We start from the raw sequence: 144,179 nt of genomic DNA, 5'->3' as shown, positions 1-144,179 counted from the left end.
TTCTGAATAAATGGAACGTTAATTTCCAAGTGAGTAGAATGGCCAGGATTGGGGAGGCAGGGCTATTATCTTTTGCAAGATTCTTGGATGGAATAAGCTTAGGTGAAAGAATAGGCATTTTAATTGAAATGTGAGCAAGCAGAGATTTCAACACAAGATAGGACAGGTGTCAGCAAACTATTCAGCCTTCTGCCTATTTTTTGCAAATAAAGCTTAATTGGAACACTGAGATGCCCATTTTTTTACTTGGCCTTTGTGGTGATAGAGACCATATGGCCTGCAAAACCTATAATGTTTACAGTCTGGCCCTTTATAGAAGTTTGCCAGCACTTGTGTTAGCATATCCTATTCATCTTTTGTCTGAAATAAAGGTTTCATTTAGAAAGACACTTTGAATTTTCCAAGCATGCATGGCTGTCTTTTTACTGCCTACAGGCAATAATACATTCGTAAGTTATGAGAAATCGTTTAAACAAAAAGTGAAATAAGATAGAGAAAAGCATGAGGATTAGACATTACAGTTTTGATTTAAAGTGATTGTAATCCTATTCTAAAATGATTAGTGCCCTTAGGATTCTTGTTCTGAGTATGCCTAAGGAAGTGATATTATTTCTTCTCTCAAGCATTGAATCACAGGGCTGGGAGTTTAAATCCTATTGGTAACCTTTAAGAACTGTTTTAAGGAAAACAGAAGTAATAGACCTTGAAGACCAGCTGATAATATCCATGGCCTTTGAACGTGTGGGTCCTGCAGTGTTGACCATTTCCCAGAAGGGTGTTAGTAAGGTCCAAGCAAGAGCCCAGTCCTGGGCTACAAAGAGTCCTGAGTTCTGGTTTAGGTCAATTCTGTTCTAACTAGCATCACTAACTGCCATAAACTTGTAAAAGCCCAGTATGGTAGTTAAGCCATTTGGCCCAGAGTGGAACATTTAAGAGCATGATGGGAGGTAAGACTGGAAAGGTAGTTTAAGGGACTGTGTTACAAAAGTTGTGGATGTAGAAATGAAAAGCCAGGAGGCCTTCCCTCTCCTCCTCTCACCACTTACATTCAAGGAACAGGCCAGTTTCTATCGCCCAGCTAAGTAGATTGTTGCTCTTGCTTTGTAGTCTGCCTCTGGTAACATGAAGAGCCTTTTGTGTTTCTGTTCCCCTTTAAAACAAAATTAGCTTTTATAGAAAATTTATGTTTAATGGCATAGGAGGAAAAACCGGTGCTTGTTACAAGTTTTTTTAAAAAACGTTAATGACTTTACCTTGTTTTTTTTTTCAGTAAAGTTTATAGAACTGGGTGTGATTAACATACTTAAATTGTTCAGCTTATAAAAAATTTCTTGCTCACTTAAGATGGTATAATATATAAGTAGTAAGTCAGACAGAGAAAGAAATATTATATGATATCACATATATGTGGAATCTGAAAAATAGTACAAATGAACTTACAAAACAGAAACAGACAGAAAACAAGCTTATGGTTACCAAAGGGGAAGGGGGGTGGATAAATTGGGAGTATGGGGTTAACAGATGCATGCTACCATATATAAAACAAAGAACAAGGATTTACTGTATAGCCCAGGGAACTGTATTCAATACAATGAAAAAGAACTTTTAAAAAAGAATGTCAGTATATACATATATGTATGTAGAACTGAATCACTTTGCTGTATACCTGAAACCAACACAATATTGTAAATCAACTATACTTCAGTAAAAGAATATGTATTAAGAAGCCTAAAAAGTAAAGTTTGTTGACAAATCTGTGCATCCCACTGGGTTTTTTAATATAGCCAGATTTTTTAATCAGGAAAAAGAGATTATTAGCAAATTAAAACTTAAAATATGTTAAGCTTTTGAAAATATGCCTTTTTGCATCACACATCTTTCATTTTGTGGTCTCATTTGGTATTCTTATTTTAAGAAAAAAATTGTGGGGGGCTTTGTCCTTTAATCCAAAGATTCCAAAAAAGCAAAAACTGAAGACAAAGGCGACTCTGAAGATGGTGCCCAGGCTCCTGAAGAAACAGAAAACAGTGTGGAGAAGCCAGACAATGAGGACGATGACAGCATGGTGCCCAGCCTGCCCCTGGGACTGACAGGTAGCTGTCAGTGTTTTCCAGATCTTCTCTAAAATGTCATGCCTCCTCGGATTATAGTATTTAAAGGTTCAGTTGTGGCTTTTAATTTACCTGGAAACAATAAGTATTGACAAGAAGTGGTTTTCTATCTAACTATTGCTTTTGATCCTCCACGTTGTGTGCCTTAGTTTTTGTTGTTCCTTTCTCTGTTTTCCCCTTTTCTTTACTTCTAACACTAAATATTCTGACAGGCACACGAATAGTTCTTGGGGCCCTCTGTTCCTTTGGTTTGTCACTTTCTAAAGCTCACTCCATGTTGTAGCAGGAAAATCATGGGCCCGGAGGTCTGGAGCCCAGAGGTTCAATACTGGCTCCAGTACTGAAAGAGAAGGGTGAAATTAACATTATTGAGGGGCTGGTGCCAGAGTCACCTCCTTTAGCCTCTATTTCTTTACCTGTAAAGTCGAGCGTTTAGGCTAGAATCAGTTGCTCCTAACCAGAAATGTCTAGCGGTTGCTTGGGTTGTTTGGTTTGGGTTTTTTGGTTATTAAAATAATTGAGGCCCAGCACCCAATCTCCATAATCAAAATTGCAAAGGTTATGGCAGTGATTCTCAAACAGGGTGATTTTACCTCCCAGGTAGGGTGACCGGCTCATCCCAGTTTTCCCATTCAAAGTCCTGCATCCCTTAAACCTCTGTCCCAGGCAAACCATGAGGGTTGGCCACCAATATGTTTGGTTGTCAGAACTGGGGGCAGGCTACAGGCATCCAGTAGGCAGAGGTCAGTGATGCTGCAGGACATCCTATAATGCATAGGACAGCCTCTCACAACAAAAAATTACCCATCCCAAAATGTCAGTGGTGTCAAGGTTGCCAAAACTTGGGTTATAGCCAGGGCACGTGTGGGGCGGGGAGCTCCCGGGTGATCCTGATGCCTCCCCCTGCCGGAGAACCACAGTACACCTGATACATGGGTACAGTCTAACCATCTGTGGCTACATCTGACTCTTCTCAGTTGTCTTTCTGGAGTGAGAGTTACTATTTTGATTGATTTCGTATTCAGTTTTTATTACACTGAATGCTTTCACTTTTTATTTCTCATTTCTTAAACATTTCATTTCTCTCTGAACTCTGCCCCCGTCTCTCCCCTCTCGCCTTCCCGCCACCTTGGCATTTTCATTTCATACAAGTCCCTCTCCGTCTGTTATTTTTTACAGTATAGGCTCTGGACTTTACATCACACGGCCATTAGCAGTGGAGAAACTTCAAAAGTATAAGGTTTTTTTATAGGAATGGTTGGGGTTTATTTTCTTACTGGAAGAAGCTCTTCTAAGCTTGACACCAACCCAGTCATGTTTTCAATCAGCAAAACTAATTTAGGAAACTAGCAATATTAACTATTAAGGAAAGATAAATTTGCTAATGATAAACTGTCTTCTCTTCAGGAGCTTTTGAGGATACTTCGTTTGATTCTCTGGCTAATCTTGTCAATGAGAACACTCTGAAGGCAATAAAAGAAATGGGCTTTACAAACATGACTGAAATTCAGCATAAAAGTATCAGACCACTTCTGGAGGGCAGGTATGATTAACATTGAGGTTTGGGCATTAGTATCTCTATTTTTAGTGCTAGTAGTTTGGAAATAAAATACCAGTATGTTCTATTCACCTTGCACCGTGTTGGGTAACATACCCAACCTTCGTTAAAGGCTTTAGCTTATTTACTGATGTTTGGAGAAAACTGTTCACTTCTGATTTTAGCACAATTCTTATTTTTGAGTTAAGTATTTAACCCACATGATTGATTTCAGAGATAGAGAAGATGGGGACTTTTTTCTTGTTATGATCCAGCCTCAGTGCCTAAAACGTGTGATAGTACATGGTGCTTGTTGAACGAGTAGACTAAATGTCTCTCTCCTTTTCTTTTTTATTTTTTAGGGATCTTCTAGCAGCTGCAAAAACAGGCAGTGGCAAAACCCTGGCATTTCTCATTCCTGCAGTTGAACTCATTGTTAAGTTAAAGTTCATGCCCAGGAATGGTAAGTCTGTGGTCCCATTGTTTCTGCCAGTATCTCGCTGGAAGTCTGTTGTAGCTGTTGGTGGACTCCTGGTGATAACTACAGTTTGACTTTCACTGTATATCCTGTTTTGCTTTTTAGGAACAGGAGTCCTTATTCTCTCACCTACTAGGGAACTGGCCATGCAGACTTTTGGTGTCCTTAAGGAGCTGATGACACACCATGTTCACACGTATGGGTTAATAATGGGTGGCAGTAACAGATCTGCTGAAGCACAGAAGCTTGCCAATGGGATCAACGTCATTGTGGCCACACCAGGCCGTCTCCTGGACCATATGCAGGTAAGAGAACACTGTTGTGTGGTCCCCATCTTTTGTCTGTGAAACATAAACTTGACAGCTAACAGTTTTTCTTTGTCCTTTGTCTTGTCAGAATACCCCAGGGTTTATGTATAAAAACCTACAGTGTCTGGTTATTGATGAGGCTGATCGTATCTTGGATGTTGGGTTTGAAGAAGAATTAAAGCAAATTATTAAACTTCTGCCAAGTAAGTAGGTAGCATCTGCATGTGGTTTGCCGAGTAGCTGCTGGAAGTAAATGAGAGTTTTTCCTGTATGAAAACTACTAATGTCAGAATTTTAGTTTAGCACGTGAAGTGGTTGTGCCAGTCACCCTCAGATGTAGTTTTCAGCATAAGCATCACTCTCACTAGTGATTTAATGCAGTGGTTTTGCCATTTGAGAGTCTGTCCTGCAAGTTGAACAGCCTTAACGTGCGTCTCGTTCCCGTCCATCCCCGCCACCCCGTCTCATGTCTCCTGGGTAGCCATCAACTTGCTGCTTTCTGTGTTATGTTTGAGTGGTACATACCTTGGTTATAGTACTTGAAACATTGTAAACTGCTTATGTCTATAAAAACACCATGGTTCAGTACATTATACAATTGGTTTTTTAATGCTTCAGTGAGGTATAATTAACATAAAATCTGTACATATTTTAAATGTATGATTTGATACGTTTTTGTCCTGTTTGCACCTCGAAACCATCACCACAGTGAATACAGTGAACATTTCCATAACCCTCAAAACTTCTTTGTGCGCCTTTGTAATCCCTCCTTCTCACCGTCCCCTACTTCCAACAGCTGCCACGCACATCCCTCTCACAGGTGACTATCGATATGCTTTCTGTCACTGTAGATCGGTTTGCATTTTCCAGGGATTCATATGCAGTGTAACTCTCTTTTTGTCTGGTTTCTTGTGCTCAGCAAATTCTTCTGTGATTCGTCTGTGCCGTTACACATATCAGTAGTTCTTTGCTTTATTCCTCAGTGGCGTTCTAGTGTATAAATATGCCACAACCTGTTTATCCATTTAACTGTTGATGGACGACTGTGTTGTTAACGGTTTCGGTCTACTACAAATGAAGTTGCTGTGAACATCCATCTACACCTCTTTTTGTGGGCGTATATCTCCTTTTCTGTTGGGTGATTACCTAGGAATGGAGTGGCTGGTGCATGCTTAACTTGTACCAGTTTACATCCCCATCAGCAGTGTATGGAATTTCCAGTTCCTACTATTAAGTCTTGAAATTAGGTAGTGTTAACCCTCCAACTTTGTTCGTTTTCAAAATTGTTTTGGCTGGTCTTGTCCTTGGCATTTCTATATGAATGTTAGAATCAGTTTGTTAATCTCTGGGGATCTTGGGATTGTACTGAATATTGATCATTGGTGGAAGACAATGTTGATTCAACACGTGAATGAGGTAGATCTTCGTTTATTAGCTCCCTAATTTCTCTCAGCAGTGTTTCAGGGTTCAGTGTACAGGTTTTTTCATATCTTTGTGAGATAAAATTTTTCACTTAATTGTTTTCTTTCCTGATTGAGCTGGCCAGAACCTCCAGTATAATCCTGAGTAGAACTGGCAAGAGAAGACATCTTTGTCTTACTCCTGATCTTAGGTGGGAAAGCATTCAGTCTTTCACCATTAAGTATGATGTTAGCTGTAGATGCTCTAGATCTGTATGCCCTGTATCAGACTGAGGGTGATCCCTTTTGTTCCTAGTTTGCTAAGATTTTTCTTAAATCAGAAATAAATGTTAAATTCTGACAGATGTTTTTTCTGTGTCTATTGAAATGATCAGATGTTTTTCTTCAGTCTCTTAATATGGTAAATTATATTGGTGAATTTTCAACTGTTAACCAACGCTGCATTCCTAGAATAAACCCCACTTGGTCATGATGCATTATCCTTTATATATATTTCTGGATTCACTTTGCTAAAACTTTGTAAAAGGTATGAGTTGGGAAGCTCTCTTCAATGTCCTGGAGAGTTTATGAAATATTGATAATATTTCTTTCTTAAGTGTTTGATAGACTTCACCAGCAGAGGCTGGGGTTGGAGTCTTCTTCACATGAAGATTTTAACTATAATTTCCTTAATAGATACAAGGCTATTCAGGTTTTCTATTTCTTCTTGAGCAAGCTTTACTAGTTTCTTTTTCAAGGAAGCTGTCCATTTCATCTTAGTTGTCAAATGTCTAGACATAAAGTTGTCCATGTTGTTCCTTTCTTACTACTTATAGTGATACCATGTCTCTCATTTCTGATAGTTCCACTGAGAACGTTTTTAGTTGTGAAGCAATTCTAAAGGTTCCCTGAAGGATCTGAGTTATGTTTCTGTGGGTGTGTTTCAGCCCGCAGACAGACCATGCTCTTTTCTGCCACACAAACTCGAAAAGTTGAAGACCTGGCAAGGATTTCTCTGAAAAAGGAGCCCTTGTATGTTGGTGTTGATGACGATAAAGCTCATGCAACCGTGGACGGTCTTGAGCAGGTACTTTTTGTCAATACCTTCAATTTTAAGGATCGTTGGTGTTTCCTTGCAAGTGTTTGGAGGGTCGTCGAGAAAGCAAATGGGTCAATGAACTAAATATCACTGCCAATTTTAGAGGAGTAAAAAACATTTTGCTGTTTAATCATCTCTTGTGCTAAGATGTGAGGTGAGTTAGAAGGCGGAGAGGCTGGTTTCAGGTGCCTCACTGTGGAAATGAGGTGACAGAGATCCAGACTAGGTTGATTAAAAATAGAGCTGTAAGGTTGAGTCTTCTGATGAATGATATGTTTCCTATAACACTTTAGCTTTAAAACCTTTCATTGGTTGTTTAGTTTTTAAAAATATATTCACCCAGCTTTGTTATCGTGTTTAGGACAGTGCACTTAAGCTGTGGTTATTTGAGATATTGCTGTTAAGGACCTTCTAAAAATGAATCATTGATACACTTTGAGGGTTCCAGTTAATAGAAGTATTGGTATATTATGATTACAAGAACTTAATAACCAGTAGTCTCAGAAATATGGAAAGTATTTAGTATCCAGTGATTGTGGCCAATAAAAGGAATCAAAAGAGTTAAAATTAGTCTTATATTTAGGAATGCATTGTTATAATGACGGCAGTAATTTTGCTGTAGGTGAGGCATAACAGTGGTGCTCTCCATCAGATTATATTAGCTCATGAAGCTGAAAATGTCCATTTGATTATTTTGTGTCTGTTCACATGAACCTCTCCTAGGGATATGTTGTCTGTCCTTCCGAAAAGAGATTCCTCCTCCTCTTTACATTCCTTAAGAAGAACCGGAAGAAGAAACTGATGGTCTTCTTTTCATCCTGTAAGTCCGTGAAATACCACTACGAGTTGCTGAACTACATCGATTTGCCTGTCTTGGCCATTCATGTAAGTGATGGTGATGAATTTATTAAAAACAGGTTACACTTATCACGTTATAGAGATTGTGGGGATTGAGGTATTGCTGTCTCCTCCAGACATAGCTCTGAGTAGTTTGGGCGATAGTGGGTGACTGAGCCTGTGTGGAGGGAGCTTTGCTGGGGGAGGAGGGGCGGCGACCAGACAGGAGGAGCGGGCGCCGTCCCTTGAGGAGGTAGGACGGGCTATGAACTGGAAATAAAGCAGGGTACTAGTTCCACAGCTTGGGGATTCTACATCGAGACCTCCCACAAACAACTGCAAGTTTTCTGTTCCAATGGATGTTTTGTTTTGATTCTAGGGGAGGCAGAAACAAAACAAGCGTACGACCACGTTCTTCCAGTTCTGCAATGCCGATTCGGGGATCTTGCTGTGTACAGACGTGGCAGCTAGAGGGCTGGATATCCCTGAAGTGGACTGGATCGTTCAGTATGACCCTCCGGATGACCCCAAGGTTCCGTGAGAAATACCACATTCCACAGGATATCCCTTTAGGGTGCAGTGACTGCAGTGTTTCTCTGATGCTGACAGTGTTGAGGGCTTTTGCAGGACCCAAAGGGGGTGTGTGCAGGGAGATTGCAGAGGTGTCAGTGGGACTTAAGCTAGGCGAGTTGTATGCTTGGAAGGATCTGTTAAGAGCAGTAGGTGTCAGAAGGAAATAAAATTTGCTTACAGAGATAGATACCGTTCTTTAGTATATGTAGTAAAGTAAGTTTTATTGGGTATTTCAACAAACAATAGATTATATAAATTGTCAGCCAGCATTTAAGTATGTTTCCCAAAGCCCTTTTGAAGTTGAAGCACACTTAATAGTCATTTGATGAGATCATAGAATTAATGTGAATGTTCTGTCTAGCTTTCCTTGGCCCCACGCATGGCTCTGTTACCTCTGTGGGGATGCTCCCTGCAGAAGGAATGGGGGACTAGCTTTGGGGAGCATGGTCATGGGCTGCGTGGCGCCACTAGGTGGAGGTGGGCACCGTCTCACACTGATGTGCTGGCACGCTGCCGTCCACTACCGTGCAAGTTCTGGACGTGCAGATCGCCACAGGTTGCCATGGAAACCAGTGTATTACTTCAGGTTTTCTCTCTCCACCAAAGGAATACATTCATCGTGTGGGTAGAACAGCCAGAGGCCTGAACGGCAGAGGGCATGCCTTGCTCATTTTGCGCCCTGAAGAATTGGGTTTCCTTCGCTACTTGAAGCAGTCCAAGGTAAAGACCTTCACTTGGAAAACCTTAAGCTGGGGACAGATTGGTTACCGGTGCACATGGCCTTAAGCACCATTTCTAGGTGTGTCTGAGGAGTCCTGCATCATCGCCATGCTGTTTGGACAGTTGTTACAGCAGTTTAGCAGATGAGATTTATGTGGGTCGCCCCCAGGGAATGTGAGCAGAAAACTATCCTCGAGGCCCCGTTCTTGAGCTCTGTGTCGCGCAGGGTGCGTCCCATCCCCAGTCTCCGCTCTCGTCCCCCCAGCCGTGTTTGAAACCTCCTCCACCCCTTGTGAGTGAGCTCCCTCACACCGGTCATCTCTGCTCCCTTGCTGCAGCCCTTTTCCACGTGTCTTCACCCTGGTGTCTGCACCTCGCCCGAGGCCAAGGGAGCCCATTCCTTCCTACCTCTTCCTCCTTCGGGCCCTAATTCGTTGACTCAGTCCCTCCCTGGCAGTTAGCTCTTTACCATCTCAAGTGTCTGACAAAAAAAAATAACTTCAACCCTAAACCCGCTCTCCTATCACTAGGTCCAGCATGGCTACTGCCTGTCGCCTTTCCTCAGTCTGCTGTTTTGAAAAGTGGGTTATATTTCAACTCCTCTGATTTTGGTCTCCAGTCCGCCCTAATCGGGCTTTGGCCTCTCTGTTGCCAGGTCGTGAGAATGCTTGTCGGGCCTTGTCTTGCCTAACATTTGCCTCTTCACTGGCACAGTGTCGCCTGGTGGATTTTCCTTCCCCCACTGCCCCCATCATGGAGCAGTTCCTTGGGATTCCCATCAGCCCTTGCACTTTTTCTCCAGATGCCTGCTTCCTGGCTCTCAGATAGCCTCTGCTTCCGCTAGCTGCCGTCTCCTCTGGGAGGCCCAGCCCTCCTTCATGTCCCCCCCAGCACGGGTGCTTGTCAAGTTGTCTCATCACTTACCTGTCTCCCCCCAAGGCTGCAGGCTCCCTGGTGGCAGGGCCCGTGACTCGGGCAGCTGTTCTTTTCCCCCAGCATCTAGCACCGGTCTCGCACTTTCCCAGTCATCTAATAAGTTAGAACTGGTAAGAAATATCCTTCCTGTAGGAGTTGTGATCATTGTGACCTAGTATCATAAACCCCAGTCACAGGGCAGTGTGGTGTTGGAGAGAAGGGCTAGTGGTTCCTTCAGCTAGAAGCTTCAAGCTGCTTCATCACGTTGCATCCACAGAGATCTTCGTTTAGAGAAAGGGCTTTAGTGATTTATTGCCCCTGCCGGTTTCTCGCCTCTTCTTTCAAGAGGGTTCCATAGCATGATTCCTGTGCAGTGAGCAGAGGGAAGGTAAGCCTTTCGCATTGGCATTGGGAGACAAGCAGATGTCTGGCCCATGGGATCCCACAGGCCTGTCCCCTTTCATCGCTTCAGTGCCTGACGAGCTGCAGCAGAGCCATCCTGCTTTACTCATCTGCGTACTTTTGTTTTCTAGGTTCCATTAAGTGAATTTGAGTTTTCCTGGTCCAAAGTTTCTGATATTCAGTCTCAGGTATGCAGGGCAGAGGTGGGGAGGAAGGGTCATCCCAGCACCACCTTTGTAGTGTCTCATTGACAGTCATTGTACTCCGAGTCTCCCTTTTCATAAAGTGAGAAGTTTGGACTGAGTGATTGTTTCGGTGTCTTGTTGTGCTGGTGACCACATTCCAGAGCTCTCTACCTTGTTTCAGTCCGTATCTTACAAGAATTTTGTCATTATTCTTAACTGCAGCCTGATTTTGCAGATATTACAGAGCTTGGAGCAAGTGTATTGGAACAAATGTTTTATATGATGTGCTTTTTTATTTCATTAAAAGCAATATTTGTTTCTGTTTCAGCTTGAAAAACTGATTGAAAAGAACTACTTCCTTCATAAGTCAGCCCAGGAAGCATATAAGTCATACATTCGAGCATATGATTCCCATTCGCTGAAACAGATCTTTAATGTTAATAACTTAAACTTGCCTCAGGTTGCTCTGTCCTTTGGTTTCAAGGTGCCTCCTTTTGTGGATTTGAGTATCCTTTTCTTTGTGGTTATGAATTCGTCCAGGCACTAAGGGACAGAGGCTTGACCGGGGGCCTTGGGGCTTAGCACTTGGGTTGGTGTGTCTGCTCTGGCTGAGGCCTGCAGGGGCCCAGGCCTTCAGGCTGGTCACTGACCTCTTGTCAGTGCTCACATGGGGTGGGCAGGGGTTAATGGTCAGGGTGGAGACTACAGAAGCGAGACAGTTCATGGCTTTAAAAAAGACAGCAGAATTTGAGTGGCAGACAGAGCAGGGGGAGTTGTACGTTCTGGGGAGAAGCTCAGAGGGGCAGGGCTTGGCGGTTGTGTGGCTCCAGTATACAGGATGCACAGAGGAGCGGGATACCTTGCAGAAGCTGAAGACAAGATGGAACCTCTCAGAGGGCTTTTATCCTCTCGGTCATTGAAGCATTTCATGCAAGGAAGTCACAAGACCAGTGAAAGAAAATAACCTAAGTGCTACTCCAGATAAAAGGCAAAGGGAACACGTCCAGTTGCTTCTGTTATGATATGTAATATGTGTTTTATTACACATTTTCAACAGAAGAAACAACCAGCTAGAGTGAGGCCCACTCGTTAACACTGGTAGAAACTCCCAAGGGGACTTGGAGGACCACAGTTTGGGTGGCCGTCTGCATCGGGAGCGTTGAGTGGATGTCTGCCGTTGTGAACACATGTCGAGTCCCCATGTGACAGGAAGAGCAACTCCACTCGGTCAGGCGCCTCTGAATCAGCTCCCAGCAGAGGTGAAAGTCATTTCATTTTGACACTGGGAGTATTTCTTAATGTGTTCCTACACACTTACCGATTTACCCCTTCGGCTTCATTGCGTGGAAGAATAATACAAGTATTACACTGGGCTTAAAAATCTGTCCTGCTAGTTTCAGTCCACAGTTACGTGGCCACTCCTGATTGTCTGGAATGTTCACATGTGTTCGTGGCCTGGGGAGGGGTGGTGGGGCCCCTGGGGTACAGCTGGCTGGTTCTGCAGGCGGTAGACTGGAGTCCTTGTCTTTGAGTTGCTTGATTTCCTTAACATCCCCCTTTAGACGTGAACAGCAACGATGGCAAACTTAAAAAAAGGGGCGGCGGCGGTGGCTTCGGCTACCAGAAAGCCAGAAAAGTCGAGAAGTCCAAGATCTTCAAGCACATAAGCAAGAAACCATCTGACGGCAGGCAGTTCTCTCACTGAAGACGCCTTTGTCCTGAAATGGATTTTTTTTTCTTGCTCTAACAAAGGGATTGTTGTCGCCGTAGGATTTGGGACTCATCTAACAAGTGTGTGAATTGACTTGGGGCGCTGGCACTGATATTTCCAGTGGGTCTCCTCTTTGGGGATATAAAACAGTTCAGTATTTCTTGATTGGCCAAGGACAAAGCAAGGGATCTTCTTAGTCTTTGTGATGATAGAATGTTTTTAAGTTTAAATCTTTTTTTCCCAAAACTGGTTACTCTTCTAGTGTAATTCTTTTGTTACCTTTCCTTCCTGATGTCTGAAGATTTGTATGGCTTAGGGTGCTGTGTCAGCCTGCCAGACAGGGCAGGTGACACTGGACAGCTGCAGTTATCTCAGTTTATTTTTTTGGTTTTGGTTGTTTCTTGGACCTTTCATTGTTTCTTGGACCATCAGTAGTTTTCTGACCCCTCCTGAAAATGCTGCCACGTAAAAGGGCAGAGGGCTTTGGGAAATACCTAAGAAGCACCTCCGGTTAAAGGTGGCACTGTTTTCTTTATATGTTGGATTTTAAAACAATGATCCTTTCTCCATTTTACTTTTTTAAGAGGAAGAAATACGGGTTGTCACTGTTACTTGAGTAAAGCGCCCCAGCAGTCCTGACATGGAGGGTTGGGTGGGGATGGGATCTGAGAGCTTCGAGCCTCATTTACAGGTATAATACTCTGCTGTTCTCCATTTGGTAACTTAGCAGACTTTTTTTTTTTTTTTTTTTTTAAGGCACAGAGAATGGTGACACTCCTCAGTCAAACTTGTTTGTTTGAAGTGGTTTGGAGTTTGGTGAGCCCTTCCAACTCTTCACAGTACTTAGAAGGCAGAGCATCTTTTTGAGAAAAATTGCCTCTTTTAGATCCATGAAACAAAAATAGATTTATGGTGAAAATTGAAAATGAACACACATCAGAATGAGCAACGAAGTCAGTGGTTTAGTCAGATGGGGTTTTTTGTTGTAGGAACTTTTGATTTCTGGTGTGTTTTATGTTTTATTTCTAGTGTGTTTTGTAACTAAGAATGGTTATTACATTTTGTAGTTGTTTAAAACCAAAGTTGCTCGCATCATTTTGCTGTTGTACCAGTTCATATTCATAGATTCCTATTAAATATTACTATCAAGTGTAGAAGAAACCATCTGGCGAACAGCACTGCAGTAGGAAAAGGAAGGAATGGTATTCTGTCCCACACCTGGGCTCGACCACTGTCCCCCTGGCTGGACAGGTCCTGGGTGTCAGGCCTTGATTGCTGGGCTTCTGGCATTTAATAACTGTTTCTCTTTCCAGTAACTATTCTTTTTTGTTTCAGAAATAATCGTGTTTCAGAAAGCACACAAAAGCAAAGAGAAGAATATTTAATCACTGAACAGAAGTAAATACTGCCAGTATTTTGATACATAACCCTCCAGTGTTTTGTATACATTTTAATTTTTTTAATCAAAGGTGAAGTAAGTCATCCTTACCAACTATTTGTAACCATCTTGTTTCATAACATTATTTTCCTGTCATTAAATAATTACATCAACTTTATATCTCATTTATTACTATGCTTTAACCTTGCCTGGTCTGCCTGGATTTGAGTTCTGGATGCCTGCATGTCCCACACTGGCTCTCCTTGTCTCAGTGTGTCTAGTGCCTATTTTGTCATTTGTGACAAAAGTATATAAACAGAAGGTGGAAAGGTTGTCCTTACTACGATAACGGCTTACTTCAGGACTTGCTGGGAGTCCTGTGTGCAATTCTGCTGGCAGGCTGGTCCAGCCTAGGGACATTCAGACAACCAGACTTGACCAACCTGGCCAGGATTCAAATGTGGGGGAGCGGTCACTAGAATCAGATCACGAGGTCAGTGCAGCGCCATCTGCAAGGCTCGTTTGCACAAAGAGAAGGCCTCCTTAGGTTCCTGTGCTAAGAGCACAGCTGCTGGTGGCATGTGTGCGGCCACTATCTTGACAAATGGGATTAAGTGGCTTCAGCCAGGAAGTCCAGGCAGCGTGGACTGGAAGCAAGCAGATCATTGCCAGCAAATAGAGACCTTTGGGTCCTCTGGACTGCAGGTGTATGTATCATTGCTATTTCTAAATTTATTTGGTCTTAGCTGCCCAGGTTAAAGCTGAATTTGGGATATCGAAAAAAGGATCTCGTTTATGCAAAAATACGTAGTGATGGGACTTCCCTGGTGGCGCAGTGGTTAAGAACTGGCCTGCCAATGCAGGGGACATGGGTTCAAGCCCTGGTCCGGGAAGATCCCACATGCCATGGAGCAACTAAGCCTGTGCGCCACAACTACTGAGCCCGCGCACCTAGAGCCCGTGCTCCACAACAAGAGAAGCCACTGCAGTGAGAAGCCCGCGCACCACAACTAGAGAAAGCCCGCACGCGGCAATGAAGACCCAGCACAGCCAAAAATAAATTTATATTAAGAAAAAAAGTCATAGTGGTTACAAATGAGTACTCTGGAACCAGAATGCCTGGGTTCAAATTCCAGCTCTGCCTATTTTCTGGGCCTGTTAAATGAGTAGAACAAAGAAAGTAATAAAACCTACTTTGTAAGGTGGTAAGAATTGAATGCACTAACGTGTAAGGTGCTAGGACAGTATGAAGTACCTGTTAGCTGATTTATTAATACCTAAATCCTACACAAAAGGCCTGCTGCCCAACGGGATCAGGTACAAGGACTCACTGAAAAGCCTGAGCTATCTTGGGCCTTTTGGAGAACAGGCCAAAGATTTCTGACAGTCTAGGTCCCCTGGAATTCTGATCAGACCCAGGTTCTGGGAAGCACTCCAATGCTGCAGTACCTTCCTAAGGCAACTGTCAAGTTGATTCATGCAGTTTTCAAGGCTGATTTGTATTGGGTGTTTGGTGGAGGGAACAATGACTTTGGATAATGCTACATGTTCATGAATCAAGAGCCTGCTGGGTGCCAGGAATTGCAGAGGACACAGATGCATGTGGCTGAGCTCCTCTTAGGAGCCTGGTAGGTGAAGAGAAGATAGGTGTCATAAGCAATTGTAATACTGTTTTCCAAGTCATGTGACATGCAGATATATAGAGAAATGTCCCAGCTATTTCTAAGCCTGGAAATTCTGCATCCTTGGGTTCATGTGGACTTCAGATGATAAAGAGCTGTCGGAACCTTCTCTACCTATGGAAGACAGGCTTCTGTTCTGGGAAGTGAGTTCCCAAATGCCACACAAGAAATGTGCCACACAAAAAACCACGAGATTTTTTTTTTTTTTTTAAAGATTTTTCTTGCCCATGCCCAGGAGATTGCCCATATAGGCCTTTAGCAGGGCAGAGGAATCTGGATGGTTCTCAGCACAGCTAGGTGTGGGAACATCCAGTCTAGAGTACAAACAGTCTCTTGCTAAACCTTGTAATGTTCTCATCCTGTAAAGTAAAATTGCCAGACAGGAAATGGCGTTAGTGTGTTTAGCCATCCACAAGGCAGGGTGGCCAGAGGAGACACCTAAGACTCAGGCTTTCCAGCAAGAAACAGCTGTGCCTTTGTTTGAAATGCCTGACGTGGGAAAGCACAGTGCAGGACAGCACAACAACCTTGGCCCCCATTCCTCCCCCAGCCAGCCAAAGCCTCGAGATCCCCCAACAGTGCTCCATTCAGTTGGGAGTTGGTTGGTGTTAGCACAGATGTCATTAAGAAAGCCATTCTCCCCTCTAGGACTCAGCATCTCATCTGTAGTTTAAGGCAGGGGGAGGGGAGGCGATGCAAACAAATTTTAACTAGATGACCGCTGTAGTGGACATTTTTGGTTCGTGGGGCTGCCCAGCATCTAATCTTCCTGGGTTCAGAGACCGAGCCATGTAAGTCCTGGTGTGTGGGCAGGATCACTTCCCCTTGGAAAGCAGAAAGCCTCCCCTGCAGTCAGAAGGGCTGTGACCTAGGTGTAACCTGAAGGCATCAGAATGCTGAATCAGGTACTAAAAAAAGGAACAGAAGCAAGTGGCAGATTCCTCATCCATCTTCCAGAGACAGCTGCGTCAGGAGCAGAGGTGGCTCCAGCTGTGGTGTCCGGGAAGCAGCAGGACTTAACGCCAGACTGACTGTGGGACGTGACTTTGGCTGTGGTCCTGCCCATTATCGACCAGCCCCTATTTCTGCCTCCTCTCCAAGCCGGGGTCTCCAGCCACCCACTGTCATTTCAATTAATTCCTTTCAGTTTAAATCATTGAGTGGCTCGTCGTTGCTTATAAGAAAGAATCTAACGAAATAACCTCTAAGGCCCCTCCAACACTCCGTGACTCTCAGGTTTGGTTTCTCTCTCCCTCTGTTGGGAGAGGATAGAAAGTCCAGGTTGCTTCCCACCATCCAGGCTCTCCCTGCGCAGACTCCTGCCTCCTACACAGGGAAAATGGCTGATGTGGAGCAAAGCCAGGACTTGAAACATGCCAACATCCTTGAGGCAAGGATGCGTCAAAGGAGCAAGAAGTGGCAAGTTCACCACCTCCAGGGAAAGATCATGGAGTACTGCCCTGGATCTGGGGGCCTGCGGGGCGGGAGAACGTGGGGCCTTCGCATTTCTCAGAGCCTCGTGTGGAGCATTGGCGCTGGGAACGGACTGGGCTGCCCTCATCGAACCTTCCAGGGCCGCAGCTTCTGGAGTCACAACCTGTGTGAATCCCGACTCCACCACTGACCGTGAGGCTTTGAACAGCGACTTCCCTCTCTGTGCCTCAGTTTCCTCATCCACAGAAAGGGAGGAAGTCACGGCATCCGCAGGATTAAACGCAGTAGAGCAAGGGAAAACTTAAGCACCGAATGGAGCCGAGTCAGCTCTTGGAAATGACAGCTATTGACAGCTACTACCGCGAACATCAGAAAAGGGATAGGGTGGGTCAGAAACAAAACAATGTTTTCTCGGACTTCCCTGCTTTCTCACACCCTCTCCCCACCATCAAAACGTCAGGGTTTCAGACGTAGGCCAATAAAGCCCGGGAGGTGTCGTACGCTTTCTGTGATTCCGCATCTCGCCAGCAGGGGACGTGGCAGCCGAGCGGGAGCGACCGGCGTCTGCGGCGGCGGCTGCGCTCCCGCGGCCCCTCTGCGCAGAATCCGGGGGTTGATTGGTCTTCCTTTTGTTGGCAGAGGAGGGCCATAGGGGGCTCCTTCCCCCGTCCCCAGGCTAGAGGAAAGGGCGCGGGGCGAGTAGGGGGAGAGCAGGGGTGCCCGCTCGCCAGGCTCCATCCTGCTCAGGGCTGGCGCGGGTGTCCCCAGATGCAGACGGGACACAGAGCCCCTGAGCCCTGACAGAGCGGGCGATGCTGGCCGAGGGCTCAGGAGGCGTGCCTCGTAGCCCTGATGCTCCGGTCAATAGGGCTACCAGGGCGGCTGTGATGGAGGAAAAATTTTAAAGGTCAGAAACCACATGAGAACTGGGCCTCAACTTTGTTCAGGTAACGTGTATTTGAGCATCTACTAAGGGTAGAACCCCAGGAGTGTAGGGGCTGTTCTGATGCCATTCTAGAAGCTTACTGTGAGAGGGATATGACATAAATACAGGCACAATGTACTATACAGAGAAAATAACCATCTCCAAGGGTTAAAAGACAGCAGCTTTGGGAAGGTGTGACGTCAGAGTGGAGTCTTGCAGGAGGCTTTACCTGGAGCAAAGGGGGTGACGCAAGGGAGGAAGCAGGTGTCCAGGCAATGATGTGAACAGCCTGAGCAAAGGCAAAAATGAAGCAGCTTGGGTAAAACAAGAACAGCACTGTCCACCTCACTGGGCTGCTGTAAGGATTCTATGAACCAATATAAGCACTTCAGATATACTAGCTGCTATTAGCAGAGCAGGACGTGTACTTTAGGAGGCAGTGAGAGACGGGACTAGGAACCTGGGTGGAACTCAGAGAAAGGAGGCTCGAAAGCCAAGCCATGAAGCTTGGACTTTAATTTGGTTCGCAGTGGAAAGAAAGCGGGTGCAATGTCAGATTGTGCATTAGGATCCATGCTGGTTAATGTTTAGGGTGGAGAGGACCAGGGTGAAACTGGATGTGGGACAAGCTGGGAATTAGAGAAGGAAACAAGAACAGCGATGAGACATTGTGATGCTGCAGTCCTCCAGACATGACACTGATGGATTCGGGGGTGACACTGGAGTGGCTCGAAGAAGACGGTGTGCTGACCACAAAGACAGGGCACGGAGAGGAATGTGGTGCCGTTAGCAAATACAAATACGTCGCCTTGAGCACGTAACCTTAACTCATTAGCTCACTTTCCTCCTCTAACTAATGGAAAACCATCCCTGCCTCGCAGGATTGTCGTGAGAATGAAATGAATCCACAGATGCCAAGCAGCTTCTGCACAGCAAGGACTGAACGAGTTTTAACCCCCTCGTCTCCCATTATGAAAACGCTGTCTTGTGTTGCCTTTTAATTATTTCATGTGACGAAGCTTTAGATTCTTGGCCAGTTCATCAGTGTACCTACAAGTATTTTCCAAGTCTCCAATTTAATTTTCTTACAGATCACTTCTGTACTTTGTGCTTACATCTACCTCATTTGGAAATTTTTCTCTCTCGGTTTCTTGATGTCTCTGCATGTAGACCAGTGGTTCTCAACAGAGGTCAGTTTTGTCTCACAGGGGACATTTGACAGTGTCTGCAGACGTTTTTGGTCGTCATGATTGGGAGAAGGATGCTGCCAGCGCTTATCGGACAGAGGCCAGAGATGCTGCTTGCACACCCTACAGTGCACAGGACAGGCCCTCACAGCAGAGAATTATCCAGCCCCAAATGTCAGTGGCATCAAGAATGGGAAACCCTGACCTAGACCCTCCTTGAGGGCATGGCTCTGGGTCTTATTTATCTTTGTACCCCTTGTGTCTAGCACACAGAGTTAAGAGTTTAATAAATAGGGATTGAACATGGGGCTTCCCTGGTGGCGCAGTGGTTGAGAATCTGCCTGCCAATGCAGAGGACACGGGTTCGAGCCCTGGTCTGGGAAGATCCCACATGCCGCGGAGCAACTAGGCCCGTGAGCCACTACTACTGAGCCTGCGCGTCTGGAGCCTGTGCTCCGCAACAAGAAAGGCCGCGATAGTGAGAAGCCTGCGCACCGCGATGAAGAGTGGCCCCCGCTCGCCGCAACTAGAGAAAGCCCTCGCACAGAAACTAAGACCCAACACAGCCAAAAATAAATAAATAAATTCATTCATTCATTCATTCATTAAAAAAAAAAAAAGAATGGGAAACCCTGACCTAGACCCTCCTTGAGGGCATGGCTCTGGGTCTTATTTATCTTTGTACCCCTTGTGTCTAGTACACAGAGTTAAGAGTTTAATAAATAGGGATTGAACAGAAAAGAAATCAGGAAGAGGTGCTGATTTCTGGGGAAGAAGAGGGACTTCGGAGCAAGTCAATGTTGAGAATTCAGCAGGATCTCCAAGGGAAGAGGCAAGGAGGACCAGAAGTCATGAGAGAACTTGCAGCAGGACATCTGGAGTCATTCCGTCACCCATGAGAGCTGTACTGAGTAACTACTTTGTATGAGGCGCCGTGCTAGACGCTGCAGCAGCAGAGGGGAGCAACTCCATCCCTACTCATAAGGAGCTCGTGGTCCACTGGAGGAGGAGACGCTCGGAAGCAAATCCATCATGAGCAGAGCTTCGTGGGAGCCCTGAGGATGGGCCGCTAATGCTGCCTGTGGATTCGTGGATGACGCGAGCATTGACCAGAGGCAGGAGGGGCCGGGAGAGATCTCTTGGGTAAAGAAGACGAGCAAAGACTGGAAGATATTCCAGGTGGTGGGAACTGCTCGTGCCAAGCGAAAATGGTGGAAATGCCGAGCAGGGCTGCACGAGAGGACGCTGAGGAGTGATGTGTGGTGGGGAATAGCAGGTGAGCCAGGGCTCTGTATTTGGAGAAGGGTAGGAAGCATTTGTAGGTGGACACAAAGACAGAGGGCAGGGCTTCCCTGGTGGCGCAGTGGTTGAGAGTCCGCCTGCCGATGCAGGGGACACAGGTTCGTGTCCCGGTCCGGGAAGATCCCACATGCTGCGGAGCGGGTGGGCCCGTGAGCCATGGCTGCTGAGCCTGCACGTCTGGAGCCTGTGCTCCGCAACGGGAGAGGCCACAACAGTGAGAGGCCCGCGTACTGCAAAAAAAAAAAAAAAGACAGAGGGCGGTCAAGAGTCCTGTACAGCAGCTACACGTGTCCTGTGTAATGAGCACTGATTTCCTGTTAAATAAAGGTTCTTGAACTGCCACCTTGCCTAGGTCAAGAGCCGCTGTAGTGTCCTGGGAAGGCAATGCTGTTTGCTTTTCTAGGATAGAAGAGGCTTAAACATATCGTTGGGCAAAGGAGCAAGAAATTGAAGACGGAAAAGAGAAAGTGAGGGTAGTCCAAGAAGCAAAGCCTCAGAGAAGACTGGCAGGTGAGTAATTGATTTAAACAGGACACTTTCCTGTTGGATGTTTCCCCCACTCTAAGTAAAACTTAAGAAGTGTCTGCTTCCTAACAGCATCCCTGGGCATCCTTGGCTTTGAGGTGTAAGGTGGCATTCTAGCTCCCCTGGCACCAGAGCCTGGAGGTTTTCAGCTCCACAGGGACCCAGGTGAAAAGACCAGGTTCTGGTTAGAGCAGGAGTACCTCGGATATGTTCGGATCTGTGGCAGCCAAAATAATGCCCCCCCCAATAATGCCCATGTCCTAATCCCCAGAAACCATGAATACACTACGTGACAAAAGGGACTTTGTGGATGTGCTTAAGTGATAATCTTGAGATGGAAAGTTATCCTGGATTACCCAAATGAGCTCACTGTGATCACAGGGGTCCTTATAAGAGAAACGCAAGAGGGTCAGACTCAAAGAAGGTGATGTGACAACAGAAACAGATCAGAGTCAGGGAGAGACTTGAAGATACTACCCAGTCATCTTTGAAGACAGAGGAAGGGCTGTGAGTCAAGGAATGCAGGCAGATGCTAGAAGCTGGAAAAGCAAGGAAACATTCTCCCTGGAGCCTCCAAAAGGCTCTGCTGACACTTTGACTTTAGTTCAGGGAAGCCCACTTTGGACTTCCAATTATTGTAAGATAATAAATTTGTGTTGTTATACACCACTAAATGTGTGGTAATTCATTACAGCAGCCATAGGAAACTAATATAGCACCTTTCCCCCATTTCGAGTTGAAAGACTTCTTTGTACCTGTGCACATGTCCCAGGGTCCTTGGCAACCACTTGGAAGACACAAGCTGTAAAACTGGACTTCTGCATTCAGCCTTGGAACAACATTCACAGCTGTGGAAACTGGAGTTTCAATCTTAATAGAACTCCACAGGAATTGAAGACGCTTTAAAACAAGCTATCTTTTGACCCCAAATCAGACATCTGGAAGTCTCATTACAGACTCTTCTGCAAACGCCAGTGTGGCAAGGAATTAAATTCACCAGCATTCTCTGCTTCAGAGAAGCGTCCTCTGCAAACGCCAGCTGGATTGAACCCTTCTGCATCTGTGATGGACAGAGTGCAGCAATGTATTCAATACCTACATGTTTGTTTCCCTTAATTCTTTCAGGTGCCTTTGGGGAGTAAGCGGTGGTGGAATGGTTGGAGTACTCAGTTTTTTAGTCCACCTTCATTTCCCTCAACTCTAAGTAACAGCTTTACATGCTGGAATAGGTTACCATAGCAGTATTTTCTAAGCAATAGATGGGCTGAATTGCACTATTGAAGAATCTCAAGAGAAAATATGAATAACGACCTGGGAAAGTCCAGCGTGCTACAGAGCCTCGAGGCTGTTTAAACAAGGGGTTCAATGGATTCCCTAGTGATCGATCAGAAAGGTGCGACCCCCAGGTCATATAAAATGCAGTGTGGGCAGCTATGGATCACCCTCAGAGCGCCCACCTCCTCATCTCCAAGTGACCCATCCACGAAGCTCAAATGACAAAAGACAAATTAAACAGGTTGGGGGGAGGAATCTTTGAAATTCATATCAAAAAGGGGTACTTGACAAACCTCTCCTACAGGGATCCTAGGAAGATGGTGGTCACCCTGACAGAATAAGTTTTTCATTTTTCTGAATCCCCACATAAAAACAGAGCAGCCAGAGAGCAAAACAAAAAAGCCACAGACAATAATTACAACAAAAAGTAGGTTACAGAGTGTCCCGTTGAATCCCAAAGCACAGGTGGCAAACAGCCACAGACCTGCTGGTTATTGGCAAAGTGCAGGAGGAAACAGTGGGAAATAATGCAGCAGCTGATGGATCTAAGAACAGGAGAAACCCAAAAAGAACAAACGGGGCCAAGTTGAGACCAGCAGCTGAAACTGGAGGTTTTCCCACTCTATCGTGAGTGAGGGCACGGTTGGAAGGGCTAGAGGGGTCCAATCCCTTTGAACCCTCTTTTGGTAGCTCTAATGAGACATAATATATATTATTACACCATTCATGTACCATACAATTCACTCACTGAAAGTTTTTTTCACATATTCAGGGAGTTGTGCAACCATCACCACAATCAATTTTAGAACATTTCCACCGCCTCAAAAAGAAAGCCTGTACCCATTAGCAGCCCCTACCCCCTGCCTCCAGCCACTGGCAGTCACTAATCTACTCTCTGTTTTTATAAATATGCCTATTCTCTATCTTGCACATAAATGGAATCATACAATATGAAGCCTTTTGTGCCTGGCTTCTTTCACTTAGCATGTTTCCAAGATTTATCCATGTTGTCACGTGAACTAGTACTTCATCCCTTTTTATGGCCAAATAATAATCCATTGTATGAATATACCACATTTTATTTAAACATTTGTCCATTGACAGGCATCTGGATTGTTTCTGTTTGGGGGTGTTATAAACAATGCTACTATGAACATTTGTGTACAAGTTTTTGTGTGGACACATATTTTCATTTTGCTTGGGAACATACCTAGGAGTGGAATTGTTGGGCCAAATAGTAACTCATGTTTAACTTTTTTGAGGAACTGCCAGGCTGTTTTCCAAAGTGTCTGCACCATTTACATTTTTAACAGCAGTGTATGAAGGTTCTAATTTCTCACATCCTCAATGACACTGGTTATTGCCTGACTGTGGTTTGTAGCCATCCTAGTAAGTGTGAAGTGATATCTCATTGTGGTTTTGATTTTCATTTCTCTGATGACTAATGATGTCATGAAGATTTTCCTCCATGTTGTCTTCTAAGAATTTTACAGTTACAGCTCTTACATTTTGGTCTTTGCTCTATTTTAGTTAATTTCTGTATATGGTGTGAGGTAAGGGTCTAACATAATTTCTTTATGTGTGGATATCCAGTTGTCCCAGCACCATTTTTTGAAGAGGATGTTCTTTCCCCCATTGAATGGTCTTGGCATCAATGTCAAAATCAACTGGCCATGAATATATGGGGTTATTTTTGGACTCTCTATTCCAGAGGTCTCTTGTGTCTGTCTTTATGCCAGCACCACACTATTTTGATGACTGTGACTTTGTAGTCACTTTTGAATTTGGAAATTATGATTCCTACAACTTTGCTCTTCTTTTACCCAATTGTTTTGGCTATTGGGGGTCCCTTGAGACTCTGTATAAATTTTAGGATCAGGTTTTTTATTCTGCAAGAAGGCCATTGTGATTTTGATAGGGATTACATTGAATCTATAGATCACACTGGGGAGTATTTCAGTCTTAACACTATTGTCTTCCAATGCATGAACACAGGATGTCTTTCTGTTTCTTGAAGTCTTTTAAAATTTCTTTCAGCAATATTTTGTAGTTTTAATTTACAAGTCCTGAACCTTTTTGGTTGATTTTATTCCTAAGTATTTTATTCTTTTTAATGATATTGTAAATGAAATTGTTTTTTTTTGTGTGTGTGTGTGTGTGTGTGGTACGTGGGCCTCTCACTGTTGTGGCCTCTCTAGTTGCACAGCACAGGCTCCAGACGTGCAGGCTCAGCAGCCATGGTTCACGGGCCCAGCCGCTCTGTGGCATGTGGGACCTTCCCGGACCAGGGCACGAACCTGTGTCCCCTGCATCGGCAGGCGGACTCTCAACCACTGCACCGCCAGTGAAATTGTTTTTAATTGCCTTTTTGGGTTACTCACTGCTTGTGTATGGAAATATTCATTTTCACATGTTGATCTTATAGCCTGCAACTTTGATGAATTTGTTTATTAGCTCTAACAGTTTTTTGTGGAATCTTTAGGGTTTTCTTCATATAACATCATGTCATCTGTGACATGTCTTAGTACCTTCTTTCCAATTTGGATGCCTTTTATTTCTTTTCTTGCCTAGTTGCTGTGGCTATAAACATGGTGAACAGAAGTGATGAAAGTGAGTATCCTTGTCTTGTTCTTAATCTTAGCTTTCAGACTTTCACTACTGAACATGATATTAGCTATAGGTTTTTCATTTATATCCTTTATTATGTTGAGAAAGTTCCCTTCCATTCCGAGTTTATCTAGTGCTTTATCTTCAAAGGGTGATAGATTCCTCAAACGCTTTTTTGCATGCAGGCATAATTTTTAAAGATTTGGAAACCATACCCAAAGATTACCTTATACTTTTCCTCTATTTCATGTTCAAAACATATAAGGAAAAGAAAGAAAAGAGAGTTTTATTTTCCTTTGTGATTGACTGCCATTAGCCCTTCTTAAAGCCATTAATGAAAATAATAGCTAGTATTTGGCTGGGGAAGTTTTTAAAGAAAGACAGTCTGAGGATTTCAGAATTTGTCATGAAGTCAGTCATGGCAGGGTAAGGGGTGGGTCTGGTTGTAACTACTTCCATAGTCCTGTATCATTTCACCCTCAATAAAGAACACTCTGATACTGGGAGTTTCATATCTTGCCAACAGAATATAAATGTTACTCAAAAGAGACAACAAGGACTAGCAGCTCTTTTGACTAGATGAGTTCAACTGTCAGATTGCTCAGGAAACAGAAGAATCTCCACTGGACCATACAGGCATAACACTAGAGACTTGACAAAGAAAAACAGCAAAAGAAAATCCTCCATGACAAAATCGTCAAGGAAGTGAAAAGCAATTTGAATGGAGAGCTTCATAACACAAAATGTGAGCTCTTTTAAGGCAGCTTAAGTCCAGTGTATCTATTTCTAAAAGGCTTACAATAAAAATCAACATAGAGCTAGGTTATTAAAATTGTTGCAAAGTAAGAAAAAAGAAATATGCAAAAATAATTTCTACAATTAAGAATGAAATATGAACCACAATGACATACCACTTCACATCTACTAGGATGTCTATAGTTTTCAAAATGGAAAATAACAAGTGTTGGTGAGGCCGTAGAGAAATTGTAACTCTCACACATTGCTGGTGGAATGTAAAATGGTGCAGCTGCTGTGCAAAACAGTGGGGTGGCTCCCCAGGAAGTTAACCATAGAGTTACCATATGACCCAGCAATTCCACTCCTAGGTACATACCCAAAGGAATCAAAAACATGGACTCAGTTACTTGCAGGCCTATGTTCATCACAGCATTATTCACAATAGCCAAAAGGTAGAAACAACCCAAGTGCCCATCAATAGATACATGGTTAAACAAAATGTGGTTTATACACTTCAGTCCAATATTATTCGGCCATAGAAAGGAATGAGATGTTGATACACTCTACACATTGTTCCTTCCCAGATGCCAAGCTCCCTTCACACGCCACTTGCATCAGTGGAATTTTCACCCACCTGCTTTCCTTCCTCCAATTTAGTCCCAATGCTAACCCGTCATAAAAACTGCTGGCAAAATATCAATAAGACTCCTAAACACACAAACCCAGGAGGCGGATATCATGGCAGTACATGCCCTGGTACCTCCGTCAAACTCCCTACATTATGTGCCAACATCCCAGGAGGGGGAAAGTGTAATTGCAATGGAACAGTCAAAGGTTGATAAAACAGCTACACATGTAGTGAAATTTGGATCCAGGTAGTCATTTACAACCAAGTAAAAAATAGTGGATTTTTGTTAATATAAGTAAAATTAGGAGTGATTTTCAATAACTGGCAGCAAGTATTACTATGAAATCTCTGCCCACCTGGCCCCAACCATGAATCAGCATCACCAATACCTGGATAAGCTTCCTCGTGTCCCCATCTGCTCCAATATGCCCAGGTGCTCCTCACTGCCTGTGGGTATTGGATGTCATGGCCTGGCTGTCAAAGTTCTTCCAAATCTAATATTTAACCACAATCTAGCGTATCCAAACCCTATATCTAGCTCCCTCCCACCCCCCAGCAAATGGTGTCTGCTTTGCCTTCCTAAAACTCCTGTTTCACAAACTAGGGATGCTCAGTGTCAAATTGCTTGAGTGATTCCCCCTGTCAAAAGCATCCTGTGTTGTTCTTTCTTCTTTACAAATCCTACCCATCAAGAAGTGCCAACACTTACAACACCTCCTCCAGGAAGCCCCCCTCACTATTTTCACCCTATTGAAGTTTTCCTGTGAATGTGTTTTTTGAATGGTAACTTAACAACCCTTCGTTAGCCTTCATCTTGTATTGCTCTCAACCCATTTAATGTGCACTTCCTCATCCATCAAATTGTGTCTTCGGTATCCTACCTCATCACAGCTGTTGCAGGTGGAATTCCCTAGGACACAGATGCTGGGATGGAGATTAGTGTGCAGGAAGTTTATTGGGGTGTGGCTCAGGGGAAAACATCACCTTTAGGGGCTAAGTGAGAAGCTGAGCTGGGACACAGTCACCAAAAATTCACAGCTAAGCCCACTGGGGGCTCTGAAGCTGAGATGATCCTTCTGAGTCTCAAGTTGGAAGAGGGGCTGAGACTTTATACTCTGTGTTGGTCATGGCTGAGCAGTCCTGGGAGGGGCTGCGACCTGGGCCAGGGACTCCCTTCAGCAGAGGCAATTCCAGAATAAGCCGGGGGTGGAGGACTCTCTGTGGCAGCTCCCCCAGCTACCAGGGGACCAAGTCCTTTGATTCTAAAGGGGGAGCTGGTTGTCAACTCTGAGGGACCACCACTCTCACTCCCTGAAGAGCCTTCAGAATTTATTTTAACCTACGGTTTCAGGGACTTTTTCACCTAATATTTACTGATGGATTATGGGATCAATGCATCTTGAATGAGGCTGGAGGGGAGGGGTTGGCCAAGGTTGGAGTGGCCTCATGTCGCTGTACCATCCAATGATACATTTTATTTTTGAATTCCATGCTTCCTTTGTTCCCAGGTGAAGGAGGCCCCTCACGAGGCTGAGATGGTGTTCACGGCGCGTTGACCTGTGGTGGCCTTTCAGGTGAACAGAGCCTCGTGGCGGGAGCATAAGGTGAAGCGCGCAGCCGTGATGGTGGGCATTCTCGTCGGCGTGTTCATGCTGTGCTGGAGCCCCTTATTCCTGACGGAGCTCATCAGCCCCCTCTGTGCCTGCAGCTTGCCCCCCATCTGGAAAAGCGTATTCTTGTGGCTTGGCTACTCCAACTCTTTCTTCAATCCCCTGATTTACACGGCATTGAACAAGAACTACAACAATGCCTTCAGGAAACTTTTCACCAAGCAGAGATAAACCCAGGGCTTGGAGAGACACGCAGGTAGGATTGTGGGGAGGGAACTGGGATTTCTCCCCTTCACTGGAGATCTGGGTGGGAGCCTTCCCCACAGCTGAGTATTAATGACGTATTAATGGGAACCATACCACTTGGGCCTGGACTATAGGAGCAGCAGTGCCAAAAGTTCTCCAGAAAAACAGCAAATGGTTGGCAAGTGTGCAGCTATGTCCTCTTGCCGTGTATGTGGAAGACACTGCTAATTGATCTCGGCACATCTCCCCACTGAGGAGGAACTTGGCCTCAGAATCCTTTTCAGACAGCACATCAGGCAGTTACTGCAAATTGGCTAGAATTCATACAAGAGTCAAAGCTGATTTGCCCTTCCTTTATCTAATTACCATATTCCTCAGCACAGGGCCCCAGTGGCCTGTTTTGTGGCCCACTCAGGAGCCTGTCTTCTTTGTGAAACAGCCCTGCCCTCACCCTTATCCACCCAATTCAACTTATCTTTCCCAAATTCCAAGGCAGTGTATCCCAATTTGGGTGATAAGAATCATCTGAACTTTTGTTTTCCAAAAAAATTGTCCAGTTCAACCCATATCTACTGAATCAGCCTGGTAAAGAAGAGGTCTGGTAATTTACATTTTATTAAATTCTCTAGATGATCTTTATTTTTTTTTGCGGTACGCGGGCCTCTCACTGTTGTGGCCTCTCCCGCTGCGGAGCACAGGCTCCGGATGCGCAGGCTCAGCGGCCATGGCTCACGGGCCCAGCCGCTCCGTGGCATGTGGGATCTTCCCGGACCGGAGCACGAACCCACGTCCCCTGCATCGGCAGGCGGACTCTCAACCACTGCGCCACCAGGGAAGCCCGATGATCTTTTTTTTAATCAGTGAGAGACACTGCTGGATGCTTAGGCTGCTCTTTAGAGCAATTAAATTGGCATTTCTGGGGGTTAAAATCCAGGCAGTAGTGCTTTTTAAAGCTCCCTGAGTGATTCCACTGTGCAGCCAGCATTGGGAACCCCTGGTGAGGCCTTTCCTCTGCTTTTGTACAAGGGACAGCAGCTGTGAGAAATGTTTCCATTACTTCACCATTCTGACTTGTATACGTAATGAAGTACTTTTGAAGCATCCATTTCTGGGTTCAGAATCATTCACATGTGATTGGTCACACACACGGATACATGTTCATATGTACATACACTCACGTGTATGTCACTGAGATGGGGAAAATGTCTGTTGTGAAACTAAAACATAAACACCACCACCAACCTCTCCCCCCAAAACTGCCATAGTGAATCTTGGCCTTCCTGAAAATATTAAATGTGGCCCACATATGGAGGAATCCAAGGGCCTTGATGAGTGGGGTGCCTGGACTAAGTCTTCTTGGCCAGGGTCTACCTGACTTTGGAGGTGGCTGGCTGCCTATTGATTAGGTGTTTTAATTTACATGAAACAGTTCACCCCACCACTGACTCACTTGATGTCTGAGGTATGCAGACCATCTTTCAACTTACACTATAGAGTATCTGTACTTTGGAGTTTATCAGAATATAGGTCCACTGGGCCTTTTCCAAAATCTTTGGGGCAGATAGAATCTTTTTTGTAAGTTTTAGAAATGCAATATGGTGTGTAATCCATAGATTAATTAATACCCCCAGCTGGTCTGAGCCAGCAGCCTCTAATCAAACACATGGGTACTTCTGCAGTAAAATGCATGAATATTTACACTGTGAGAAAAGAACTAAAAATAACCTCACACTGGGTCAGATCAGATTTTATCATCAAATGAGTTAGAAACAACCTTTGTTTCCTGAGCTTTCTGTGCTTTGCTATTGAGGACCCGTATAACCTCAAGCCATCTGAAGTCCCAAACTTGCTCAGCCCTGCTGAGAGGAGGGATTCTGCAGGGAGTCTGGGAAGAGTACGTGGTCCAACCATTCCTTTGTTGCTAGAGGCTGGGACATCATACAGTGCTTGGCATGGCCCCTAGGACAGCCTTCTTGGAGTCGTATTTTGGAAATATGTTCTTCTCTTTCTTTAAAGGTGCTTCAAGAAATAGTCTTATGAAACTTATCAATGCCTTTCACATAACGCTGTAGTTGAAGGCATCTGATTACACTCTTTGTGAAGGCATGTTTTCTTATGATAATGGGAACTTTTAATTGACCATGTTTCCGTTTTTATTCTGATCAGGAGGCAGAACCAAATTTATGGCTTAACTTTGGAACCTATATAGGAAGGGGTAACCTACGTGTGTTTGATGTTCTTAGCCAGTCTATAATCCCAATTCTTATTTATGTTCTCCCTATTCTAGCGTTTTATGTCTTATTTATACTTTACCATCATATTCTGTGTATTTCCTACAAGCTACCTCAAATCCTCTGTGAACTGAGACAGGGAAGCAAGGACCAGGAGATGACTGACAACCTGGATGCAGTGGAACAGGTGGGCACATCATTACTGATCAAATGGCGTCCTCAAACATCGTCACTGGTGGGTTTTAAGGGCTATAGCTCAAGCTTGGGGCTAGTGAGGATTTTCCCCTCTTGGTTGAAGGACGCTAGGTGGTGTTAATGGTCTTCTCCCCATCCCTCCCCTCATAAAACACACAATCAGGAATACATTTAACAGTACTCTTTATTGAGCACCCACTGTGTGTAGCTGCTATACTTGGTTTCATATACAAATACTCGTTTAATCCTACATCTATCCTACAAGGTAGGTACTGTCCTCATTTAATCATGTTCCAAGAGGGTGAGAAGCTTGCCTGTGGTCACACAGCACATGGTATAACAGTACCTGGACTCAAGTCTGCCTGAATCCAAACATGGGAAAGTGAAGGGAACACAACAGAAATCTGACTGGACTCCATGTTTCAATGTTGGCTTGCATTTCGCAGCACGGGACCCATACCTGCGGTAGTGGCTCCACTTGCATTGTTCTGGTTGGATTCCAGGCAGGAGCCTTAGAGGAAGAGTCTAGGTATGGCTGGGGGGTGGGGAGGGGAATGCAAGTTTTTGGTTTACTCTCACTATTGGATAGGATGCTTTATCACTGTGTTCATTTGGCCTGGGCTTTGACTTAATGCAGGATCATTATGGAAGCATCCCAGGCAGAAGGAATCATTTATGTTGAGTTCTTCTTGAAAGGAAGTTGTTTGCCGGCTAACTTGATGGCAATTTCTGTTGGACCTTTCAGAGTTGAACTTTTTCTTCAGTTAGTGAGGCCTTCCCTGACTACTCACTATAATTACAAAATGCTCAGTTTCTGAGACAGATCCGTTGATGACTCATTTTATGTAAGGATGTACTTGTAATTCCTTTCAGTACAGAGTATCAGAAATAGAAATCTATAGACAAACTCATGGATTTACAATAAACATTGTAGGAACTCCCCTAAGCCTAATGTCTCTGTTCTGCCTCCAATCTCTCTGCCTGTAGGACATGAGGGAGAGAGCGTTGGGAGGCTGTAAGAGGAACTAATCTCTTCCTTGCCAGAATTTATTTGCTGATTAAGTTATCACTAAAGGGTCTTCATGTCCAAATCCAATTCCATAAAGTTCCAGGCCTGTAGGGTGGGTGTGGCTAACCTAATAGTTTTGTTTTGTAAATTTAGTCCTGCATAAAGTATGCTACTTCTCTCCCCTTTATCACAGCCTCCATGTTTCTGCAGGCTGTGCCTGAAGGGAACCTGGATTCTGCTCACGACTGCTGTCCTCTGTGAGAATCTCTTCCACATGTGGGTACCAGCCCCAGAAGCCCTCTCTTCTGGGCCCTGACCTTCTCCCTCCACACTAAAGCTGGATGATACAGAGAAGGGTTTTTTTTGTTTGTTTGTTTGTTTTTTGTGGTACGCGGGCCTCTCACTGTTGTGGCCTCTCCCTCTGTGAAGCACAGGCTCTGGACGCGCAGGCTCAGCGGCCATGGCTCACGGGCCCAGTCACTCCGCGGCATGTGGGATCTTCCCGGACCGGGGCACGAACCCGCGTCCCCTGCATCGGCAGGCGGACTCTCAACCACTGCGCCACCAGGTAAGCCCTAGAGAAGTGTCTTTTAAACTCCAGGTCACAACTTGTCATGCAATCAGTTGGTGATCGTCTCAGACAGCTGTGTTCTCAGTGTCTGTACACAATCACTACAGAATCTGGGTGGCACAGAGCAACAGGCCTTCACTCCCTGCTAAGGTGTCTGTGAGTTGCTGGGATTTCACTGGTCCAGGCTGGGCTCTTCTGGGCTCAGCTTCAAGCTTCAAGCTGGTCTCCATCTGCTCCATGTGTCTCTCAACCTTCTCGGGCCAGCAGGGCAAGTTCTTTTCCAGAGAGACGCGCAAGGAGACAAGCCCAGCACACAGCACATTCTCAAACCTTTGCTCCTATCAAGGCTGCGAATAACCCACAGACCAGACCGAGCCCAAAGTCAAGGGTGGGGAAGCACATTCCAGCTGCCAGGGTGCCATGACGAACACGTCCGTTCCGGGCGGGGAGTGAAGAATGGAATCCAATAATTCAATGTTTAGCATTTTTCAAAAGTTACGTAAGACAGGAAAAACATCAGAGTGTAGTGTGGAAAGGGTAAGCACTGTCTCATGAATCCCCTCCAGGCATGTTGCAGCTGAAGTACCAGTCACTGCTTAGCCGGACTCCCCACTTCTCTCCTTGCCCCCCCTGCCGTCTGTAGTCAGCACAGCCGCCAGAGGGGTCTCTGCTGAAATCTTCTCAAAACCCTCCAGTGGTTTCCCACGCAGGACGCCTTCCTGCCCCTCACTCACCTGCTGGGCATATGCTCGTACCTACACCTTGACACTTGCTACTTCCTCTGCCTGGAATTCTCTTCACACGGTATCTATCTATGTGATTCATTCCTCCACTAGTAGTGAGGTTTTGTTTATTAATACTTATTTAATGCTAAGAACACAGATATCCTAAAGAAGGGGGTGACAATTAAAGAACAGTCTTTTTTTTTTTTCTAAATAGGATTTTTGTAATAAAACCACTAGTGATTCAAACCTCTAAAACAGAAAAGCACACAACTCTAGAAAAATGCACAACATATTTTCTCTCTTACTGGAATTAATCTGACAACACCTAAATATTATCTTTAAGAAAGAGCCATATTAAAATGGTGCAAAGAGACAGTACCCATAGCTTTTAAACCATGAAACCAGCACCTGGCTTGTAATCAAATGAAAGCGTGTAAAACAGTCTGCAGTTTATAGAATTCAAAGAAAATCAGGGGGACTAAAAAGTGAAAGAAAGGCAATTAGGCACAGGAGATACTCTGTAAAGCAGGATGCTCCCATGACGTCTACCGCAAGCTTGGACGAAACCAGGCTCTGAACGCCGAGAACCACTGATCAGATGGATAAAATGTGGCATCTATGACAGGCAGCAAATTATCTGACTATAAACTGAGGTAGTTTTCAGTAAAGAATGCAAAGTAGTATCCCCTGCCTACGCATTATAAAATTGCAGCCATCATCACCAAACCAGACACTTTGCTGGTTTGCTTAGTCAGCACACTGAAGCAGAATGTGATAGTGTACGTGTTACCTGTTTGTACACTTTCCCCTCAGGAGTGTACCTCTAGGAAAACTGGTTCCTTTGCCTGCTTGGGTCTATTCCCAGGGCCTGACCCAGAGCACAAGCTCAAATATTTGTTGGTTGAATGAATGAGTGAACAGGGATTTATTTTTCTCATGGAATAAGAAAGGAGGCAGGCGGTCCCCACGTTGGTTTGGAAGCTTGTCGTGCCTTCAAGGAGCCAGACTCTTTCCAGCCTTTCGCTCAGGGCGCCGGATGTTCTTTCTGATGGTCTGGAAATGGCGAAGGCTGCTCCAATGCCCTGCTCTTCCCCAGGCAGCTGCCAGGACAGAAGCTCTTCTCTGCATCTCGTGCCGATCATCAGCAGCAAGGTCTCCTCCATATTGGCCATAACTGGGTTAGACACTCAATTATGTGCATGTCGGTAAACCAATTCTTGGCAAACAGAAATAGAATTCTCATGACTGTTTTAGGACAGCTGTCACGATTCCTCTCCTGGGGCTGGACACACTGCCACCCAGAGCTGGACAGAATTGGTTCTGCTGGTCAGGAAAGGGATCACCCACATCAGGTTTCCACATAGGACAGGCACAGCTCCCCCTGGACCATGACTCAGAGGTCCCATCTCCATCTTTTAAAGCCCAAAAGCCAGAGGAACACGGGTTGTGCTGTGATCCTCATGAGATGGAGGCAACCATACAGCAGCCCTGGTCTGTTCCCAGGATGCAGCCACTTCACCGTCCCTCGACCGCGCGTCCCCCTCACTGCCACCCAAACCCACTCACGTAATCAGAACAGAGCCACTCTCACTGCTTCGTCTCCCCGGAGCTGTTCCTCCAGAAGAGGAGGGTGCCCACTTCGCTTCACTATTTCCCCCAAGACCCGAGAAAAGGAGATTAACTACTTTGGGCTCAAGGACTTTCAATTCCTAAAGAAAGCAGATTTACTGAACAAGAATCTGATGTCCTGTTTCTATTTTTTAGAAGAGTAAACCAAGTTAAAATTTAAAAACTTTATTTTTTGAATAGATAATACATGTAGATGGTACAAAATTCAAAAGGTACAAAAGGTACAGAGTGAAAAGTCCCCCCCGGCCCTCTTCCCAGAGGCACCCAAGGCTGTCAGGTGTCAGGTTCCTGTGGATCCCTTCAGAGGCACTCTATCTGTACACACACACGTACGGACAGGCACAGCCACAGGCATTTTCCTCCATCCCCTTCCTTTTTTTTTTTTAGAAACACACACTACTAAGCCAAGAGCCTCTTTTTTCCCCACTTAACCATGCATCTTAGGGATCATTCCATGGCAGTACATACAGAGCGGCTTAATATTCCATTGTATGGATTTGCCACAATTTGTTTAACCATTGCCCTACGTTGGTGGTAGTTTCCAACTTTTTACTATTACAAATAATGCTGCAATGAAAATCCTTAGAAGTAGCATGGCTGGCCCGAAAGATTTGTGCATTTGCACTTTTGATAGAAATTGTCTGACCACCCTCCATGGGGTTGTACTGCTCATACTTCTGTATCCAGAAGGCTGTATCCCGGGGCTGCTTCCCACTTCTTGGTTTCACGTGGCTCAGTTGTTTCAACCAGACAAGTGACCTGTATGCATGGTTTACTTTGAGCCCAAACATGCTCGTGACCTCATCACTGACAGTAACGTGCTTTCTCCCCGCTTCCCCCCACCTACATGGGGAGAAAATACTTCTGTAAAACGTAATTCCTTTGAAAGGCCTGAAACCTCTGACACCTTTCTCATCCCAACCATCAAGGTTAGAGTGTAACAAAGACTCTGGGATCCTCTAAAGCTGCTGAATAAAACTGCCTCCTTGTTCTCAAGCTAAGCATAAAATAGATGAAAGGTTCAATCTAAACTTTGCTAATACGGGGATGCATAGCTGCAATGTGGAGAAGCTGTTTTATCCAGCCAGAATTTCCTGATCATCCACTCTAGCCAGATGCCGAGGAGACCGCGGGGAACGATACAGGCGAGGTGCCTGCATTTGCTGCTCTTACACACCAGAGGGGAGGGCAGGCAACACACGTCGCAAAAGACTACGTCAGAGTCCAACAGTGACGTGTGCCATCAAGACAGAGCAGCGGAGAGGGCGGTGTGTGGTCAGGGCTGCAGGCTGACACTGAGGGGTCTGTATGAGCAGCAGGGTCGGGGGGGTCTGGCAAAGCCCTTGCCCACGATCTGGAGGGAGGGCGGTCCAGGCAGAGGCAAAGCAGGTGTGAGCCTGGCACTTTTGAGGAACTGATGCAAGGCTGACGCGGAGAACCCGTCGTGGTCCCCACGCTGTCAAAGAGGCTGCAGACCAGCCCTAATGTTTTTACACATTTATTGTGAGAACAGGGGAGACCATAACGTTATTTTTTAGTAGCATTTTCAGCCTATCACCATGTGCTGTGAGAGGGAATGCTGTGGGCTGGCGGAAAAGGACCAAGAGCGGGCCTGGGGACTCTGCAGACGCATCACACAAGGCCCCTCTCCCGGCCAGCGCCCAGCCACCCGGACAGACAGCGGGCCCACACCCCACGGGGGCTCTTCACCGTCCGGCTCTGTGGCAAGTCGTGCTTTCCCTGAGGCCAGCACTGGCCGTGAGCGACTCATACAGCACCTCCTTCCTCAGAGTGTGTTCTAGGCCAGGCATCCCCGACCCCCAGGCCGGTACCGGTCCGAGGCCTGTCAGGAACCGGGCCGCACACAGGAGGCGAGCGGTGGCGGGCGGAGCTTCATCTGCCGCACACCCCCTGCCCCGTCACTCCCCGTTGCTCTCGCATCACCACCTGAACCTCCCTCCCGCCGCCTTCTGTGGAAAGACTGTCTTCCACGAAACCGGGCCCTGGTGCCAAAAAGGCTGGGGACCGCCCACTAACTGCAGCTCAGGCTCCGCCTAGTAACTGTCAGCACGTGTTGCTAAAAGGTCCACTGCCCTCTCACACTGATCACCCGTCACCTGCAGAGAGGGCAACACAAGGCCGTACTGAGGCGACAGAGATCAGGGTGGAACAGGTGCGCAGGCCACAACTGACGGCCCACAGTGCCCTTGGGCAGGGCTGCTTTGGTCACTACAGACGCGATCGGGGCTGTCAACTTGACAGCCTGAGGCCTCCCCATCTCCTGCGCCTGGTTTCAGGAGGCCCGGGAGCTGTGGGGTTCGTCAGGGAGTGGATCCTCAGCCTGGGAAAGGCCTCCTGTCTTCTGGCCCTGCTGCCGGCCCAGTGGACACTGATAGGACCCAGCTCTCCACAGAACATGAGCAATGAACCCACACCCAATTAAAACCATACCCTGCGGACTCTTAAGAGAGCTCAGGCCTGACGAACTTGGGCTGTGCCCTCCCTGTTAAAAAGGGAGACAGGCCCCTGGCTTGTAACCTCAGCGCCTCCCTCGGGTGTGATTAGCTGAGCCCAGTGAGCCAGGAGCCTGAATCCAGGCCAAGGACAGCAACAATTACGTCCCCAGATGCCTCGTGGTTGTCTAGCACGTCCTGCTCGCGGCAGCTCTGATTTCCATTTAAACCGAAGCAGCCCCATGTACTCCCTGAGGGCCAAGTGGGATGGAGGGGGCCCCAGCCCACAGGCTCCCCGAGAATCCTAGGGCACCTGCCGTCAGCAAGCTCGCTGCTCTGACTGAGCAGGGACGACGGACCACTCCCCGGGGAAACCCTGTTCCTCCCGAAGCACAGGTTTCCTAAAAGTAACTTATTTTTTAGCTCCAGAAAAGCCTGTGGGCTTGGCAGAACAGCCAGCCATACTCTGTGGCCACACAGGAGGACACGATCCTGGGAGGGCCCCCTGAGGGGCTTCTGAAATGATCAGGGCCTCAGGGCATCTCCTCAGCCTCTGAGGCCTAACTGTAAAGCACATTTTATGTCCTCATAACTCACAAGGGCAGCATCCGCCCCGTGGCTTATCTGTGGCAAACAGAATTCTGAAGACGGACTTCTGTAGTTTAATTCAAAATGTGCTCAAGGAACAGAAATTGATTTATTATCTGTCTTAGTCCTTGCAGATTAAAAAATGGGAAAAGATATCTACTGATACCTCCCTACACCAAAACCAAACCAAACGGAACCCTTTAGAAACAGCCCAAAGTAAACGCCCCTACTTTTAGAAGAATTATCGGTTGCTTTGGATTAGTCATGCCCTACTTTCCCCAGTCATCTAGGAGGAGGACCACCACAACCTCTGATATTACCTGTTCCTCTTCCCTACCACCTGTGGATAATACACGAATAATCTAATTGCTCAAAAGTTGTTAGTTAGGGAATGGGTCCATGAGCTTCTCAACAAGATAACCAAGATGCTTCTCTGAACCCGAAATAGTTTCCAGTCAAACTGTTGTCTCCTTCCCCTGCCCTCGGAGCACCACCTGCTCTTTGGCAGTCACTTGTTTCAACTTCATTGAGTCCTTTCAAAACCCACAAATGACCAGGGCTCAGGGCCAAGTGGAGAAGCACATGGCCCAGGGACAGTGCCCTTATCACTCGGGCACCGGGAGCAGCCTCCTCACGGGGTGGGCCTCGCTGAGAGGACACAGAAGCCAAAGGCTGTTAATCCAGCAAGAGACTGTTGAAGTCTGTACGCATCAGCCCCGCTTAACGTATACGTTAGGGAACTAAAAATGAGCACGGCGTCCCTGTGGCTGCACTGAGCGCCCTCCTTGCATGTTTGAGCTTTTATGTTTTATGACCCAAACCTGCTGACTGGTACGTATGCAAGGCTCGTGTGGAATGACGTGCAAGCCTTGAGCTGGGTTCACTGACCCCAAGCTGCCAGATTCCCCAGGGCTGGGGCAGGAGAAGTTCCATCTGGATGGACTGCTCCGTCCAGAGGAGAAACCTGAGCCCTCCACCTTCCCTTCAAGGCCCTGCAAAGGCGGATCGCAGCCCACCTTTCCCGACTGGTCTCTAAAGCCTCCTGCAGAGACTGGCCGCTCACTCGTCTCCCCACAAGCATGCCTTGTACTCTCCCCACACCCTCTTCAGTTTTAATCACAGCCGTACTTTATCCAAAATGGCCTTTCCACCAATCTCTGCTATTAAATAGCTATTCCCCCTTCAGATCCAGCCCAGACCCAGCCTGCTCCATGAAGCCCTCTGGATCTCCGCACACCTCGCGGCTCTTCCTGCTGGGACGCCCTCTGCCACCTGCTCACGGCTGGTCCCTCTGCCACTTACACGCTGGCCTGGACGGCAGTGGCTGGGGGGAGAGCCCATCTCCGGGCCCAGCCCTGACCTGTGCAGAGCGGAGGGCATGTGATGTGCTCTTAGCGAGGGGGATGCACAGGACCATCCACAGGTTGGCTGGGACTCACAGGAGAATAGGGTGAGGTGAGGTGTCATTCTTACTTACGTGTCCTCAAGCTGAGGCCCCTGTTTTCGATTTGTGGTGAGATGAACTTGAGCGGAGCGGGAGGGTGAAGCCAGGGCAGGTGATGAGCTTCCTTTCTAGTTGCTACACCATCAAGCCTGCTGGCTGGCACCCGAGGGGACGGGTACAAAAGGCACCACGGGCACGTGAAAGGCCCAAGTGAGCAACACTCACCTGGGCTGGTCATTCAGCTAAAAGCCTTGTTTACTAAGAAAAAAAAAATCCCAGTGGTCAAGCTCTGGGGCCACTCGCTGGGAGCCTGGCTGCAGGGTCTACGCCACCCTGCTCTCTCCCTCAGTGCCTCCTTCTCAGTGGCTGCTCAATTAACATTACTTTATTCAGAGTCCAGACAAACACGGTACCTTCATATGTGCAATGTCACTGGAGAAATAAGAGTTGAATCGACACAGAGAACAAATAATGCCCACATTTCTTCACCGGAGGATGGGTGTTATCCAAGCCACAATGGTTGCACCATCTGATTCCATTGACAACAATGGAAGCAAATAGGAGAAAGGAAATATCCAGGGTGTCGAGATCATCACACCTGCGTCCTTGCTGCAGCGTTCAGAACCATTTCACCACCTTGTAGTTGATACACGGCATTTAGAAAAAGACATCAGTGACGTATGATGCCGTCTGGGAATTTTCAGGAGGCCTTGGCTTTCACCTTGGACAGCAGCACCTCGTTCTTGCGGCCCTCCTGGAGGGGAAGCAGAGACAGAGAGAGAGAGAGCAGAGAGGTGGGGACTGCATCAGCACCCGCATGAGGCTCAGATGGCCTCTGCATCCTTTCCCATCCCGCAGGGAGCCCTGTGGACCATGGACCGGCCTCCTTGCACGCTGCCACCGGCATGGCGGAGCTTCCTGGCCACACGCTGACCTTCAAGGCCCCAACGGCTACAAAGACGACTGGTTTCTGGACTGTCAGACTGAGGATAGGAGAGGATTAGGCACTGTCATTCCAAAAGACTTCAAGAAGCCTCTAAAATCCCAAGGGACAGAAGCAGAAAGCAGATACTTACGTGCCAATCTCGGACCCCTCCAGCGAGGAAGGGGGAAAGTCCTCGGAGACCATGGCCTAAGGAGTTATAAGAGGCAGTGCCCGTCCACACAGCAGGCGGAGCACGTAGAAAAGCTCTTACCCCGGCAACAGTGAAGGTTAAGAACACCCTTGGCTTTACGAGAGAAACCCACAGAAGACAGAGGGAGAGAGACGCATCAAGGGACGCCTCCCCCTCAAAGTGAGCTGAAGGAAACCCATCACTGTGTGTGCTGAGGGGTCACTGGGGCCTCCCCCGCGTGGGGAGTCTGGCGTCCAGGGTGCAAAGCCACTGCTGCCTCGTTCTGTATCCCCTTCTTCCAAAGCTTATCACTGTGTGTCCTCCCTCCCCCTTGTTCGTAGAGGCCTGGACAGCTCAGGGTACCTCCATCTGCTAGCACACCATCTCCACCCCTTCCCTGGGCCACGTCACAAGGAGCCCTGTTTAGAATGAGAGGTGAATGCGGCGGGGGGAAGGTCCTGGAGGGGACGAGCCCGAGGGTGCAGGCCCGGCGTGTGGCTAGGCCTCCAGCTGCCATGCTTGGCTGGAGATCCACTTAGTGTGGAAGAAAGTTTCTGTCACCCTTGGCCCCTCTGCATCCAAGACCCCTAAAGTCAATGTTTCCATCTCCCTGGGCCCGGCCAGGTGCTCCCACTTCTCTGGAGGTCCTTTGGTCTTTCTGGCTGCAAGGACCCTGGTTCACTTGTAGGGTTTCTGCGTATCTTCCACTCAGAGCTGGGGAGGCTCTGGGCTGGGTGGGGGTGAAGCTGAATTGTTCTGCCAGAAGCAAGATACTCTGACATTTTTTAAGCAAGTGTTTTTGGAGGGGTAGATAGTTAATTTTTCCTGGGGATGGGAAAAAAAAAAGAAGGTGAAGATAAGTAACATTTGTTGTGTTAGAAAAGTTGAGAAGAAAGTTTTCTTATTTAAAACGAGTTACTGAGATTTGCTTGGGTGAAAAACCTCCAGCCAGAATAAAAGGTGGGGGGAGGGGTAAAGACAGACCAAGACAGGCAGAGTCATGCTATTATATTGTGAGACTACTTTCTCTACTTCTGTGTGTTTTTCAAAATTTCCATAATAAAAAGATAAAACAATAAAACAATGAATAAATAACGTTTGTTACCCACCTCACCTTCTGAATAGGGCAAAAAACAACCCCTAAAAACCCAAACAAACAACTCATAAACATCAAAACACTGCTGTGGCAGAGTCCACCAGGGGTGATTTTGCTCGTCACACCACACTGAGATGCTGCTGGAAGTTCTCAGTAAAAACATCCTTGGCTGTCACCTGGTGCGTGAGCACTGATTACATTTCATGGAATCTCCTCGGAGCCTTTTGGGGCTAGAGAGTGATACTGTCGGTCTGTGCAAAGCAAATACAGAAAGGGCCCTTTAGGTGTTTCTTTCTATAAGAAAAGGGAAAATGTCTCCTCCCTCCTGCTTATTTCCTGCTGAAGATGGTATGGGGCTCGCTATGTGCCAGACACCCTGAGCTCCGCTCACCGGAGATTATGTGCCCAGAGCCAGCATCATAAAAATGTATGGCTGGCATTCGTCAGAGCCAGGCTAGAATCTGAATCTTGGTTTGGTGACCTTGTGACAGACTGTGCTTTGAGAAACACAATTAGTTGGTGTAATAATGCAATTAAGGTGATTCCAGAGTATGTGTTTTTTCCTGGCAGACTTGTTATTAATAAACCGTCCCAGAGCAAGCAAGCCCATGGGATTTTAGAGACAACCCGACGTTGCCAGTCAAAAAGGCCTTGATCCCAGAGGAGGCTGGACCAGGCACGGAGCCCACAGGCGTCACGGGGCTCAGCTAATGTGGAGTCAACTAAACCATAAAGGGATGACGGCGGTGGTCAAAGGCCATGTTCTGGCTAAAACCGTGCTCTGCATGAAGAACCATTACTGCCCAGGACGGTGCTGGGGACCAGGATGCAGTGAGAATTCAGAACTGGGAAGCAGTAACCCAAGCAGGTCGAGGAGAGGCGAATAAAGGAGGCAGACAGAGGGTTCTGGGAGGAGAGTCCATCCTGGGATGAAAGTCTGACTTTTCGAGCTGTGTTTCTTCCACAAATGAGATCTTACCTGGCACTGCAATATGTAAAAGAGCAGAATTCCTCTACCTGGAGGAATGGGGTGGAAACGGGGAAGCAGCAAGCAAGCCTCAGCACCTGTGATGCCCCAGGTTACCTCAGAGGATCTTGAAAAAAAAATTTAAGATTTGGGAATGCTAACCTGTGGTGGTGAATTTTAAATTTTTGCCAAGTAAAATGATTAAAAAAAAAGGAATGCGTACTGTCACTATCATTTTATAAGAGAGAGCAATTTTAACATCAAAAAACAAGGGGATGTGCAATTTTTTAGAAAGGTGAGTCCTTTAAGTGAAATACACTTCGCTATCTGAGGAACATATATCACATTCCCCCTACCCCCTTTTTTCCAACTTGTTTTGGACTGAAGAAAACTGAGGCCAGCACCTGGCCCAGTCTGGGGTCTTCTCGGGCTCTGAGGGACCCACCCTCAGTCTCTGACTAAGAGTAACTGTGCCGAAGAGGCAGGAACGTGGAAACCTCAACCTTAACGCGTCTGAGGGAAACTTCCCTTAGGAGCAGAGACCATCCCAAGCCTTCAGCCTGAGAGCCTGCAGGGCAACAGTGAGCTTTTCTATGCCACTTTTATTTGCTTTGATTCTGACAGCTTATACTTATCCTCCTCAGCTCATTTGCTTTCTGTTCCTGCTGTCAAAAGGGCAGTGCTGGTGTTCACGCAACGTGTGAAATGCAGTTCTCCTCTGGGCCTTTTCTCTTTGTGCGTTATTTGGGAAAAAAGAGCTCAGATGGGGAGCAGTGGGTCCCTTCTTGTTCCCTGTCAGCTCACTCACTGGCCCTTCAGCTCCAACTGCTGCCGGCCACAGGGGCTTCCAGACCTGGAGCACCTCTCCTGGCCACTCTGCCCAGGGCCAGGTCCTTCTCGTTGGAAAGAGGCCTTCCCCGACCACACCCTCTACATTAGTCCCCGCCAAGGCAATGGCTGGAAGTACTTCTTATCTGTTACTACTTGTTTATGAGGGTCTGTTTCCTGGCTTGCTATCTGTCTCCCCGACCACAATGCAAGCTCCCAGACACAGGGACCCAGTCTGTTTTACGACCTGATGTATCTATCCCAGGACCATGGTGGGAGCTGGAAGAAAGAACATTTATTGAAAGGATGAGAGAATCTGAAATGCCTACGGTTGTGGTTCTCAAAAATTAAGTTACACAAAAGGGGAGGAGAAGTAGAGAAGAAAAAGACAAGGAAGGGAGAGAGAAGAGCCTCAAAACAGGTAAGGACCAAATTACTGGTATGGACACATTGTATTTTTTATTCCACTGACCACACCCCAGGATACAACTACCTTTAGCCGCCCCCTGTATTTTCAGCAATCTCTAAATTCACTAAAACCACATGGATTTACATTAGAAAGGGGGAAAAAATTCCGGAACATAAAGCTGATGAGACAGATCTTGGCAAGCAACAGAATGAAGTCTCCTTTCTGGAAATTTTCTTAAAAGGGCACGTTTCCTTCTGGAATGATGCAGAATAATCCTGCCCAAATGCAGGGAGAAAAGACAGGGGCAAACAAAGTTCACCTGCGTGTGGGTGTGACAGGTGCCACAGACTAGATGCTCTCCTCTCTCGTCTGACCCAAAAGGGATGAGGTCCCTCTCCACCTGCACAGCTGGCAAGTGGCAGGATGTGAACCCAAGCCTGCCACACTCAAAGTCACTCTCCTCCCATGTGGCTTCTCAAGGTCCCTCCCCAGTCTAAGATTGGGAGGAGGGGAAATGTTAGACCTGAACCCACAGCAAACACTGTTTCCAGGTGGGCTGATGAGGCCATTTTACTTGTGAGTTTAATGTGGTTACTGAGTGTTAGGAAATTGAAGTGATGTTTCTTAGAATGTTCAGTTAGAGCCTCAAGATGGGCCACAGAACAACGCAATCGTGATGCATGCTTCACTGTCGCATCCACTGCCAACTTGCTATTTCCCATTTCAGACCAGTGGAAAAACAAAGCAATGCTCTGGTTTGCAAAGGCTCACCTGGGGGTGAACACAAATCTCGCCCAGCCTTACATGCCAGCCCGGCCCTCCTCTTACCTCCTTGAACTCTTTCACAGTCTTAAAGTACAGCCTCTGTTTTTCTAACAGTTCCAAGTACTGGTCGTTCAGCTGGTCTCTTCTCATTTTGTTCTCTTGCTTCTTCTTCTCCATCTGTTGAAACATTTTGGGAAATGGTGATAAAAGGCATGTTCTGACCAAGGGCGGCTGGCAACGTCCAAAAGGCAACTATTACTAACATTTTCATGGATTTCCTTCCAGTAGTTTCCTTCTATGCATCATTTTTGAGGTTGGCTTATTGATTTGTATAATATTGCACAGAGACTCTATAATTTTTCAGCAATTCTCCTATCACTGGGCATTAACTATTTCCTTTACAGTAAGTCCCCTATATACGAACCTTCAAGTTGTGAACTTTCAAAGATGAGAACATGCATTTGCGTGTCCAATCACGTAAGCTAGTTCATATGTCTGGCATACACTGTCATGTATGTGCATCCTCTACAAGTGGTTGTGCTTTTGTGTACTTTACTGTACAGTACTGTACAGAGTACAGTATCTTTATTTCAAGTCCAGGATGTCTGGAAACAAGCGTAAAAGCAGTGGTGACGTAGCTGGTACTGTACTGTACTTTTCAAGGTACTGTACTGTAAGATTAAAAATATTTTATTTTTTTGTGTGTGTTTTTTATGTATTATTTGTGTGAAAAGTATTATAAACCTATTACAGTACAGTACTGTATAACTGATTGTGTTAGTTGGGTACCTAGGCCAACTTTGTTGGACTTAAGAACAAATTGGACTTAACGAATGCGCTCTCGGAACGGAATTCGTTTGTAGGGGACTTACTGTAATGAGTTTTTGTGTGTGTGAATATAAACAATTTCACAAGAAACAGGTAGGCAGTACCCTCTTTATTCAGCAACTCTTCCATGGACACCTGGTCTATTACTTGCACTCACTGCTCGTCTGTTCTGTGTACATCCTGCACCTGTCAGTTCCGGGGAAACCTGAGCTCTGGGGTACACACACTCCCCTGCCGCCTCTATCTGAGCAGGACCCATCATGACACCTAGATACGGAGGGCTATGATTTTGTTTCTTTTAAATAAACACAACAAAAGACATCCATCCAAATGAGCACTGCTCTGCAGAGCAGACTTACTCCATTCAAGTGCCAGTCAATATTCAAACCCTACCTGGAACCCTTGTTGACAACTGCTTTTGGAGTCAACAGAATGAATTCACTTAAAACAAACAGTTCTTGGGTGCCTGCTGCAGGTCCGGTGCTGATGTCAGCCACCAGCAGCACAGACACGAGAGGAGACAGCCCTCCCTGCCCTGGGACCTGACCATCCTTCTGGTGCCCGGCCACCTTGCGGGGGGGACGGCCACAAGGGCTACCTCCTTCGCTGGCCAGCACTGAGGTGCCTTCGCCATGAAGCCTGGGGGAGGATGGAGAGAATGAAGGGGTCGGGCCCATTTCTTTCCCCAGGAATGCATCAGACAGTAAACAAAGGGGAAGCCAAAGGGGAAAAAACCCCAGTAACTTCCTGTTGTCCTTTACTATGAGCAAGAGCATCTCCCTGAGGACAAGCATGGTGGGTGGAAAGGTCCCTGCACTGGGGGTGGGTTGTTACAGGCCTGTGGTTGGCCAGGCTCTCTGCCCCCCACTTCCCTCACACCCCAGATCATCAAGAAGGGACTCCACTCCCTCCTGAAAGAGAGCCTGTCTGCCCTGGGTTAGGGTCCACGCACGTGGACAGGTGCCGCCTCATCTTTGCCCTCATTTTTGAGGTTGAATAGTCTTGTCACCAGTGACACATTTTTTCTTTTTTTTGCTCTTTTGACATGATTTTATTGACCTCCTTAATAGGAAGATGAATATTTTGCTACAGGGAAAGGGATATGGTGAGCTTTTGCCCGCAGTTCATCTCTGGTGAGATGGGATTACAGGCAGCTTGAATGAGTGGATTTTTAGGACAGGTCCTACAGGCAATCCTCCCTTTCATGTGTTTACACTCTGGTTGCCCTCATTGGACCACTTTGCCCCAGGATTATGAGACGAGATGCCTTAAGTCCCCAGAAGGTTTCACTGCCGTGCCCGAGGATGAGGTGTGTGATATGTTTTAAAAACACGACCAAAAACAAGAGACGTTGGAAGCACTAGTTAGGATTTGTCTGGCTATGGTAGTGGGAGGCTGTGGCCGCGTGTCCGCCTTTCAGACCGTCAGCAAGTCTTCTTTCCTACTGACAGTGTGCCCGTGCAGAGCCACAGAGTATGGGAATCCCCACGCTGCGCCCCGTCTGGATGATTCTCTGCAAAGCTATCTCTGGAGCACCCACACCCCTCTTCAGTTCCTCTCTTTTCTCTTCTGACTTCTGAGGCTCAATATCCTCTCACTTTAGCAGAGTTCAGCAATTACTTGCACTTTTTACAGGGGGTTCCTGGAAACGAAAATGCTCTTAAGCTGCTAAGGAATGAATCCCTAATGGTAGAATGTCAGGAACCAAAGAGCCAGTGAGGATGTGATCCTGGGCAAGAGAGAAGGCCTGCTGGTGAAAGTTTCCTCATCTTGTGAAATGCGGGGAACCCCACTCACTTAAGAGGGCTTTAGGAGGATAAGCACAGTGCTTGGCACATGGTAGGTGTTCAGTCCACAGAGCTGTTGCTAAGAGCAGCCTTTGAACAACCAGTGCAGGCAGCCCGTGGAGCTAGCCTGCCCACTGCAGCGTCAGAGGCCTGGTGGGACCCCTTGCAGAGACACTGAAGATATGTCTTCAGAACTGAGAGCACGTTCCCAGGACAAACAGAAGAGGCTGCTTTCCCCAGGGCCTTCTCCATCACCAGCGTGAAACCCTGGCTGCATTACAGAAAGGAAACCATCTGACCTTCATTCGACTTTGCTTAATTCCTTCTACGATCTGTTCCATCTGACGTAAAAACTGGTCCCGGGAAGCAGGGGAGGCCATGGCTCTGAAAGAAAGACCAGCAGAGGTACGACCAGCAAACAGGACTCTCAGAAAAGGGGAGGCACAGAGGGGTCAGCCCTGTACCCAGATAATGCCCCAAGAGGCAAGCAGGCATTTGCAAGGCAGGATGGACCCGTGGGGCCCCCGAGATTCCAGGCAGCCAAAGATTCTAAACTCTGAGGAAGGCATGAAAATTAGCCGGGTCTTGTAACTGAATAGTAATCTTTTTTTCCCACTCTCCCTATAGTTTTCTTACTAATACATATTTTCTTAAATAAAATAAAACGTGACTAAAATTAACAATTTTTTTAAAAAATTTTGAACAATGGCAGATTCTGCTTAAGAAATGAATTTCACTTAGTTTTTAAAAACCTGCAGATTTAGAGGCCCTGCTCACGACTGAGAGACATTTTCTGAGGTTTTCCTAAAACCAGGCTGGGAAACCTGGTCCTGCTTCCAGGAATAGCAGCTAAAGAAATGATGCCCTAAAACATGCCCCTTCACCTCCAGTTCTGCAGAGGCAATGACACCAGAAGGATCAGAGCACATGGATACAAGAGTGAGAATTCTTCCGAAGGACAGGCTGAGAGAAAGCAGAATTGGCCACAAAAACACTCAAACCTCAGCTTCTCTCCATGATCAGGGGATAAAGATGAAGGCACCATTTTTAGAAGTGTCACAAGGTTGTTAAGTCACTAACTGAATCTCAATATTAAATGGGGCTGTGAGGATTTTTGTTTGTTTTTAGTTAGAAATGAAACTTAAAGTCTAGAACTTGTTATCCATTAAGATCTTACTTGCTGGTCACCTGCCAGGGGACAGCAGAGACCTGTGCTGGAAGCGGAGGAAGCCTGATGGACGGAGAGCCAGCCTGGGGCTGCCCAGAGGGCGGGCAGGCCAATGGCCATGCTTGAGGGCTGCTATGATTTGGGTACAGATGGGCCTTGCCATCCAACTTTTAGAGAACATATTTATACCTGAACAAAGTAGTTTAGAGTATGCACATGACTTAAAAGCCAAAATCTACCACAAGATTTGAAAAGTATTTTAAAAAATCATATAGATTATTTATTTAAATTTTATCTTATTTTATTTTTTGGCCACGCCACACGGCTTGTGGGATCTTAGTTCCCCGACGAGGGACTGAAGCTGGGCCCTCGGCAGTGAAAGCACAGAGCCCTAACCACTGGGCCGCCAGGGAATTCCCTCGTTATCTAAACTTTAAAGCATCTCTACGTGCTCAAGAACAAATGTTATTAATCTCATCCTAGCAGGACAAAAGTAATCTATGAAGAAATCATAGTAGCTAGGCATAGTCAAATTATTTGAAAGTTCACCTTTTCCCTAAGCTATTCCTTGGTGTTTTAAAATTCACTGTATCATTAAGTTTTTGCAAGAACTCAAGCTCTGCGTAAACCGAGGCACATCCGCACGTAGCAGCAGGGGTGAAAGTATAAGAATCCCACCCTGAGCACTGAGCCTTGCTCGATCGGGCAGAGGTGAGCCAACAAAAGCGCAGGGCACACAAGCCACCGATGGGAGGAGGGCTGAGAGCACTTACTGTGAGAAGTTCTCATGAACTGAGTTCAGCAGGCTAATCTGGGGAGGAAAGAAGAACAAGAACACAAAGCAAAGGCTGAGAGACGCCTGTGCTGACCCCAGCCACCGCAAGCTCGTCCCGTGTCTCTGGAGGCTGCTTCTGAGATGAACACACCTTGTTCGCACAGATGAAAGTAACAGGAAAAGAAAGAGCGACGTGTTCTCACCTCCGGAGTTTCCCCAGAGCGTCTACCTTCCCACAGCCATGACCACAGAAATGACAGAACCCAGATCCCAGCTGGGAAGGCTCAGCCAACATTAGGGCTCTTAGGGCTGGACCACAGCCCTTTCGATCTCACCAAACACTGTTCTTTATTTTCAGGGCCATCAGCTTAGCAGAGGGTCAGTGGGCGTGGAGGGTGAGAACACTGTGCCCATTCTACTCCTTCCCACAAAGTCTCTGCCAATGCGGCCAGCTGCCCAGTGGCTCCGAGAGCCACCGCAGGGATGCGCCATTCAAGGTCCCTCTCTCCCCTAGAAATGCCACAGCCCGCACCTAGGACCCTCTATGTGTCCTGATGATCATCCGGGGCAGGCCTCTGAGTCTGGAGTCTAGAAACCTAGGTCCTCTTTCTGGCTCTGTCACTGACTCGGCTTGTGAGCTCAGGACCGAGCATTTACTATACTTGGACTCAGGTTCACACTCTGTAACACGGAGATGATATTCTTGTCCTTATGACTCCACAGGCATGTTGAAAGCTAAAATATCACAGGTATAAATGGACTTGAGATAAAATGTACAGTTTATCCAAATGCAAACTTCCAACCGCCTTAGTATGGCTTGGAATTAAATAGCCCCGCCCCCCTGCATACTCCTCATTTTTCAAAGAATGCAACAACTTTAAACACTGCTGATGAAGGAAGGTCAGTGGGGTTCGAGGCTTCCTCAGAAGCGGCTGCCTGTCTTCCCTCACCAGGCAGGAAGAACCCAAGGCCAGGGTGTGCAGCAGAGCTACCCCCAGGGCTGACGTACATCCCCCCAACACACTCGGCTCATCCACTCGAACGTTTATCAGATGCCTGTCCTGTGCCCATTACTGTGTACGGCCCCGGATACAGAGAAAACAGAACCCAACCCGTCCTCAAGGAGTGCATCTCGGAGGAGAGAGATTGATCTGGTTTGACTGACAACAGGCAGTCAAGGACAGTACTCACTGATGCCTCCATTTGGGTCCAGGGAAAAGACACACCTGTAATACTGTTCTTAGTAAAGTGGTAATTAGTGCAGGTTGCAGGATGATGATAAAATAAAAACAGGTTCTGTCACCCTCAAGGGGAGGGGGAGGGAGGAGCTACCACGGATCACCACATGCGAGGGCCCTCACAGGCATTGTCCCGTTCTGTCTCCATCACTGCAGGAGTTCTCCCCGTTTTACAGGTGAGGAAGATAAGGCCCCACTGAAACCCAAACCCGTGTGAGTCCAGAGTGCCTGCTGGGGCCACCACACCGTGCTGCCGCGGGGACGACGGCGCAGCTTTTTCCTGAACACAGCTGCACACTGCCCCCATCGCCTGCCTTCCATCGAGGGCCCTGACCACCAGCGGATCTGGCCTGAGTCAGAGGAACATGGAGGGGCTGCCCCGGTCACCCCTTCCGCTCCTGCTTTCGTTCTCACAGTTCTTTTAGTTCACGCCTCTGTCTGCCGCGGATGATTAAACCGCCATTGCTCCCCGTCAACCCTGACAGCCCACCCTCCCCATGTCCTTTAGCTGGCTCTTTCCTTCCCCTAAAACTCAAACTAAAGTCTCACCAGCTCCAGGCCCTCCTCCGTATGCACCTCTCGAGCTTCCAGGATGTTTCTTTTTATGACGTCACCGCTCACGAGGCACCGTACAACTGATGCCCACCCTGCACAGTGGGCACTTTCTGCCCCTGTACCCGGCACGGGGCACATGACAGGTGCTCCCCCCACTTCAGCCGAGGCATCCCGACACCAGGTTCGTGCGAGCTTCCCAGGCGGACAGCACTGGTAGCTGCTCGTCTGATTATGTTTCTTCTTTCTATAAAGGCTCTTACCTCTTTTTCCAAATAAACCTTCTTGTCATCCAGGGTATTATATAAAGTGAAGAACTGCTTGGTTTCTTTGTGCACTGCTGAAACTGCAAATGCAAAGAAATCAGCACGAGTGAGAAAATGTATCAAAAGAAGCCTGAGTACCCTCTCCCCGCGGAGGCACTGCGGACCTGCCGGCGTCGTCTGTGCGGAAGCCCCATGGGGCACAAAGGCCAGTACAGGGCTGCCGCAGGCTGACGGCACGTGCGTGGCAGCCGTGACGGGCCCGCCGAGACGAGGAGCCAGCGGAAGCTCCCTGTCGGCGTGCGGGACGCGGGTTTCTCCGAAGTCCTCCAGGTGAGCGGTCCCGGGAGGAGGGCAGGGGGACGAAGCAGCCCCGTGCCAGCTCTTGCTGTCTGTGTGGCTCTCTGCCTTCCCACGCTCCTCAGGGGCGGGAGCCACAGCCGGCTCACTTTTGTAAACCCCGTGCTTAGGGAGAAAGATTTAACTTAAGGCAGAAACTATTTTCTGCTGAGAAACTGCCATCGTTGACACCTGCCCCTGACCATCTGAGTCAAACGTGAGGACCGCATAAAACGTCAGGGTGGTGAGGTAAGACGTGAAAGGAAGCGTGCATCTGGATGCATGTTCTCAGTAGGGACAGTGCTCCGGCTCGAACCGGAAGGATGGCTGAGACGCCAACATCTCAAGGGAAAATCTGGGCTATATTCTGAAAGAAGACTTGGAGTTTTCCAAGTGGGAACTGTAGGGCGCTGGCCTCCTGGGCCTGGGACCAGCTCACAGGGGTGAGGGAACACAGGGACCGCAGGGGGGCCAGCTGGCCCAGACGAGGCAGGACTTAGGATTCTGAAGATTGTCCATCCAGTTAGGGGGAGCTATTAAATATCAAGGCTTTTAAAGCAAGAGTGTAAAATGATCAAATTTTGTGTGAGAAAGATCCCTCAGGCAAGAGTGCAGACAAGGGGTTAGACCCTGGGCAGTGGCGAGAAGGTGGCTACAGCAGAGAAGACAGGGGGGTCTAACTTGGCTTGACGGCGATCCCAGTGACCGAGCGGAAAGACGGGGTGCGGGGAGGCAAATTCAGTCTTGTATGTGTTGAGTTTGAGGTACCCGGGAGACAAGCAAGAGTGGGAACCTAAGGAAGGGGTGCTGGTCCAGGATCTGTTTACAGAGGATGTGAGCTGGGCCTTGAAGGATTTTGTCTAACAGAGTGAACAAGGGGTCCCAGGCGCAGGTTAACAGGAGTCAAGGCCTAGGATGTCAAAGTGCGTGGTGTAGGCAGAGGCAGCGTGTGGACTGAGGAGGCCAGAGTGGGACCGCGGGCAGGAATCGGGACCTTCAGGCGGGCCACCTAGATGGGGGACGGTCCTGGGCAGAACAAGGAGAGAGGCTTTCTTCAGTGGGTCTAGGAAGCGCCTGAGGATTTGTCACAGGAGAGAAGTGATATGACTGGATGGGTGGGTGACAGACTCGGAAGGGGCTGCCGACCAGCTAAGGCTCACTGGGCTGAGCTGTGATGCCAGGGAGAACAGATATGGCAGCAGCGCTGGGAAGAGAAAGGCAATGACAGCTCTGAGCATCACTCTGAGCCTGACGAGATGTGCTCACTGATTTAGGCTGAGGGAGACCCAGCCCTGCATCCCTGGGTGAACAGGATGCTGTTAAAGGCAAGGACCACATGAGCAAGAAGGTCTGCAGAGGAGAAGAACAATGAGCGAAGGCTGATCTAGAGACGCCGGGGTCACGAGGTTCCGCGTGACGCTGGAAAGAGGAGCCCGATGACTGACAGGGGTGAGGGTGGGCTAGAAGCATCACTCAAGGAGCTCAATCAGCTTAAGCTGTCTGTCCAGGGAGAGGGCAGTCAGAGCCCCATGGTGTTTCTCTTGGGCTTCTGGGCTACATGAAATGAGTGGGCCTGACGATGAGCTGGGGGCCTTCCCAGGGGTGGCCTTCATGGACGGCGCCACCACGCTGAAGTGGGACGGAGCCCCTCGCCTCCTGCCCCTCCCAGGGTCAGCCTCGGGGGCTGGTGTGTCGCCGATGCACCTACTCTGGCGGTAGAGTTCGATAAATCTCTTCTGATACTGTATTAGCTCGGCTCTGCTGGGCACTTCGTCAATCCTGCGATGCAAAATGGCTATTTCTCGGTTTCTTCGAGCCTAGATGCAAAAGGGAGGGGGAGACAACACCGTTTGGTGAAAGGCCTTACGTGTCCTCTGGGGAGCCAAAACACTGCCGCCACCCACCCTGTGCCCACACACCCGCCCTGGAAGGCAGGCACCCGACGCGGCTGCGGCCTGAGGTGCGCATCTCAGACCCTGACCTCCCCGGCAACACAGGGAGAAGGCGTCAAAATAATGGATCGGAGGGAGGATTCTGAATGGGAGGGCATGTGTGGATGGCGCCCCCAGCCAGCCCACCAGGCCCCCAAGGACTCCAGAGCAGCTGATTCCCAGCGTCAGGCAGGGACCGGGAAACAGAAGTGCTTCCCAGATGACAAGGGATGCTGCCCTGCTGCCCCCATGCAAATCCCGAATCCCTTAGCGTGTTTGAAAAGCTCCTACAGCTTCCTCCTAAAGCAGCTTTCTGGCACTTTCCCCCTCCTGTGAAACGAACTGGGCTCTTCTAGCCGAACTGCCCCAGGTGCATCCGGGGAGGCAGGGCTGTGCGTGGCACAGGGGAGACCTCGGGCTCCGAGGTGGGCGGCTTCCCCGAGGGGCAGCGCTGAAGAGGGCCACCCAGCTCCCCCCACAGGTTCACGGCTCAGCGCTGCTCTTCTGCTGCGCCTCTCGTCCTCCCCCTCTCCTGGCCCACGTCAGCACAGCGGCAGACGGGGACCTCTAATTCATTAGGGCGCAAAAACCCCTCCAGGCGCAAAACCCGCTATCAACTCTCGTGATCAAACCAACACAGTGCCTGCTGCTCTGACTAGAGTAGAGGGAAAGATGCACCACCCCTTGTGGCCAAGGCTACACCTCCCATGGGTGCTCAGGCTCTGGCTCCTATACTTTCTCAGGAATCTAAAGATAAAACCATTCACTCTTTTCACTGTATCTTTAACCTCTCCTTTTCTACTGGCTTCTTCTCATTGGCATTTACATATGTTCAAGTCCCTCATCCTTAGAAAGGCCCTTCCTTAAACCCTGATCACCTTTCAGCTTCCACCTTTCTCCTCCCTTTAATAGCACAACTTCCCGAGAGCAACGTACCCCAGTGCCTCTGACCCCTGCACTCCCCTCGGTCACCCTTCAACCCAGTGCCGCTGGCTGCTCCCAAGACCCACTGGCACTGCTCTCGCCAAGGTCACCGCAGACCTGCTCTCTGCACCTACGGAAATTCTCAGCTTCCAGCTTTCCTGACTTCTGGCAACACTGACCCTTCTCTCCACTGAGCTCGCTGCTCAGCTGCCACGAGACCTCAGGCTCCTGTCTTCCCTGGGCCTCCGGCTGCCTGCTTGGTCTCAACCCTCATTGGTGGAGTCCTTCTTTCCCTCTTCTCAGCCTGTATTTTCACATCCTAGGTTATCACCTATACAGCGCTGACCCCCAGATCTCCAGCCCAGACTGTTCCTACTTGGGTGAGTACCCCAACCTTTAAAAGCCCTAAATAGATCTTATTAACACTTCTATTCACACTCCCATCCCCTTCAGCCCTATCCTTTCTCCTTTAGGCTTTTGCTCAATGAATAACTCAAGGATCCACACTAGTGCCCAAGTCAGAAATTCCCCCACCATCCTCGACGCCACTTTTTCTCTAACTCATCCCAAGTTCCATGGATACAGCTGCTCAGTCTCTCACCTGCCAGTTTATTTCTGTCCATTTTCACTGACCCAGCCCTGGCTCAGGGTTCAGCAGGCTTGGGGTTCTACTGCACCTTCCCTCTAGCCAGTATGTATGACTGACCCCAGGTCTCCAGCCTGCAGTATGCAATTCGCATATAAGCCCCCTTGTACTTTGATGTATATGGACATATCTTGGTTCTCAAACAGCCAGCCAGCTCCCAGAAGACAGAGCATCCCATTTACTATTCCTGGGATCTAATGCAACACTGAATACATAGTAAGCACACAGTCAAAAAGTTTCCAAGTATGCAGCTGTACTGTCCTGATTTTATTTAATTCTGTGTCTCTTTAAGATTGGTACAGTGTCCTTGTATCAGGACAAATTTGACTCCCCGGAATTTAGCCAAATGACTCAGTAAAATAAGCACGGGCCAGAGAAAGGAGAAAGAGGTTCCCATTGGCCCCTGTAGCCCCTTGGCCACTCCCCCCAGAACCTGGCCTTCCTTTCCCAGAGAACAGAGAGAAGGCCTGGGCCAAAGTGCAACACAATTTAACTCTTGGCTTTTGAACGTGCATGAGCCAGACCCTGGCAATGTAAAAGATTCTGTAACGTAATCTTGATCTATGTGAATTTAGAGCCAACTTTAAAACTCCCCATATCTGATGGCCTCCTCACAAACCCCTAAGGTTATCAACTAAGACAGTTAAAGTGGGCACTTAATTTTAGGGGAAAGGTACTAGACAAGAACACAATTTTTTTTTTCTTTTTTTTTTTTTTTTTGCAGTACGCGGGCCTCTCACTGCTGTGGCCTCTCCCGTTGTGGAGCACAGGCTCCGGACGCGCAGGCTCAGCGGCCATGGCTCACGGACCCAGCCGCTCCGCGGCATGTGGGATCTTCCCGGACCGGGGCATGAACCCGCGTCCCCTGCATCGGCAGGCGGACTCTCAACCACTGCGCCACCAGGGAAGCCCAAGAACACAATATTTTAAAATCTACCTTATCCTCCCCCTCCACTTTTTTTTAAACAGCTATGAGATAAAATTCACAGGCCATACATTTCACCCAAAGTATACAATTCAATGGTTTTTAGTAAACTCACAAAGTCATATGACCATCACCACTACCTAAAATTGCAGAACTTTTCCATCACCCCAGAAGAAACCCATACCAATCAGCAGTCACTCCCATGTCTCCCGACCCCTTACCCCCACCATCAGGCAGCATTAATGAACTTTCTGTCTCTACAGATTTGCCTCTTCCAGACATTTTAACAATTTTTTGTAGTTTGCAGAGTACACGTTTTACAATTCTTTTGTTAAATATATTCCTAAGTATTCTGTTCTACTGTAAATAAAATTTTCTTAATTAAAAAACAAAAAAAAGTACTGGACTAGAACATTAGACCTCTGACCTTGGCTCTGGCACTTACCAGCTGCTTGTACTTCACAGATGTGAGTCAATTTCTTCACATAGAAGATGAGGCTAATAGCTACTTTCCACCCATCTCAAATCAAACGAGATGATGGTGAAACAACATACCAATGTGAGGTGTTATAACCAACATAATCCGCTGAGTTACACTCCAGATAGAAGAGCAAACAGCAGCTTTCCCGAGTCTCTCCAGCTCTTAGATGCTGAGACTTTCTACTTCTGCTATAGGCACGCAAGCCTAGTTACAGGCATTTATTGGCTCTTGTTTTCACTCACCTGTAGTAAACGGATCTTGTAAAGCTTCTCTTTCTCCATATTATACCGTCTGTCTAGGTCTTCCTGAAATTGGAAAGAAACACAATTATCTGGGAATAGGAAATTTTCATTTTTTGATGAAATCTTTTGAAGCTGAACAGTTTTTATATATCTCCCTCATCCGGAGGCTCCAAATTCCTTTTTTCAAATGGCCGAATTCAGGGTCGGGTCCTAAGTCCTGTGAGAGCCTTGACACTCTTTCACATCACTTTATAACAACTCTTCCATCTTCTGGGACCCAGGCTGCAACCCGGGTTCTTAACTGAAGTATCCCTCAAGTCCACGTGCCCTTTCCTCCCGCACCAAAAAAGATCCATGAGGAGGAGGAGACAACCGTGATGTAAAGAGCCTGTTGTTCTATGTCTCTGTGTTTGGAGATGATGATGGCTTGCTTCCTATGTTTCTGTTTAGACCTGCACTATCCAATATGATAGCCACCAGCCACAAGTGGTTATTTAAATTTACATTAACTAAAACTTAAAAATATTCAGTTTCTCTACTTCCCTAGCCACGTTTCAAGTGCTCAGTAGCCACATGTAGCTAGTGGCTACCATATTGGACAGCACAGATAGAGAACATTTCTGCCACTGCTGAAAGGCCTTTTGGACAGAGTTGAATTAAAAGAGAGAAACTAGCCCCTCACTGAACCCAATGGGGTAAAAGACATGGCTGGATGGTTTGCTGAACTGGGGAAAGCTACAGTAGTGGCAGAGGTGCCCCTTCCCCACTGCCGTGCATGGGCGTGCGCGTGCGCGCGCGCAGCGCGCGCGTGTGCGCGCGCGCACACACGCGCACACACACACACGCGCGCGCACACACACACACACACACACCCCACCACCCTCCCAGCTCCTCCATGGGGCTCAGCTGCAGGAAAACCTCAATAGCCTTCACCATGGGAGTCCCAAAGCTCACTCTCTAGGAGCGTCTGAGGGTACGAAGGGAAGAGAAACCCTAAAGGAGGAGAATGTTAGAGGCTTTCCTGTTTCTCTCTTCCTTCTCCTCTTCCTTTTCTATTCCTTTCTCCTAGAAGCACCTGTTTAACTCAGAACAGGGGTCCGCAAACTACAGCCCAGCAGCTAAATCCCACAGCCCTTGGGTCAATTTCGCCTCTGTGCCTAGTTTTGTAAGTAAAGTTTTACTGGAATGTAGCCATGTCCTTTCACTTATCTATAGACTACGACGACCACAGTGGAGCTGGCCCACAAAGGTGACAATATTTACTACCCAGCCCTTTACAGGCTGCTGACCCTGGAACGCAGTCCCCCCAGAGAGAGCTCTCCCCCTGTGCACTGCTCGCCCCTCGGATCCTGGGCTGTGACGGGCACGTGTGGACCACACAGGCCTGTCCCCTTCCCGGCTCAGATGCCAGGGTGGGGACGGCATGCCTTGTGCTAGGTGCCGGCCGTCAGGGCTGTCCCCGGGAGGTCCTGCTCTACCCAAGGGGCGGATACACAAGATGGAGCCACGCCCCGAGAGCCCGAAGACAAGGAGGTGGCCGCAGACAGGATGAAAGGACGCGTGAGAAGCTGCCACACTCGCAGAGGACAGCGGCGGTCCTGAGAATGGGCAGGTACTTACGTTGTGCGTCATGGCAGGGGTTAGGGCACCGTGCCGCTCTACCCCGGAGAGGGTCTGCAATGAGGAAAAGTTAAAAAAAAAAAAAAGAAAAAAAATGTTTCTGAGGAAAGGGATGGGACAGAAAAGCTGAGGGTCCAGATGTAGGAAGGGGGGTGGGTGGGCAGACCACGTCTGAACAGGGCACAGCCTGCACACGAGCCCCAGATTTTAAATTGTTCTTAAATGCCTGTCAGCCACACACTAACAAGCTAAACTCTGTCTTTGAATGTAAGTCAATCCCTCTAACAAGGTGTGACTGCTAAGAAGAGAAATGCCATCCTGAAAGTCTGTGATTTGTGCAAACCCAGAGGGTGCTGAGCTCATGGGAGCCTCCGAGCTCAAAGTCTTAGAAACAACTGGAAAGGCTGGATGTGGGTGGGCGGTGCCAGGACACCACCCACTGCACGGCCACACTCTGCTATCCCCGTGCCAGTCCTCACGGCTGTGGCTGGAGTGGCACAGCCCATCACGACAGGGAGGCGGCACCTCTGAGGCCCATATCCCCGCAGCCCTGGTGGAAAGCATCTGGACTCATGCTGGCTGCTTGGACAAGTCCCCTCCCCTCTCTGAGCCCCAAGTTCCCCATTTCCCCAAGAGAGAGGGTGCCGTGGATGGGGCCCAAAGCCACACCCAGCTCTCACATCTGAAGCACAGGGAGCCTCAGCAGATAAGCCTTGAATGGAGTGTGAGGAGGACAAACCACAGCGATCCCTGCAACCTCAACGGGTCAGAGAAACAGACTTATTTTTCCGTCCTTGTCCACACTAGCTCCTGGGAAGATCAAGGCGTCTGTTCCGAGAGCCAGTGGGCCGTGTTCCTGAGCCCGGGATGCTCCTGTGCTGCCAGAGCTCTGACCTCACATCCCGTGCTGCTCTCTGCTGCCTTCCTGTATCCCCGGGCAGGAGCACAGGGTGAAATGAGCAGCAAACTGGCATAGAATTTACAGGCAAATGGGACGAGTGGGAACAGAGCTCAGGGGGCTCCTGCAAACACCCTGTCCCTGACAGAGGGGGCAGCCGGGCTTGTAACTCATTAATTCTTATCTGGAGTTGCTGCTGGCCACACCTATGGACGCTTTAACCCATAAAAGGAAGACAAAGGACAGGGACAAATATCTAAGAAAACTACTTGAGAAATGTGTGTTCAGAGGACCCGGCTGAGGGAAGTCTGGTCTTTTTCAGCACCAGACGCTTCGCTGTTGAGTCCTCTAGAAACCCTTTCACGGTGGAAGTCACACAGCTCCCAGCAGACTGGAGCGCTTCTCCACAGCCCGCACCTTTTCATCTCTGCCTGGAGCCCTCTCAGCCTTCAGGTTTTCAATTTCCTGCTGCAGCCGGGCCAACTCCTCCTTTAAAAGTAACATGAACATTTGTTAAGATTTGGACAGGCTAGTAATCGGAGGTAATTATTTACCTTGATCTAGAGTCTTTTTTTTCACATTTCGTGAGTTTACGTGGAGTCAGAAAGTCCATTAGGCAGTAGCTCCCCAGGCCCCTGATTTTCAGCCTGGGAGGGTTAACTGAGGAGGAGACAGGCAGCTGCACCTCGGTCAGAAGGGGCCTTTCTTCCTAAAGGGCAGGCGAGGCTTGCAGTAACCCCTGGGACACGGAATGAACGAGTGGCTTAGAGCCCAGTCCGAGCCTCCTTCTCGGTGCCGACCCTTCTCCACCTTTCCTGGGACCTTGCGGCCCGGAGCCCTGCCTCACCAAGGCACTCCTCCCCTGCCACCCGGCCCTGTGCAAGTCAGACCAGCTTCCGGATGGCTCTGGCGCTACCGGACCACGAGGTCTCACGTGGCAGAACACGCAACACACAGACACGCCAGGTTTTCAGGGCGGCCCTGGTCTCCTAAGATGCTACGCCTTTCGCACTTCGTAAGACTTTTCTTTTCAGTACATTTGGAAATTAGAAAACATCGTTTGTTAGACTGTGCTCTCAGTCTGGGGGTTTGGCACACCTAAGTCACTTGCGGTGTCCTCGGAGGGCACCTACCATAGTCCTCTACCCATCTCACACACTGCCGCGTACCCGCCTGGTGAGCCTGCTTTTCTGACCGCACCTGCACAGGACCCTCGGCAGCGCAAGAGAGGGAAAGCAGGAGATTTTACAAGAATCTTGTTTAACATCTGCCGACACCAAGCAACACTTACTCGACAATGTGCTTTAAACTCCTGTTCCTGACTTTTCAGATTTTCATTCATGGCTACAAGGGCTCTCAAGTTCTGCAGGATGCTGAAAAGAAAAGACCAAAAAATGACTGACTTGAAACAAACTATTATGATTTTATGAATCACGGGGAAAACCAAGACCCCAGATAAAAAGGGATTTCTTTCTTAATTTCCTTGTCTCTCCCAAGAGTGTCTAATGGGCTTCCCACAAATGCTTATGACTACCCTTTAACTGACATTATTATTCATTTATAAGCCGAGTCCATCAGGCCACCTCCAAACAAACACTACAGAATTCAGCATTAAAATGTCAGCTGCAGAAACAACAAGGAGTTTCAAGATTACTGTATATTTTTAATGATACTAATTACTTAACAGACTCAGAGCACAGACAGTATCGTAATTTTAATTCCTATTTTTCATTTCCCTTCTGAAAGGAAACGAGTTTTAAGGTCATTAAAAGCACTAATTTGAAATTTAAAATGTCAAGTATCTAATGGTACTTTGCTCCACATCATGAAAAGAGGGTTTCTAATCATAAAGCCAAGTAATCTGTAGGTACTTCTTGGCTAAAAATGTCCACCAAACCCAGAACTGCTCAATCTGTGCCTGAAGCATTTTATTATTTCACGATTTCACTCAAGTGAGTGACACTTGGGAGATTTCACCACCCAAACAGTTTGGTGCTAAAACGGTCAAATGTAAGTGATTATATTTAATTTAAATTGTCTAAATACAATTAATTGAAAAACAAAACAAAACAAAACACAAAAACCCAGCAGCTGTGTCTTGGTCAAAAAAGACTGTACCTTCACTCCCAAAGGACAGGGCTAAAATGTGTGCTGTTAAAACCTGGTAACCATGGTTGATTCTAAGGCGGGGGGGCAAGGGTGGGAGGAGACTTTTCGGCGCACGTCCTTTTGAACCTTGAATGTATTACTTAGTTTTTAAAAACAGAAAAACAAAACAAAACATAAAACGAGCTGTTCCTGACCCCAGGGGGAACTGGGGGGCGGGGGAGAGAAGGCTAACTCAGCACCCCCTGGGCAACAGGCACGGCCCAGATCAGCGGTGAAGTAACTGAGCGGCACGGGGCCAGCAGCAATGACCCCCAGCTCCTCAGCCCTGTGCTCAAACCACCAGACAGCTTCACGGAGAAAATAAGCACATGCTGAAACCTCTTACCTTGGATCAGCTTTGGCTTCTACCTTCTCAAGGGCGGCCTGTTCTTTGTCCAGTTTCTCACCATAACTCTTGAGCTGCGGGAGACAAGGAGGCACGTTGGGGGGACAGGAGATGTCCTCTCCTTCCCGGCTCACACCTGCACCCCTTTCCTGACAGCCCACTGGATTTGGCTGTATGTTGAGAAAATAGGTGAACGAGAGGAAGAGGATGGGGGTGGAGGGACAGCATGGAAAGGTCAAAACCAGACCCTTCTTGACACATTCTGTTGGTAAATGAGACCTTAAAGGCAATACCTTTAAATCACAGCAGCAAATGGGTGGAAAGCCAAAAGTAATGCTGACAGCAGGTGTCTTTCAGTAGGAAGAGGTAAATAATAACCGTGGCTGTGAGAGACAGACCTGGGTTTCAGTTTCAGGATACCACTACCATGGCTGCTTGACAGGGGCAGGGTTAAATCTCCCATCTTGAAAAACTCTACTTTCTTTTTCTGAGTCAGACAGTTGGGGATTTTAAAAAAGAAACTTTAAAGAAACTCAGATTTTAATTTTTAAGGTGTGCAGATCTATCACACAATAGAATACTAAGCTGCTATTAAAAAAAGAAAGAATAAACAGCTCTTTTATGATGATCTCTAACATCTACTGTTGGTTGAGGAAAACAACATATAAAAAACCATGATTCCAATGCGCTTCCAATGTGTATAAAGGAATGTATACATCGGATGTACACAGGTATAAAAGAACCTACATGTTATTTGTATATGCATGAAAATTTTCTGAAAAGATTCACAAGAAACTGGTTACCCTCTGGAGAGAGTAGCTGTTTGCTTGGGTTACAGGGGGACACCCTTCATACTTTTTGAATTTTGAACCATGTGAATGGGTTACCTATTAAAAAAAAAACAAGTTAAAGAAGTTCTAAGAGTTCCAGCTGAAAATGGAAGACCAAACACAAGCTGCAGCAAGCTCCTCTTGCCTCAAGTCCTAGAAAGTCCAGGTGATTCTGCTGGACCACAGGAGTTGGGTACCTCGGGGACAAGGAAGATGGCGGCAGACAGGAAGGGCCTGCGGAGGACAGCCGTGTGGACCCTGAGGACGCAGGAAGGCGTGGGGTGCAGGGCTGGGGTCTGCATCAGGACGAGCCAGCGGGCTACGCAGTGAAGCCTGGCTCCCTTAACCCAAGGGCTGGCGCATGGGTCCCAGAGGCAGGGCAGCCCCCGGAGAGCTGGCAATGCTCGGCAGCAGAGATGGTGCCCCAGCCCTGAACATCAGGTGCCAGTGGCTCATCCCACCAAGTAGTGGGACCCACCCTTCCAGAACAGTCACTGCACAAAATGGACACAGAACCCATACAGCTGGTAACAGAAAATTTCAGAATCAACAGTAAGCACACCATGAAGAATTATCAAACATCTGAAGAAAGATATAACCATAAAAAATGTAGCAATTCAACAAATGAATTCTGATCTGAAGGAATAGTTTATAGATCAAGAAAAACTTCAGACACAGTTAATGCCCTCAGAGAAGCAGGAGAGGATACTGCATATTTCAAACAGAATTAACCTCTCACGTACAAAATCAAAGCTGTGATTGCTGAAGCTGAAAGCGCACAGGCTAGAACCCGGGCGCCTCCGCTAACGCAGGGGCCTGTGGCAGCCCCCATCCCCCGGCCACACGTCAGGGTCCCGTCTGTCCTCTACCTTCCACACTCTGCTTCACTTCTCCTAAGTTTACTGGGAAGGCAGATCTTCCCTGTTTTCCAGGGCTACTAGGTTATCCTGCAAGGCAGGTTTTGCTGAAAAGGTAAAACCTGGGCACACTGGCACGAAAGGGCTCAGAGTGGTCAGTCTGCCCAGTCCTTGCCTTGAACAGATAAGAAGACTGAGGCCCAAAGGCAAAGTTCATTACTGATTCAGGTTCACAGTGCTCAGGACTCTGACCAAATCCGTCTTCTATAGAAGTTGTTCAGCACTAGGTTTTGGATAGTCTCCCATTTTTCTAGATGGGGATTAGTTTGACTGCCCTCCTAGACAGCGAGCTCGCTAAGAGGTCATTGGTGCCAGACTATTAGCAGTGGAATCTGAACGGCCCCTCTGCTTTAGTTTCTCCAGCTGAGGAACAGGGATAGCAACAGTGTGGTGCCAGGGTTGTTATGAAGATTCAATGACTAATACAAATGATGTGCCCAGAGCACACCCAGCACACTGTAATGTTAGCTGCTACTATTATGTGAGGACAGGAAGACTATCTCCTATTACTGACTTAACTCATACCTTCCACCTTTCTAGCACATGTATGGAGTTCAAAAAATATTTGATTTAGTGTCTAATACCAAAAGTGACTTGATAGCCATTCTGGATTTATATCTTAAGACATTTAAGTGTTTTGGGAAATTGATATCAAGATGTTTTGCCTTTAATCTCTTCCAGATTATTATAGAAAGATGGATCCATGACTTGGCAAACTTCAAGCCAGGGACTGTGTAGCATGAAAAGTAGGACAGCTGCAGGGATTCCACCCCAGGAGTTTGCCATCTAATCCAGAAGGAATGGAGTCACAGAATAGTGTAAAGAAAGCTGATGTGTCCAAATGCAACACAGGCATCTTTAGAAAGAATTTTTTTAAAAATTCCTCTAATTGTCATTCTTGCGTCTGCCCTTTTCAAACATTCTGACAATAATTGAAGCCACCAGTCCAGGTCAGAATTACAAAGCTTTGTCAGGTTTATAGCAAAGCAGTGAACTAAGTGCTGCATACTGCTAGAGAAGTGACAATTTTAAATGGGCAAATTTCACGTGAAATTAAAAAAAAGAAAAATAGGGATTGCCTTGGCTTCAGAGATGCCTTTGAAGGCCAGTCCCGCTTCCACATGGTCCAGAAAGCACTAGGTGGGGCCCTCGCAGCGAGGCCCTTGTAAAGTACAGCCGTAGCCCGAGCACGAAAATCACAATGGGGAGAGCTCTTCAGACCTGGGTGAGGATTCGCTTTCCGTGGAAACAGGGACAGAAGTAAAAAGAACTACATTCCTCGCATGACAGAGCTGGTGTCACAAATGTTTGTTTTCCTCGCCTGGCTTCCGAGGCAGTCGCCAGTGGGAGGTAAGCATGCTGTGATGCTGACGGAGGACCGCACGGTCGCCACCTGGGTCAGGACACGGACCACAGGGTCAAAGAGACCCACAGCCCTTCTCCCATTCCGCCTAGGAGATCACCGGCAATTGTGAACAACGAATTATACCCTCTGTAGTTGTGTCATCTCACAAAAAGAAACCTTCTCTCTCTCACGGAGTGTTCTAGAGCAGAGGCCCTTTGCCGTGAATGACCCACCGTGTGCTTCAACGTGGCCACCCTGCCTGTCCGGCCCACTGTCCTCAGGAAGCTTCCCTGACCCTTGCAGCCCACGGCGACCTCTCCCAGCCAGACTCTGATGGTTTAGAACACGGCTGTGTGGATAAACTGATGGCTCGAGTCATGCGCTACCATGTGATTGTCCTTTGTCCCCAGATGGACCTGAGCCCTGAGAAAGGGATGGTGACCCCTCCACACGGACTGATGATGCAGGCATCCCATCAGTAGTGCAGGTCAAACGATTACCAACAAGACCCGTGGAGGAAGGAAACCTGCTCACCTCTGTCAGTGTTTTCTTCTTTTCCTCGTATCTGGCTTGTAGGTCGGTACGACTTGCCTGCAGCTGTAAACGAAAGATAAAAGACATCTGTTGTCATTTGATGCTCACAATGGCACAGATATGGGAGGTATCCACATTTCACAGATGAGAAAATGGAAGCTCAGAAAGATTTAAACTAAACAAATATGGATGTTTCTGACTCAATTAGCACCAACTACATGTCAGGTGATATACTAGGTTTTCTGCATAAATCCTAACAGTGAATCCTTACTAAATTCAATGGACGAAGACATTATCCTTATTTAACAGATGAGGAAATAAAGACTCAGAGGGGTTAAGTTACTTTACTAAAGTTTCATAGCTGATAACTGATAAGGCCTCGGTTCAAATTCAGGTCTGACTTCTTTGTATGGCTACAATCACTTCAGTTAACAAACCTGCTCGTTCACAGGATACAAACTGCATTGCTGCACTCAAGAATCTAGCATAGAACTTGACTGATGGCAGACAATGCCAGATAGAAGAAAGGATTCAGGACTTCAACAGGAAGAGAAAGAAAATGAACTAGCTTTACTGCTCCAAGTTATACAATCGTAAACTTACATCTCAAAAATGTCATTTCCCTTTTCCTTACAAAACAGGTGTATCTTGTGCTGTCTATGAACTTTTAGATATCTGAAAACATTCCATTCAAAGCTCAAAGCGTTTGTACATTTCTACTTTTGAAAAAGGGATGTGGTGGAAAACCACAGTTAGACTCATCAGACACTTTGGTTGTTACCTGCGTACAAATTAACAATGAGAAATTGTATTTTGTATCTCAACGATTATTTCAAAATAACTCAGCCCATTAAAAATTTTTATTTATTTATTTATTGGCTGTGCCATGTGGCTTGTGAGATCTTAGTTCCCCGACCAGGAATTGAACCCGGGCCCCAGCAGTGAGAGCATGGAGTCCTAACCATTGGACCACCAGGGAATTCCCAACTCAGCCCATCTTTGAATCTGTAAGCAACCTATTAAGAATTATGTTGGGCTTCCCTGGTGGCGCAGTGGTTGAGAGTCCGCCTGCCGATGCAGGGGACACAGGTTCGTGCCCCGGTCCGGGAAGATCCCACATGCCGCGGAGCGGCTGGGCCCGTGAGCCATGGCCGCTGAGCCTGCGCGTCCGGAGCCTGTGCTCCGCAACGGGAGAGGCCACAACAGTGAGAGGCCCGCGTACTGCAAAAAAAAAAAAAAAAAAAAAAAGAATTATGTCATCTTCAAAAATCATTACTCTTAAACTGTGCTTCTAGTTACCAGTCTCCACAACTGATGAATTTCCAGCCAGGCCTCTCAGGAAGCCGCCTCAAGCAGAGGGCAGGAGGGAGAGAGGAGGGAAGCAGGGGGCTCTGGCTTCTTGCTTTTCAAAGTGTGCCATCTGTGCAGTGGGGACTGTTATTAACCTGTGTCACTAGCAGATGAGAGCATTTCTGGAGAAAGTCTGTTTTCCTCTTGAAATCCTAATGACTTAACTCTTGAAGCTCCAGGAAGAGTTCCTGCTGTTTTCGCACCTGCTTCACCCACCTTCCTGCCCCCTCCCTCCCCCGCACCCACCCACCCATCTGACATTCACCCAAGGCTCTGCTCAGATGAGGTGTGCAGTGGAAGGCAAAGAGCACGGCACAGTCCTTTCCCTCAAGGAGCCGAACCAGTAAACTGGGGATTACAGTATCAGAAGAGCTGGGCCAGAGACAGGCCCCCGGGAGGCCAAGGAAAGAGTCAGCTTGCTCATCAAGGAAGGAGTCACCGACAAAGACACACGGGGGCTGGATCCTGACAGGGAAGACACCTCTTCTCTTTAATTAACCTATCACAGATCTGCCCAGCTTTTCTCTAACAGGGGCTGTCCCGATAGCTTAGCTAAGTTTTTGTCTTGCTGGAGTCCTCCATGATTCTCCCATCTCCATCTTCTTCTTCATCATTAACCCCGAGATTTACCCCCCAAACTTCAGCTGCTGGTTAACACTTCCTTTCTGGATTCCTCTTTCTTCAACCTCAGGTTTCTTGTCAGCTGTCTACTAGCTGGCTTCCTGCTCTCTGCCTTTGGCAGCATATTCCCCTATTGGACCATGTTCTTTATTCCTTCTCCTTCTTTTACTCCTCCTTCCATCTCTCTGTTGGGCTAAGGCTCTCTCCGTGGTTCTCAACACCAAGGCCGCAGGAGAATCCTGGTCACTTTCTACCCTCATGGCCTTGTAGGAGAGGTTCTTGGATTTAAAGGGTTTGGATTTTCTCATATACTATTGGTAGAAGTATAAATTAGTAAAACAATTGGTGAATAATTTGAGTTTCTAGAAAAATTGAAAATGCATATTTTTTGATCCAGCAATTCCACTTCTTCAAATCCGTTTTACAGAAATATTTACATATTTGCACAAAGATGACTGTACAAAGATGTTCATGGTAGCATAAATTTACAACTGGGAAAAAAACCCTGGGGAAAAAAACCTCATAAATAGAGGACAGGTGAAATAAACTACAGTACATATATACTGCGTATATATATTACATTCTTTCATCAGAAAGAATGAGGTAGAGCTATATGTTCCAATCTTGGTTCCACTGCTAATAAGCTGTGTGACCACAGGCAAAACTGCTTCACTTCTGGGTCTCAGGTTCTTCATTTGTAAAATGAGGGTAATAATAGTACCTCCTTCACAAGGATGTTGTGTGAACTGAATGAGTTAATTTTTTTTTAATTAATTAATTAATTTATTTTTGGCTGCAGTGGATCTTCCTTGCTGTGCACGGGCTTTCTCTAGTTGCGGCGAGCGGGGGCTACTCTTTGTTGCTGTGCACGGGCTTCTCATTGCAGTGGTTTCCCTTGCTGTGGAGCACGGGCGCTAGGCATGCAGGCTTCAGTAGTTGCTTTGCGCGGGCTCAGTAGTTGTGGCCTTAGGGCTCTAGAGCACAGGCTCAGCAGTTGTGGCCCACGGGCTTAGTTGCTCTGCGGCATGTGGGATCTTCCCGGACCAGGGCTCGAACCTGTGTCCCCTGCGTTGGCAGGCGGATTCTTAACCACTGTGCCACCAGGGAAGTCCCTGAATGAGTTAATTTTGAAAAGCATTTTGCAATTACTCTAGAAGAAAGTCTTTATTAGACATTACTATTACTGACAGAGAGATATCTGTGATAAAATAAGTGAAAAACAAACTCAATTTTTATAACCAGACAACCCTCCTCCCCAGGTGAATGAGCATATATAAGAGCTTGCAAAGCCTAGGAAACAGTGGGTTGCTCTAGGGAACGGGACTGGGCAAGAGTACAAGGGGATTCCCATTTTTAACTTCATACAGTTCTATATTATTTTGTTTATTTACAGTGAGCTTGTATTATCCCTATAATTTAAATTTAATGAGCTGAAGCATTTAAATTTATAAAGACAGAAAAAAATGATGTATTTGTCTAGAGTATGTCTCCTCATCACTACCTTCAGACCCCTGAGAGCAGAGATCGTAACTTGTTCTTCTTTCACCACCACGGCCTAGTTCAGTGCCCAGCACAGCGGTGCTCAGCTAATCTCTGTGAATTAATAAATGCTCTTCTTGCCCTGTGATCTTCTTCTAGAACAGAGGTGGGCAAATATTCTCTATAAAGGACCAGACAGTAAATACTTTAGGCTCTGTAGGTCTCAATTCTGCCACTGGAGCTTGAAAGCAGCCACAGAACATATGTAAACAAATGAGTGTGCATGTATTCCAATAAAACTATTTACAGAAACAGGTGGTGGCTGGACTGCCCTAGGGCCTGCGAGTGTCGACCCCTGTTCTAGAATCTCCTTTGACCATTCTGACATGGAGATCTTAACTCCTTCCCCAGTTTCTCTCTTCTTGAAGAATGGTTTTATTTTACTTGAATAAAATTATGAAAAGAAAACACTAACCTCTTCCAGTTGTTTGGTCTTCTGAAGAATCTGCTTGTTCAAGGAAATGACTTTATGATGATGTAGTTGGGAGGTTCCTAATTTTTCTGGACTTTCTTCAGCTGATAGCTCAGACTGCTGTGGGAAACAGATGGAAGACCCAAAGGATTTAATTAGCCCACCCCAGTGCATTAAGACAGCCCTGTCCCTGCGCAGTCTGGGCAGAACACTACTGGGCAGCTGGTCACAACCAAGCCAGTGGGGCCCCGGGGTCCAGTGCAAACCCAATTCAGAGAAGAAGATTTTGACCCAATGACCAAAAGCCCTATCAGGAGCATCTACATTCCTGGCAGAGTGAACAGCGTGCGCAGAAGCACAGGGATATATAACTGCGGTTAGGTTGATATCACATAAGCAACAGGTTCTCATCAAAGGGTCTCAAATAGAGGAATAACATGGTCATCTTAGTATCTTCATTAAGACCATTCTGGGGTTATCAAGAATGATGAATTGATTCACTTTCATCAAAGTATTATAAATATATGGTTAAAAAGTTTAACCATTTGGAAGCACTTACAATGAAAAGAAACGGTCTCTCTCTCACCTTATTCTCCCCATCCATGGGCCCATTTCTTATTTCTATTCCTCTGGTGTTCAGAGGATAGATTTGAGAGGGGTGACAGTTGCTGAGAGAGGCCAGGAGGAAGGTCCTGAAATTGTGTCAATGATGAGCAGATGGAGAAGGGCTGGACAAGATGTAGAGACTGTCAGGACGGGAGGTGAGGAAGGGAGAGATTTCTGGTTGGAGTGATGAGGTGAATGTAGCAACGTTACCAAGAAACCATGCAAAGAAGGGGGCAGCTTGGTGCAGATACTGAAAACAAACACTTGCCTCAAGACCCCAGAGAGGGAAGTCCCAGGAACAAGAAACAAGAAGTTTGACCCTATTCCAATAGGCATCTTCAAAACACTTCTTGGGTGATCACAGAATAGACAGCTTCATTGACCAGCCAATGAACACCCATTATAACCACATTGCCTTCTTTACTGGAAGTACCCCAATTCCAAGCTAATCACTGATTTTAAGCCCAAGCACAACGAAACTGTATGAATATCTGATTTTCCCTGCATGTTTTAACAGTGATCATGAGCTTCAAAGTTTTGGAAGATTTACCTCTAGTGGAAAGAGACAGAAAAGTGAGAAGGAGAAGAAACTGGATGGTATAGTCACTACTTATCTTGGTTAAGGATTTCCCTGAATAAGTCAGAGGCACTATTAATAGAGGATACGTTTTTTGCTGCTTAATGACTCTGGAGGTGGGAGTCAACCAGCAGGACATGGCTGCATAAAATGGCAGGAAACATCATTTTCTATCTTGTGAGCTGCTAGGCCATAAAGGAGAACTAGGCATTACAAAATAACTAGCCTTGAAACCTGGGATCTTTGGAAAATGTCAACTAACACACTCCAGCTTATCTGAATTTCTTCAAATTGGAGTTAACTTTTAAAATGCAATTAACTTTGGGCACATCAAGATATTTACAACCTGTAGTCAAGGGAAGGAGAGCTGTTCCTGAAAATTATTTGAGAGCATAAAAAAAGGGGGAAAAGGAAAGAGCTCTCCCTCGTGATTTTCAAATCACTTGTCAGAAACATAATTATAATTAACCAATTATATCTCCTCCACTTTGACTACATCACCCTGAACTATGTTATCAATTTGGCCACTTTTGTCTGTTATATATTTAGTAGCTTTCTTCTTATAGTTCATTTCAGATTTGGGTTTTAACATCCAGCTTAGATTCCTTGATACTGATTTCCAAAATGTCACTGGCATATCCTCAGAGCATCCTGCTTTACTAGCAGAATTACATAAACCCTCCATCTCATGCTTTATTGCTGTCTGAAATGGAATTAATTCCCTAATCATAGGAACTACCCCACGTGGTATGTCTCTATGTTTGATGTCAGGATTATCTTGAGTGCCCTGACCTCCTCTGGCTGTCTCTCTGGCTTTGGATCAGGTCAAGCTGTGGGCAAGCAGGCTCCAGGGGATCCATGTCTTGGTCACCTCCCAGGGAGACTTCCTCCAGTCTGTGGGGGTGAGGGGTAGGCACATACTCATTCAGTGCTGTCCTGCACCTTTGGCATGAGTTGGATGATGTCGCCAACTCTCAGCATGCCTTCCTGCTGAGAAACTGCTTTTATGGCCCAGGTCCCAACAGAATGAAAACTGCATTTCCCACCCAGCTTCCACACCCTCTTATCAGTGTACCTGGCAACACGCACAGCTTTGTTTAAGACTATGACCTTTGACTTCACTTCCAAGAACCCTTCTTGCAGGAAAACCAGTAGCTAGCTTGCAGCCTGGAAAGAGGACTTCTGGGCTAGCTGGCTATTCCTCCCCCCTGCCCCTGCCTCTCTCTCAATTTAAATTTTTAGCCACATGGTCCCTTAAGATCCTTTCAGGGGGTCTCTGAAGTCAAAATCCTTTTCATAATGATACTAGGATATGATTTTTTTTCACTCATTCTCTCATGATTGTACAGTGAAATTTTCCACCTGCTATATGACACGTGACGGTATCACTGCTCTGATGTTAATATGTAATGCATTTATCATTGTTATTTGTAAATGAATTAATATGTAAGTTTAGGACCTCCTCAGTGATTTTTAAGGGTTCTTATAGGGTCCTGAAACTAAAAATTTTGAGAACCATTACGTTAAGGGGCTGGCTCTCTTGGGAATCTACTCACTGACTGGGGCAGCCTCATTAACCCTGACTCCAGCCAATGCAGTGGGCCCACCCACGAAACTGAGAGGGGAAGCGCTTTCTGATTCCACCCTCACTAGACAGCTGCTTCAACCAACCAGAGAGAAAATACTTGTAGTGCACCGAAAGGATGCTCAAGTCTCCATACAAACTTACTATTACATCTCTGTTAGGACAGTGTATGTCCCAAGCAAACATGGGCTTCGAAAATCCTTTCTCTTGCTGCTAGGTAGCAATTCTCACTGCTCTGTGCAGTCCCTTAAACTTGCATCTTCAAAGCATTAATGCACAAATCAGGTTATTAAGTGCCATTTCCACATCTGACATTTCTCCAGTGCAATTAAAATGAATAATATGCACATAAACAGGCCCACAGTACATATAAATTTGTGAATTCCTCCATTTGCCTGAGTCTAGAGAGGGTGTTATGCAAACTGCTTTATTTAACGGGAAGTTATTTTTGTAACAGAAAAAAATCATTTACTCCAGAGCTGAACTGAAGAGAGTTCTTAACCTAGTCAACGGAAAGCTGATTGCTCTATATTTCAAACACACTTTTTATTAAGTAATTGAAATTTTTCATTTCTTTCAAATACCCTCCTCAAAGCCAAAAGAACTAGACCGATGAAGGCAGAAACAGGTCTTTGAAACAGTATGGCTCATCTGACATTGAGTTCACTGACAGTCACAGTGGGAAGAAAACTAAAGATCACCAAGTTGGATCTTAAAGGATGAAACAAAGTTGGACAGATGGGGAAAGGAGAACGGGCTTTACAGTAAATCCTTGACAGAAAAAAATTAAGTCCCTGGGGTATATTAACTGATTTTTACTTGAAAAGCCCAACATCTCTCAAAGAATGCCAACCATCTATAAATATTCCACTGTGTTTACATTAGAGCAGGGGCTAAAGTGCCAATCTAATTTTGTTCAGCAATTTCAGATTAAGAACGTGCTTTCAAAACCACAGGGTGGATTAAGATGACTTCTAGTGCAGATTCAATGTTTTCTAATAATTGACAGATGTTTGCAATTTCTATTCTTAGGGGAACCAGATATAAATGTCACTCGATAATATTAGTCCAGTTCAAAATAGTAAATTCCTAAGAGAAACAAAAAAATGATTACTTTAGCTAAAACTATATACTTTCATAATGAAAGAGACCCAAAAGGTTATCTACATATCAACCTTTCTAATACAGGAATCTTTCCTATGTCATCCCTCTCCCATTCCCCCACTAAAATATGGCTACTAAGCTGTCAATAATAAAAGATCCTTATCTCATGAGGGTGCCACAAGTTCTCCATACTGAATAGATGAACTTCAGTTTCTGGACCTTGACAAACCTTCCCACTGAAAACAAGTAAACAGACAATACAAAATATTTATTTTTTTAATCTTAAAAAAAAATCTATGCGCTAGCAAGAATGTAAGAAATCCTAAAAGGCCAAAAAGTTAGTAAAGGTGGGAATCCAAGAGGTAGGTGTACCCGTGGAGGTTGGCTTTTTTCTTGAGAGTATTTGCCAAAACCAAGTTGATCTCAGGCTTTGATTTTTATAATTCAACAACTGCTTTGCATAATCCTTGACACAGATGTAGGAGGAAAAAAAAATCTGCAATGAGATTGTGTGACAACAGATATGCCCTCGTGCAGTTCTATAATCTAAATTTACACACTACCTGGATGGTCCAAAAAACCTACAAGTCAAGACTATGTGTACAATGGGCCTGAGCTGGGGTGTGCCCAAATGCGTGTAAGAGCAAAAGAAAATCCTCTCTGGAAGAACAGAGCTTCAACTCCAGGTCTCAAAGAATTTCTACAGATAAATTTCCAAGCAGTATGAACTGACAGTCAAAAATCAAAAGCACACATGAAGTCAAAGCATCATGAGAAAAAGCTGGCAGAAACGAACAGCAGAAATGGACCTGCAGACTCACACACATATACCCACTCCTCCCGGAAGCCACAGAGATAAAGTGTAATCACTCTTGTGTAAGGTCCAACTTTTCTAACAAAGAAGCATCCACAGCTCTGTCTTCTCTCCTTTTCATAATAAGATGTTGGCTCCTTTCACCGTCTTGGCTATCCCCTGGACATACCGTAGCTCATAATCCTTTTCGAGCATGTCCAATGGAATCTGAGCACTGCAGACAGGATGGGATCATTCACTTTCCCTGATCTACACTCTGCTCCCATTAATGAAACCAGATACATAAATGTGCTTTTCAATATTCTTGACTCCCACTGACGAAGTCCCGTGAATTTCAAAGACCCATATTCAGGTAAACTTGCTGAGTCTAATGCACAGCTCTGGGTCCCAAGGTGAGCAATACAGTCTACCTGCCCAGAATGCAGCTAATATTTAGGAGGTGTGAACAAAATCCAAAACCTCCCACTTTTACCCCATGAACTAATGTCAGGTCGGATGGCATCTTCACCAAATCCTGAACTGGTATGACTGATTTTTCTGAAATAAAATAGTTCCCTCTTACCTTCCTTAAAAAATGAATTTATCTGTTTGGGCTTCACATTTCAGTCTAAGATATTTTTGAATGTTGAGTCTATTCTCCAATCTATTAGCCACCTTTTCTATTCTAGCTTTAAATGACATTTAAATCTGACGAAGCTAATTCCTATGTTTTTATCCAAATTGATAAAGACCCTGAAAGGTACAGGTTATGCTGTGTGACTTGAGACAATCCCACCAGGTCAACAACTCATTAGCTAGTATCATTCTCTTCGCTGTTAGTTTCTGTGTTACATAACTCAGAATTTAGGAAATCTTGGAGCAGTTTGGAGACACAAACATATTAGCATATTCTCTCCAGATATACAGGGTTCCTTCATCTCCAAATTCTGATTGTTTTAAATCTCTCTCCCTACCTTCCTTTGTTTCATCAGCTAACCTTTACTGGGGCACAGTGTCAGGCACTGGAAACGTGGAAAAAGACACAGATCCCACTGTCTAGTCAGGTAACACCCGCTCATCCATAAAGGTGCTATATCCGCCACATTCTCCCCAAGCCTTCATTGTGACAGAGCAAGAGAGTTTTGAAAGCTCTTCTCGTTCCTTCTTCTTCCTCCCTTCCTTTTTTCCTTCCTTCAACAAATGGTTATGAAAACCCCATTACGTTAGGCACAGGGCATGTACGACGCTCCCAGCCCTGGTTGACAGCACACATTCTAGTCCTGGGAGACAGGCAGAGACAAATGAAATAGTGCCTTGTGAGCAGTGCTACAAAGGAGACGACAAGGAGCTGACCCACACATCAGAGAAAAGCCTGAGGAAGGAGAGGCACCCGCAACTACGGGCGAGCGTTATTATGTGCCAGGCAACAGGAACACAGAGATGAAAGATGAAATCTTGGCCCTCCAGAAGTTTACACATCTGGAATATGACCTGTCTAACATCTGTGACCTTAAGTGAAAAAATGGAGCCTAGAAGGAAGGGGCTTAAAAATCCTCCCCGACCTCGCCACCCCACCGCCCGCCGAATCCCAGCCTGGGTTTTTCTACCTGCGGCCACAGTAGGAGGGCCCCGAGAGGGCACCTCTTCCCCTGTACTGCACTTCTTCCCCAACCGTACGTGCTCATGCTGCTAGAAGAAAAGTTTTTCAGGTGGGGTCAGGTGATGCGATTAGAATCATTCATACCCAAGCTTATTAGAAATCACACTGGTTTCAGCTCAGCTCAGGACAGATTCTCTAACGAAAGTCAGGGTCTCCTAGCTGCTAAGCACCCCATGACCTTCTGATGCAGGCAAGGTCCCTGTGCTGGACAGGAAAGTTTCTAAAACCTATTGAGAAAAAGAATTTCCTCCACAAATAAGTCCCCTGATGACCCCCAATGCATCTCACCTTAAAATAAGATCAAGATGTTGACAGTCTTCTGGCTAGGATGTTACACTCTGGAGAGCTGGATGAGAGTATTTTTTTTTTTTTAAGACCTGCCTAGACCATAAAGAGACTCCATGTCTCCTCTTGATTCTGCCATAACAAAATGTAGAATTGTAACCACTTAACATTTTTGACCCACTTCTTGCCCACCCCAACCCAACTCCATCTTTTAAGTAAAGCAGAAATAGACCTGTCTTAAGTCCAAGTCTTAACGACCTGTCTTGCAGTACCATCTGTGATTCTGTAAGATCGGGATACAGGGGGCATCAGTATATCTCTAGTTGTGCCGAGTGTGGGAACAGCTCAGAGCTCAGAAAGAGTGGAGTAAAGAGTGAAGGGAGGAAGAAGGTAATTCCCTCCCCTGTGGCTGGTTAGCTCTTCCCTCCACACGATGCCTTCACAACTCCCCAAGAAGCAGTATCTTCTGTTCCTTTTGTCTTGTCCTCCTATCCCAACCACAGCTTACATCTCTCTGGAAAGTTGGCCCAAAGTTTCCACCATCACCCAATCTGTGACAGTCTGCATATGACAGTGGTTCCGGCAGGAGGACCCAAATTGCTTCCGGCTGAGCAACAAGCATCTTTGCACCTGGGCTCTGTATCTCTCCTGAGGTCTCAGGCGAACTGATTGTCCTACCGGGACAATTCCCGCTCCCGGGAATCCCCCTTGCTACCTCACAAAAGCCGCTTTGTTGCAAGAAAGGTGGAACCTAAGCCAGTTAGAATATTCATCCAAGATCAAAAGCTCCTGGATCTTTAGCAGGACCTCCTGTAAAAGCAAACTGGTGCTACTGAGGGCACAGGCAAAGCTGGAGGGGGTCAGAGGGGCCTGGACGCCTCCATTTATGTTCACAGGTTCTTTAGAAATAAGAAGAAATCCCTCCCAAACCAATGCTGCATTCACTTCAAAACTATTTCCTTGAGGGGTCAGGGTACTCAAGCCGCTTACTGCTGCGACTGGCTCACGCTCAGATTTTCTGCTGGGCAGAGGACGAGGCATGGGGTCTATCCTTGCTCCTGCCCCTGCTCCCCTCGCCACTTTGAATTCCTACCCCGTCTTGGAGCCTCACTGTTAGAAAGGGGACGCGGCGCTGACCACAGGTGGTTAGGAGGATTCAGCGATATCCTGAGTGGAAAAGAACAAGGGTCTCTGCCGAGAAGAAAAGCGTGCATCTACTGACAGCCAAAGACTAGTTTCCGCGCGGTCTTACCGAGGCCTCAAACAACAGGGCACCTTGGAGATGAGAAAATTAAGCGCTGGGACGTGCAGGTTCTCATCAGGTGCATAAAAACGGGGCCAGACTTACACCGAATCTGGACACAAAGCCGTTTCCTCTTTCACCCCCCTCTGGCCTGGAGCTTCATGTTCCCCCAGTTCTCCACAGCAGCGTCCTGCTCGCCAGCTGCCGGGCCCGCAGCCGCCGGACGAGAGTATTTTAATGTGGCATTTTCCAGTGATATGAAAAGCCACTCATATACCCCAAAGAGAAAGTCCCACAGTTTTTAGTAGCTTAGGCGTGACTGTGTGGGAGTGCTTGGGCTGCGTCAGTTTTTTTACTTATTTCTGTGGTTAGTCCCCAACATGACCTGGCCTCTTCACTCCACTCAGCCCCAGTGGGCAGTCAGACAGTGGGAGAGTCTAAAGAGGCTTGGTCACTGCAAAGCCTGGGAGGCAGACACTAAAGATGGCCAAGGAGGCCTTCCCTGCTGCTCCCTGAGGACACTCCACCCTGCCACAGAGACAGGTTTCAAAGTCAGACAGTCCTGTATGCAAACCTGGAACTTATTAGCTACATGGTAGTACACAAACTACTTAACACCTCTGATGATCATCCCATCTGCAAAACAGATATAGTATCACATGCTTACGTATTGAGCGCCAACACTGCCAGGCGCTCGGTGAGGCTCCGAGGTTGCAGAGAAGAAGAGTAAAGTGTGGTCCACGTGCACATAAACAGGTAGCTTCAATTGCATGTAAGTATCAACATAGGATGGAGGAAGGCAGAGGATTATAAGCAAGGAGGCAGCATGCTCTTTTGAAAATTAAATAAGATAGTGCTACAAAAAGTACCTGGAACGGAGATCGATCAAGATGGTGGAGTAGAAGTGGAACTCACCCCTCCCATGAACACATCCAAAACACACCTACAGGCGGAACAGTTCTCACTGAAAACTAACTGGAAACTGGCAGAAAGACTCCTGTACAACCAACGCTGTAAGAAAGATCCACACGGAATCGGGCAGGAAGGGAAGAAAAGCAATCAGGTCGGGTCCCCTGGGAAGGGAGTCAGAGGAAAAGGGAGATTACGTGGGCGGAGATCCACCCTGGGGAGTGAGCAGTTCAAGCCGCATGTTGGGCTCCCCGTTCCCGGGGTCCAGCACCGGGAAGATGAGCCCCTCAAGCTGACTGGAGCACCAGTGGGATGGACAAACAGGAGGGCTGTGGGAAGCCTGGACTCTGCTCGAGAGAAGCATACCTGCGGTGGCTTGCTCTCAGGGCAAGGTGGAGGGCGGACGGAGGACTGCTCCAGTGGCTGCCTCGTTTCCCACCCCAGCATGTGCCCCAACCTGAGACAAGTGAACACCCTAGCCCAGCTTACGTCACATCGCAGCTCCACGGTGGACTGAGGGCCGCCACGACTGGGGAGAGAGCTCGGCCACTGCTGGCACTCACTCAGCCAGTGCATCAGAAGCAGCCCTGCTCTCTGACGGCACCTGGACTCCACAGCCCACACCCCGATAGAGACTGAGAGCCCACCTGGGCCCCATCTGCCCTGTGGCATGGCTCCACAACAGGGCAGGGGAGGCAGAGGCTGGGGGCAGGGGCTGGCTGTGAGGGACAAAGAAGACGTGGCCCTGAGGCTGCGTCTGAGCAGGGTGGGAGCAGCCACTGCGGCGCTTGCACAGGCGGCACAGGGAAGCAGCCCTGACCTCTGTCTGTGGCTGGGTCGCCACAGTCCATGCCCCATCATGAGCCAAGAGCCCACACAGGCCCCATCTCGCTCCAGCACTGCTCCCCCGTCTGGGGAAAGGGTCCCAGTGCTGAGAAAGGGGAGAGCACACACTTAAAGGGAACAGAGCCGGCTTGGAGCCAACCCTCAGGGCTTCTGCTACAGCAACTGGGGATCTGACCCTGCCCCTGATAGGGCAGTAACGGCCACAGAGCAGAAGGGAAGCCTGAGCTCACAGCTGGCTCCAGCTTTAGCCCCTCCATCTATAGCCCCACCTTCTACCAAGGTGAGAGGTGCCGGCACACCCTGAGGAAAGATGTGACTTGCTTTGAGGTCAAATCCAGCTCTCCCACCAAAGGCAGGAGGCAAACGTAGTCTGTACAGGGACACTCCCACATAAGGACACGCTTCAGGACTGTAACAGATAACTACTGTTTCATGTAAGTTCATAAAAGCAGAGAAAGTTAAGCAAAATGAGAAGGCAGAGGAACTGGTCTCAACTGAAAGAGCAAGAGAAACCCCTGAAAAAATAAATAATGAAAGAGAAGTAAACAAATTACCAGATAAAGAATTCAAAGCATTAGTAATAAAAATGCTAACTGAATTAGGGAAAATAATAGACGAACACAGTGAGAATTTGAACAAGGAACTAGAAAATATAAAAAAGAACCAGTCAGAAGTGAAAAATACAATAACAAATGAAAAACACTATAAGGAATTAATAGCAGACTAAGTGATACAGAAGGATGCATAAGTGATCTGGAAGACAGAATTATGGAAGTCACCCACTTGGAACAGCAAAAAGGAAAAACCAAATATGAAAAAATGAGAACAGTTTAAAAGATCTCTGAAATAACACCACGCATTACCAACATTCACACTGTAGGGGTCCCAGTAGGAGAAGGGAGCCGAAAATATATTTGATGAAATTATGGTTGAAAAATTCCCAAACCTGAAGAAGGAAACAGATATTAAGGTATAGGAAGCGCAGAGGGTCCCAACCAAGATGAACTCAATCAGACCCATGCCAAGACATATCACAATTAAAATGGCAAAAGTTAAAAATAAAGAGAGAATTCTAAAGGCAGCAAGAGAAAAACAGAGTCATATACAAGGCTATCAGCTGATTTTTCTGCAGAAACTTTGCAGGATAGAGGGAGTGGCACGATATACTCAAAATGCTGAGAGGGAAAAACCTGCAACCCAGGATACTCTACCCAGCAAGTTTATCATTTAGAATTGAAGGAGAAATAAAGAACTTCTCAGATAAGCAAAAACTAAGAGAGTTCATCAATGTTAAACCTACCCTAAATGAAATGTTAAAGGGTCTTCTCTAAGTGGAAAAGAAAAGGCTATAACAAGAAGCAAGAATCTATAGAAAAGGAAAAATCCAACTAGGAAAGGCCTCAGTGAGGGCTGAGGATCAACCACTTAAATAAGCTAGTATGAAGATTAAAGACAAAAAACTGGAAAAGCAACTCTGACTACAATAAATGGTGAAGGGATAGACCTGAAGCTGTAAAATGTGACATCAAAACCACAAAACGTGGGCTGGGGAGTAAAAAAATGCAGATCTTTTAGAATGTGTTTGGACTTAAACGACTATCAGTCTACAACAAGTATCAACAGACATAGTTATAAGCCGAGATACATGAACCCCATGGTAACCACACATCAAAAACCAGCAATAGATACACACAAACTAGAAGGAAACACAAACATGCTACTAAAGAACCACAAGGGAAGAAACAAGAAGAAGAAGGAATTAACAGAGAAGAACTATAAAAACAATAGGAAAACAAGTAATAAAACAGAAATAAGTACATACCTATCAATAATTAATTTAAATGTCCATGGACTAAATGTTCCAATCAAAAGACATAGGGTAGATGACTGGATTAAAAAAAAAAAGACCCATTTATATACTGTTTACAAGAGACTCACTTCAGAGCTAAAGACATATACAGACTGAAAATGAGGGGATGGAAAAAGATATTTTATGCAAATGGAAATGACAAGAAAGTAGGTGTAACGATACTCGTATCAGACAAAAGAGACTTTAAAATAAAGTCTATAACAAAAGACAAAGAAGGGTACTATATAATGATAAACGGATCAATACAAGGAGAGGATATTTTACTTGTTACCATATATGCATGCACCCAACATAGGAGCACCTAAAAGTATAAAGCAAATATTAACAGACATAAATGAAGAAATTGACAATAAAACAGTAATAGTAGGGGACTTTAGCACCCCACTTACATCAATGGACAGATCACCCAGAGAGAAAATGAATAAGGCAACAGTGGTCTCAAATGATACAATCGACCAGTTGGATTTAATAGATATCTACAGGACACTCCATTTCAAAACAGCAGAATACACGTTATTTTCAAGTATACATGGAATGCTCTCCAGGACAGATCACATGCTAGGCCACAAAATAAGTCACAACAACTTTAAGAGGACAGAATTATATCAAGCATTTTTTTTCCCAACCATAACAGTATGAAACTAGAAATCAATTACAGTAAGAAAAATAGGAAAAGCACAAATACGTGGAGACTAAACAACATGCTACTAAAAAACCAATAATAAAATCAAAGAGAAAATCAGAAAATACCTCAAGACAAATGAAAATGGAAACACAACTTTAAAAAATCTATGGGATGCAGCAAAAGCAGCTCTAAAAGGGAAGTTTATAGTGATGCAGGCCTTCTAGAAGAAACAAGAAAAACCTCAAATAAACAACCTAATCTAACATCTAAAGGAATTAGAGAAAGAAGAACAAAGTCTAAAGTCAGCAGAAGGAAGGAAATAGTAAAGATGAGAGGAAATAGAGACCAAAAGAACAATGGAAAAAAATTCATGAACCTAACAGCTGTCTTCTTTTTTGAAAAGATAAACAAAATTGATAAAGCTTTAGCCAGGCTCACCAAGAAGAAAAAAGAAAGAGGACCCAAATAAACAAAACAAGAAATGAAAGAGAAGAAATAACAAACGATGCCACAGATATACAAAAATCATAAGAGAATGTTATGAACAACAAATTGGAAAATTGCTATGCCAACAAATTGGAAAACTTAGAAGAAACAGACAAGTTTCTAGAAACATATAGCCTGCCAAAACTGAGTCAAGAATAAACAGATAATTTGACAGATTACTAGATGTGAAACAGAATTAAAAAAACTCTCTGCAAAGAAAAGTCCAGGACCAGATGGCTTCACTGGGAAATTCTACCAAACACACAAAGAACTTATACCTATCCTTCCCAAACTATTCTGAAAAACTCCCAAATTCATTCTACGAGGCCATTATTACCTAGATACCAAAACCAGACAAAGACACCACAAAAGAAGAAAATTACAAGCCAACATCTTTGATAAGTGTAGATGCAAAAATCCTCAATGAAACATTAGGAAACTGAATCCAACAACACATACAAAGAATCATACACCATGCTCAAGTGGGATTTATTCCAGGATTTCAAGGATGGTCCAATATTTGCAAATCAGTCAATGTTATATGCCACATTAACAAAAGGAAAGATAAAAATCACATGATCATAGATGCAGAGAAAGCATTTGACAAAATTCAACATCCATTCATGATTAAAGCTCTCAAAGTGGGTATAAAGGGAATATATCTCAACACAATAAAGGCCATTTATGATAAACCCACAGCTAACATCATACTCAATGGGAAAAAGCTGAAAGTCTTTCCCCTAAAATCAGGAACAAGAGAAGAATGTCCACTCTTACCACTTCTATTTAACATAGTATTAGAAGTCCTAACCATAGCAATCAGACAAGAAACGAAGGAAGAAAGGAAGAAAGAAAGAAAGAAAGACATCCAATTGGAAGGGAAGATGTAAAACCGTTACTATTTGCAGATGACATGGCACTATATAAAGAAAATCCTAAAGTCTCCACCAAAAAAAACTATTAGAACTAATAAATGAATTCAGTAAGGTTGCAGGATACAAGATTAATATACAGAAATCTGTTGCATTTCTATAAACTTATAATGAACTATCAGAAAGAGAAAGTTAAAAACAAAATCCCATTTAAAATTGTGTCAAAAAAAATACCTAGGAATAAACTTAACCAAGGAGGTGAAAGAACTATATTCTGAAAATTATAAAACACTGATAAAGGAAATTGAAGATAATTCAAAGATATGGAAAGATATCCTGTGCTCTTGGATTGGAAGAATTAATATTATTAAAATGGCCATACTACCCAAAGCAATCTACAGATTTAATGCAATCCCTATCAAAATACCCATGACACTTTCCACAGAACGAGAACAAATAATCCTAAAACTTATATGGAACCATAAAAGACTCCAAATTGCCAAAACACTCTTGAGAAAAATGAACAAAGCTGGAGGTATCATGCTCCCTAACTTCAGACTATGCTACAAAGCTACAGAAATCAAAAACAGCATGGTTCTGGAATAAAAACAGACACGTAGATCAATGCGACAGAATAGAAAGCCCAGAAATAAATCCACACATCTGTGATCAATTCATCTACAACAAAGGAGGCAAGAATATACAATGGAGAAAAGACAGTCTCTTCAACAAGTGATGCTGGTAAAACTGGATAGCTACATGTAAAAGAATGAGATTAGAACATTTCCCAACACCATATGAAAAACAAACTCGAAATGAATTAAAGACCTAAATGTAAGACCTGAAACCATGAAATTCCTGGAGGAGAAAACAGGCAGAACACTCTTTGACATAAATCATAGCAATATTTTTTTGGATCTGTCTCCTAAGGCAAAAAAAAAAATAAATAAAAGCAAAAATAAACAAATGGGACCTAAATACACTTGAAAGCTTTTGCATAGCAAAGGAAACTGCTGACAAAATGAAAAGACAACTGTTGGAATGGGAGAAAATATTTGCAAATGATATTACCGATAAGGGGTTAGTATTCAAAATACATAAACAGCTCATACAACTCAATATCAAAAAAACAAACAACCCAATTAAAAAGTGGGCAGAAGGTCTGAACAGACATTTTCCAAAGAAGACGTACAGATGGCTAACAGGCAAACGAAAAGATTTTGAACATCGCTAATTATTAGAGAAATGCAAATCAAAACCACAATGAACTATCACACATCTGTCAGATTGGCTATCATCAAAAAGTCTACAAATAACACATTTCGGTGAGGATGTGGAGAAAAGGGAACACTTGTACACTACTGATGGGAATGTAAATTGATACAGCCACTATGGAAAACAGTATGGAAGTTCCTCAAAGGCCTAAAAATAGAACTACTATATAATCCAGTAATTCCACTCATAGGTATATATCAAAAAAACCCAAAAATGCTAATTCAAAAAGATACATGTACCCCAATGTTCACAGCAGCATTATTTATATATTAGCCAAGATGTGGAAGCAACCTGAGTGTCCATCAACAGATGAATGAAGATGTGGTGTATATACACACACACACCCCACACACACAATGGAACATTACTCAGCCATAAAGAGTGAAATTCTGCCATCTGCAAAAACGTGGATGGACCTAGAGAGTATTATGCTCAGTGAAATAAGACAGAAAGACAAATACTGTATGTTATCACTTATATATAGAATCTAAAAAAAACCAAATGCACAGATATAGAAAACAAACTAGTGGTTACCAGTAGGGAGAGGGGTTGGGGGAGGGACAAGATAGGGCTATGGGATTAAGAGATACAAAATACTATGTATAAGATAAATAAGCAACAAGGACACGTTGTACAGCACAGGGAAATACAGCCATTATTTTGTAATAACTTTAAACAGAGTATAGTCTATAAAATACTGAATCACTATGCTGTACACCCGAAAGTAATGTAATGTTGTAAATCAACTATACTTTAATTTAAAAAAAATTTTTTTAAAGTACCTGGCACTGAGAAGGCACTCAGGGTAGATTCTTCTGACTTCCCAAGACAGATCTGTGCCTCTAGATGTACAAAATGTTTTCAGATCCTGTCTCAGGGAGATGTTGACCAAGAATGATTTAGTTGCAGATGAGTCAACATGGTGTACAGTTGATTCACATGTGGCATTGAGGAGAGTCCCTTCCTGCCTTTCTAGGCACCCTGCACCTTCCCTGGCCCAGCCTTGCCTGGCTCAGCTTCCTTTCCTTCCTTCTGGGATAGTACAGTGGAAGTATTTTGGGGACAGTCAAGCTTTTAGTTTTCTGCAAATCACAGTACTAGATTCTTCTTCCCTGTAAAAATGAATGCTACGATGCAGTGAGCATGTTGGACAGTAACACCACGAAGCACAGTGGTGCCTCACCAAGCACATTCTGGGAAGAGTGTCACCCTCTGGAAACAAAGGGAGATGGTGTTCCCTGGCCGGAGCCTGCTGACACTCATGAATTATGTATCTGGAAGCTTATTCACATTCCTCTTCCCTGCTTTACAGGAACCATATGAAATTGAGTTATGTATCTCAGGGACTTGCTCTGAAAAACACGGATTACGTACCATGTTACACTGTTGTAAGAACCTGTGAACTTTACAAATGAAAGAGAAGCCTGTACATGTTTTTTACTTCATTTTTATTTCTCAGTGCCTGTCGACTTTCCAACCACTCGCACCAGGCAGGCTGTTTGATTCATTCCCTAGTCACAAAATCACTTTCACACTTTCATCCTCCCAAAATTATCGCGTCCCTTTTCTTCACTAGGCAAAAAATCCATCCTGATCTCAGCCTAATTTGGGTTTCTTTCAAGTACCACCAAAGGCTTTCCTCCTGAGCATTCCTCAATCCCATCTCTACAAGGTATGGGCATGGATTTTTACTTGAATTGCCAGTGCCCTGTTTCAGCCCAATTTATGGCAGTAAGATTAAAGAGAAAAACAAATACGCTGTGGTGAGCAACCCTAACAGAGCCCCACAGTCTCTGCAAACGCGGTGGGATGCATGTAATTGCATGTACATAATTATGTCACATAAAACTGTAATGTCTGTCTTGTGGGGAGGTGCTTCCTTTGATGGCTTTGATGAAATAAGTGATGTTGGTGAGGCCCACCTGGCAAGGAACTGAGGGTAGCCTCCAGCTGACTGCCAGAACTGCTGACCTCAGCCAACGGGTGTCAAGGAACTGAATGCTGCCAACAACCATGTGAACTTGGAAGTGGATCCTTCTCCAGTCAAGCCTCAGATGAGACTGCAGGCCAGGTCAGCACCTTCACTGTAACCTTGTAAGAGTCTGAAACAAAGGACCCTGCTACACTGTGCCAACCACCGACCCACAGAAAGTGCAATAATAAACTATGTTATTTTAGGCCACCGCATTTATGTAATATTCCTGTGTAGCAATACATAACTAAATTCAGAGAAAGAGAAAAGCAGCCCCTGACATCTGAGAGCTAATCTGGTACTCTCAGCAAGGCCTTGATGTTGCTGGGGGCTGGCCTGCACTCATACTAGGCTTCGGTGTTAAAGATAAGTAATTCCAGAGAACAGCAACATCAGACAACCACAAGGATCGACCACTCTGGAATCATGTTTGTACGTGAACAAAAACCTGAACATTGTTCAAATCCCCTAAATGATCAAACATCCCCCTATACCAGCTAACATGGGCATACAGCTTTAACCTTGATTCACTGCCCTTGTCTCATCGATTTCTTTAGATAATATTCACTGAACTGCCCCTCCTTAAGGCATACAACACAAAGCAAAGCTCTACTTTCTTGAAGTGTCCCCCAAATCCCCTAAAACAAGTCTGAATCCCATAAGTCTTTTCTAATGCCTCCTTACTGAGATGCTGTATGACTCCCCATTGGTGTGTGGTCTCCCTCACTACAACCAGCAATAAACCCAACTTGTTCAACGATGGGCATGTTCCTAGTGGTCTTTGGCTGGAGGACATTGACAAGACTATAGCGAACAAATAAAGCAAATAACAAAAACAAAAAAGCAAACATGATTTTACCATGGAACTTGCATAAAAATAGAAGTATAAACCAATAAAGCAAGAAAATACATAGTTTAAATTAGATCTAAAATACAAAAATATAACAAAGTATCTCCAAATGAGTATAAAGAAGTTATTTGATAAATGATATTAAGTGGAGAGGAACAGGAAAACTAAGATGAATGTACATTCAGACTAAATAAAAATTAACTCTACATAGGTTAAAAGATTAAACATAATAAAAAATGAGCTGAAATGTAATGAATTACTTTTTTGTTTTGTTTTTTGCGGTACGCGGGCCTCTCACTGTTGTGGCCTCTCGCATTGTGGAGCACAGGCTCCGGACGCGCAGGCTCAGTGGCCATGGCTCACGGGCCCAGCCGCTCCACGGCATGTGGGATCCTCCTGGACCAGGGCACGAACCCGTGTCCCCTGCATCGGCAGGCAGACTCTCAACTACTGCGCCACCAGGGAAGCCCTAATGAATTACTTTATCAGATCCATGTGAAAACTATTTTGAAGACTGGAAACATGGAAAATGTTTAGAATTTGATGTGACAAAAAAAAAAAAAAAAAAAAGCAGATTGTAAAAGTGCAAATAAAGCCTACCATTAGGTGCATGGCTATAACGTGCCAGGAACTGTTTTAGGCATTTTGTTCACATTTCATTTAATCTTCAGAACGCCATGCCAGGAAAGTTATATTATTCCCATTTTATAGATGAAGATACTAGAGCGAAGAAGATAAATAAACTGCCCAAGGTCACAGAGCTAGGAAGTTGAGGAGACAGACATGAACCAAGATAGGACTCCAATGCTGTGTTTGTAACTACACCGTTCCACCTCTTTTAGACACACATGATGATTGCAACTAGGTGTTACCATGGATGTCTGGGGACAAACACTGGATTAAATATGCAAATGTGAAATAACTGTGATACGGGAACAGGATTAAAGGCAATTTAATTTTAAAAGCACTCGTCTTTAATGCTATATATTTAATGCAAACAACACAGACAATCACGCAGTGAACTGGTGAACCCCAATTCTCCATGAAAAGTTTTAATTATATACGTCCTTGGAAAAAGACTTGTCCAAAACTACTATTTCACTCTTTTCTGGAAGAACAGAACAGGTGCAGAGAAGCGAGAATACAGAATGCAGCCATCAGATCACCATACAAGGGTGAGGTAGGGAACGCTCAAGGGATAGAGACCCAGCAGGAATTGCTGAGCTGATGGGGAAGACAGGTAAGCGTCAAGACTTGCAAGCAAGGACAGGTATACTAAGGAGGGTCTGCCTACTTGCTTCCCCTCTTATAATCTGAGCTCCTATCTGCTTGCAGTGGGCAAGTATGAAGATAAAAATCAGAGTCCCTGTAGGAACAGCAGTGAGTGCCCCATCCATCTGTCTTTTGGTAAAAACTGGATTCAGCAATGCTATGTGGCGACCTAAGGGCAGGTACAGACTCACCCTCTTGCCATCCAGGTGTGTGTGCTGACTGCAAACCAAGATAACTTCTTCTTAGGGCAGTGAATTAATCCCTCTTTCCACAACTATGTCTTCAAGTCTTTTGATTTTACGGGTACTTTTAGGATGACCTAAATCTTTTTCCGGTCAAATCTCAGATGACACTTTGACAACTGTCACCTTTTCTAGGTGGCAAATATAAAATACAGGATACTCTGGATTCTATGAAAGTTGGATTAGAAAACCCATGTTAAGAAGCATTGATGTGGAGGGTGGGGAAAACAAGAGAACTCCATTCCCCAGATATTCTATGCCATTTTTAAAAAGCTGGTTTATAACATTACATGAATGTATGTGTACAACGTTTTATTTCGACTTCTGAAAGTGTGTTCACCGACAAAAGTTGTTTCCACCCGTCACCGTACTGTTGACTCCCTTTACCCATTTCGCCCTCCCTCCGCCTTCCTCCCCTCTGGTAACCACTACTCTGTACCATTTTCCTCAGCCTTGCTCAGAAGGCCCCCCACTTGGTGGGAGATGACCACCTGCTGTGTTTACAGCAGATTATAACTACCAGATTACAGGTGACACCTGTTCCCCAACTACATCATCTGTGCAACTGCTCCAGAAGAATATTTCTCAGAGGGTGAGGGCAGAGCTAATTTGTCGTCAAGACTTTTGAGACAGGGAAAGCAAAGCTGGATGCTTCATCATACGTCAACATTTTAGTGCGGTAGCCTGTGTAGGGCTGGGGAAGGACAGATGTGAAACAATGCCCTGTAAAACGAGAACAAATAATCCTAAAACTTATATGGAACCATAAAAGACTCCAAATTGCCAAAACACTCTTGAGAAAAATGAACAAAGCTGGAGGTATCATGCTCCCTAACTTCAGACTATGCTACAAAGCTACAGAAATCAAAAACAGCATGGTTCTGGAATAAAAACAGACACGTAGATCAATGCGACAGAATAGAAAGCCCAGAAATAAATCCACACATCTGTGATCAATTCATCTACAACAAAGGAGGCAAGAATATACAATGGAGAAAAGACAGTCTCTTCAACAAGTGATGCTGGTAAAACTGGATAGCTACATGTAAAAGAATGAGATTAGAACATTTCCCAACACCATATGAAAAACAAACTCGAAATGAATTAAAGACCTAAATGTAAGACCTGAAACCATGAAATTCCTGGAGGAGAAAACAGGCAGAACACTCTTTGACATAAATCATAGCAATATTTTTTTGGATCTGTCTCCTAAGGCAAAAAAAAAAATAAATAAAAGCAAAAATAAACAAATGGGACCTAAATACACTTGAAAGCTTTTGCATAGCAAAGGAAACTGCTGACAAAATGAAAAGACAACTGTTGGAATGGGAGAAAATATTTGCAAATGATATTACCGATAAGGGGTTAGTATTCAAAATACATAAACAGCTCATACAACTCAATATCAAAAAAACAAACAACCCAATTAAAAAGTGGGCAGAAGGTCTGAACAGACATTTTCCAAAGAAGACGTACAGATGGCTAACAGGCAAACGAAAAGATTTTGAACATCGCTAATTATTAGAGAAATGCAAATCAAAACCACAATGAACTATCACACATCTGTCAGATTGGCTATCATCAAAAAGTCTACAAATAACACATTTCGGTGAGGATGTGGAGAAAAGGGAACACTTGTACACTACTGATGGGAATGTAAATTGATACAGCCACTATGGAAAACAGTATGGAAGTTCCTCAAAGGCCTAAAAATAGAACTACTATATAATCCAGTAATTCCACTCATAGGTATATATCAAAAAAACCCAAAAATGCTAATTCAAAAAGATACATGTACCCCAATGTTCACAGCAGCATTATTTATATATTAGCCAAGATGTGGAAGCAACCTGAGTGTCCATCAACAGATGAATGAAGATGTGGTGTATATACACACACACACCCCACACACACAATGGAACATTACTCAGCCATAAAGAGTGAAATTCTGCCATCTGCAAAAACGTGGATGGACCTAGAGAGTATTATGCTCAGTGAAATAAGACAGAAAGACAAATACTGTATGTTATCACTTATATATAGAATCTAAAAAAAACCAAATGCACAGATATAGAAAACAAACTAGTGGTTACCAGTAGGGAGAGGGGTTGGGGGAGGGACAAGATAGGGCTATGGGATTAAGAGATACAAAATACTATGTATAAGATAAATAAGCAACAAGGACACGTTGTACAGCACAGGGAAATACAGCCATTATTTTGTAATAACTTTAAACAGAGTATAGTCTATAAAATACTGAATCACTATGCTGTACACCCGAAAGTAATGTAATGTTGTAAATCAACTATACTTTAATTTAAAAAAAATTTTTTTAAAGTACCTGGCACTGAGAAGGCACTCAGGGTAGATTCTTCTGACTTCCCAAGACAGATCTGTGCCTCTAGATGTACAAAATGTTTTCAGATCCTGTCTCAGGGAGATGTTGACCAAGAATGATTTAGTTGCAGATGAGTCAACATGGTGTACAGTTGATTCACATGTGGCATTGAGGAGAGTCCCTTCCTGCCTTTCTAGGCACCCTGCACCTTCCCTGGCCCAGCCTTGCCTGGCTCAGCTTCCTTTCCTTCCTTCTGGGATAGTACAGTGGAAGTATTTTGGGGACAGTCAAGCTTTTAGTTTTCTGCAAATCACAGTACTAGATTCTTCTTCCCTGTAAAAATGAATGCTACGATGCAGTGAGCATGTTGGACAGTAACACCACGAAGCACAGTGGTGCCTCACCAAGCACATTCTGGGAAGAGTGTCACCCTCTGGAAACAAAGGGAGATGGTGTTCCCTGGCCGGAGCCTGCTGACACTCATGAATTATGTATCTGGAAGCTTATTCACATTCCTCTTCCCTGCTTTACAGGAACCATATGAAATTGAGTTATGTATCTCAGGGACTTGCTCTGAAAAACACGGATTACGTACCATGTTACACTGTTGTAAGAACCTGTGAACTTTACAAATGAAAGAGAAGCCTGTACATGTTTTTTACTTCATTTTTATTTCTCAGTGCCTGTCGACTTTCCAACCACTCGCACCAGGCAGGCTGTTTGATTCATTCCCTAGTCACAAAATCACTTTCACACTTTCATCCTCCCAAAATTATCGCGTCCCTTTTCTTCACTAGGCAAAAAATCCATCCTGATCTCAGCCTAATTTGGGTTTCTTTCAAGTACCACCAAAGGCTTTCCTCCTGAGCATTCCTCAATCCCATCTCTACAAGGTATGGGCATGGATTTTTACTTGAATTGCCAGTGCCCTGTTTCAGCCCAATTTATGGCAGTAAGATTAAAGAGAAAAACAAATACGCTGTGGTGAGCAACCCTAACAGAGCCCCACAGTCTCTGCAAACGCGGTGGGATGCATGTAATTGCATGTACATAATTATGTCACATAAAACTGTAATGTCTGTCTTGTGGGGAGGTGCTTCCTTTGATGGCTTTGATGAAATAAGTGATGTTGGTGAGGCCCACCTGGCAAGGAACTGAGGGTAGCCTCCAGCTGACTGCCAGAACTGCTGACCTCAGCCAACGGGTGTCAAGGAACTGAATGCTGCCAACAACCATGTGAACTTGGAAGTGGATCCTTCTCCAGTCAAGCCTCAGATGAGACTGCAGGCCAGGTCAGCACCTTCACTGTAACCTTGTAAGAGTCTGAAACAAAGGACCCTGCTACACTGTGCCAACCACCGACCCACAGAAAGTGCAATAATAAACTATGTTATTTTAGGCCACCGCATTTATGTAATATTCCTGTGTAGCAATACATAACTAAATTCAGAGAAAGAGAAAAGCAGCCCCTGACATCTGAGAGCTAATCTGGTACTCTCAGCAAGGCCTTGATGTTGCTGGGGGCTGGCCTGCACTCATACTAGGCTTCGGTGTTAAAGATAAGTAATTCCAGAGAACAGCAACATCAGACAACCACAAGGATCGACCACTCTGGAATCATGTTTGTACGTGAACAAAAACCTGAACATTGTTCAAATCCCCTAAATGATCAAACATCCCCCTATACCAGCTAACATGGGCATACAGCTTTAACCTTGATTCACTGCCCTTGTCTCATCGATTTCTTTAGATAATATTCACTGAACTGCCCCTCCTTAAGGCATACAACACAAAGCAAAGCTCTACTTTCTTGAAGTGTCCCCCAAATCCCCTAAAACAAGTCTGAATCCCATAAGTCTTTTCTAATGCCTCCTTACTGAGATGCTGTATGACTCCCCATTGGTGTGTGGTCTCCCTCACTACAACCAGCAATAAACCCAACTTGTTCAACGATGGGCATGTTCCTAGTGGTCTTTGGCTGGAGGACATTGACAAGACTATAGCGAACAAATAAAGCAAATAACAAAAACAAAAAAGCAAACATGATTTTACCATGGAACTTGCATAAAAATAGAAGTATAAACCAATAAAGCAAGAAAATACATAGTTTAAATTAGATCTAAAATACAAAAATATAACAAAGTATCTCCAAATGAGTATAAAGAAGTTATTTGATAAATGATATTAAGTGGAGAGGAACAGGAAAACTAAGATGAATGTACATTCAGACTAAATAAAAATTAACTCTACATAGGTTAAAAGATTAAACATAATAAAAAATGAGCTGAAATGTAATGAATTACTTTTTTGTTTTGTTTTTTGCGGTACGCGGGCCTCTCACTGTTGTGGCCTCTCGCATTGTGGAGCACAGGCTCCGGACGCGCAGGCTCAGTGGCCATGGCTCACGGGCCCAGCCGCTCCACGGCATGTGGGATCCTCCTGGACCAGGGCACGAACCCGTGTCCCCTGCATCGGCAGGCAGACTCTCAACTACTGCGCCACCAGGGAAGCCCTAATGAATTACTTTATCAGATCCATGTGAAAACTATTTTGAAGACTGGAAACATGGAAAATGTTTAGAATTTGATGTGACAAAAAAAAAAAAAAAAAAAAGCAGATTGTAAAAGTGCAAATAAAGCCTACCATTAGGTGCATGGCTATAACGTGCCAGGAACTGTTTTAGGCATTTTGTTCACATTTCATTTAATCTTCAGAACGCCATGCCAGGAAAGTTATATTATTCCCATTTTATAGATGAAGATACTAGAGCGAAGAAGATAAATAAACTGCCCAAGGTCACAGAGCTAGGAAGTTGAGGAGACAGACATGAACCAAGATAGGACTCCAATGCTGTGTTTGTAACTACACCGTTCCACCTCTTTTAGACACACATGATGATTGCAACTAGGTGTTACCATGGATGTCTGGGGACAAACACTGGATTAAATATGCAAATGTGAAATAACTGTGATACGGGAACAGGATTAAAGGCAATTTAATTTTAAAAGCACTCGTCTTTAATGCTATATATTTAATGCAAACAACACAGACAATCACGCAGTGAACTGGTGAACCCCAATTCTCCATGAAAAGTTTTAATTATATACGTCCTTGGAAAAAGACTTGTCCAAAACTACTATTTCACTCTTTTCTGGAAGAACAGAACAGGTGCAGAGAAGCGAGAATACAGAATGCAGCCATCAGATCACCATACAAGGGTGAGGTAGGGAACGCTCAAGGGATAGAGACCCAGCAGGAATTGCTGAGCTGATGGGGAAGACAGGTAAGCGTCAAGACTTGCAAGCAAGGACAGGTATACTAAGGAGGGTCTGCCTACTTGCTTCCCCTCTTATAATCTGAGCTCCTATCTGCTTGCAGTGGGCAAGTATGAAGATAAAAATCAGAGTCCCTGTAGGAACAGCAGTGAGTGCCCCATCCATCTGTCTTTTGGTAAAAACTGGATTCAGCAATGCTATGTGGCGACCTAAGGGCAGGTACAGACTCACCCTCTTGCCATCCAGGTGTGTGTGCTGACTGCAAACCAAGATAACTTCTTCTTAGGGCAGTGAATTAATCCCTCTTTCCACAACTATGTCTTCAAGTCTTTTGATTTTACGGGTACTTTTAGGATGACCTAAATCTTTTTCCGGTCAAATCTCAGATGACACTTTGACAACTGTCACCTTTTCTAGGTGGCAAATATAAAATACAGGATACTCTGGATTCTATGAAAGTTGGATTAGAAAACCCATGTTAAGAAGCATTGATGTGGAGGGTGGGGAAAACAAGAGAACTCCATTCCCCAGATATTCTATGCCATTTTTAAAAAGCTGGTTTATAACATTACATGAATGTATGTGTACAACGTTTTATTTCGACTTCTGAAAGTGTGTTCACCGACAAAAGTTGTTTCCACCCGTCACCGTACTGTTGACTCCCTTTACCCATTTCGCCCTCCCTCCGCCTTCCTCCCCTCTGGTAACCACTACTCTGTACCATTTTCCTCAGCCTTGCTCAGAAGGCCCCCCACTTGGTGGGAGATGACCACCTGCTGTGTTTACAGCAGATTATAACTACCAGATTACAGGTGACACCTGTTCCCCAACTACATCATCTGTGCAACTGCTCCAGAAGAATATTTCTCAGAGGGTGAGGGCAGAGCTAATTTGTCGTCAAGACTTTTGAGACAGGGAAAGCAAAGCTGGATGCTTCATCATACGTCAACATTTTAGTGCGGTAGCCTGTGTAGGGCTGGGGAAGGACAGATGTGAAACAATGCCCTGTAAATCTGATTTTACCGATACTACATTTCAGCCAGACCAGAATCAGTTATGTGCCAAATGATTAATCACTGTCTCCCTGAAATATTCAAGGTCCTGCTGCCTATTCTTAGGATGGAAAAACATCTAACGCTGAACTACGACTTTCAGGCTTTTGTTCATTCTATACCCTTTTAATAAAGCAGAACACAAAATTCTGCCTTGGGCTTGGCTGACTTATGGGGTTCACCTCCTAAGTGGCAAAGTTTCACCCCTCAGTCCCATCACCAAACTGAGCCCAAGTTATAAGAAGCCTGGTAGAGAAGGAAAAATGCGGGTGCTGTACCTAACACATCCATTTATCAGATGCAATAATTGCTCTGAGAGACAGGTTTTCTCTTTATATTTATAGAAAAATAGGCACTGCAGAAGAAAATGAATTCGGCTAATGGGCAAATGCGGATGACTCCGCGTGGTGTATGTTTTTGACAAACGAGGCTGATGAATTACAACTTGCCTCCCTCACTGCTGGGAGGGGGTAGGGAAGCAGGAGAAGTCCTTGGGGCATTATCTGAGGCAAAGGCTCCAGCTGGGTCCCCACATACCTTCTCTGCATACTCAGACACGATCTGCTTGATCTCGGCAGAGCAGAGGCCCACGATCTGGCCCACGGAGCTAGCGGTCAGACGGCTCTGCAATCACAGGGAGGGTGTGTTCTCAAGGCCGTGCACTGTCTTTCACACAACTGGAAACCCTGAACGCTATTAAAGTAAACTAGATAATATTCCCAGGGGAAAAAATAATTTGGCTTTTGCTCATGTGTTCGGAAACACGGAAGGGAGAAAACAAGCTTCAGGGCAAAGGTTAAGTCACCTCCCTCCTCCTGAGTCACTCAGCAGACTGTGTTAGATTCTCCTCGGACCCTGGGTATCCTGGAAAATCATTCCAGGGTTTTTACTGCTGAGGATCACTAAAAAGAGCCTGAAGGGAACTTGGCAGGCATCAGACTCAGAGGAAGAAAGTACAAATGGGAGAGGAAAAGGGATCTCAGAATTCCTGAACTATCACTTGACTGCCACAGGCCCTTCCTGCCCTAAAAAGGAATTCTCCTTTCAAAGCACTTGGTTAAACCTTTTACACAGGTCATGAGCTCTGGGAAGAGTGAATATAAATCTCGTACCCTATCATCTACCTAGATGGTGTAGGAGGGAAACAAGGGCTCCTTTGGCATGGGATGCCACATGCAGTTAGGGAGAGGCAGGGCTGAACCACAGCTCTCCTGCAGGGGCCCTGTGATGCCACCCCAGCTGGGACATCCTGTCTTCACATGGGTCCTTCAAATCTCCTTCCTAGAGGTTCCCATGGCCGGCAACACCGTGCATGTATAAAAGGTTTCCAAAAGAAAGATCCCAAGAAAACAGGAAGCAGGGTGCTGAAACGAGAGGGCCCTGAGGGTGGACACTCGGAAGAGGCCCCCTCATAGCAGAGCCGGGGTGGTGCCAAGCCTCCACCTCCACACCACGCCCACCCACGTGACCACACCTGCCTCACCTCCTCACGTGCCATGGCAGTCATCTTGGTCATCAGGGACTGAATACGCTGCTAAAAGAAGAACAGGGAGAGGTAGCAGTGAGCAGGTCTGACCACACAAGACTTAAGCAGGGTGTCGCAACAGGTCTTCGCAGTGGAACCCAAGGGCTATTTCAGCCGGTCTCGTTTTACGGTGAGCTTCATGACAGGTGATGAAAGGAAGCTGAAAAGGGTGCGAAAGGCCAGCCAACAGCAGCTGGCTGTGGGAGGCAGCTGGCCATCCTGGAAAGCTGCGGATGAAAGTGAGATTTCCCCCAAAGACTTAGGCGGAAACCTCAGGGGCTACATGGACCACTCACCTCTTCAGCAGCCTGAAGCTCGTCTTCCTCGTGGGCGTCGGCTTTCTCTGCAGCTAACAGCCCTGTGGGAAGTGCCATTTTCTTGTCCTCAGCCTGGAAGGGAAGATGGGAAGACAGCTGAGCACTGCAGTTGGAGATTCAGCAGAGAAAGGACAACACTGAAAGGGAGCATGAGTCTGTGAAGGAAAACACACAGATCTGGACAAGTCACCCAGTCTCTGGGGAAGAAAGCAGGATCCAGAGACCGGGGCTTCCCCTACTTTAATTCCTGCCAAGAGCAGATCACTGCCTTAAGATCACTGCCTGTTTTTCAGCAGAGACCCATTAGTGGGATAGGAAAGTAATTTAGCATGTATGATTGGCATCTAAATAAATTAAATAAAAATAACAGAACACAACACATCCAAGTGCACTACAGGTAGTAAAGGGTTATGTACTGCTTTGTGAAACTTTTGTTTTGGGGGTTGTATCTGCAGGGTGTGTGTGTGTGTGTGTGTGTGTGTGTGTGTGTGTGTGTGTGTGTGTGTGTGTGTGTGTGTGTGTACTGAACCATGATGAAAAACGGCATTCTTACTGCCAAGAGTGGTCAGCAAAGTTTGAAAACCACTGGCCTGAAGGATAAGACTCTAAATTGCTTGCCCTGGTGCTTAAGCTCCAGGCTATGGACCCAGCTCAAACTCTAAATACACGGCACCACGCTCAGGACACCTGGAGTAACGGCTGCTCCCCAAACCTGGGCTGCAAGTCTAGGGTTCTTGGTTTTAGCTCCATCTTTGCCATTCACCAGCTGGCAACCTCAGGCTTACCTTCTCTGGATACTGGGGTCTTCTAGGGTTGAATGAGAGGACTGCCCTCAGATACCCTTCTGAGACCATCCCAGTTCTGAGATGCATTTCTATAACAAGCCTATGACTGACCCTGGGGCGTGGCCTGAGCGTCTCCATATATCTACAGGGGATAAGACTTCCAGTTCAAATGTGCCATCTCACATGAGAATGATAAGGCAAGGCCAATGCGAATAATATTTCATGGGCATCTCATGATTTTTCCAATCATAACCAAATTGCCTTATTTCAGAATATAGTCATATACATAGACATTCTTTTCAGACTTAAAATTACATATTACACATACACATCAAATTCTTATACACTAGATGCCACATGACACTCAAACCCAGAAAAAAAACCTTGCTTTGGAGGAAATGGCTGTTTGGTTGAGTGAAAACACAAATGTGGAAGAAATAAGAAGAAAACCAAAAAAGAAGATGTCATAATGAATGCATAAATGATTGTTAATGATAATCATAATAATGATGATAGTTAATGCTTTGTAGGTGTGCACTATGGGTTGGATTATTCTGCATCCCTTATATTTTAATCTTCACAACCATGTTGTGAGGTAGTACAATTTCTGCCCCCATTTCACAGATGCTGTGAACTAAGGCACAACAAAGTCTACTGACCACAGTCACACAGTGAAGGGGAGGAGCTAGGGCTTGAAACCAGCCAGTCTGGCTTTAGAACATAAGCTCCAAGTCACTGTCAGTGCCCCCCAAGGACTGAGACAATGACCACAGAAAGCAGAGGGAGGCCGGGGTCAGGGAAGGCTTCCTGGAAGGACTGAGGAATGGGGGATCTGCACAGAGGTGGGGTGTCAGGAGAACGGCAGGGGGAGTGGTGTCTCATTCAAGAAAATCTGGGGGTCAGGAGGGGAATGAGGAAAGAGGTTTTACTAGATCTCAACCTGTGGACTCTACTTTTTAAGAGGCCACTGGCCACTTTAGTTAGCACGTTATTATTGCAAAGGCAGTGGATAAGAGCACAGGCTTTGATGTCACACAGATCTGGGTTCAGATTCTTATTATGGCACTTTAGGAGCTGTGTGATCTTAGACCAATCACTGAGCCTCTCTGAACCTCAGCTTTCTGCCCTGAAAAACAGAAGTAAGTATCTTCCTCCCAGAGTTGTTCAGAGGAATAAGTGAAAAAATACACGTAGAGCCCTGAACAAAGGGCCTGAACACAGGAAAGGTTTGGCACTGTAAGATTTATATGCCTTCCCTGCTGCTGACAATTAAGAACCATGAATGGATACTGATACATACAAAAAAAATACGTGAATGAAGAGAAATCCTTGATACTCTTTTATGAACTTATAAAGCCCCATCTTGAATGTTCCGTTTTTCCCACACCAGGTTGTCTTAGTACAGGGCCAGCCTGTAACACATGCTGTGCTCTCTCTCACTGCCAGCAGCCTGCTCACACCTGTGTAGGGCCTCTCATCAGATGAGGAGTGCTAAGGGCTCTGGGAGTGGACTTCATCTCTACAGTTTTAGACTTATTACAGGCCATCTGTGTGACCCTGGTGTCATGACTTCCAATCACCCTTCACTTCCAGTCCCATGACGAGGTGTTGCCTGCAGGGGCAACAGACTGGGGACGCCACGAGGGAGATTCAGGGGCCAAAGGCAGCTGGCACATCCCCGCTGCCCGGGGTTGCCCAGGGACCAGAGCCCTGCTGTCCCACCCCTGCTGGGAGCCCGTCCGCGTCAGACAGAGGCAAAGGGGAGGAGCACTTGCGTCTCTCAAACATCCTCTCCCATTAGCCAAGCTTTTCTTACCTTCTCTGCTTTGCTCTGGCGGCTAAATCCATACCTCCTGCAAGCCACAAAAGAGGGGAGTTCAATTACTATTAAAAAAATAAATTTGATCACAGGCATTTTAGTTGGATTTTTATATGAAAAGCACCAAAAAGAATTTAGGCTATTTGGTGACTGGAGAACATGTTTCAAGTGCCTAAACCAAAACCATATCCCACTGTTTTTGAATAAAGGGCCCGCCATTCTATTTGCCATATAAATGCCATAAATGGGAACGCTTCCTGCAGAGTGCAACGTTCTCTTTAAGTGCGATTATTACTCTTTGAATCGGGAACTGCATTTCAGATCCACGGTTTAAGCTAAAAGCCTTAAAAATATTTGTATGATATGTGAATGTGTTTGCTCAAGCTAAATATGCTTTCTAAATGACTACTTTCATAACCTCATGTCCAGCCCATTTTTCATTCTCAAACACAATCCAAGCATGACGCCAATAATATTGTGTGCTCACTGCATGCCAAGTTTAAATTCAAAGATGCTCACAAATGCACTTTGGTTTAAATTAGCTTTTCAGGTTCTAATTAATATCTATTTTTTAAAGCAATGCAAAAACCATTCGACCTAGAACAAAAGCCATAATGCAAAACACCCAAACTCACTTACCTTTAAATAGTTTTTAAGGAAATAAAATCACACGCAACCGTTTAAGAAAAACAAATCAAGGGCTCCTGCTCTGCCTTCGCTCACACCTCACCCTGCTTGCTGCGTCATGTGCTGGCCTCTGACCTGGTCTCGGGCCTCCACGCCCCCTCTTCCTTCCCCATCCCTTATTCAACCTCCCGCTGGCCTGGCCCACACCTGTCACTGGCAGGGAACACATGCCCTTGTGGCCACTGTCACCAGGGCCTCCCTTCCATGGCCCCGCCTAACAACCGCTGAGCCTCCCTCACCGCCAGCAGGTCGCCTTCCCCACTCCTGTGCGTCGGCCCCTGAGCAGAGCTCTGCACACTGTGCTAGTCTCCTGGCTCCTCCTACTTTCCTATTCACTCCTCACACCTCAGCTCTAAAGCCACCTCTTCTTTGAAGCGTTCCCAGACTTTGCTTTGGATGGTTTTAGTCATTTCCAAAAGTCAGTTCCATTTTCAATCTGAAAATCTCAATCTGGGACCAGTGCTTTGCCTGCCATGTGATGAGTGTGAAGGGAAACACACACTTGGGCACAGGATTTCTTAGAATTCTGCTGACAAATCACAGGCTTAGTTTACAGTTGAGTCTGGTATACAAGGTGGGTTGGGAAGTAGAAAGTCAGGACAATGGGTTTAGCTAGAGTCTTCACTCTGGTGCCAGCAAACTGTGTAACATGGGAGAAATTGCTTCACCTCTCTGAGCTTTGTACCACTGATATGGAATTGCAAACATGATCCCAAGCCCTGTTTAAACAGCTTCCATAGGATTTCTATAAATTACCACTGACGGTACGGGAGGGCTGGAAGGAGATACAAACTATAGGCTGGGTAGTTTGGGTTGGAAACTTTTCAATTGCTCAAACATTCTGCCCTGGCTGATCCATCCCTGTGCCTGTACGTGTTCCCCCTACTTCCTCGACAGAAATCATGTCCAACTGCCTGTTTGCCTGTCTGCATCCTTCTCCAAGAAAATGGAGAAATCAAGAAGCCAAAACTATCACCCGACCCTGCAATAGGTTGTCTTATAACTGGAGAAACCAAAAGTCACTGCTGGTTACACTGTGCCCATCCTCTAGGCACAGATCTACAGGCCCAAAGTGCAGCAGACCAAAGTTATGTTTTGAGTATCCACCCAAATCCTGTACAGGACCTTATGGCAGATTCAGTGAACTGGCTTAGTCAACATCTAGCATCTTACTATACCGTGGAGGCAGGAGAACAAACAACTCTATTTTCTATACTCTCTTGCTCCTGGGGCTCTGAATACTACTTAGGTTCCATCAGTGAGATGCATTTCCTGGAGTTCTGAATGTGTAGCAGTTAGAGAAGGAGACAGCAAAAGCACAAAGGATTCACTGCACTGGTGCGGATCCCAGTAGCAGTAACCTGGTTCTGGGGCCAGAAGCTGTCACGGTAGTTTTCTGATTTTGGCAAAGTGGGTGGGTTCTTTGTCAGCAGCTGCAGTACCAGCTTCCCAACTCCACAGGCAACAGCTTGATGGAGGCAGAAGCAGCATCCTAGGCAGCCCAGATCTAATGTGACACTTGGGAAGTGACCCTGCTCAGCCCATGTCACATCTCTTAACTCCTCCCATCCACCCCTGCAATCAGTCCTTTCTGCTGAAACTAGTGGGAAGGCTTTGTGTCCTGAACCAGGGAGCGCTGACCAACAGAGGGTCTCTCTGAAGTTTCCCACTCCTAGAAGTGTCCTTGCACCCTGGGTATTCTTTTGTTTCCCAGGCCTTCCGTCTGTGGAGACCTTCAGGGCAGAAGACATACCCTCAGGCAGACGGGCCTTATCTAAGGCCCAGGAACTTTACAGATTTTCCAAACAAAGCAGTAAACAGCTAAATCTGAGTATATCAATTCCCAGGTCCCAGCTACTTCTCCTTAAAGACAGAGGCTCTGGGAAGACTTTTCTGACCACCCAAAACTAGGTTAGGCCCACACAGATATGCACTTCTGTGTTGACACCCACGGGGTACAATAATTATGTGTTATGTGCAATCTGTCTGTTGAGCCCTGGAGGGGAGGGAATTTGCTTCATTCACTTTTTTTTTCTTTACATTTTTTAAATTGAGGTATAATTCATATAACATAAAATTCACCATTTTAAAATGTATACTTCAGTGGTTTTCAGTGTATTCACTATTTTGTGCAACCACCACTACTGTCTAATTCTAGAATAGTTCCATCACCCAAAGAGCTCCACACCTAATATATATATAAATAGCAGTTAGTCCAATTTTCCCCTATCCCCTTCCCCTGGCAACCACTAATCTACTTTCTGTCTCTGTGGATTTGCCTATTCTGAACATTTCATATAAATGGAATCGTACAACACGTGGCCTTTTGTGCCTGGATTCTTTCACTTAGCATGTTTTCAAAGTTCATCAATATTATAGCATGAATCAGTACTTAATGCCTTCTCATGACTAAATAGTATCCCATTGTATGAAAAAACCACATTTTGTCTGTCCATTCAGCAGCTGATGGACATCTGGTTTGTTTCCACTTTTTGGTGACTGTGAATAGGGCTGCTATGAATATTCACTTTTGTATCCCCAGCGTCTAGTGCAGTGCCTGGCACATAGTAGGTACTTGATTAACGTTTGCTGAATGAAGAGTCCTGCTGACTCTTCTAAAGGTTTCCTTCTCCATGTGACACAGTGGCACTGCTTCCATGACAAAAAAGAGCTGTCCTCAGCTGCCTATCAACATCTGCCTCACTTGCTCACTGGTCCCACATCTCTGGGAGACTCTTCCGTGTTGTTTGAGTTTCACCAGAAGAACATGATACCCTTTTGCGGCCTATCATCCTCACAAAGAGCAGGGAGATGCTTCAACTTATTTCTACTACAAACACATTTACTTCTCTTTCATCCTTCCTAAAGCATCCTTTCATGCTGTATCCTACAACCTACCTTTCCTCTTGCCCTGTCAGCTGGGCCCTTTCCTCTCAAGCGCCAGCCTGATATGCAGTGCCACGTGCTTCAGTGTGCTCCTGGATTTCCCGTTGTTAGCTCTGACCCACCAACCCGGCTGACCTCTACACCGTCAACACCAACATAGCTCCAGCCCTCTCACCACCCAGTCACTTCCTCACACTCCAGACCCAAGACTCGGTCTTTATCATCAAGGATGTACATCTTCTAGAACTTTAAATTAGTGTTCATATACCCAAGTTATTCCAGACATACTTAAACATATTCCAATAACTAAAGCATGTAATAAAAAAATTTAAATTTAACTTAATTATTAAAATTCTGTTCCTGAGCCATACTAGTCACATTGTAAGTGCTCAACAGTCACACGTGGCTACTGGCTACCATACTGTACATCACAGTTCTAGAAAACAAACTAACTTTCTCCCCTAGGGCAAAATAAGACAGATATCAAATCGTCTGGAATCCAGAACAAATCAGGGGCATAAAAAAGCCCTAAATACTAAGGACTGTGGATTCTGTTCTTTGTTCAGTCAACGAGCATTTACTAAATACTCTATGAGCATGTCATGGGCCTTCAGAGGGGACACAGGTTGGGAGAGACATGTCATATGCACTTAAAATGCATTTCCCCACAGTGACAGTTTCATAGTGTGGTTAGTTGTTTAAGTTTAGCTCTTAAAAGTTGATTGGACCCATAATATAATTGAAATACTATAAAGATACAATTGTGTTTAAGTCTAAAATTGAAACTATGAGTCTTGTTTTTCCAACAACATAACATTTAAACAAATATACCCAACATGTTTTTAACAAGACACACAGTCTGTAAGGTCCTCAGCATAGTTGGCCAGGCTCAAAGTCTAGCCTTATTTGAGCAACTGAAAGTCAAAAAAGGGAGAAGAAACTGGGATGCGGGCCTCAAAGCCAGATGCTCTGCGGGCTTAGGCTGATGACTGACCTCTAACCCCAAAGAAGAAACACTGCTTTCAGACCTTCTTATGCTAGGAGTCAAAATATTTTCCCTCTTGTCAAGAGGCGAGATGAAGAGGAAAACAGAAGCACTGACAACAGATGAGGCATGAGGATTCCTAGGTGGGGATGAGCAATTAAGGGGTGCCACGACAGTGAGGGGGTGGCAGGGAGGAGTGGAGTGAGTCCCCAAGGCAGCAGGGGCCCAGCCTTGCTGGATTAGGAAGGAAAGGGAAGAGGGTAAGGCTTCTCATAAAGGGGCTGGAGGGAGGGCTAGAGCTGGGGGTAAGGATAACATAGGGACAAGGAGAACTGAAAGGAGGGGCTCAGGTGAGGCTCCTCATCTGAATCTAAAGGTCACACTTAAGGGCATTTGAGAACTGAAAACTGCTGCTGCTCAGAATGATGGTGATAAAGACGACAGTGGTGATGGTGATAGTGATGAAGAGGAAGATGATGGTGATGATAATGATGGTGGTGATGATGGTGACTGTGATTATGGTGATGATGATGATGATGGTGATGATAGTGATGGTGATGATGATGGTGTTGGTGGTGGTGGTGATGATAATGATGATGGTGGTGATGATGGTGATTGTGATTATGGTGATGATGATGGTGATGATAGTGATGGTGATGATGATGGTGTTGGTGGTGATGGTGATGATAATGATGATGGTGGTGGTGATGATGATTGTGATTATGATGATGATGATTATGGTGATGATAGTGATGGTGATGATGATGGTGTTGGTGGTGATGGTGATGATAATGATGATGGTGGTGGTGATGATGATTGTGATAATGATGATGATGATGATGGTGATGATAGTGATGGTGATGATGATGGTGTTGGTGGTGGTGGTGACAGCACCTAACAGTTGACATTTCCTTTTTTTTACATGAGACAAACTGTTCGAAGTCCTTCATAAAGACATTGTTATGTAATCCTCATTGAATGGGAAGGATCTCAAGCAGTGGAGAGTATTGACTTAAAACCCTAAGGGAAGAGTAAGAGAGACAGAAAGGGGGCGAGCAGCCTGCCCAAGGAAGGGGAATAAACGGACACTTCTTGGGGCTCTAAGTTTTATCCCATTTGCTCTGTCAGCTGTAACATCCACTCTCTGGTTGTTCAATCTCAGATCAAACAACCAACGCTGGGCCTGTCTTCCTAAAATCAAGAACCAAACTCCCACCAGAGGCTCAAACAACATTTGCAGATAATAATGATGACCTGTTTTTGGAGTCCAGCAAACCTGAGTTCAAGTCCCAGTATGAGGCTCTTACTAGTTCTTAATCGTCAGCAGTTGACCTTGGGCAGGTTATTTTTTAACCTTTCTGAGTGCTGTCTTCATCATTCTCAAAAAGGGGAATGAGCTGAATAAACCATCAGAATTCTCCACCTTCACAAACTCACCCTCTCCTTACCAGAAAAGCTTTAAAAAAAAAGGCAAAATAACCCCATCTCCTAAAAAACAAACAAAAAAAGGCTTCATCAAACACCCACTCCAGGCTCAGAAATCAGGCGTCAGCATGATGCCACCAATAAGAACTAAGGCTAGTTCTGAGACACGTACTGGATATTGGAAAAAATGGAGGTATGAACAATACAAACTACCAAAAACCACACGTCCCTAAGTCTTCTCTGGCTCCGGAACATGGGACACTCCCAGAGGCTGCCTCTCCAGCTCTGGCTCGCCTGGACCAGCACAGTCTCGTGTGCCCGCCTGCAGCTGAGGGGTGGCTAGAGAGCCCCCCTCACAGTGTCCAAGGCGTGCAACTCGTCCAGTGGCACGGGACCTCACACCCGAAGGGCCCCGCATTTGGCTGTTGCCGCTGTCATGAAATCCTTAATGATTAATCATTATTTATGGTTCCCAGGGGCCTAAGGTGCCCTGCATTTTCATTTTACGCTGATTGGGCCCTGCAAATTATGTCGCTGGTCTGGAGGTGCCTGACTCAGAAGCAGCTCAATTCGCAGCAACAGCTGGTGAGCTGTGGGGCAGCCCTCACGCTCAGGTCAGGGTCAGAACTAAAAATTCCTTTGAATGAAAACGGACTAGCTTTCATTCTCAGGAAGAAAGGATCTGAGCCCGCATTACTCTCTCAAAAACAAACAAATGAACAAACAAAAAGCGGCAACTGCAATTCCATTTGAGAGACGGAATAAGTAAGGCAATTAAGCCTTAATTTCCTTCTGGTTGTCTCCAGTACCCTAGAGGGAGAAGCCATCAGATGCTCACTTGGAGATGCTAGTGGCAGTGCTGTTACTTCCAGACCCCCAGTGAGGGCTGGGTTATGAGCAGGGCAGCGCACAGCAATCACTCCGAGCAGAGGGAGAGGAAGCACAGGAAACATACTCACATCAAGGAATCAGTGACCCTAAGTAGAAAATTCAGGACACAAAGGAAGGTTAATACCCAGAGTCAAGCAAAAAATTCAACGAGGAGAAGCATTTCCGTGTGTGTGTGTGTGTGTGTGTGTGTGTGTGTGTAACTGAAAACTGAGGCTATAAGAACTGTATTTTTAAAAATTAGAGATGTTTTTAAGAAGTGACAAAACTACTTCTAAATTCTTCATTTTCCTGGTCAGGACAATTCTTCACAGGGCACCAAAACTATTAGACTCTGACACAAAGTAAAACCGCCGTAACTGCTTTCCATTCTTAGTTTACCTGAAGGTGTTCACATATGGCAGGGGCATGAAGGCAGCCCACCTGGGCCTCTGCGAACGCCCCGCGCTTCCCAACTCCCCGAGGAGGGCAGAGCCAGGGATGGGGGCTCGGTGAGGAACTTCAAAGATCAGGCCTCTCCCACCACCAGAGAAGCCACCCACAGAAACTGAGCTAATTCAACACCAGGGAGAAAAGTCCCCGGTGCTGGCAATCACAGGCTCAAACCCGGAGACTCAGTCAGGTGAAAACCAACCAAGTTCACCCCAATGAAGCAATTTAAACTAGCTTTTCTTTTCAATGGTTTTCTCAAATAGACACCTTAGACTGGGCCGCCTTCCTTACCTGCCATATTCCAACAGCGTCGTGTGGACCCGCGATTCCTCATCCAGCATCTCCCCTGTTCCCCGCTGGCGTCTGTACTTCCGACGGGGCTTGTAAGCATCCTAAGAAGTGGATGAGGCGGGGAGTTAACAAGCGTGAGGGGGCTGGTCCAGCCTGCCAGGGGCGGGAGTCCTTTCCCATGGCAGAAGGTGTACAGCTCCCCTGCAGGAGGACAGCTGGCACATGGCGACGGCCTTCAAGGAGTCTGCCCCTTTGATTTTTACACTGGAGCAAATATTTCCACCCCATCTATTGCCTGTCAGCTTTGTTTAATCTTGTTGGGTTTTTTTGTCCTATGACATTTTAATATTTCATGCAATCAAACTTATCAATCATCTTACTTCCTAACCCAGGGACTGCAAAAAAAAAAAAAAGCTCTTGTATGTTATTTTTATAGATTATATTTAGCCTTTTAATCTATTCGGAATTTTTGGGGGGGGTATAGCGAAAGGTAGGTATCTATAGATATACGTTTTTCTCTGAATGGAAAATTAAGAATCCCAACATCATCAGTTTAATAGCCTATCCTTTCCTTGATTTAAAATGACAACTATATACATATATATAAAACATGTACCAATATCACCCTCTTCAATTCCTCTTGCTTTATGAGTCTTTATCCTGTCTCCACTGTTCTTTTTCAAATTTCCTGGCTATTCTTACACATTTTCTCTTCCAAATGAATTCTAGCATCAGCTTGTCAAGTTCATTATGAAAAACTGTTGAGCTTTGACTAGAATCACACCAAATTTATACATTAATTTGGGAAGAGCTGACATGTCTATAATACTGAATCTTGCCTTGAAAATCAAGATTTCTCTCTCTATTCAAATCCTTTTTATTCTTTAATAAAATGTTCCAGAAAATAATACAAATTTTCCAGTCACTACATATCCAGACCTTTCTACCACCCAGAGACATAAACCACACAACAATCACAGATATACATGTTAACCTAGAATGTTTAAAAAAAAATTCTCTCATGGCATAGAAATCTCCATTACCAGAAAAGGAAAGTAAATACAAACCCTTCAGAGATATATATCTCTTTACAAAAGTGTTTTGAGGTTTATCCTTAAAAAACTTATAAAAACACAAAATGCACTTTAAACTTTCAATCACTTTAAAATTATTAGAGTATTATTTAGTTATAAATGTAGAAACACAGACCTCTTTTGTGTAGGACACATTCTGAAACTGCGTGTATATATATATATATATGTATTTCCTAAACACAAAGTACATGGCACGTAGTAGGTGCTCAATTAATGTCCTCAATTAAGGTCCTCACCCCCAGATGACCTGGTTTGTCATTCTACCCCAAATGAATGTCCTTCTTGACTGTCAAACTGGCATCAAACAATACCTTAATAATATTTGCTCAGGGCTCTGGGTGCAAACAGGCAGCTGTTTGTGCAAGGTATTCCAGTCAGGGCTCTGGGTGCAAACAGGCAGCTGTTTGTGCAAGGTATTCCAGTCAGGGCTCTGGATGCAAACAGGCAGCTGTTTGTGCAAGGTGTTCCAGTTTGTCCCTGGATCTTTCCTTCTCCACTAGCGGAGTTCACCACACCTAATCTCTACCTGGACATCACCAGGACAAGCACACTATCAGGTTCCTCCAGACAGTGGTATTTTAATGCTAATTAGAATTGTTGCCCTCTTGATAATTCTTGTTAACTTTATTATTATCTCACTTTTTGTTATGAAAAGTTTCAAACATACAGAAAAACATCCTTTCTGTAACATATATAATCTCAACAATTTTGTGGAAAAGGAATGAAACAGGTGCTGGGATGACCCTGGAGGGTTGTTCTTGTAACTCACTGCCGCAAATAGTCCTAGGTTGCTGCTGGTGCCTACATGAATAGGAAGCTATAAATAACACAAAACAGACTTATGGGGAAATGAAAAACATAATAGACCCATATGACGTCAGTTACTGTGTACAATTTAATTTCCACGGAGCTCTACCATTACAGCCGCACTATATGATTGAGCTTAACTGCTACTTTCCTTAGTCACCAATCATAGAGTCAATGACCCCAGACAGGAAACTGGAGTCTAAAGGACTGACTCCAAAACAATAGCATACTGAAACCGACAGCCACAAGGACCTTTTATTCTGCCAAACAATGACAAATGTTGGCCTTCGTGTAATTATCCTTACACTTTAAAGCACGCCACATACATCTCACCTTTTACATTTTGTAACTACACCATGAGGTAGAAGCCGGGCAGATGCCATTACCTCCACCTTTTGCTACTAAAGAAGCAGAGATTAAATAATTCGCCTCTCAGTTACGGTGGGCAACCCCTTCAGGAAATACCCAGCGGGCAGCAAGACAGCCACGAGCAGCCACTGCCCTCCAGAGCTCCAGGGGGCCGGACCACACCCAACTCGGCAGGAAGCACATCTCATTCTCCCAGGGCTCACCTGGCAGCCCAAACCCAAACCCTACTCTAACGGACACACCTCCGCCCACCAGCCCCTGAACAAACGCTGCCTTCCACCCAGAGGGGCTCCGCTGATGTTCCCATCAGCAAGTGCAGGGCCCTGAAACACCCCATAAGAAAGTCATTATAACTGAGACAAATCAGTTGTTTTCTTCATTCTCACATGAATAAAACCACCACCACCACCACAAAAATGAAGCCCTGGGAACTGAGTGAGGGAATGATGAGAGACGGATGGCAATCATGTCTATGGGTAGGAAAGTTAGCTGGGGAGGTAGGGTTTTCTCCAGACGCCCCTAAACTTTGTTCTTCCTCTATTCTCTTTTACATGAGCTCCGCTGTGCAGGCCTGTCTTCTGTTTTTTTGTTTTTTTTTTGCGGTACGCGGGCCTCTCACTGTTGTGGCCTCTCCCGTTGCGGAGCACAGGCTCCGGACGCGCAGGCTCAGCGGCCATGGCTCACGGGCCCAGCCGCTCTGCGGCATGTGGGATCTTCCCGGACCGGGGCACGAACCCGCGTCCCTTGCATCGGCAGGCGGACTCTCAACCACTGTGCCACCAGGGAAGCGTCTGTCTTCTGTTGTTTGAGGTTCGGCACAAGTCCCACCTCGGGTCCCCTTGAGTTTGTACAAAACAGTGTAACTCGGTGGGTAAGAATGAGGTCACTGTTTTGTATACATGAGCCAAGATGGCTTCTGTGTATCGACTCCTAGCTTTACTTCTTCACAGCAGGCTGAGACCCACAGCTCAAAACCCTCCAGCACCAACCTCAAACTTCTCACAGACCCAGTTGTTTAAAAGATGGCCCCACTAAGTAGAGTTTAGCGGTTTACAGCCTGCCCATGTTGCACGCTCTGCAAAACTGAACCTGACATTTGCGAACCACAGGTAGGATAAGCCCCGTGGTTATAAAGACCCCAGGCTGCAGCTGCCCTTCAGATTTCTCTAACCTGCGCCGGCCGAGGCTCCCTAGTTTCGTTGTCTCTCCTCCTGAATGGTGGCCCCGGCGCCTCGGCCTCGGGATGGCCTGCGCACTGACAGCCTCCCCGCCCTTCAGGCAAACCTGTCAAAGCATCGCCCAGAGACCCTGTGTGTGCTACTGCTAACCCCCCGTCCCACCTTTTCCCTTGATGAGTCCCGAAATCTCTTGAATCCCTTACAGCTGCAATGCTCCTGCTTTCACCTCATACCCTAGAGTGCGGTCTGGCACACAGTGAGCGCTCAATTACTATTATGGAATGAATATATGGAGTCAGACAGGGTTTTAACCCGTGCCCCATTACTACCTCTCTGATTTGGGGCAAATTACTTTAACCTCTGAGGTTTTCCATCTGTAAAATAGGTATATGGAGAGAGTCGTAAGGATTAGTCAATCTATTTAATGTTATCTGATACACATTAAGGGCTAAGATATACATACATGTGTATATTTGCTATTATTGATGAAATGTACTAATATATATTTTTTTACTTATGCTGCCACGTTTACATTTCATGCCCTGGATAGAAAGGCCCTCCTCACAGCGTTTCCTATGGAAGAACACAGTGGAGTCGTAGTTTTAAATGACCTGGTCTCTTAGGGGACCAATAAGAAGTCTTTTTTTATTCCCTCTGTCTCCTCTGTTCTCATACAAAATTCTAAACATTACCAAGAAATGCTCAACAAATAGTAAGCAAATGTATCTTTGGGGGCTTTGGGTAAACTTTCACAGCTACTCTTTACTCGAGGTTGAGAGGGAGTAACAGACCTCACTGCACAGGTCAGATACGTCATGAATATGGAAGGCTGACAGTTCAGAAAAGGAGGAAGTAGGCTACACAACAGCACATTAGGTGAGACAAATGAGCGATGAGGATTATGATGAGAAAGTGGAAGGGTAAGGGGAGGCCTGTCCTGGGCAATAGTTTCATTTTCTTATGTCCTTTGAAAATACCACCTCCCATCAAGCAGGCCTTCTACAAAGCGGCCACCTATTCCGTAAAAAGGAGATATGGAGAAGTCAAGAAAAGAACACATTTCAAAGGAGAAGCAGAAGTACTGGGAATAATCTCCAGGACGAAGAAAAATGAGGCCAAGACAAAAAGAGAGAACACTGGAAGGTGATGAGCTCAGAAGTTAAAAGTTCACACAACAGGGCTTCCCTGGTGGCGCAGTGGTTGAGAGTCCGCCTGCTGATGCAGGGGACGCGGGTTTGTGCCCCGGTCCGGGAGGATCCCACATGCCGCGGAGCAGCTGGGCCCATGGCCACTGAGCCTGCGCGTCCGGAGCCTGTGCTCCACAACGGGAGAGGCCGCAGCAGTGAGAGGCCCGCGTACCGCAAAAAAAAAAAAAAAGTTCACACAACAGCCTTTCTGCCAGGCAATCTGGCAAGAGGTGCTAACAGACGGAGGCATAACCTCTGAACCAACTCCACTTCATGGAATGTAACCCAAGTAAATAATTAAATATAAAAGAAAAAATTGGGCCTCCCTGGTGGCGCAGTGGTTGAGAGTCCGCCTGCCGATGCAGGGGATACGGGTTCGTGCCCCGGTCTGGGAGGATCCCATATGCCGCGGAGCGGCTGGGCCCGTGAGCCATGGCTGCTGAGCCTGCGCATCCGGAGCCTGTGCTCCGCAACGGGAGAGGCCACAACAGTGAGAGGCCCGCGTACCACAAAAAAAAAAAAAAAAAAAAAAAAAAAAAAATATATATATATATATATATATATATATAAAAGAAAAAATTTAGCTATGGGGATGTCCTACATAATAGCCAAAACAAAACAAAACCAAAAAAAACCCCCAAAAACAAACTAAGCTAGTTAAGTTAGTACCACACAATGCATAATGTACAGCCACTAAAAATGCTATGGAGGTATATTTATTGGCATGGAAATATATCCTTGATTATACTGGTGAGCAAAATAACCACACAACAAAACAGAATATATAGTATCATGTCATTTTCTGTGCTCTCTAATTTTCTATATGGATATCCATAACTATATATTTCCCACTTGGAATAACAGTGGTTATCCCTGGCTGGTGGTATCGTGGGTGATTGAGTCTTTGTACTTTTTCTCCATTTCCTAATTTTTCATTATTACCACAGTAGTAGTATGAAAGAAAAATAACTTTTGTAAAACAAAAAATCATGCATCAAAAAAATAGATGAGCTACATAACCAAGGATGAGTGCAAAAAATTGGAACAGTCCTACAATGATGGCTAAAGACAAGACAAGCTTATATTCTTATAAGTTAAAATATTTTGAAAAATATTAAAATGTTTAATATTTATTTTTAAAAAGACATGTAAGCAAGAGTAAGTAAAGTCTGCTTGTTGAGGCACAATGATAACTTGTTAATAGATGGAAAAAAAGACAACAGGACAATCTCCACTTGGCACCCATTCCCCAGCTGGACAAATGGTCTTCAAACGGGCAAAGGCAGAGGAGACGCCCTCACAAGGGCAGAGCACGCAAGCACTCTGCATGCATTTGAGTCTCTGGGACCCTGATAAATACCACCCCAGGGTCCTGAAATCAGTCAGAAACATTATGGCCAAATCAGTGTCAGGGATATGTCGGAAATCAGAGACCAGGGGAACAGTGGACAACTAGAGAAGCACCAACACCTGCTGTGTCTGAGAAGCCAGATGTAAAATGAAAACCTGGCTGCCTCTTCTCAGCTCTGCAACTGTAAAGGGAATTTATTAACCTTTCTGAGTTTCAACTTCCTGATTTATAAAATGGAAATGTAACGCATAAGTCCTTGAGTGTTGATGAGGAGTACATGAGATAACGCTTGTAAAATGCCTCATTAGATGTCAAGCACATAGAAGGCGCTCAGTCAGTACCCGGCAGCTACATGCATATTTTATAAAAGGCTGGCTCTAGAAACCTGGCACTGTCTGTAAGAGCGAATTTTAATCCTTAATTTACCATTCAGAGTTTAAATTTGGGATTCTACATGTGTCAGTATAAGGGGCAGGTAAGAAACAGTGATGAGACATCTGAAGGGCAGAACTGGGGAGAGGCTGGAAGGAGAAGAAAACATTCTTGAGAAACTGAGACTTGCAAAGAGCCACACCCTGGTCACCTAGGAAAGACTTTATTCCCTTTACGAGGGGAGGGACTCTCCTTGGAGAGAGCGACAGCAAACAAAATGCAGCAAGCTGTTCCATGTCTTACACTGACTCACAAGAAGAAGACAGGGGCATGGAGCCCTGGAATCCCTGACAAGCTCCTGGGACCCTCACTCCAAGGCCGCAAGCAAGCGTGTGCAGAAGTGGTGGGTGGGAAGGATGGAAGTTAATGGCAACAGGGCTCAGCTCAGAAACCTAAGAAGACAGCATCTAGAAATGGGAGAGTATTTTCAGTAGGTAGAGAAAGAAGAAAACAAACAAACAAAACCCAAAGGCCAGCTCTGGCCATCCATAAAAATTTTTTTATCATTCCTGTTGCAAATGTATTGACAGTCAACCGAGGAGTAGGTTCACACATAAAAAAGGAAATAAACTAAGCAATTTGAACTATTATCAGAGACCTACAATTTTTTTCCCATTTTCCTTTATCTTGAGATTATTTTCTAATGAGCTGCAAACAGCATTTTATCTAGCATTTTATTGCATCCTGGCTCCATCATCACCAATGTGACCTAGGGCAACCTACATAACCAATCTGTGCCTTAGTTTCCTCACCTGTCAAAAAAAAATACTATTACTTCATAGGGTTGTGGTGAGCACTAGATAAGTTATATATAAATGCTTAGAACAATGTTTGGGCACTATAGATTTGTCAAGAATTTAAGTCATATTGCCAAGCAGAAGACGATTATCTTTAAAAACTGCATTACAAACAAGAAGAAGAAATAATGTGTCTCTAGAGGCCTGAAATGTTTAATAGGTAAAGAGACATCAGGCCCAGTTTGATCAACAGCTACACTGGCCTTTTATTCTTGGTGATACAGCCAAAAAATGTAATATTTCTCACTCTCTACCCAGGGCTCCAAGTGAGATTTGCACATGAAGATATTCAATTAAACATTAAATATTTTTTACACTATTGATAATATGTATAAAATAGATAACTAATGAGAACCTATTGTATAGCACAGGGAACTCTACTCAGTTCTCTGCAGTGACCTAAATGGGAAGGAAATCCAAAAAAGAGGGGATATATGTATACGTATAGCTGATTCACTCTGCTGTACGGCAGAAACTAACACAACGTTGTAAAGCAACTATACTCCAATAAAATAAAATAAAATAAAACAACATGCTGAAAATAAAAAAAAAAAAAGAATTGGATTTTATAAGATTTGATACAGTAATATATGCCTGTAGTCGTAATTCTGGAAAAATAAACTTCCTACAGCTTCTTAATTAAAAAAATTAAATAGTTTTTACGTTATTGTTTTTGAATAGGTAATACACAGACTTAGTATAAAATCCAAATAGTACAGAGTTTATAGGGAAAAGAGAATTTCCCTTCCTCTCCTGCCACTGGCTCCCCGGCTCCCTGTATCAGTGGAGAAATGAAAGCATTTCTTTTCACTTCTTTTAAATGAAGCATCATTTTAAAACAAGGGAAAGCAACAGCACATCCAACCAATTGGTTATTATTTGTCATGAAAATGTGATTAGGAGGAAACTTTAACAGCATACAAGACTCTATATTGGTTTAGCGGAAAAAAAACTACAAAATTACATTCAAAGTATAATTCTAATTCACTATAAAAATACACATTAAAAACACAGAAGAAATATGTCCAAGCATCAAAAGTGGCTGCTTCTGTGTTGTTAGATTAAGGTTGATTTTCTTCCTCTCATCTATCTTTTTTTTTTTTTTATGGCAGCACGCGGGCCGGCTCCAGACACGCAGGCTCAGCGGCCATGGCTCATGGGCCCAGCCACTCCGCGGCATGTGGGATCTTCCCGGACCGGGGCACGAACCCGCGTCCCCTGCATCGGCAGGCGGACTCCCAACCACTGCGCCACCAGGGAAGCCCCTATCAATCTTTTTAAAGAAAACTTTAAAGATGTTCTAAACTGAACGTCTACCTCACAACCAGGAAAAAAATTACTTGCTGTTCTATCATGTCCTCTTAGTATTATTATTTAATACTGCCACCAAATCTGAAAACAGCATCTGGCTTCAGAGTGTAACTATGTTAAAGGTTTTCCATTTCTCCCATTTTCAAAATGGAACTGTGGCAAAGATAGGAATTACAACCATAAACTGACAAAGGCTTTTTTGTTTTAAATGAGCATTTCATGTCTTTCATCATCAAACTACTGTTATTCTTTTCACAGTAATCACCTGGGGAGACCACACATTTATTCTTAAAAGTAAAAAAAAAAAAAAATGCAGAATAACTCTAGACATTATTTTCTAAAGGAAGTGAATTTACAGCCAGGCATTGAGGCTCCATTCCCATCGGCTCATGTAGGGAGGCTGGGGGGTGAAGGCTGGCAAGGTCCTGCGGGGCTCTGGCCCAGCGTGTTTTGAAAAGGCCCAAAGCTCTCCTCTGGCCCTTGCACTGGGGAAGTGGGCACATGAGTGCAGACCCTGAGGTTAAGATACACTGTGCTTGGGGACAAAGGCCGTCCCAGAGTTTCCCACACAAAGCTCAGAAGCTACTCTGCCATCCCGAAGGCGTCATGGCGGTGGTCACCTCAGTGCAGCAGCTCTAGTACGTCATCTGCTCTTTGGAGCTACGTGACGTTTACAGCTGCCGCTGGCACAAATGAGGAAGGGCTTCGGGTCTGGAAAACGGGAACTAAGGGAAACACAGGGCAGTGGTTGTGGCCCGTTCTACGCTGAACGCTGGCATCAGATACCGGGCACGCACGGCGGGCAGGGCCTCCCTCACCTGTGCACCCGAGATCAGCTCTTGGGCAACCCGGCAGATGGCAACCTCGGGGGGCAGGGGCTTCTGTGATTTACCTCAAAGGGCTGCTTGGAGGCTACGACCCTATGCTCTTCCGTTACAGAAGAACTCAGGCAGGGAACTCACCGAGAGGTCAACCACTGTCTTGACGGCCTTTTCTTTTCTCTTGATGAAGTCATCATCCTGCAAGACAAGAAGACACAGGGATGAAACAAATCTGCCTGCGTAAAGACGGAAACTCAACTGGACTGCTCAGCAGTCTGTCTTATAAACTGACTTCTCGTCACAACTTTGCCTGAAGAAGTCTCAATTTTCTAACAAATTGGAGTACATCCTGCATGGGAAAAAGCTAGGACCTCTGCCGATGGCTGCGAAACAGATCCCTATAGCTGGTGAGAAAGAGGGGGACCACAGGGTGTAGAGGTGAAGACAAGCGTTCTCACTTCAAATCCGTATGAGCTCTGCAACCTCAGCAAGTTACCTAACCTCTGAGCCTTAGCTTTTCCACCTGCAAAATGGGGATGGTACCGCCTATCTCAGGGAGCAGTCACGAGGATCCAAAAGCAGAAGGCATGTGATGTGCTGGGACTGGAATGTAGTATCTGACAGTGATCGGCTAGTACTGTTGCTGTGATTACTATTCAGCTGTTACTATAGGTGTGTCCCAAGCAGGTGGGCTCTCGAAAACCTTCATAAGACTACACGAAAATACACTCATGCTCTTGTAATTTAACAAAAGGTCCAGATCCAGTACCAAAATTGAGAGACAAGGACCAAACTGTAGGGCTTGACACTCAGTGCCCGTTTAAACAGGCAATTCTAATGAACCAGGAGGCCCAGTTTCAGTGCTGATCAGGTGGGGGCAGGGATGCCACGCAGGCGGGCGGGAGTGCAGGGGGGCCTGAGCGTGCTCTGAGCCTTCCCAGGGGTCCCTCACTGTGCACTCAGGTTCCCAACTGGGTTAGAAAAGAACACTGACCTCAGGGAGACTGTAGGTTTTCTGGAACTGGGAAATGGAGTAGGAACGGATGTAGTCGCCCATCTCTTCTTTTGTTTCTATAGCTCGCTTCACCAGCCACTGGGGAAGAAAGTGAGGAAACGTGAGCCGATAGGGATGAAACACACTGTGGTAAAGGCCAGCTCAGAGACGGCACGGGTCCTGCACCCGAATCACAGAACATGAACTGCCCAGGTGGCGAATAACCACCAACACATACTGCCCTGCAGCAAAAGCAGCCGCTGGGTGTCTGGATGCTGAGATCCAGGGGGACCTGAGCTGACAGCTGCGCAGGAGCCTTCAAGCCTCGCTTCAGGTGCCCGGGCCTCAGTTTCCCTCTCTGCTAAAGAGGAGGTGAGAGTATCAGTTCCCTTCATGTCACAGAGCAACTGTGGGAGCAAATGAAACAGAAGCACTAGACAGCTCTGTAAACACCTGGTGCCCGACACAAACAGAGCTGTCCCCCAAACCTCCCCGCGCCTAGTGGCAGATCTTACCGGAGCTCTCTCCTTCCCGTGCTGCTCGCACCGCACACCAGAGGGAGGGAAGGGAACCAGTGAGAATGCCTAGTGTAACCCTCGCTTGATAGGTGGAAAAAAAATCCCCCCAGTATTCAGACTTGAGACCAGGTGTACTGAGTACAAGCCCTCGGCTTCGGGTGAGCTCGGCACTCACAGCACAGCGCTCAAATCCACCCAACACTATAAGGTAATCGGCACTGGGTGCGTTTTACAGAATCGGAAGCTCGGAGGGATGACGTGATCCGCCCACCGATCCACAGCCAGCAGCCACACAGCCGCCGGCCACATCGGGACACTGCACGTCTGGGCTTCACGCCGCGTGTCCTAGGTCAACGGGGCTGATACGCGCACACCCACGCCCCACAGCCTGCGGGAGGCCCAGGCGCTCTGCGGGTGAGAATGCAAAGTGCAAAAAGAGCCTTTGCTTCTCCTCCTGACTCTTCATTCATTCCCGTTATAACTAAAGAACTTTACGGAAGGATGCCATCCTCTCTCCAGAGAGAGCTACTGCATCTCAGGAGCTGTTTCTGGACAGCAGCTGTGCTTCCCCGGGGCAGGGCCACACGTGGCAAGGTTCAGACACATGCACACAGCACAGGGCTCCTGCGGGGACAGCAGGAACGTGCGCTCAGGGAGGGCGGCCAGCTCAAGTAAAGGACACACTTAGGAAGCAGCTGCCCAGGAGAGCAGTGGCTGCAAATAATTCTGTGAGGAGTATTCTTTTGTTGCTAGTAGCTTCCATTTGTTTCCATCACTCCACTCCACCGCCCCTCCAAGCAGTGACCTTAGGCACTGACTAAAACCCAGAAGGGCAGAGGCAGAAAATCGGACGGCATCTGGGGCTACTCCAGCCCCTCACCTGTACCCCAGCCCCGGCCCTGGACATCTAAGGAGGCTGAGTCACTGCTCAACTCAACTTCTCTCTGCTTTGCTTTGCATCAGGAGAGCCAGTTTCTGGCCTTTCATTGTTGTTGCCTTTTCAGATCTGCCTCTGTTAATTAGATAGACACGGAGTGGTAACTTGGCTGGATCCTGGAGAACATGCTCAGATGAGGAAGGCAAAGCCCGTTGATTCAAAGAATTCCTTAGAGACGCGACCGCTGTGTCTTGGAGTTCCCAGCATGAAGGGTTGCGGAGGGAACCTCTAGGACGGCTGAGCTCTGCCACAAGCCCCTGGCATTTGAGAAAAATACCTACGCTTACAGGATCCATGTGCCCCACACGGGAGAAAAAGATGTGACCTGGAACTACCAGTAGCCGGAAGTCAGCTCTTCTTTCCTCCTGGTCGCATTCAGAGAGTGTCACCGCAGCTGTGCTAAACAGCGTGAGCAAGGGTGGTGGGCCTCTAGTCCCACACAAGACAACCAGTTCAGTGGTTCCCAGTGGCTGGTCCACGATTGCTCTTTCACTGGTGTCTGACAAAACAGAAAACTACAGGCATGTGGCGAGTTTTTCATAAGGCTACATGTATTCCATTTGAAGGACTGTCCTTTATTCTGAGAGTGAGAGTTAAATGGCCTCTCTTTTAGGAGATGGTAAAGAAAGCAAAATAATTGTTGCCTTTAAAAGCGTCCCTTCCTGCTAAAATACAGGTTGCAACCACAGGTCAACCTCTATTTGCGCTTTAAAATTTTACAGATCCACGAAATTAAGATATGGGATAACCATCAGAGAGGGCTCTCACATCCAGACAGGAAGCCCTCTGACATTCCGCTCACAACACAAACATAAGATACTCAAAATGCCCAAACCAACTGTAGACAATCACCACCCTTTCATCCCCTTCTCATATATGGACTAGAGTTTTGGTCCTCAAAGTTCTAGCAGAGTTTTGAGTAAGGTCTAGTCACTAGAGATCCAGGCTTCAGGGGAAAGGGCAACAACTTCACAGTATGATGGGGTTGGAGGTTTCTGTAAGAATCTACACAGACTCCCTACTTCTTACTTTCACAAAATGATTAGGTACCATCCATTCCCTAACAAACAAACAAGTCAAATCCTGAGTTAAAGTCCTAGCCTCAAATTTAAAAATTTCAGTTATAAATTTCAACATATTTGATTTGAAGCCTAGTGCAGGGGAAGATTCCCAATAGCAGTAACAACAACAGAAACAACTATATAACACTTACAAAGCACTTACTGAAAGGTGCCAGCCCTTCAACCAAGTGATTTACACATACTAACTTACTCAGCTTTCATCCCATCAGGTAGGTACTATTATTATTTCTACTTATCAGGTAAGAAGTTAAGTCATTTGCCCAAGATCACACAGCTAGAAAGTGGCAGAGCCCAGATGTGAACCCAGGAAGTCTCCAGAGTCCAGGCTCTTAACTGCTACACCACATAATCTTAACAGAATCACAAAACCTCTCCAGCAGGGGCTGTGCGGCTTTCCTCTGGGTGGCTGCATGGTGGTGGAGGGGAAAGCACAGGCTTAAAGACACGGAGTTTAGAGGAATCTGCCTCTCCGCTCACTAGTTCTCTGCCCTTAAGCAAACTGATTATCCTCTCCGAGTCTCACTTTCCTCAGAGGTAAGACTGGGATTACAACAGATGCTTCAAAGAACTCTATTAGGATCCGAGGCAAAGTACTGTCCACACAGCAGGCAACAAAGGTAAGTCCCTTCGCTCCTCTTCTTTCTGTGGTGCCTGGAGGAGGGGCTGAGACATGAGAACCGCACAGAATACAGGGACTTGTACAGCAGGGCCACTTAATCACAGGGCCTTGGGGAAAAGCAGGGGTGGAGATAAGGCTCCTGTTAAAAATTTAGTCCTTTGTAGGACTGAATGCCTACAAAGTGCCAGACATTCCAAGAGGTGCCGGAGACACAAGAGCAAGCTGGACAGCCATGGTACCTGCCCTCAGGAAGCTTACAGTCTGATGGGAGAGACGTACAAATAACCAAACATTGAATGGACACAGTCACAAACTGCAGTGAGGAAGCTTCCGGTGAGGGTAGGGAATATGCCATATGAGAGGATATAGCAAAGGAACCTACTCTAGATCTGGCAGTCAGGGGAAGCTTTTCTGAGAAGACTTGGTGGAACTGAGATCTGGAAGATAAAGGTAAGGAGAGAAGGGAAGACCTTCCCACCCTGAAAGGCCCCGTGACAGGAGGAAGCACAGTGTGTATGAGGAAATTTGAAAGAAAGTCAGAGGGGCTAGAATAGAAAGAATAAAGAAAAGCAAAGAATAAATTGAGGCTGGAGAGGTCAAAGGGGGCCAGCGCATGGGGGGGCTATATGGGCTTCCATCTTTACCAGAAGGGCAATGAAAAGCTACTCATGGAAACATTCAAAGATCAGAACAGGTGACGGTGTGAAACTAGGGTAGACTGAGTACTGGCAACGTTCTGAGGAGTGTCATCATGTTTTGCTGCCACCAAATCCATACCACACCCATCAGATCCAGGACCTAGGCCAGACGGCCCAAGAGCCAAACCCGTTACAGGAATTCCAATGTTCAGAGGTCAAGAAACCCCACAGATGCTCTTACCTGGACAACAGGAAATATGTGAATAAAATCCATTCCCTGGATCTGGTGGGGCTCCAGCTGGTGTGGACATTTCATTCTTGGCAGGACGGAGACAATTTTTTCTGATAGAGCTCTGCTCAGAGAAAAACAACAAGCCAAGAGTGAGAACACACCAAGTGGCTCTTAAGACATCTCTCAAGTCTGGCTGCAACCCAAAGGGATCTGAGGTTTCTCAATAGCAGACCATGACCACATTTCTCCTGGCTGATGGAAAATTGAGAAAAATAAGCACAACTTAGGCTTGTGTGTGTGTGTAAGGACACAAAACTATCTTCATCCTTAATTCTAACATCGTGTTCGTCCTACTTTTTACATTAAAATATTTTGTTTCTTGAAGTTATGGCAGTGTTTGAGGTAGTAGCTATTTTTTTAACATCCTTACATGGTAAAATAAAAAGTTATTAGTGCTGCATATTCTTTTACATTTCACTTAACTGCCCTACTTTTTCCAAGTCTGGAAACCATTAGGTTAAACATTAAAAAAATTGTTCTAAATATCATTCAAGCAACAAATAATTACCAGACTCTGTGCCAGGTGCCAAGAATATTAAGGCAAAACATGAGGCCTCATGCTCAAAAAAATAAATAAATAAAAGAAGTTCTCTACTCCAATACAGAATATTTTTGAAATAAAAAATAGCCTTTGGGGGCTTCCCTGGTGGCGCAGTGGTCGGGAGTCCGCCTGCCGATGCAGGGGACGCGGGTTCGTGCCCCAGTCTGGGAGGATCCCACATGCCGCAGAGCGGCTGGGCCCGTGAGCCATGGCCGCTGAGCCTGCGCGTCCAGAGCCTGTGCTCCGCAACGGGAGAGGCCACAACAGTGAGAGGCCTGCGTTCCACAAAAAAAAAAAAAAAAAAGCCTTTAATTTTTTTGATACTCTAAAATTAACCCTATACGCCCTCACTCTCCCTTCCAGAGAGAAGGTGCTTTCCAGTTCGCACGAGGGACACTTGATCTCTCTCCTACACCTTGCTCAGCCTTCTCTTGAAGTGGCTGGAGGAAGAGAGCAGGAGTCAGGCTCCTTGAGGCCCCGAGCATCGCCTGCCTCGGTCAGGAGCTGAGCGGACGCACAGCTGAGCCCTGGCCTGGGTGGGGCAGTTTTACGGCAGGAGTGACAGAGGGACTTGTGTGCAAGTCCACTTCACCACAGATTTAAATCTTCTCTAACCAGCTGCTATTTGATCTCCAACTGTCTGGTTCCTATTTCTTATACCTTAATCGGATCACATTCAAAAGGAGAGAACAGAGGTTATTTAACGGGTCCGCGAACCTCCAAAGCCATGGTACATAGCCTAGGAAGCCTGAGAAACAAGTCACAAGCTGTGGCTTTGTGAGGCCATGTGGAGAAGTGGGAGCTCTGGCTCAGCCTACATGGATAGTTTAGGTTATACTCCATCTAAGACACTAAAAAAAAAAAAAAAAAAAAAAAATCGTAGCTAGTTACAGCAGCTACTGTGTAGCTCCAAGTGTCAGACTTTTCTCTAATAGATGAAGGCCCTGTTGAACAAGGTCACCAGGTTCTTATTAGATGCTTCAAATGCAGTAAGTTTGGGGTCTATCTCTCAAAAGTATTTCTTGTTCAAAGAAATCTTGTATACTTTTGTCTTTCTGCAGTTCCATAATCCTTCTCAGGGGACAGACACCCTTAAGACCGACACCTAACTCAGGCCTGGCTGAGAGTACTTACCTCACCGATGTTCCCTTTGGTATGTTCCATGCCCTCACTCTTGGTAGGAACCAAGGTAGCAATCTAGGGACAGAAGCCAAACAGCTCCCAGAGAATGATCCCTGGAGAACATGCTACAAAACCACGTTTATGTCTACAGTAGCTTTACAAGGTGGGGCCAAGGTTAAAACTGCTGAGTGGAAACAGTCACAGCCCCAGCTCCACTGATCACAATATCGAGTCCAATATGTTAAGAGAAAAAATCTGGAGAGGGAAGACTGATCCCTGCTGCACACATTCACGGAAGGAAGGACTACCCACCTCCCAGGAGAGGAGTACACGGGAGGACGTTTCCACCGCAAACAGAAGGGGGTGTGTGTGTGTAATTTATCCAAAAGGTCCGAGACGGGGAAGGAAAGTGTCATCTGACTCCCAGCAGCCCCTGCAGGCCCTCCTTTCTGAGCAGCCCGTCCTTAGGACACATGCATCTTCTCTGCCACGAGGTACATGTCCTGCCCCAGTGGGGAAGCCTCTGGTCGTCCAACTTTTCCTGGGGCCCAAATGGGACAGTTTCGTTGGAAGGATGGGCAAACCCATTTGGCAACGTAGCTAAGGCTCTCTCTCTGATAAGCTTTACTTTTTAATGTGGTTTCCATAAGACGCCCGTTCCTTGTTCCTTAATTTCTTTGAAACCCGTGAGGGGAGGAGATGGACGCCTAATTGGCCCTGCTGCCCAGACTCCAAGCTTAGCAAAGGAACATGGTCCCCAGCTCTGGCTTTGCGTCCTGGCTCAGGGCAGGTCTTCACTAGGCATTCACATCTTGGTTCGGCAGGAGGAGAGCGCCCTCTAGTGGCTACAGATCCGTGGGTCTGTGTAGGGTAACTGATTGCCTACAACCAGTCAGCAGCTTACAAATCACCATCCAGCCAACACTCTACCTTCAGACAAGGTTCTCCCTGGCCACTCCTCAGAGACGGCCCACTCTCCCAGTTCACAAGGGCGCTGAGGGAAGGACGCCCAGGGTCATCTCAGGGTTTACAACCCTCTTCAACCCGCTTCCCAGAAATGACTGCCAAGTCTGCAGTGGGGGTGGGGGCCGGAGGGAAACAGGTCGGCCGAGGGGCAGAAGTCAGGAAGGCTTCTTGCGGAAACCTACCAGCCCCCATTCGGCGTCTCCCTGGGGCTCAGAGGAGATCCTCTGACTTTCTGAGAATCAGGGAACATGACAGTCTCAGAGGTCACCAGATGGGCTTCCTAATCTAAGATTCCTCACCTAACAAGCCCACGTTTCATTACAGGTGACTGGTTTGACTCCTTAGCTTTCTAAGTGTTCAGTGCACTGCTTCCTCCTCCACCGCAAACAGTGTGAAAGAGAGTGAATTAAACCAGGGTCTAAATTCCAAGTTCCATCACCTACCACGGAACTTCTGGCAAGCCACCCGGTCCCACTGGTCCAATAATCCCATCATAAAACAAGGGGTAATCCCTGTCCTGCCTGTTCAAGGGTTGCTGTGAAGGTAAAATAATAAAATGCATGTGTAAGTACTCTGCACACAGGTGGCTAGTAAATATGTGCTGTAGAAATGAACCCAGTTATAAGCCTAAAATCTCATTTATGGACCTCAGAACATAGCACTCTGTGGTAATGGGGTTTTAGGACAGGCTGGGGATAGAGGGTCGAAGCTCATGGAACCCACAAGAAAGAAGGATCAAGAAGGAGGGCAAGGTCCCAACGGAGCCTGGAAGATAACTGTGCCCTATACACGGGCAAGTGTGCTCCTCAGAGGTGCTGCTGGCCCCCGCTCACAGCAGCTGGGGTGTGCGGAGGCACTGCAAACACACAGCGGTATTAGTCTGATCTGCAAGTAACCAGAAACTTTGTGGGGGGGACCCCAAACACAGAACATATTCCAAAACCAAACAGAAAAGATGTTTGGATAATTCAGTGCCCTATGGCTATGCCATTTCTCCTGCAGATAATAAAAGACCCAACTGTCTGATGCACTGCTAGGAGTCTGCTGGGTCTTTACAAGTTAACGCTTGTCAACAGCTTTGTCTTCAATTGTAGTTCATGGCTGTGCACTTAAAAGCTACACATCAAATACTTACCAGGGAACACAATACACCCTCAACCCCTTATCCAAACCCTTTAGGAGCAGATGTGTTTCAGAAGTCAGAATTCTTTAGATGTTTGTACCTTAGTATACCTAAGGGGCATATACTGTGTATTAGGTAAGACCCAGTGAAATCTAGAGCAGCACCCTATAATCAAAGAAGTGAATATTCCTGCAGTAAAACATATGAATATTCATGTAAATGGGATCAATAAAGACTATAAATAACCTTAAGTCAGTTCAGGTCATGTTTTGCTTCCAAATAGTTTTGTATCGGCACTTGAAAGAAAAAAAACCCATTTTCAGTGTTTTTTAGATATCAGAAACACAGAAAAGGGATTGAGAATCGTAGCCCAGAAGGAATGCAATGGAAAGATATCCCAGAACATTAGGGGTGCCACAGGTGTAAGAAGCAATCAGCTCAAATTGGATCAGAAAGAGGCTTCAACCAAGAGTGTACTCAAGAAGACAGTGAATTCATGTTAGTCGACAGACTGATTAAGAAGCTGGCTGATCTTCATTACAGGTGAAACTACGTGCTTCTCTGTCATCAAGAAAAAAGAAAAGCAATCAGAAATGTAAGGGAAAAAAGCCGTATAAACATGAAGCAACTTGCAGTGTGCTTGATTCTCAATGACTTGCACAGACCATCTCCACTCGCTCGGGCCAAATACCTCCGAAGCACCCTCAGCTCCTCTCTTACTCACATTCCAAATCCAGTGTCATGAAATCCTGTTGGTTCTACCTTCAGAACAGATCCAGAATGCCACCACTGCTAGCCCACCGTTCAGCGCACCACCATCATCTCCTGGGAGGATTACTATAATACGCTGAAGACTCTCCCTGATTCCCCTTAATTCGGTAATCAGACCAGGGTTCCTTCTTAAACATAGAACAGATTATGTTCCTCCTCTGCTCAAAACCCTCCAAGGATTTCCCATCTCACACGGACTAAACCCCAAGTCCTTGCTCTGACCTACAAGGCACTGCACCTGACCTGCCCCCACGACCTCTCTGCGCTGACGTCCTGTGCTCCCCGCTCCGCCCTCCACCGCAGGCAAGCTTCTGCTTGCGGCCTTCACGGTGGCAGTTCCCTTTGCCTGGAACTCTCGCCCCTCAAGTCTTAGCTCTAATATCACCCTCTCGGTGAGGCCTACACTGACTGAAAACAACTGCCTCCTGCCCTACGTCCCTCCTCATACCCCCTCCCAGCTTTAATTTTTTTCACAGCACATATTATTTCTATATATAATTTAGTGATTTATTAAATTAGTTTTTGGTCTGTCTCCCCCAATAGACTATAAGCTCCATGAGGGCAGGACATTTTTCATTAATGTATCCAGAACAATGCCTGATTGTTCGGTAAATGTAGGAGTTTGATATTTACTGAGTCTATGAATAAATGAAAACAGATTGCTTTTGACTATGATACACTGAATAGTCTCCTTTAAACAGCACCACTATGGTCCAAAAGATTACAGTTCCTTCTTTCTGACCCCATCACAATTCTCAGTTCTTATTGTAAATACTGTTTATAGATTTGCTTTTAGAATTTACCTGTAGATAAAGCACGGACAATTTAACTGCTACTACAGAAGAGACTATAAATATTATACGCTAAACATTATAAAAGTGATGTCATGATGGTACATGGAGGCTGAAGGATAGAAGGAAAGATAGAGATACTAAAAGGTTTACTCAGGACCTAGGAGAAACCACCTTATGTTAATGGGTCAAGAAACAGAAGCTTAAGTAGATTCAAATTATGCAAGTGATCACAGAAAAACCAGAAAACAATTAAAAGAGTAGAAGATGGAAGATAAAGGGGATGTAGTGAGTTGTACAGGTGAGCCAGTTTCCTCCTCTCATTAGACTTGAATGAAACAGACTGTATACATTGTTGGAGATGTATTAGTGACCACTCTGAAGAATCTAAAACCTGGACAGCCAGAGATGACTGTTTCCAGGCAATAAAACTGGGGTGTAAAATAGGAAGGAGGAGAGACATCAGCTGAATGTTTTGCTCCCTTTGGTAGTATTCGAATTTTTTTTTTAACCTTCAAGTATGTAACACCTACATAAAAACAAACAAAAGAACAAGAATACCATCTACCTCTGGATTGAGCTGGACCGGCAGGGAGCAGAGCCACACGCCTGGACTCCATCGTACCCTCCCAGTGGAGGACTTTTCACTGCGGGTCGCTGGACGTGATGCCACAGCCCCCCAAAGGCGTTAGGACACAGAGCCCACTATTCATGGCCGGGCACCGATGACAGTGTCTCTGTGTCAAACAGCATGTCCTCCTTAACCAAGGAGCCAAGAGATGCCTTTTGGTCTTAGTGTTAAGAATTTTGGTGATTCACAGGGACCTATTTTTCTTCTACTGTATGGAAACTGTAAATTGGGTAATTTAGCATGTTTTTTTCTTCTTTTTGCAGTCAAATCTGTGTCCCACCCTTGGAAAAACAGGGCCTTTATGGCCCCTCACAGGTGTGTCCCTTATCCCCAACTCTGCCTTTTGTTTCCTTTTTTTTTCCTTTTGCTTTGCTTCACTTTTCCAGTATTACTGCTCCTCATGCGTGTTTGCAAACTATCTTTAATCCATTTAGGGGAGGATAACGTTTCAGAAATATTAGGAAGTAAGTCACAGATCATACAGGTCTGAGATCACAAACCCTCCTTCCTACAGAAAAGAGAACTAAGGTTTGCCCAAGGTCACACAGCTGCCCAGGGCAGGGCTGAGCAGAACTGGGGATCCCAATGGTCTCATGAAATCACCAAGCCCCTGCTGAGCTACGGACGACCAGCCAGGGCACCCTCCCGTGACATCTCCAGCGAGGAGCCCAGGCTGCCTTCTCTCGATGGCAGGCAAAGTGGGGCTCTGCCTTACCCAGAGGCAACGGGGAGGGAAAGAGTCCCCTTCTCCCACCTATTCAACTTCCATCCACATTCACTGCCTTTGGAAAGAGATACATGAGCAGTCGACAGAAACTGTGATCAAGGAAAAGCACCAGAAATAGCCTATATAACATTAGAAGAACATTAGGTGGCTCTCATATGTTAGCTGTGTGACCTTGGCTTCTTTCAGCCTATAGGTAAACCGGCTAACACAACTTCTGGCACATAGCACACGCTCAAGAGTTAGCTCTTTTCTCCCCCTTCAGTCTTTTCCATGGAAAGCCGGATAACTTACATTTTCTGACCTATTGTAGAGTTCTCCTGAAAGAGCAAATCAACATCCACATCAAAGTTGCAAGTGGTGATGCACCAGGTCATTCCTCCTACCACCTGAAAGACACAAAAAAAGACCTATTTTCTCTTCCTAGTTTGGGAAGACGGGAAGAAGTGGAAGGTAGATAAAATATAAATAGTTTTTATATACAAAATTGGGTAACCTCAGAGAGATAATACGTGTCCTGACTCCATCCACTACAATTCACCTAAACAGCACTGCTGAATACTGTGAAGCTTTCTGCAAAGACGGGAACAGTCTGTATCTGCACTGTTTAGTACCTAGTGCTGCTAGCCACATGCAGTTACTGAGCACCTGACTCATGTCCAGTGGACTGAGAAGCTGACTTCTATTACTAAATGGACCTACGATGCATAGATCCTCTTTATACTGATGGGACAGACATTCACTCTCAGCTGGGTGAAGCCTTAATCCAATTATAGGCAAGTGCCAGACTGCAGAGAAATTATGTATTTTATGGACCAGATATGTGGGTAACAAGGGTGTCATTCTGTGACTCATTACTTCATTTCCATACATCTCATTTTTTTCTACTACCTAAAGGAGATGAGAAACCTTGCTCTAGTTTTGTCATGGGATTTCTCTCAGATGCAAATGAGACTCAGGCTAAAAATCCATTCTGAAACAAAACATTTTTAGACACAGCTTGATGTTAGAAAAGAACAACAGTGAATCTTATCCCTGGCTCTACTGTAGACTCATGTGAGATGCATAATAAAATACAGATTCCAGTGCCCAGCCCAGACCTAACAAACCAGAATTTCAATGGCCAAGGCCTAGGTACCTGTATTACAAAAGAATCTGTTACGTGCAGCCAGGGCCGTGGCCCACTGGAGGACTGAACGCTTTCTTCCACCAGGAAGCTTTCCCGGCCTGCCCCAACTGATCTGAATGCTTCATTTCTGTGCACAGTTCACTGTGGCACTTACCGAATTGTGCCATTTAGTCCATGCACGATGTTTTACTTGCCTCTCTTCCCTACTCTTGAGAAGTCAGGCTCTTTGGGTATAAGGCCTTTGTTCTTATCCTTGTGCCCTCAACACCTACTACTATGCCTTGTGCATAAGAACTACTCAAGGTTCTGCTGAATTAAACGACTTCATCCCATAGTGACTTCTTCCTCCTCTAAACCCAGCGTTTACCACCCACAGAACACCTGGCAATTGTCTGTGAGCACCCCGACTTGGGATAGCTCCCTACTACCTCAAATTATTTTATCTTACAGAAACTTTATCTCCCCACCCAAGCGTTAAGTTCCTTGAAAGAAGGAACTATTTTGCTTATTTGTATATCTCAAAGCTTCGAGCACAGAAAGGACTTCAAGGTGTACCTACTGATACATGATTATTTTCTTTTAATAGGAAATCTGAACACTTCCATAATGAATCTGAATCCAGGAGAAATGGCTACAAGGACGTAGAGAAAGTAAAAACACAATCTCTTCCTCGTTTCCACAGTAAACCACGCCGTCCTGACAAAAACTAGCCCAATGCTTAGAAAGACTTCGTCTTACCTTGTCAAAAGGTGACAAGCCTTTAATTCTTGCCCTGAAATACCCAGCTGCAACCAAGAGCTCCAGAATCTCAGTCAACTTGACATTTTGTTCTTCATCTTCTCTTGTTTCTACCTAAAACAAAAGCAAAAGGCTGGTAAAAGCTACCTTGGATAAAGGAACACCAGGTATATTTCCGACGCCACAATCTCATTGCCAAGGAGCAGATGACGTTGGCTGTATCACGGCATTCATGCTGGAGCGAGGGGACACAGTGCTGCCAGAGTCGCACAGAACAGGGTCCCTGGTCCTCAACCAGCTGTTAATTGTCATAGGTGGGGGCGAGAAGACGTACACAGGTGGTATGGACTGTTCATCAGGTGTGAAGGAATCCAGGGAAAGGAAGATTCCAGCACATTACCGCCCTGTTCTCTAACATGTGACTTGTATGGCAGGCTTCTCGAGTGGATTATAAACTCCCTTCAGACAGAACAGGTGGTTTGTTTTGTTTAAGTTTATACTCATCTTGGTCCTAGAAGTTACTGACAAGAGGGGCAAGAACAAAGAATTCAAACATGTGTCTCCATCTGCACTTTGATCTCTACAGCAAATATAAGGAAGGCTTTCAACCCAGATATATTACGGGGAGATTACTACCCCATAACAGGATTGCCTTAAAAATAAAAAATTCACTTAATATATTTAAATAAGGATTTTATTTAAATGTTTTTAATTAATAGCCTATCTTCGCTCTCAGGTTGTTTATCTACAAGTTCAATATATCTGAATATTCCAGTACTTTTGCCTCCACTTACTTTCCTGAACTGTGCCTTTCCTGACTTCCATTACTGCAGAAAATAAAAAACTACCTCTCTACAGAAAACAATGCCAAGGTACCCTGGTTTAAATCCTCACACCCACCTCTGACTCCTCCCTTACGCAACAATGCCTGCTAAACCTTCCTTGACTACGCAGCTCACATTTATCCTCCCTTCCCTTTTCTTTGCACATTATGCCAGGACTATGGCAACTGCCTCTCAATCTTTCTTCCCTGTTAATTTGTCTTGCTCATTCCTTCCTAAATCACAGCTTTCTCATCATCCCTCTTCAGCTCAGCCCCCAGCCCTCATCATTAAGGCATCATTCACTGTCTATCAGATAAATTCCAAACGTCTTGGTTTGGCATTCAGATCTTGGGCTGCAACCTATCTTTTCAGCTTCATCCTTTACCTCCTGCCAAAACAATACAGACATGGCTGTGGCCAACCTAAACAAGCCCTGTTCACAATCATCCCTTCACGGCTCTCCTGATATTCTCTAACCACCCAGACACCATCTTCAAACCCTAGCTCCTATTCAATGCCAACCCTACAGCTTCAAGTGGTCACTCCTCTGCATTTCTATTTTATTTATAGTCTGTCATTCATACAATTATCAACCTCTTCTGAGTGAGATGTCTGGTGTTAATGTACACTCCAGTCTTTCCAAATAGACTATTAGCTGGTTCAGGGGAGGACCCATATATTCCATATGTTATCCACCCATGTTTACTCCTCTGTTCTGAACAGCATTAGGCTCCAAGAACACACTTGTTAAATATGGAATGACATGCTCAAACATTACATAAAGTGCATGACCTAAGCCAGCCTTGTATTAACAAAATGTTTTCATAGTCATGACACTGATAATGGAAGTTCAAGTTTATTTTAAAGGACAAACTGCCAGGAGAAGGAGCACACATGTAGGGCTTCCCTGGTGGCGCAGTGGTTGAGAGTCCGCCTGCCGATGCAGGAGACATGGGTTCGTGCCCTGGTCTGGGAGGATCCCACATGCCGTGGAGCGGCTGGGACCGTGAGCCATGGCCGCTGAGCCTGCGCGTCCGGAGCCTGTGCTCCACAACGGGAGAGGCCACAGCAGTGAGAGGCCCGTGTACCACACACACACACACAAAAAAGAAAAAAAAAAAAAAAGGAGGAGCACACATGTTAACACATAGCTGGACATGGAACTATTCAAGTGACTGTTAATCTCTTGCAATGGGCAGTGATGGAAGAGACAGCCTTGCAACACTGCTCAGTTTACTTCCCTCTCAAAGGACCCTGGTCTGGCCTATCAAAGATTCTGAAGGTTAGCGTTCACTAATTCCCAGGAGACATGCAAAAGTAAATATTAATTATTCACACATTCTCTTCCTTGGCAAAAGATCTGTGATGGTTGAGAACCATCTACAAGTCAAGAGACACAAAGAGAAGAGAAAATAAAGAATAGTTATGGTTCATAAAAATAGAATAGAAAAGGAAAATGGGATGATATAAGTATTTTCTTAAAACTCTTGGGATGTAAAACAGGAACCCTTCATTCGTTCAATCATTTATCATGAAAACACTTCCAAGAAGAGGACAAGACATCTGGAGAAGGGCATCCCTGCCTCAGCTTGCAGCTAATGAGCACCCACTGCCCACACCATGGCAGGTGCCTGGTCCATGCTTCCCATCCACTTATCCCACGAATGGAGAAGTGTACTTTTGCTATGCGCCCTGCGAAGTAACTTTTTAGCACGAGATAATGAATGGAGAATGTTAATAGGACTCCAGATTCAATTCACAGATTAACACTAAAACAAAATGCAAAAGGGTTACTGGTTAATATGCAGGGAATGAAAGAATATCCTCTCTTTAAGCCATAAAAAGTCACCAGGCTGGGTAATACATCCCATTGTTAAAACTAAAATTCTGATAAAGATGAATGCTGTGAGCTCTTAAAACAGGCACACTAAATTATCAGTTGTCTGATACTGTAGTTCAGGTGAGCTGGAAGGCAGGGCCACATCTAACTATATCTCTATCCTTCACATACATACAATAAAGGGCTTACAAAATTGAATTTAATGAATTAACCGGACTAGTGACAGCTTAATGACGTATTCATATGTACTGGTCTTTGAACGAAGTGATAATAATTGGATTATTATATTCACCCTCACCCTGTTTGCCTCCAATTGCCAGGAACTTGGAAAAGTGACAAATTAGACCCAGTCTCCTGACAGTGAAGGGTTAAGCAAAGGACAAACGGGGGCAAGTTGCTTTTTATTTTAGAAAGACTCTACTGGTAGTACAGTGGGACAATGAAAACGTCAGAAAACTTGCTAGGTTTTCTGGAGATAACAAAATGGATTTGCATTCTGGGAGCACACACTGACAGCTTAAGTCAGTCCTTTTACTACACCTCCAGCTTTTATGCACAGAACAGGGATCCCTCAATTAGTGGTACTAGTGGGATTTAAGAACTAAGGATGTGGGGAGAGGAGAAAAGAAGCAAGATTGGCCACAGGCAGCTAAGTGTGAAGGGACCACGCACCATGTCAAGGAATCAGTCTCTCTGACAAATGCCTGCTTCAGAACCCTAGAAAGGGGACAGAGGTGCAGCGTGGATTCCACTTCTTTCAAGAATCTAGTAAACTAGACCAGCTTTTGAGTAGATCAACTGGAATAGAGGACAGATGCAAACCACCTAGCTAAGTGATATTTGCAGCCAAAAGGAAATGCACTTTTCCTCTCCTCCCAGGTAATGTGTATGTCAATCCAGAAACCGTTGTTCATCCTGTCCCTCAGGACCAAATGAGTACTTAATAACAAACACCTCCCTTCTTGAGAAGCAGCGATGGTTTCCGCCCGGCCACTCCGCACGGCTCCCAAACTTCCTCCCGCCGGCCCGGCGGGGCGTGGGGACAAACGCAGGGCGGCATTCCCTCCCGATACCAAGGCGGCGGGTGCCGGCCGCCAGGACCCCGTGGGCCCGGGGAGGTGGCGGCCGGCGCCACAAGGTCACCGCCCTTTGCACAACCCAAGCCCGGACCGTCCCACCGCGCGTCTCGTGACTACTGGGCGCAGCACCCCCTGTCCTCGAGGCGAGCCGAGCGGCGCCGGGGATCGCGGGGGACTGCCGAGGGAAGCCGGAGAGGTGGCACCCCAGGCCCCGCGGGGCCTGGGGCTGCGTCGGCGCAGGTATTGGGCTGGGAAGGCTCCCTCCGTCCCGGGAGACCCGGCACCGGCTGAAGTTTGTCCCCGCCCACGCCCACACTTGCTCGGCCCCCAGCGGACAGGGCCGGTGCTCCCGGCGGTGGATACACCTGAGAGAGGGGGCGGGGCGCCCTAATCGCAGCCGGCCCCTTGGGCTCGGCCCTCTTTCAGAAACCCGGACGTGTCAGGGAGGGAGGGGGGTTCCTTACCTCCGGGAGACCCTGGCCTTCCGGCCCCCTGGGCAACCCCATGATCTCGTCGGACTGCCGTGCGGCGGCAGCGAAGCCCGCTGAGCGTCCGGAGGAAGCTGTCCCCAGCCCCGAAGCTGCTACCGGGGTGGAGTGCAAAGCGGTAACTTCCTCCTGCCGCTGCCGCCACCGCCGCCGCCGCCGCCGCCGCCGCCGCTGCCGCCGGCCGGGAGCGCCCCGGCCCGGCGGAGCATGCGCATTGGAGCGGGAGCGCTGCGCGACTACGCCTGCGCGAGAGCAGGTCCGGGAGAGGTCCGGACTCGATCAAGCGCGTGAGCTGCAGTCCAGGCCGCCTGCCGAGCTCCAGGTTCTGCGGAGCTTCGCGCCGGGGCTCTGCATTTTCCTCGAGGTGCTTTATAAAAGGGATTATTCTTCTATCTTGGGGAAATTTTGCATCCTGGTTCCCGTCTCTGTTTCTTACGGGCATCAGATGCCCCAAGTGGGTTCGGTCCTCTCCGCGAGCTGGACTTCGGAAGCCCGCTTGCTTCCGGGTCAGGGCTTGAGCACTGATGAGCTTGGCGATTCAGACCCGGCTGATTGTGGCTCAGAATCGGGGTGTCCCCTGATTAACACGCACTTGGGCAAACTTCTTGATATACGGACCAGGGAACCGAGTACCCGAAGAAGGATTCTTTAGCTCGCTGCCTCCCCAGTGTCCGAGCCAGTGCATCGTGTTCCCCGGGAACTCACCCCCACCATCCCCAGTTTCAGGTTCTTCCCGAGGAGAAGGTCGTCTCTGAGAACGCGACTCCGGTATTGACGTCATTTTAGCTACATCATTTACCTGAAGCACCCCTTGTCTGTCCCAGAGGATGGCAGCTATGTAAAGGAGTGGTGTCCCTAGCCACAAGCCCCTCGCACCCGCTCCGTAATGGGCTTCTCCAACCTTTTTTGTTTAAGCGATGAAGAAAGAGGTGACAGGTGAAAACTTTTCTGTAGGAAAGGTCCTTCCCTCTGTGAGTGTGTAGGGTGGGGTGGGGGGAGGGGGCAGAGCGAGGAGTGTGAGGCTATGAGCCCCTTGAGATCAAAGAGGGTGTGTGTGTCCCTCTCTGTAGCCCCAGCATCTTAACAAGTAGGTGCTCAGTTAATGTTTGTCCTTGAAGAAATTCTTTGTGCCTTTTGTACTCCTCCTGGAGTTTATCCTGACAGAACAGAGATTTCTCTGGAACCAGAGTATACAAATTGTTGGAAGCATCCTAAGAGTGACCTTTTCCTTTTAAAATGTAGTTGGTAAATATTGCTAACAGTATTTAGCAGTTATTTGAGAAATTTGAATATGCAAATTAAGGTGCTATGAGAACTCTCTTGACTGTGTTGTGTGATATTTTGCTCTCACCCATTGTGAAGCCAGTGAAACTCAGTGTCTAACGTGCCCACTCTCATAACTGCCCAGATGTGTTATCTTTGTAATCTTAAAATTGTCCTTCCCTGAGATGGTATAGGATGAGGGGGACTAAAGGTGGATAATTTCTAGCCATTGTTGAATGACCAGACAGGTGTTGATGCCTAGGGAACGGGTGGCACAATCTCACATAGCAGCAAGCCTAAATAGCTGTATTTAAAGTAGCTTGGGGAATAGGGCCTGGAGAATAATAGGACTCAGGTAGGCCACACTGGACTTCCCTGTTGTAAATGGCTTTGCAATGTTTTAAATAAACATGAGCAGCTATCTTTCCCAGTAAGAAACCATCCTGTCTGTGTAGGGTGACAGTAGCAGAGTCAGGGTGGCAGCATGCCTTTTTTTTTTTTTAAAGATCCAGCAAGGGGTCTTCCCTGGTGGCGCAGTGGTTAAGAATCCTCCTGCCAATGTAGGGGACACATGTTCGAGCCCTGGTCTGAGAAGATCCCACATGTCGCAGAGCAACTAAGCCTGTGCACCACAACTACTGAGCCTATGCTCTAGAGCCTGCAAGCCACAACTACTCAGCCTGCGCACCACAACTACTGAAGTCCATGCACCTAGAGCCTGTGCTCCACAACAAGAGAAGCCACCGCAATGAAAAGCCTGCACACTGCAACGAAGAGTAGCCCCTGCTCACCACAACTAGAGAAAGCCCGTGCACAGCAATGAAGACCCAACACAGCCAAAAATAAAATATAAATAAATAAATAAGTAAATTTGTATTTAAAAAAAAAGAATCCAACAAAATAGCCATGGCAAAAATCAAGAAAACTTGAGTAGGACCCCAGTGTTCATTGCAGCACTATTTACAATAGCCAGGACATGGAAACAACCGTAATGTCCATCGACAGAGGAATGGATAAAGAAGATGTGGTACATATATACAATGGACTATTACTCGGCCATGAAAAGGAATGAAATAGTGCAATTTGCAGAGATGTGGATGGACCTAGAGACTGTTATACAGAGTGAAGTAAGTCAGAAAGAGAAAAATATAGTATAATATCACTTATATGTGGAATCTAGAAAAATGATACAGATGAACTTATTTGTGAAGCAGAAATAGAGACACAGAGGTAAGGAACAGACATATGGATACCAGGGGAGGTGGGATGAATTGGGAGATTGGAAGTGACATATATACACTACTATGTATAAAATAGATAACTAATGAGAACCTACTGTATAGCACACAGAACTCTACTCAGTGCTCTATGGTAACCTAAATGGGAAGGAAATCCAAAAAAGAGTGGATATATGTATACGTATGGCTGATTCACTTTGCTGTACAGCAGAAACTAACATAACATTGTAAAGCAACTATACCCCAATAAAAAATAATAAAAAATGAAAAAAAAACCAGAAAGCTTGAGTAGGGACTTCCCTGGTGGTCCAGTGGTTAAGAATCCACCTCCCAACGCAGGGGACGCAGGTTCGATCCCTGGTCAGGGGACTAAGATCCCACATGCCACGGGGCAACTAAGCCCCTGTGCCGAAACTACTGAGCCCGCGCGCCACTACGGAGCCCACGTGCTCTGGAGCCCACGCACCACAACTAGAGAGAACCCTGCGCACTGCAACAAAGAGCCCGTGCATTGCAACAAAGATCCTGCGTGCCACAGCCAAGACCCAATACAGCCATAAGTAAATAAATAAATAAATAAAATAAACATTTAAAAAAAGAAGAAAAGAGCATCTCATCACAAGAGAAACAATTTTAAAAAAAGAAAGAAAGAAAGTTTGAGTAGCCCAAACCTCTAAGGTTTGCCTTAGAGAAGACCTCAAACAGATAATATCAGAAGAGGAGGTTTGTGAGGGCTCAGATAAATGCATCTCTCCCCTTCTTCTGGCTCAGGGTACCCATACACACATTTTATCTCCCTAGTTGGGTATTTGGGGATTAAGGATCAGTCTGTCCCTCCTCTGCACATCCAGTACAGAGACGAGTGATGTTCTTCTAAGTGCAAGATTCTCGGGAACTCCACAGATACTTTCCTTTTCCAGGTGAAATTTTGCTATAGTAAAGAGCTTCCTGTTAGGATCAACTTTATCCTGGGTGACAGTTTTACAAAGCCTCAATCATTCTGTCCTCATGTTTCTCCCAGCTCTTCCACTCCAGGGCTCTTACTGTAACCAAGAAGGGGAATTGTGAAGTCTTGAAGCAGGAATTTAGACGGCAACTATGGGTGTTTAGAAAAGTAGAGTGACACAATTTAGGACACATAGCATGTTATTGGCAGTGCTGGGACTAGAGCCCCAAATTTCCGATTCACAGTGTCCTTTTTTCCTTCCATCATCCATCCATCCATCCAACAAATACTCCTGAGTTCCTTTTACGTCAGTGGCTCTCAAACTTGGCTGCACCTTGGAATCACCAAGCGAGTTTTAAAAGGTACCAGTGCCTTGTGTTCTACCCCCAGAGATTCTGGTTTAATTGATCTGGAAAGAAGCATGAATACTGAATTTTTTCCCTTGGAATATATTGTTTATATATAAAACAATACAGGTATATGTACCTGGGCAACACAGTAGTAACTACAGTGACTATTATTATGTTTCTTTATAGATTACAGTGGCAATACAAAATTTAAGATTCCTAAACAAACTAAGAGTCTTTAAGTTAAATGAGTTCTTTCTGAAAATTCTTAGTTGTATGCTGATCTATTCTCATGCAGTAAAGTTTTACAACACACTACCCTGTATTTAGCATGTCACATTTCTATAGTAAAAAATAGAGGCACAGATGATACAAGCAAACCTAATCCTCCTCTGCTTCTGGACACAACCCAGCACACACACACACACACACACGGAAACAAACACACTTGGATGAGTTCTTCTAGTGCATTTTCCTAAACGTGGTAGTTTTATTAAAGAATTCCAACAATTTCCATAATTTTCACAACCACATTCTATTCACTACATTACAAAGGACTTGACGAGGAGCCAGCTACACAGCAATGAATAAATGCTTGAGAACATCTCTTACATTCTGTATCTCCTGCAGAAAATGATAGCTAACATTTTCTTGGTAAAACGATTGGGGAGGATTCTGTATCTCCTGCAGAAAATGATATCTAACATTTTCTTGGTAAAATGATTGGGGAGGCAAGTGGATTTTTAAAGCTTCACGGGTGATTTCGATGAGCGGCCAATTTGACAACCACTCTCTCTGTGCCAAAGGCTCGTTCCTGGTGCTGGAGATGCTGCAGTTAGCAAACCAGACACGATGGTGACAGAAATTAAACATGTAAATTAATAAGATAGTATTGGATACAAATAAGTGTTCTTCATGAAAAAGAAACAGTGTAATGTGATAGGGAATATTTGGAGTCAGAGGCTCTTTTAGATCTGTCATCATGTACATCTTTTAGATGAAGGGGTCAGTATAGGGCTTTCAGGTGCCATTTGAAGGGAGACCCAAATCTTAAGAAGATGCCATGGGAAGATCTTCCAGGCAGAAGGAGCATCTAGGGTGTTCTGGACAGCCGCTCTTTGCCCCTCCAGACCCACTCTTACCCCTCTCGCCTTGCTTGCCGCTATACAAAGCTGGCCAGTAAGAGTCCATCAGCAGGACCTCGGGTACGGGTGCCTAGGATGTGAGGATCTGGAGTGTCGATCCTGGGGTGGCAAGTTCTGGGGTGTGGGGCCTGGAAAGTAGGGTATCAATAGTAATTTGGCAAACTGTATCAAGACCTTACAACATATCTTTGGACATGATACTTCCATTTTTAGGACTTACACACAAAGATCTTCATCATGATGTTATTTGTGAGAGGAAAACCTGGAAACTACGTAAATAGCCCATGAAAAGGGAACGGGTAAATACATTACAGTATGTCCTTTTGGTGCAACATCATGTTGCCTGTAAAAACGTTCACTGCAGCAGGCCAGGAAAGAAAAGGGTAAGAGATAAGGCTATATAAATATTAGCAATGTCTGCCTGTCAAAAACTCATTAAAACATGGAAAAGGCAAACTGTAAAACTATTCATTACCAGTGGCAAGAGTTCTTGCAAATGAGGAAGAAAAGTTTAATAGAAAAATGAGCCAAAGACTTGAATAGAGAATTACTCAAAGAAATTGTCACTGTATATATGAAAAAAATTCTCAGCCTCACGTTAGTTATAACCTTTGCACGGAAGAAATAATTAATGTTTTGAGGACATTAAACTAATGCCATAACACTCCCTCATCATTAAGATTTTACAAGGGTTTTGGAGGGCAATTTGGCAAAGTTAATTTGTTACCAAATATCCATTGAGTGCCTACTGTGTGCCAGGCACGGAGAAGGGTTCTCAGTGGGGGTGGAAGGTGTGATTCAGCACCCAAGGGGCATTTGCAGTTTTCACAGTGACTGAGAGTCATTACCAACATTGTGGATGTCAAGTGTCCTGTATTGAATTTGAGTCATAAGAATTGCTTTGGCTGGAGGAATGAGGGAAGATACGAGACTGTGCCAGTTCTGGGTGGGGATGCTAAGAGCCCTTCTGTTCATTCCAACCGTTATGAGAATGCACCCAGGCAGCCACGGCTCCCTCTGCCTGGGTCCTTCCATGAGAAACAGAGAAGGGAGCAGACCTGAGACCCAGCCCAGCCAAACCCAGCCCAGCCAGACACATGAGTGGGGTATCACCGTGAGCACTGAGATTTGGCAGTTGTTTGCCAACATCATCACAGCGTAGTCTGACTAATGCACCACACAAGGAAGAATTGTCTCTCCAGATGCCACAAGCACCCCAAACCTCTGACGGAAAAACACTGGGTACAGTAAGTGAACAAAATGGAGCTGTGAGATGAACGTGCACAGAAAAATAATACATCAAAATAATACAACAAAAATAATACAAACGAATACAAAATAATACAACAAAAAGTAATCACGTCAAAGCTACATGACTGCAGGTGAAATACGTGCCATTCATGGCAGGTTGAAAGGTGGGATGAGAAGGCAGAGAAGGAGGAATGGCTTTGAGTGGGAGTCAGTGAGATTTTCTCCAGGGATATCCATTTGAGAGCTGGGGTGGAGTAAGAAACACCGCAGGGGAAAGCGTTTGGGGCTGAGGGATGTGTGCAGGCAGACCAGGGGAGCTGGGTGAGCCTGAGGGACTGGACTTCAGAGAGCGGGAGGTGGAGGGGCCCCGCCCACGCAGGGCCTTGAGGGCACCCCCCCCAAGGTGTTCGGATTTCACCTAAGCACAAGGACAGCGATCAGAGAGCTTGAAGAAAAAGTATTTCATAAGCACGTTCATCTTGTCCCTGGAGTCAGTTCAGCGCTTGGTTCACAGAAATGGACTTTGGGTTTCAAATGTCCCCCAGTGACAAGATTGCTCATGTAAAACTCCTACTACTGTTCATGTTACGGGAACTCAGTAAACAGCAACAGCCTAAACCCAGCCCTTACACCGTCTGGAAACGGTAGGGGAGGAAACAGTTGACTCAGGAAATGTATTTCTAAATAAAGTGCATTTATGTAACGTTATCCAAGGAACCACAGTTCCATCAAGTTTCTGTGTGAAGCTAAATGAAAAAAATCCAAAATTATTTTAGAAGAGAGACCAAAAGACGATGTTTTCCTGGATCAGTAGGAGACACTTCTTAAATAGTCTTAAATAAAGACATATTATGCTTTCATTATCTTGAAATCAAATAAAATGGAAATAATTTACTAGTAAAATTTACAATTATGTTGTCGATTTCTGAAATTTTCTCCTAAGACCCTTCACATTTCTTGGCAAAGACAAATGATTGCTGCAGTGTTTCTGGATTATTTGATTGGATTTGTTAAAACAACAAAACTGCTCTATTTACTCTACCTGCAAACAGAATGACATGGAAGTCATCAGCTTATAAGATTGGCATTTAAATAATCTAAAATTAGAAAACATCATCCTAAAAATTTTAATTCTAACAGTCTTCTTTTTGAACCATTACTTAATAGCAATAAAAGTAAGAGAAAAAGAAAACAGAATTAAATTAGTAGAGAGAGAAAAAATCATCCTGTTGCAGTTCTGGATCCTCAAAATTGGACTCATCGCAAGGTGGGATCAACTTGGAAGGTAAGTCACTTCTGTTCTCAGGCTGTGTGGATAGAGGGCTGAATCCAGCGCTTCGGGTAGTGACATTTCTTGTTGAGAGTAGAGGATGTGATGGACCGGCAAAGACCCTCAACAGAGAAAACACCTGGGGAGTTTCCTCCTCACTTTCCAGAACAGGGCAGGGAGTTTCCTCCTCACTTTCCAGCTGCAGGACAGAGCGTCCTCTTTTCAAGAACTACACACGTGGACAAGGAGGTGTACATGAGATTGTTCATGGCAAGCATTTTTTGAGATAGAAAAATACAATGACCTAAATATTCATCAAACAAAGAATGGATATATATATAATTTCGGATATCTTCATACAGTGGTTTAACATCCAGTGGTGAAAATGAACTGGAGTTATGTGTTTGAAGATGGATAATTGTGAAACATATAAAGTTGAATTTTTAAGAAAAGCAACATTCATAAGGATTTGCTAAGTTTACACACATTCAAAATAATATTAGTCAATGCTTATGGATACATAAATATGTAGTAAAAGTGTGAAAGCCTGCCTGGGAATTATGCTCCTGACTGTGATTCTCTCGGGGCGGGGGGAGATGGGGCAGGGAAAGGAGTGGGAAGGAGGGTCAGAGATGATCTATTCTATCTGTAATGTTTTATTTCCTGGGGAAAGAAGATCTAAGGCAAATATGATATCATGTCAATATTTGATAAAGGTGGGTGATAAACACATGGGCAATTTTATTATTATTTACTGCATATTTTAACTATTTATAGTAAAATATATTAAAAATGAAATAAAGAAAAACTTTAAAGTGAATTAGCGGCAAGAAAGCGGGGACAGAGTGTGTAGACTCCTCTGTGGAGAAGCTTGGTTATGAATTGGAGGAAAGAAATAAGATGGTTGGGGGTACGAGATTGATGGAGAGTTTGTTGCTTTGGCTTTTTAAAAAGACAGCAGGGACTGGAATATCTTTTAGTAAATTGCAGGGAAGAAGCCAGTTGAGAAAAAAAAAAAAGTTGAAAATACAGACTTGAACCTTAGTGCCTTAGCTCTTACAAATCTCCCTTAAAAATGCATGTTTTTCTCCCCGTTAGATTGTCAGCTCCTCAAGGATGGACAAGGGCTGTGTGTTTTCTGTTTATCTTAATGCCCAGAGCCTGCCTCGAACAAGTGCACCATGGATGTATGGATGGATGATGGATGGATTGGTGGATGGATGAAAAGGTGTGGGCCAGGTGTGCAATATTAGCATAATGTGTACATCAGAATGGCCACCAGGTGGCAGATGTGACAGTGATTATCCTTTCAGAGAAAAGCGTTCAGATGGACCACAGTTATAACTATTCTCTTGAGTAAGCTTACGTAAGTGAAATACACCCAATATTTACATGGGCATTTGGGACTGTCCTATCATCTATTGATTTCTCATTTCAAATATCAGTAGGTCAACTTAGTCATTCTTGGAAAAAGAGCTCTTGGTGTAAAAAAAAATGCAGTTGCATTGATTTGTGGTTAAAAAAGGGACTAGACTAGACACATGTGTCCATCTTCTTTCTGTCCTGATATCCAGATAGTATGATAGCGAAAGTATGATTCCACAAGGACAAAAAGAATGGAAGAAAATGGAAGAGGAAACCAAAAAAAGCTATTATAACCAGTTCAGTAAATGGGTTATACTCGATAAGCTGCAAACAGGAAGAAACCTGGTTTTCCTCCCACCCATCTTCTTTAAAGTTGCTCTGTTAGAGTTCCTTCCCCCCCCCATCTGGATCAGATCTTGTGCAGATTCTAAGGCTCTTATGGGCACTTTGGGAGGTTAAAATCCTCTCCTTGTCAGGTCTTAAAAAGTCCAGTCTAATCTAATCTTCAGTCTCTTCATCCAGTTCATACGTTCTCCCCCTTCCTAGCTTGAATCTGACCTGGAATTCTGCAAAATGGAAGCAGGGGTCCATGGACTATTCTTTTATCGCTCTCACCCCACTTCTTCCCACATTCACTAACTGATGCTTCTGCCCCTCCCAGTGGCAAGCCCAGGGGGAACCGGAATCAGAAGAGGAAAATTGTATTTGATTGAGGTGTTATGCCTGTCATTGATGCCTCTATGTGACAGGTGCCCCAAGCTGATCCCTTCTGGTGAGCATGCTGTTGTAGTATTTTTTTGCCAACTGTCTCGTGGGACTTTTGAACTTGCTCTGTTCTCCCCACACTTCACTGGGGGAAACACCATGCTGCTGACATCTCATGCAGTTCCCTCTATTCTCCTTCCATGTGCTCCTGAAGAAAGCTCATTCTGCTAGTGCATAACTGTTAGGTGGGGGGCCCTTTCAAGCTCACTCTTACCTTCCTGGTTTTCCACTTAGTTCCTGGAACTCATGAATCTCCATCCAATCCAACTATGAAAGTTTATAGACTATTCCCACTCTAGTCTCTTCTTTGTTCTACACAGGTAATACCAGGTAGCCTCAGGTGATTAGAAGGCACTAATCTGTCCACCCCCCACCCATCAGACCCCCTAAGTCCGGAGGACATGGGTCTAGTTCTCCCCCAAAGCACTCTCTTCCCACACTTTGCCCGACTGCCCAGGTTGCAGCATAGAGCAGACCTACAGGTGTCTGCAGCTCAGCAGAAGCTGGCTGGGGCCCAAGATGTTAGTCTCTACCCATGGCAGAGAATCCCAGGGTCTTAAGTGTGTGTTGAGAAGCCTCCCTTTGCTGGGCCTGAGGGGTAGAGAGAAGCATCCACTTTAAATGTTCCCACTCCCACGTCTAATTCTTTTAAAAAATCTTGACTCACTTTGAAGTGTCTCCAGCCTTTCTTTTTCCCTCCCTCCCTCCTTCCCTCCTTCCTTCCTTCCTTCTTTCTCTCTCTCTCTCTGTCTCTCCCCCTCCCTCCCTCCTTTCCTCTTTCTTGCTTTCTCTTCATATATGCATAGAGGTGGAAGGTAGGTTAAGGGCACAGGACCTGTTTCACGATCTCATAGTGAGTCTTATATGAATGGTCTAGCATCTTTCTTTGGAATATGGGGGTACATTACATTCTAAGTTTTAAGCCTCAGCCAAAACTCCAAATTTTTTTTAAAAACCTCACTTCACAGCCTTGTATGCTGTACTTTTACAATTATAGATATTTACTAATTATAATTAATAATAATTCACATATGAAAGGGAGCCCTTGGCAATTAAAAAAAGATAGCTGATTAAAAATCAGTAGAAGAGTTGGAAGATAGAGCAAAGGAAATGTCCAGGAG

General features: G+C 45.6%; 2 protein-coding genes across 3 annotated transcripts in view; one reads left to right on the top strand and one right to left on the bottom strand.

The window, feature by feature from the left end:
* DDX18 (DEAD-box helicase 18) overlaps positions 1-13,832 on the top strand; it is a 16,410-nt gene extending 2,578 nt beyond the window's left edge. Inside the window, exons 3-15 of the mRNA XM_079710044.1 lie at positions 1,953-2,093; positions 3,519-3,654; positions 4,011-4,111; positions 4,232-4,431; positions 4,523-4,637; positions 6,782-6,921; positions 7,657-7,818; positions 8,150-8,302; positions 8,950-9,063; positions 10,512-10,568; positions 10,894-11,071; positions 12,128-12,356; positions 13,612-13,832. Of these exons, the coding sequence (XP_079566170.1) occupies positions 1,953-2,093; positions 3,519-3,654; positions 4,011-4,111; positions 4,232-4,431; positions 4,523-4,637; positions 6,782-6,921; positions 7,657-7,818; positions 8,150-8,302; positions 8,950-9,063; positions 10,512-10,568; positions 10,894-11,071; positions 12,128-12,270 (1,640 nt within the window). The 3' untranslated portion in view covers positions 12,271-12,356; positions 13,612-13,832. The remainder of the gene's footprint in view (positions 1-1,952; positions 2,094-3,518; positions 3,655-4,010; positions 4,112-4,231; positions 4,432-4,522; positions 4,638-6,781; positions 6,922-7,656; positions 7,819-8,149; positions 8,303-8,949; positions 9,064-10,511; positions 10,569-10,893; positions 11,072-12,127; positions 12,357-13,611) is intronic.
* A 25,193-nt stretch (positions 13,833-39,025) lies between these two features.
* CCDC93 (CCC complex scaffolding subunit CCDC93) lies at positions 39,026-133,628 on the bottom strand. 2 transcript variants are annotated; one of them, XM_079710350.1, is made up of 24 exons: positions 133,445-133,628; positions 129,238-129,351; positions 127,665-127,759; positions 120,651-120,762; positions 116,616-116,714; positions 115,763-115,819; positions 106,275-106,375; positions 98,678-98,714; positions 96,056-96,148; positions 95,718-95,768; positions 94,772-94,858; positions 68,501-68,617; positions 64,576-64,638; positions 60,950-61,023; positions 59,747-59,828; positions 58,873-58,944; positions 57,558-57,611; positions 55,938-56,000; positions 52,497-52,605; positions 50,450-50,532; positions 48,395-48,432; positions 46,753-46,837; positions 43,902-44,015; positions 39,026-39,412 (listed from the first exon to the last, which is right to left on the bottom strand). In XM_079710350.1, the coding sequence occupies exons 1-24, from the start codon at positions 133,484-133,486 to the stop codon at positions 39,359-39,361; spliced, it is 1,896 nt and encodes a 631-aa protein (XP_079566476.1). In that variant the 5' UTR covers positions 133,487-133,628; the 3' UTR covers positions 39,026-39,358. The 2 variants fall into 2 exon arrangements, with proteins under 2 accessions (XP_079566476.1, XP_079566477.1); XM_079710351.1 differs by having other exon boundaries at positions 95,718-95,765.
* Between the last annotated feature and the right edge of the window lie 10,551 nt (positions 133,629-144,179).

Source organism: Hyperoodon ampullatus, assembly GCF_949752795.1.
Source record: "Hyperoodon ampullatus genome assembly, chromosome: 8".
Lineage (NCBI taxonomy): Eukaryota > Metazoa > Chordata > Mammalia > Artiodactyla > Ziphiidae > Hyperoodon > Hyperoodon ampullatus.
The sequence above is the reverse complement of the archived record's forward strand: the minus strand, read 5'-3'. Positions and strand labels throughout refer to the sequence as shown.

Bases quoted from the DNA above. Each gene is read 5' to 3' on its own strand.
- CCDC93 (XM_079710350.1), bottom strand. From the start codon at position 133,486: ATGGGGTTGCCCAGGGGGCCGGAAGGCCAGGGTCTCCCGGAG. The intron at 95,769-96,055 runs GTGAGTGGTCCA...TTCTTCTTTTAG, and splicing joins AGCTTCAGGCTGCTGAAGAG to CAGCGTATTCAGTCCCTGAT. The intron at 68,618-94,771 runs GTATGTGGGGAC...TGTTTCCCACAG, and splicing joins TGTCTGAGTATGCAGAGAAG to CAGTCTGAGCTATCAGCTGA.